Below are 144,179 nucleotides of genomic sequence, written 5' to 3'. Positions count from 1 at the left end.
AGTCACAGCTGAAACCTGAGTATTTCAAAGATTCTCCTACCAAACACTATTTCCATTTAAAAGCAAGTTCAACTGGCAAAAGCAGGGCAAGTACTTTACAGAAGCCAAAGTTCACTCAAAACATTTTAAAAAGGAAAATATTCAACTTTTTGCTTGCTGTTGGAGGCAGTGTGGCCTAGTGGATAGAGCACTGGACCTAACAATCTAGGGGACTCTGGCTCCTAAATCCCTTTTGAAAATGAGATTTAGGCTTCTAAATCAGTTAGATGTTGCAATGCTGACTGTACCAAGGCCTAAATACTTTTAAAAATCTGGCTCTTTATGGTTAGTACGTCTCTGAAGTCTGTACTCTTTCAACTTTAAAAGAAGTTGATACAACTAAAAAAATCAATGTTTTCAAAATCAAGTTTTAAGTGAGATCTTGAATAGCTCCTATTTGATACACAGCTAATAGAATGGTACCATCTTGACTATGGGTACACAGTGATAAGATGTTAGCTCACAGAGCAGTAAGCAACATTAGTATCTTAGAGGCTTTTAATAAGATCCATAGGAAGTTCTAGTTACAACAGTCACTTGAAGCTATTCTTTTAAATACCAGATCAAGTTAAAAAATGAAATGGTTTTTGTGAGACTAGAGCTTCTCTCATGCTATTGCTAAGGGGTTAATCACAGATGGAAGCAGTTTAAGGCATTTAAGTGTTCCAATTTCTAAGGTTTATATTCAAGAACATCGGTTAATCCAAGTTTGTCTCTCTCTCTCAACTACTATGCATCTATGTCTCAGTCTACAAATTCAGATACTCCAATACTACAGTGATGGCTGTCAAAGAAATAGAACTTTCCACTCATTTTTAAAATGAAGCTTTACCTTGACTAAACTCTTCAGGTTCTTAGAAGAAAGCACAGGCTTAAATGCTTCAATTGTAACAGTGTCCAGTTTGATGACATCAGTGTAACACTGATACAGCACTGCAGGAATCTGCCATACTTGACAATAACTCAGAACTAAATATAACCAAAAAGAAAAGACAGTGTTACATCAAAGAGTGAAGTAATCTAATCCACACTGCATAACATCTCTTTCAACTTAATAAGTAATATACCATTTTGTTCAGGCCAGCAATCTGAAAGTACAAAGTTAAACATTCTTATAATGTATTAACTATTCAATTTAGGTTCTTAAGCTTGCCCCATTACAATGATACCTGAGAACCTAAACTTTGGAAGGTACTTGAAAATAAATTACAGCTGGCATTTATTGCTGGTCACCATTTATCTTAATAAAAGTGACATTTGTAAATAAAAAAAGAGTACTGGAGGATAGTATAAGATTGTTAAAAACCTACTTTAACAAAAAACCCCGCAATGTTTAGAAGGTTTATATTAGATACAATTTTCCTTTAGTTAGTAAGATGTCAGCATCTTCCATCTAGCTTCTGCCAGACAGGTTCTTCCACCAAAAGTATTATTACACTTAGTGTCCTTGATGAAAGCCTTAGCTGAGGTCAAGAATTACAGGAGTTTGAAAATTCAACTCTCTTTTGTGCTAGGAATGAAATAATAGCCCATCAGCATGTGGAAGATTGCACTATACTATTACATAAATGAGAGACTAGAAAAACTCCAGTAATGGACACTTAGGTTACTTTAGAAAAACAGTAGTAAAATGTACATTTAATTTCTAAGACTACAATGCCGTAACTGCCAAGGTAGGAGTTCATAGTAATAGCCATGCTAGCCCAGTATCCTGTCTTCCAATAGTGACCAGTTCTAGATACATTACATCATACAGTATCAGCTATTGATAACAGAACATAATTAAATATTTTATATATGTCAGTTGTTTTACATGCTGATGTGTAAGACGCTAAAGTGTAGTGAATTAATATCCACAATGTTATCTTCCTGGCTCATTCACTAATTCATATATTTAGAATAAACTAAAAATTAGGATAATCAGTTAAGCGTTATGCTATTAAAAATTAACATTCAACAGTAAATGTCAATGGTTAATATAGGACCCAAGGATTATTTTGCAATGCAGCAAAAAAATGAACAGACGTATGTAAGAATATAAATGAAGTTACATAATACCAGCAGCAGGGAGATCCTGTACTATATTTGGCTGCTCCAGCAATGGACAACAGACTGTCTCTTTGAATTCTTTTGTCTTTAAAGCTTTCAGAAAAGGAGACGGAAGCGTTAAAGTGGATTCAGGAGTTTTATAATCAGTTACAGGACATGTTGAAAGAATGGTTACTTGTAGGTCCTCCTCCCGCATACAGCCAAAAACCTGAAATGAAAATATTAATTCCAGGATAAGTGAAGTTTATGCTACAGGAATGGAGTCCAATTCAGAAGACTGGGTTCATTTTAATTTAGACGGCAAAAAATAGTTTATATTGGGTTTAAAGTTAATTGACAATTCTATTACACCTTCAACAACAGGGATTACTGTGTTCTATATCTTAAATCAAAACAAAAACTAGAAAACAGGAGAAGCTAACAATTACCCATTTGTCAAGTCTACTGATTTGCTCTGCAGGCTTCAGATTTTTGGCCCTTTCTACAGATCTACAGAGAAACTTGAACTATTACTTTTTCTAATGTGAGAGTGGATAGGGAAAGGAACCCATATACAATCAGAATAATTGTGTAAATTAAGAAACAATCTTCAGATTACATTTCCAAGTTATAGCTATTCTTTAGATATTCTCATAACAGCTAATTCTAGTAAATCATTTGGCTCCCCCACCCGTCTCCACATTTGAGATTTCTCATTTCCTCTAATTTGAAGTTCATGTTTGCTGAGAACTTCTTGAAGCAGCCTGGAAATTTTTAAAGGTTGTTCCTTGCAATAAAAATAAATAATGTTGCAGAAAAAATAGGATTGCATTTTTGAATTCCTGACTCTTCCACATACAGCCTTCAGATGTTACTACTTTCTACTTTAAAATCAATACACGCTTACTAAAAATGGATTCATTTTCTACCTTGTTTTCTGTTATTTTTACAACTGAGTTAATAAGTTAGTAAACTAACTAACAATAAGTCAGTAAAAATGTGCAGATTTCCCTCCCACACCTTCTTAGGATTTGTCACCATGAAAGAGATATGGACAATACAGGAAATATGCTACAGAAGTTCTTTTATGGTAGCCAAACACTAAGTTCCTTCTAAAGGTAGGCAACTACTCCCCCCATTAACGTTTTGTTACGCTATAACTGGAAAACGAAAAGAGACATGCTTCTGTGGATTTATGCTTTCCCTGGGAGAGACTCTCTGTAGTGACTGAAGAACCAGCAAAATTATGACATCACAAGAGAATGAAGGCAGAGCAATGGGGAGAGAGCAGCAGAAGAGAAAGGGATTTTTAATCAAATTACTAACCAAAAAAGAAAGCCGTATTTTCCATTAACACCTATTTAACTACAATACCTAATGGAACAGAACACTTGTTACAGATTGGCATCTCTGCCTCATGAGTTGTCACGCAAGAACTCAGAACCCTAAACCAGGAAAGACACGACACTGGTTTGTTTGTTTACCTGAGAAATATAAGCAATCTCCAGGCCTTATTTATATATTTAAAAGGGCATAATTCAATTTTTAAAATGTCTTTGCAGATCACATATGAAGCACATTTTATTCTTCTTTTGCCTGACAGACTGCTACAAACCCTTTTTATACAAGTAATTGCATAATGTTGCCAACTCTTCTGATTTTACCTAAGTCTCACAATATCTGGTGTTTTTGTTAATACTCCAGCTCCTGGATTCAAGTGATTATGAGAATCTGAGCTTTCATTAAAAAAAAGAAAATTTGTAACCCACATAGTTCCAGGAAAAAAAAATCATGAAAAATGTGACCTGACTGTATCCTAAAGGCTGAAAAATTAGAAGGGAAACCAAAAGAACCTAACATTTATTTAAGAATTTCATGATTTTGAAGTTGATTACATAATAATTCCAGACTTGACTCATGACTTTTGAGTGACTGGGGTTGGCAACTTTGCAGAAAATTGGTCCAGCAGCAGCCTCTCTATGGCTGAAGAGGCAGAATTATAGTGACAGAACAAAAGAGGCAGAGACTGAGCATTTCTCCTTCAAAGAAAGCAGAACACACTCCTCGGTGAGAACTTTGGCCATGCCCAGTTTCAAACTACAGTAGAACCTCAGAGTTATGAACCCCCGAGTTACGAACTGACACCTCATTTGAAACCGGAAGTACGCAATCAAATCAGGCAGCAGCGGAGACAAAAAAAGCAAATATAGGATAGTACTAGTGTTAAGCATAGACTACTAAAACAAAATAAAGGGAAAGCAGCATTTTTCTTCTGCATAGTAAAATTTCAAAGCTGTATTAAATCCTGAGGTGTTCATAACTCTGAGGTTCCACTGTAGTTATTTTTGGCAGCCATAGCCCTGTCCATGTGCTGTTATACTTTTCCTTTCTTAAACAAAGACAACTATTTCCACACTCCCATAACTCAAAAATGGTTAGAACAATTCACCTATGTTGAAATCAACTATGGAAAATTTAAGCCTGAAAGGCAAATGTTTCTAAAAATAATGAGTATGCGAGAACACCAGCTCTCTCTACTGGAAACTGTTTTAGAAAGTTACCTACAGGAGACATAACCAGTACCAGCCATAACAGGATTTTACAGAACTTCCCAGTACAAAATTCACCTAACATTTAGTTTTCTGAGTACTGCTAAAAAAAGCCACCGAGAAAATAACTGAGCATATAAACAGAGGTATTTTGTTTTGTTTTTCTTATAATGGATGGTGTTTTTGTTCAACATTTTTTTTTGTCTAACTCCTGCTAATCTCAATTTTACCTTTTCAAGCCATTGAAACTGCTGATCCTCAGCCACATAGCAACTGCACTGGCACAACAAAACCTGAAAAGATAGAATTGTAAACAAGTGATTCAGAGAACTCAGTTACAGTCCTTTTCAGTCTCATATTAAAAATATATTGATTCTACATGAACATGTTGATTACACTCTCACTATATGCTACTACCATTTCAATGAGAATTTTCTATCTGCAACTGGTATGAAGCACTCCACCTTGCCATACATCTTCCTTGTACTGTTCATAAAGGCCAGATAACCATCTGGTGTCAGTCAATGTAGCATTATTACACCACTTTACGCCAGCTGAGGATCTGGCCCAAAACACCTATTAGCATTAGACTTTGAAGGTGGGAGTTAACATGTAAGGAGTACCCTTGAATTCCATAATTAATTGGTATAGCTAGATGGCAGAGTTGAGTACCTCAAACTTCCTGCAATGCAGCTCACATCTTGGCAACCACGTCAAGTGAGCTGTCAAATCAAATTTTTTTGATGCGGTAAGCTAAGACCACTACCACCTTAATGGTTTTTTTTCCTGAAAAGAATTTACTCTTTCTCCACAAAAAATCAGATATGAAGAGAGAGTCATTTTTAAATGCATACATATATCACTTACTGTGGGATCAGATATTAATTTGTAGAACAAACAGAAAGCATCTGTAGGAAGAACACATGTTGTATTTGATGTTCTACACCACTCATTCCACAATTTGACAGATCCAACTGCTTCCCAGCATCCAGAATTTAGAACAAAAGAGGATAGGAAAGCTGTGAAAAACATCAGTTTTAGTTTGTATAGTAATATCAGATATGTGAGACATTCCCATAAAACAAAGATCATTGTTCCACACAGAACCTCCTGAACTGGATTACTACAGGGTTTTTTTCAACTCTATCAATTTCAACCACAAACTCTAGTTTCACCTGAAAAGATCAAGATTGAAAAATAATCTTAAATATGAATGGTTAACATTAAATTATAAGATTTTTTTTTAAAAGTGACAATCAAATATATGTTATGTATGTTCTAAATACTTTTGTATCACATGAAATGTTTTGGTTTTCTCATCACATACTGCAAAATAAACAGAAAAACTTGGATCCTTATCTGGGCAACAGACACTGTCCACACTGACAAATTCCTTTACTGATCCTGGCCTCTTGCCTCCCTATTTTCCTCAAACCCTCATAAAAATCTTTGGTAACAGTCTGGAGGGCAAAGAGAACTATCTCCCTATAAAATCAGTATCAACTCTACTGCATTTGTTGAAACTACAAGATAATACGTCAGCATCTTCTGTCCCACTCTGACTGAGCTCTTATGATCAAACGCTCACATGGAACATTCTCGTATGCAGCTATTTCCACCAGCCTTGGGAGTCAGTCTTAAAGACATCTCAAAAACATAGCTCCCACATGGCAATATAAGCCTCCATCACTGTGCGATTTTCAATTCTTAAACAAGTCAAACCCAAGTAGTGTAAACAGCAGGAGTGCACTATTCAAATAATATTTGCACTTTTGCATTAAAGAGTGAAGCAAGTTTTCTAAGCTTGTTAATCCACAACATCATGGCTTTGGTACTACCTTCTTCCTCAGTACCAAGACTCAAAGAAAGGCTCTGCCTGTTTTTCCCAAAAGTGAACTTCACAATTTACAGGGAGTGATTACAGTAGAGCTTCAAGAATTTGCAGTCACCTCCTAGTCAGAAATAAGCATACTAATCAGAAACCAATATTAAGAGAGGAAGAAGGGGGACCCCACAGGTAAAATCCAAGGGCAAATCACTGGTCAGAAACCCAGATTCCACCCCTAGCTGATAGCAAAGGAAGGTACTAGAATTCTTACCCTACTCTGCTTAATGGGTCCACTCTCTGAGGCTTTGTTTAGACCAGGATTTAGAGAGGTTTCTAATCATATCAGCTAGCTCAAACTAGTACACGTCTTCAAAAATCCTAGTTAAGACAAGGTAAATTGTACTTCAGCAGTGGGAAACAGGTCAAGCTAAAGTCTAGGGGGAAGCCCAGGATTTATCTTGAGCAGCTTAGCAAGTGCTAAAGTTAAAATTTGCTTTGTCTTAACTAGTTCTAGACTGTGGAAGTTAGATTGTGTTAGCAAATTCAAACACTACATCTTGAAGACCTGATCAAGACTAGACTTAAACAGGGGTTTGAAATTTGAAGTGTCAATCCAACCTTTGGCTGCTGGAAGGAGTTTTTCTTTTTCCCTTTCAATCCCTGACTATTGGGGACTCAACGACTGCAAGAGAGGTGTCTTCGCAATTCTACTCCCTTCCCAGGTTCTTGGATGTTATAAGGCAGAGCAAGCACATATCTCTCTGCTACTCTACTCTTTCCAAAACAGATTCTTTGCATTCCCCTGTAAAAAGTTCCAGTGCATACCTCTTAGCTTCTGAACAGCACAGTAAAATTGACATGAGCACTGAAGTCACCTTTATAGTATGATTTGCACTTTTAAAGAAGTACATAGGATAGATGCTTTAAAAAAAAAAAGTATTTCTAAGTAGCAAAAGAAATAAAATAAAGACACTTTCAGCATGGCAAAGCAATGTACAACTACAGAAATATTGGTGCTGTCTGTCTATAGATTCATCATTAACTTGGTTTACATCTGGAAAGTTCTCTTCACCACATCAGATCTAAAAGTTTATCTCCTGAATAAAAATTAAGTAATTAAAATCCCTCCAGAGCATGATCAGAATGCCTTTTGTAAGAACACTGCAATTCTCTACCCATTCTGCCAGACACCCAAATTGCTGCTACCCTTTGCATTAAAGGGAGTTTAACCATCTTGGTCAGATCCAAAGCAAAATAAAATGTCTTCAAGCAGAAAAACACTATTTTAGCACACACACCTTCCACCACATTGCTACTTGTAATTGCTCAGTATTCAAAAGTTACAATGGAGGACAGAGCAAAACAATTGTACAGAGTTTCTAAAGCTTTTTTCTCAGTCTGGACCACTTACCTACAGCGTTATGTCCTACAGCCAATATAAACTTAGAGCAAGGAAACTGCTCATCTGTAAAGCTTCCAGCTGATGCACTTAATTTCGAACTCCAAAGGATGTGGACCTCCCTGGCGTAAGAAATAGAACTAGGTTAAATGCAAACAAAAACAGTGGACTAGAAGACAGGTAGGGATTGTGTAATAAGGTTAGATTCATTTACATCACTGTATGATCTGCAAGGACAATAAAAAAATAGTTCTTGTGAATCATCCTATGTTACACAAAGGAAGGAACACAAGCCAAAACGGGGGAGAAAAAGAATATTCAGGTAAGTTAGATATATTCAAATCAGAAGGGCCTGATTAAATTCACATGAGAGTATTAAGGAACTAGCTGAAGCAATCTCAGAACCATTGGCAATTATCTTTAAGAACTCCTGGAGGACAGGTGAGGTCCCAGACAACTGGAGAAGGGTAAACATAGTACAAAGCTTTTAAAAGGGGAACACAGAAGACTCAGGGAGTTATAGACCTAACTGCAACACCTGGAAAGATACTGGAACAATTTATTAATTAATCAAATGGTAAGCATCTAGGGGATGATAGAGTTCTAAGTAATGACCAACATGAATTTCTCTAGACAAATGATGTCAAGCCAACCCAGTTTCCTTCTTTGACAGTTTTAAATGGCCTAGGAGATAAGGAGAATGCAGTTGACATGATATATTTTGATTTCAGTAAGGCTTTTGACACAGTACCACATGACATTCTCATACACAAACTGGGGAAATGTGGTCGAGAAGAAATTACTATGAGGTAGGTGCAAAACTAGTTGAAAGACCATAATCTAAGAGTAGTAATCAATGGCTCACAATCACATTGGGGAGATCTATCTATTGGAGTCCCGCAGGGGTCTGTCTTGGGTATAATACTATTCAACATTTTCATTAATGACTTGGATAAAGGAGAGTATGCTTATAAAAGCTGCAGATGGCACCTAACTGGGACAGACTGCAAATACTTTGGAATTCAAAACAACCTTGACAAATTGAAGAACTGGTCTGAAATCAATGAGATGAAATTCAACAAAAATGAGTGCAAAGCACTACACTTAGGAAGAAAGAAATCAAATGGGTAGCTACAAAATGAGGAATAATCGACCATGCAGTAGTAATACTGATAAGAACCTGTGGAGATTATAGCGGATTACAGTGGACCACAAATTGAATACTAGTCAAAAATATGATTCTGTTGTGAAAAAGGCTAATATCATTCTGGGATGTACTAATAGGTGTGTCTGATATACAACACAGGATGCCTTGTCCCGCTTCACTTGGCATTAGTGAGTCCTCAGCTGCAGTTGCGTGTCCAGTTCTGAGCTCCACACTTTAGGAAAGATGTGGACAAATTGGAGAGTGCCCAGAGGAAAAATATAAAAGTGATAAAGTTTAGAAAACTAAAAGGTTAAAAAAAAAAGAATTGGGCATGTTTTAGTCTTAAGAAAAAAAAGACTTGGGAGGGAACTAGAAAGGGGAGAGACCTGGTAAGTCTTAAAACACCTGAAAGGCTGTTATAAAGGCAGCTGGTGAGTCGGGTCATCTGCAGCAAGGGAGATTTAGATTAAGATCTGAGGGGGGGAATCCAATTGTAAGGATAGTTAAGCACTGAGAGATGATTCCAAGGGAGGCTGTGGAATCCCGGCCCCCCACCCCGGAGATTTTTAAGACCAGGTTGGACAAACCCCTGTCAGGGATGGTCCAGGCCTCAGCGCAGGGGCTGCGAGATGATCCCTGGAGGTCCCGCCCCGCCCTGCATCTCCCAGAGACGCGAGGTGCGCTGTGGGGTGCGTCCCAGGCTTGAACCCAAGACGGCAGCCGAGCGCCGCCTCGCTCGAGCCGCAAAGGCAGCGGCGCCAGCGGCGTCTCCCCGCCCAGAGGGGCCCGGCCGCTCGGGAGCCCAGGCGCAGAGACACGGACATGTCCCGCCCAGGCTCGCGGTACCTTTTCTTCTCGAGCTCCCTGCGGATCTCGCGGTCCTCGGGCGTTTCCTCGCGCTCTGCCTCCTCTGCCTCGTCCTCCCCGGCCCGGGACGGCGCCGCTACCACCTCGCCGAAGAACGTCGCCATCCTTGGGCCGCCCAACCCCCACCGGCGACAGCAGCACCCGGCGCCGGGGGCTGCTAGGCGCCGCAACTCAACCCAACCGCCACGCGCCTGCGTGCGCTCTCTGAGTCCCCTCCTCCTCCTACGCGCCCCAACGCTGGCCACGCCCCCTCCCCGCGACTGCGCGCGCAGGCGCCGGGGCGGCGGTGGTTTTGCAGCAGCCGTTCTTTATCGAATGCGTCATCATCATTGTAGCGACAGGTGGGGGGAGTCGCTGCCGAAAGAGGGAGCCGCTCTAGCCGCGCCGCAGACCCCCCCCCTCCCCTCCCCTCCCGAACCATAGAGTAACCAGTCGAGGCCTGGGCCAGGCAGAGAGCACGGCGGCGCACGTGAGGGGCAGCCGCCCCCCTCCTCGAGCGGCTGCAGCTGCCTGGCCTTCAGGAGGACAGACACGTGCGGGGGGCGCGAGACGGGGCACGTGCAGTGGGTGGTGTCAGAGGGCAACGTTTCGTCACCCCCGTGTCTCCTGCCCCGCTTCACAGCGGCCTCCAGGGGTGGCTGGGGCACGGGCCGCCGCCCCCCACAGCAGCGCTGCCTTTACCATCATACGAAGGGTGCCACTGAGCCAGCGCCGGGGCCGTCCCCGGCAGGCACTACTTGCACCTCAGGCAGCAGCAGCAGGCTAGGCTTGTTGGCCTGCCCTGAAGGCTGACGTCGCTCAGAGGTGTGGAAAATCCTGGTGGAGACTGTGTGCGAGGGTGACAGGAGGGCGTCTCTGGCATAGACAACGTGTGCCACCTCATGGGACAAGGTGAAGGGAGGAAATAGGTGACAGCCTCTTGTGTCACCTTCAGGAGGAACTTTGAGCTTCTGGGGGGCTGGGACAACAGGAAGCGGGAGCACTTGCCCCTGGAGCCAGCCCTGTCCCAGGGGTGACTCTCAGCCCCAGACACTCATGCACACCTCATCGGGGAGGCACAAGGTGCAGGCACTGCCCCTAGCTCCAGCCGAGCACAGGCCAGGAACCCTGCTCCCAGCACCTTCCCCACTGACCCGGGGCCCTGCACCTAGCTCAGGGACCACTGTACTCTTCTCTGCCCCACTATCAGAGTTACCGCTAGAGTGGCAGGGCCTCTAGCCTTCCCCCACTCCATCACGTTTCCAGCTTGGGGCCACTCTACCTGATAGTTGGGCTCAGGCAGGGAATAGAAAGGAGCTGCTGATCACACCAGCTGAACGCTAAGGCTGATCACTCCAGGTCACTGCCTGTACGCTGCACAGTGGCTGCCTAAGAGAGCGCCCAGGTAGGGAATCAGTGGTGGACTCTCCTCTCGAGTCCAGCTGCCACATTCTGAATGTGCCAGGGTGCAGCCCAGGGTGAAAAGGTCAGAGCCCCTCTCCCTACGGCCCTGGCTGCCTGAGCAGTAAGCAGGGAGGAGACACTTAACTTCACATCCCATCCCATACATCACCGCCTCACCTGTCGTTATAGCTACTAGCTCAGGGAGACAGGTTAACTATGGTAAGGGGAAAAGCTCTTCTGACAGCATAGGTAGCAGCGTTGCTGACGTGCTACAGCTTATGTTAACAAAATAGCAAGTATGAAAAATCAGGACAGAGCTGGGGGAATAATAGGTGTCTATATTAAAAAAACCCTGAATGTCAGGACGGTCCCTATAAAATCAGAACATATGGTCATACTAGTAGTGTTTTATGTATAGACAAGCCCTAAGAGTAGAGGTCTGTGGATCTGGGCCTTGGTTAAGAGGGAGCCTGGGCCAATGGGCTTTTTTTGCTTGAAAAAAAAACTGGTCATCATACTGGAGAAAGCAGCTTCTATGATAGTTTGAGCCTAGGGAGATGTAGTTAATTAAAAAGGGGAAGGAAGTGTAGTATTGCTTGTAGTTTTTTAAATAAATAGATACAGAGCGAAAAACCCCTACCTTAAAAGAACATTAAAGTTGCCGCTGTACAGCTGTCTTGAACAGGAACGTGAGCCACAAACGCTGCTGCCGCTGGTTGAGCTCTTGTAGAATGGGCTGTCAGCGGAGGAGTTAGGACCTTCACTAGGTCATAGCATGTACGGATACAGGAAGTGATCCATGATGAAATTATCTAGGCCGACACTGGATGGTCTTTCATTCTGTCTGCAATGGCTACAAAAAGCTGAGTGGATTTTCGAAAGGGTTTAGTCCTTTTCATGTAAAAGACTAGTGCATGTCTAATATCCAGGGAGTGGAATTTCTGTTCCTCTCTGTTAGCATGTGGCTTTGGGTAGAGGACTAGTAGGAAGATTTCCTGGGTACTATGGAATTGCGAGACTATCTTTGGTAGGAAAGCTGGATGCAGCTGCAGCTGACCCTTGTCCTTGAAGAAGTTTCAGAACCATCGTATGCAAACAAGAGTTCAGATCTCTGAGACCCTTCTGGCAGAAGTAATGGTGACCAGGCAGGCCACCGTCCAAGATAGGTAGAGCAGACAGCAAGTTGCCAGTGGTTCAAATGGGGGTTCTATTAGCCTTGCCAGCACCATGCTGAGGTCCCACGGAGGGAGGAGCTGGGGATATAGCTGCTCCAGTCCCTTAAGAAAACAACCACAGATCGAGTTTAAGAAGGCTACTCACATACGGGTTAAAGGCCGAGATTGCAGCCAGAGGGTTCCTAATAGATTATATGTTAGGCCTTGCTGGTTCAGGTGGAGTAAGTAATTTAGAATGAAAGGCAGTGTTGACTAGGTAGGCAAAAGGTAGGCCATTTTGCACTGGCCAGATTGAGAATCTCTTCCACTTTACCAGAAAAGTCGCTCTACTGGATGGTTTCCTGATCCCTAAAAGCACCTCATGAACAGGGCTAGCGCATGCCAGTTTTGCGGGGTTCAGCTATGGAGTTTCCATGCTGTGAGATGAAGGTTCGGATGACGTAGATGGCCGTGGGGTGGTCTTGAGAGATCAGATCCAGAAATGGGGGCAGGCTAATTGGCATGTCCAATGAGAGGTCTAGGAGCGTGGTGAACCAGTGCTGATATGGCCAGGCCAGGGCTGTCAGAATGTGTGTCCTGACCCTTCTGGCCTTCAGCACGACCTTGTGTATGAGAAGTGTGGGAGAGAAAGCATAGATGAGATGGTCCATTCAAGAGAAGAGAAAGGCATCTACGAGCAACTCTGGGCTGTGACCGAGGAAGGAGCAGAATTGGAGACACTTCCTGTTCTGTCTTGTCATGAAAAGATCTATTGAGGGTGTTCCCCACCTCTGGAATATGGTGTTCATGACATCTGGGCGAATGGACCACTTGTGATGGTTGGAAAAGGATCTGGTGAGAGGGCCCACTAGCTTGTTCTGCGACCCCAGGAGATAGGAGGCTTTGAGGTGGATCAAGTGGGCTATTCAGAATTCCCACAGCTGAAAGGCTTCTTGGCATAGGAGAGAGGATCGTGCCCCACTTTGCCTGTTTATATAAAATATTGCTGTCATGTTGTCTGTAAGGACCAACATGCAGTTGCACTCCAAGTGCGGTTGGAATGCCTGGCAGGCTAGGCACACCACCCTCAGTTCCCTCACGTTGATGTGTAACGAGAGTTCTTGAGGACCAGAGGCTCTGAGTTCCGAGGGTCACCAGGTGAACCCCCCATTCCATCGCCGACGCATCTGTAACAAGACACATTGATGGTTGGGACCTCAAAAAGAGGACTACTGCACATATTGTCTGCGGGTCAGCCACCAAAGAAGGGTGTCAGTCACCAACAGGGAAGCAAGACCACCATCTCCAGATGGTGTTATCCCAGTGTGTATTCCAATGCCAGACATAGTCTCACGTGTTGCACCACATAGGTGCATGATGCCATATGTCCCAGGAGCTTTAAGCAGTTTCTTGCTTTGGTGATGGGGTGATTCCTCAGGCTCTCTGAGCACCCCTAGATCTTGGAACTGGTTTTCTAGAAGGAAGGCTCTGGTCTGGGTCGAGTTGAGAACCTCCCCAGTGAATTCTATCATTTGAATCAGGGAAAGGATAGATTTCTACACATTTATCAAAACAGGCATAAGTCCTGGAAAGCTGACTGCATTAACTCTACATTTGTCTCCACCTGGGCCTTGATCCAACCTCTGATCAGCCAGTCTTCAAGGTAAAGGTAGACATGAACCCCTTGTCTCCTTAGGAAGGTTGTGATGATTGCCATGTACTTCGTGAACACCTGAGGATGCTAACAGGCTGAATGGGAGTACAGTAAATTGGTAATGCACATGGCTCACAACAAATCATAGGAACCTTCTGTGTCTCTGAAAGATTGCAATATGAAATAAGCGTCCTGCAAGTTGAAGATGGTATACCAGTCCCCTGGATCCAGAGAAGGGATAATGGAGGCCAAGGAGACCATGTGGAACTTCAGTTTCTTCATAAATCTGTTGAGATTTCACAGGTCCAAGATCAGTCTGAGATCGCCATTGGCCTTCGGGATTAGGAAATAACAGGAATAGAACCCTTGGTCCCTTAACTCCAATGGAATCTCCATTGCTGTCACCCATAGGAGCAACTGCACCTTCTGGACTAGAAGTTGCTCATAAGAAGGATCCCTGAAGAGGGATGGGGAGGAAAGGTGGGGAACAATTGAATTGAAGGATGCATCCCAGCACTATTGTGCATAGCACCCAGTGATGAGGTAATGTGGGCCCACGCCCAATAAAAGTGGGATAATCAGTCCACAAAAATAGATGAAATCAGATCCAACATTGTTCAGGTATGTTGTCCCTGAGCATCCTATCAAAAGGCCTTCTTAGATCCCCCTCATTGTCTTCGGGGAAGGTGACGTTCCTCTCTGCAATCAGGACTGGTATATTGCTGTCACCCCAGTCCCCCCCTTCTGGGGCCCGTCTTGCACTTGCCATGCTGTGTGAACCCCCCACTCCTGGGGCAGCCCATGCACAGCCATCTGCAAGTATGTGGTTCCTGAGTTAATGAATGAATGCTTCTAGCCAGCCACTCATGGGATTATGCAACGGTGTGCCCCCCTCCCCCCTAGCCCAGTCCCAGATGCAACCCTAGGAACTGCCGTTTTACAGAGTTCAGTGCTGCCCACTGGATTCTGCAAGCTCATGGGTTTGTCGATTTATCAAATAAATTGATATGCACTAGCTTTGTCACTTCAAATGAAGTTCCTACACAAACCCAAACCACATGCACTACTTTAGATAAAACAAACAGATAAGTTTATTAAATACAGATTTTAAATGATTATAAGCCAGAGGAATATAAATCAGATTTAATTAAAAGTAAATAAGAAGCAAATCACATTCTAATCTAAGCTTAACACTCTCAGTAACTTCATATCTTAGATAAAGGAAGAAAGGAGAACAGCAGGATACAGACCATGGACTTCAGAAAAGCAGACTTTGACTCCCCTGAGGGAGCTGATAGGCAGGATCCCCTGGGAGGCTAATATGAGGGGGAAAGGAATCCAAGAGAGCTGACTGTATTTTAAAGAAACCTTATTGAGGGTGCAGGAACAAACCATCCTGATGTGCAGAAAGAATAGCAAATATGGTAGATGCCCAGCTTGGCTTAACAAAGTCGTCTTTGGTGAGCTTAAACACAAAAAAGCTTACAAGAAGTGGAAGCTTGGTCAGATGACTAAGGAGGATTATAAAAATACTGCTCGAACATGCAGGAATGAAATCAGGAAGGCCGAAGCGCAGTTGGAGTTGCAGCTAACAAGGGACGTGAAAGGGAAAAGAAGGGTTTCTACAGGTATGTTACCAACAAGAGGAAGATAGGGAAAGTGTGGGCCCCTTACAGAATGGGGAAGCAACCTAGTGACAGAGGATGTAGTGAAAGCTGAGGTACGCAAAGGGGTTCAGGACGATTTAGAAAGATTGAACATACACAAGTCCATGGGGCCAGATGCAATGCAGCCGAGGGTGTTGAGGGAGTTGGTTGATGTGATTTCAGAGCCATTGGCTATTATCTTTGAAAGCTCTTGGTCCCTGATGATTGGAAAAAGGCAAACATAGTGCCCATCTTCAAGAAAGTGAAGAGAGAGGATCCAGGGAACTTACAGATCGGTCAGCCTCACCTCAATCCCTGGAAAAATCATGGAACAGGTCCTCAAGGAATCTATTTTAAGGCACTTGGAAGAGAGGGAGGTGATCAGGAACAGTCAACATGGATTTGCAAGGGCAAGTCAAGCCTGACCAACCTGACTGCCTTCTATGAAGAGGTGACTGACTCTGTGGATGTGGGGAAAGCAGTGGACGTGATATACCTTGACTTTAGCAAAGCTTTTGATACAGTCTCCCACAGTATTCTTATCAGCAAGTTAAAGAAGTATGGGTTGGATGAATGGACTATAAAATGGATAGAGAGCTGGATAGATCATCAGGCTCAATGTGTAGTGATCAATGGCTCCATGTCTAATTGGCAGCCGGTCAGAAGAGGAGTGCCCAGGGGTCGGTCCTAGGGCCGGTTTTCATTAATGATCTGGAGGATGGGGAGATTGCACCCTCAGCAGTTTGCAGATGACTCTAAGCTAGGGGGAGTGGTAGATACCCTGGAAGGTAGGGATAGGATACAGAGTGACCTAGACAAATTGGAGAATTGGGCCAAAAGAAATCTGTTGAGGTTCAACAAGGACAAGCGCAGAGTCCTGCACTTAGGACGGAAGAATCCCATGCACAGCTACAGACTGGGGACCGACTGGCTAGGCATCAGTTCTGCAGAAAAGGACCTGGGAGTTACAGTGGATAAGCTGGATATGAGTCAGCAGTGTGCCCTGGTTGCCAAGAAGGCTAATAGCATATTGGGCTGCATTAGCAGGAGCACTGTCAGCAGATCGAGGGAAATGATTATTCCCCTCTATTCGGCATTAGTGAGGTTGCATTTGGAGTATTGTGTCCAGTTTTGGGCCCCTCACTACAAAAAGGATGTGGATAAGTTGGAGAGATTCCAACGGAGGGCAACAAAAATGATTAGGGGGCTGGAGCACAAGACTTATGAGGAGAAACTGAGGGAACTAGGCTTGTTTAGTCTGCAAAAGGGGAGAATGAGGGTGGATTTGATAGCAGCCTGTAATTACCTGAAAAGGGGTTCCAGGGAGGATGGAGCTAGGCTGTTCTCGGTGGTGGCAGATGCCAGAACAAGGAGCAATGGTCTCAAGTTGCAGTGGGGGAGGTCTAGGTTGAACATTAGGAAAAAGTTTTTCCACTCGGAGGGTAGTGAAGCACTGGAATGGGTTACCTAGGGAGGTGGTGGAATCTCCATCTTTAGAGATTTTTAAGCTGCAGCTTGACAAAGCCCTGGCTGGGATGATTTTGCTGAGGTTAGTCCTGCTTTGAGCAGGGGGTTGGACTAGATGGTCTTCTGAGGTCCCTTCCTACTTTAATAGTCTATGATTCTATGATAATGCTCATTACAGTCTGGCTGACTGTCCACAGGGGGAGGGCCTGACTGAAGGAATCTGTCAATTGCTTGGTGTTATCTTGTAGATGGAATGCAAGAGAGCTCAAGAGATCAAAATGTTTCCCCTTTTAACATGTTCCTGCACCCATATCTGGGGCCTCTCTTCTCCCTCTCCCCTCCCCTTCAGGGTCAGGTAACAAAGTATCCGTGCATGGTTTTCTCCACATCCTGAGTCGATGAGCATCCTCTTAACAGATATTTAGGCCAGTCCATTGTTCCTGTGTGCATGCTTCAGCAAGGTGTGAATTACCTCTGCTTTTAGTGTTTGCCTGGATCTAGTCAAGCCATGTGAGACATACATTTGACACTGCAAGAAACACACTGTTATAACAATGTTCAGCATGTCATGAGCATTCCAAAAATACCTTCCATGACATACTTTGCATTAAACAATACACAGTTACACTATAAGGGTGAACATGAATGATATACAAATCACACCATAAGGGTGTACATGGGGCACACTGCATCACGGGGGAGTGGCGAGGGGCAGGGCAGGCACAGGGGCAGATTAGGACTAGGATGGAGACTTCCTCTTATAGCCTCTACTACTGTAATCTTGCCTCGAATGTGGCGGATAGAAGCGGGCCATTGGTTGGGGCTTATTATGCTTCCTAGAGGGAGCCGGTGTATATAACCCCAGGGATTTCAGGGTGGCTCTTGAATCTTTCAAACTATGCAGCTTGGCTTCTGTTTGCTTCAAAAAGAGTAACTTGCCTTCAAATGGGAGATCCTGCAACATCTGCTGCACCTCATAGGGCAACCCCAAGGACTGAAGCCCATGAGCTTCTCATAACCAGAGTTGAGGCCATGGATCAAGCTGCAGAGTCTACCACATCCAAGGCTGCCTGAAGGAATGCCCTTGCCATTGATTTTGTCTCTTCAATTAGGGCTGAGAACTCATCCGTGATTTCCTGTAGCAAGAATTCCTTGAATTTCACTGTTGCACTCCAAATCATACCGGCTCAGGAACGCTTGCTGGTTTGTGATTCTGACCTGGAGGCCGCCAGTTGAGTAAACCTTCCGGTCAAAAAGGTGTGGTTTTTTGGCATCTTTTGCCTTGGAAATTCGTCCTTATTGATCTTGCTGCTCCACTGAAACTACCAGCAAAGCTGGTGGAGGATGCACATAGAGGAATTCATACCCCTTCGGAGGAACAAAGTAACTTTTTCTCCACCCTTTTGCTTGAGCTTGGAGGGACACAGCGGTCTGCCATAAGGCCTTGCTGGGATCCAAAATGGCTTCATTCAGAGGCAAAGCCACCCACAATGGCCCTGATACTGCTAGAATGTTCACCAGGGTGTGGAAGGATACAGTGATCTCCTCCACCTGAATACCCAGGTTTTGGGCTACCCTCCTGAGAAGCTCCTGAGTGCATCCTAGGAAGGTGCTCTACTTGTTCCCACCACTGCCTCGGTGGAAGGGGAGGAAGAGGAGGCCTGTTCTAAAAATGGGCCTTGTTCCTCACCCTCTGCACTGGGTGGGTCTTGTGGTACCAGGTCTTGAAATTTGGTATTGGGATCAACATTGGGGCCTGGTCTCCATTCCAACAGAGGCAGTGGGGGAGCTCTCGACTCTGATACAATGGAGTAAGACCTCCTGAATTGTGGCCCCTGGACTGGCTGAAAAGCCACGGGTTCCAGAACAGCCACTGTAGTGGCATCTGCCACTGCATTGGTGGCCAGGCTGTCAGCAGGATGACCTGGCTCATCTCAGCTGTCAGGTATCGTTGGTTGGAACGGTGTCTGCTCCTGCAGGAGGCACACGACACCACCTCTGAGGAGTCACTTCTCAGCGACCAACGTTGAGTGGTGCCGACCGGTGTCAGAGATTGGTGCTGGGAAGGAGAAAATGGGTGCTGTGACATCTTGGCCGGCTTGCTTTTTGATGGCACATGGGGTCTCTGTGACAGTTCCCAAATGGTGGTGGATAACGATACCTGGGGTGACAACAACTCCCATGCTGCCTCAAATGTTTCTGACATGGATGGTAGTACCAGGGTAGTCAAACTCTGATGGCTGTTGGTGGAGCGAAAGATGCCAGACTCAATGGCACCATTTGCACTGCTAGTGTCTCCAAGTGGCCTGGCACAGGTTGCACTCTGCCAACATCTGTATGCCCAGCAGACCTTGGGGTTGGGGATCACCTGCAGTCAGTTTTCCTCTGCTTCTTTCTCAGCACTGGCAACGGAGAATGGTGCAGAGAGTCCCATCCCAGAGTTGTCTTCCCCGGCACTGGGGGTGACTGTCAGTGCTAGGAGTCCGGGGATGTAGAAGCAGAATGGTGCTGCACCTCCCTTAGAGACACCGAGGTGCTTCTTACTGAAACTGAAGTACTCAATGCCATGTCGGTGTGACTTGGCTCCAGGGGTGGGGCAAAGCATTGCCTCCATAAGGAGGAACTTGAGTCTGGTGTCTCTGTCCTTAGTTCTGGGCCTGAAGCCCTTGCAAATCCTGTAATCCTCCCACACGTGGGCCTCCCCCAGACACTTGAGGCAGCTGGATTGTGGGTCACTAACTGGGATCGACTTATAGCACGATGCACACGGCTTAAACCCCATGGACTGAGGCATTCCCCGGTGCTGGGGAAGGACTAACTCCTCTAAGCAGAGTATGCTAACTAACTGAACCTAAGCACTATAAAAATAATTATGTACAGTAAATAAGCAAAGTTCACTAAGAGAGGTACTTGTGGGAAAATGCAAGGGTGAGCAGCAGTTCCAGCGGCCATCATGGGCAGTAAGAAGGAACCGAGGGGGCTGCACGGCCCTTTATAAGAATGTGATTCCAGGGGGTACCAGAGCCAACATGACGGATACCACTGAGGGAAGAACTTCCCAGTAGCAGTGCTCGGTGAGAGCACACACCTACATTGGAATGGACATGAGCAAGCACTTGAAGAACATGTTTGCCTAAAGCACATCTTCCAGTAGACATCCAAGTTTTGATCTGAAGACTTCAAGAGATGAGATATGACACTTTCTGAGAACACCACTCCAGAAACTCCATATTCACCAATGTCAGGTAATAAAACGGGTACTTACCAGTAACTGTTGTTCTTTGAGATGTGTTGCTCATATGCATTCCAATATAGGTGAGTGCTGTGCCCCGTGCACTGGTTCCCGGAACTTTTTTGCCCCTAGCAAGCCCCGTAAGGCCGGCTCCGGCGCCTCCTGGAGTGCCATGCTCATGCCGCGGTATATCAGGCGCCGCCGGCCCTGAGGGCCCTCAGTCCCTTCTTTCTGCCAACTCTGACAGCGAGGACGGAGGATGGGTGTGGAATGGATATGAGCAACACATCTCGAAGAACAACAGTTACTGGTAAGTAACCCTGTTTTCTATCTTCGAGTGATTGCTCATATCCATTCCAATATAAGTGATTAAAGAGCCATACCTTGGAAGTGGGTAGGAGTCAGCGGCGAGCTGCCCTCATCAGCACGGCCCTGCCAAAGCCCACGTCCTCTCTTGCCTGCTGCACCATGGCGTAGTGGGACGTGAAGGTGTGGACCGACGACCAGGTCGCTGCCCTGCAGCTATACTGCAGGGGCACCCACTCCAGGAAGGCCACAGATGAGGCCTGGGCTCTGGTTGAGTGCGCTGTCACAGCTGCTGGACAGGTCCTGATGCAGGTGGTGATCCAGATGGAGATGTGCTGGGTGGAGACGTGCTGGGTGGAGACAGGTGAGCCCTTCATCCTGTCCGCCACTGCCATGAACAGTTGCGTTAACTTCCGGAACGGCTTGGTCCACTCGATGTAGTAGGCCAAGGCTCGTCTGACGTCCAGCGAGTGCCATCTCCGCTCCTCCTCTGAACCGTGCGGTTTAGGAAAGAACACGGGGAGGAAGATATCCTGGTTATAGTGAAACTGAGACACCACCTTAGGCAGGAAGGCTGGGTAGGGTCTCAGCGGCACCTTGTCTTTATAGAAGATAGTATGGGGGGCCCAGAGGTCAAGGCCCTAAGCTCAGAGACCCTCCTAGCCGATGTGGAGAGGATGAGCAGTGGGCATGTAGACATAGGCTCGAAGGGGGGTCCCCTCCGTGTGATGAGGACCAGGTTCAAATCCCAGGGAGGCACCGCGTCCCGGACCTGTGGATACAGCCTCTTCACCCCTTTGAGGAACCTGAGAGACATAAGGTGCGAGAACAGCAATCTCCCCTCCAATGGCTGGTGGAAGGCCGAGATGGCCGCCAGGTGTACCTTCAGGGAGGCCAGGGCCCGGCCCTGCAGCTTCAGCTGGAGCAGGTACTCCAAGATCGCCTGTATGGGCGAGCAGCTCGGTGGGATACCCCGGGACTCCGCCCAACAGGTAAAGCGCTTCTACTTGGCCCGGTACACCACCTGAGTGGGAAGGTTTTCTGCTGCCCAGCAGAACCTGTTGGACCTGCACCGAGCAGGATCTCTCTTCCTCTGTCAGTCACAGTCTCCAAGCTGTCAGGTGGAGGGAGTCGAGGTCTGGGTGCAGCAGGCGACCCTGGTCCTAGGAGAGCAGGTCATAACGCCTCAGGAGTGGTATCGGTGTGGCGATGGATAGGTCCAGCAACATGCTGAACCAATGCTGTCTTGGCCAGGCCGGGGCGACCAGAATGATATCCGCCTTGTCCCTCTTGATCTTCAAGAGGACGTTGGGCATCAGCGGAATGGGGGGAAATGTATACGTGAGGGTCCTCGTCCAGTCTATGAGGAACGCGTTGGAGATGGAGCCCGGCTCGTGACCCCGGAGCGAGCAGAACCTCAGGCACTTCTTGTTCCAGGACGACGCGAACAGGTCCAGTTGGGGAACACCCCACTTGTGAAAAATGGAAGTCACCACCTCCGGGTGCAGTGACCAGTCGTGGCGGGGTAGAAACGACCTGCTGAGGCAGTCCACCTCGTCATTCCTGACCCCCAGGAGGTGAGAGGCAGATATGTGGAAGTCGTGCCTCACCGCAAGGTCCCAAAGTCGAATGGCCTCCTGGCAAAAGGCCGAGGAGCGCGATCCCCCTTGCCTGTTTATGTAAAACATGGCCACTGTGTTGTCCGTCAGGACCTGCACCATCCTGCCCCTCAGGAAACTGAGGAACACCTTGCAGGCCAGACGGACTGCCCTGAGCTCCCGGACGTTGATATGGAGGCATTGCTCCTGCGCCGACCAGAGCCCCTGGGTGCTGAGGTTGCTGCTGATGTGGGCCCCCCAACCCACATCCGAGGCATCCGTAATAAGAGTTATTGAGGGTGTCAAGTCTCTGAAGGGAACACCACTCAGTACCTCCCCTGGGTCCCTCCACCAATCCAGGGAGGACAGTACCTGAGTGGGGACAATGACCACTCGCTCAACAAGTGCCTGGCTTGTATGTAGACTGAGGCTAGCCAGCCCTGGAGAGGCCTGAGCTTGAGGCGAGCCAGCCTCACCACATACATGCATGCTGCCATGTGTCCCAACAGCTAGAGGCAGTGCCTGGCTGTCGTCGTGGGGGACCTGTGGAGATCGGCGATTATGGTGGCCATGGCCTTGAAGCGAGCCTATGGGAGGAAGGCTCTGGCCCTGATGAAGTTTATGTGCTGCACCGGGGTGAGAGTAGACTTCTGCTCGTTGATGAGCAGCCCCAGTCTGGTGAATGTGGCGCAGGTGAGTGCAAGGCTGTTCCTCACATGGGCCCTGGACCTGCCTCGGATCAGGCAGTCGTCCAGATAGGGAAAGATCTGAACCCCTCTGCGGCGCAGGTGGGCCGCCACGACTGCCATACACTTTGTAAAGACCCTGGGGGCAGATGAGAGGCCAAAGGGCAGGGCTGAGAACTGGTAATGGCAGCCAGCTACCACAAACTGGAGGAACCTTCTGTGACTGAGGAGGATAGTAATGTGGAAATAAGCGTCCTTTAGGTCGAGGGCAGCATACCAGTCCCCTGGATCTAGAGCAGGAATGATGGAGGCTAGGGAAACCATACAAAATCTGAGGCGCCTGATAAACTTGTTCAGACAGCGAAAGTCCAGAATGGGCTTCAGGCCCCCTTTTGCCTTGGGGATGAGGAAATAACGGGAGTAGAACCCCTTTCCTCTTTCTTGAGGAGGAACCTCTTCCACCACCCCGAGGAGAAGAAGAGAATTCACCTCCTGAATGAGGAGATGCTCGTGAGAGGGGTCCCTGAAGAGGGACGGGGTAGGGGGAGAGTCTGGGGGGAAGGCCGAGAGTTGCAGGGCATAACCTCTGCGCACTACGCCCAACGGTCAGAGATAATGCTCTGCCGCTCTGCAAAGTACGGCCTCGGTCTGTACCCAAAGGGGAGGTTTAGATCCAGGGGGATGGGGGAGGTGCCACCCTCGTGCGCACCATCAAAATGGTCTCTTGGTATTCCCCTTGGGAGGCCCCTGCTGGGGACCCGCCGAGGGGCCGTGGCAGTCCCAGCGATTAGAGGCTCTGTACTGGTCCCGACCGCTCCTAGGTTGAGCGGGTCGGGGAGGTGGTCTCGGTGTCGGCTGGGGCTGGGGACTTGATCGCGTCTGACGCCAGAAGGCCTGTGGCATGTAGAGCCCCAAAGACTTCAGGGCGGCCCTAGAATCCTTCAGGGCGTGCAGTTTGTGCGGTTGGAAAAAAGGCCAGCACAGTCAAAAGGCAGGTCCTGGATTGCCTACTGGACCTCCTGTGACAGCCCTGAGGATTGGAGCCAGGAGCACCAACGCATGATGATGCCTGACGCCATCGCCCTACCAGTGGCATCTGCAGCGTCACTGGTTGACTGGAGGGCCACTCCCACCACCGTCGTGCCCTCCTGGATGAGGGTGGCAAAATCTGCGGCCTGGTCCTGAGGCAAACCCTGTGCGAACCTCTGGAGGGAGGATCAGAGGTTCAAGTTGTAACGGCCGAGGAGTGCCTGGTGGTTTGCGATCCTCAGCTGCAGGGCCCCCCGTAGAATAGACCTTCCTGCCAAAAAAGTCTAACTTTTTATTGTCTTTGTTCTTGGGGGTATTTGCCTGGGCCCCGTCTGTCTCGCTGGTTGGTGGCCTCCACCACCAGCGACCCCGGAGCAGGATGGTTGTAGAGGAATTCAAATCCCTCTACCGGAACATAATACTTCCGCTCAGCACCCTTGGAGGTGGGGGCAACCGAGGCAGGGGTCTGCCGGAAGGCCTTTACAAGTTTCAGGACCCGCTCATGTACAGGGAGGGCTACCCTGGACAGCCCTGCTGACCCCGATACCCCAAAGAGGGGGTCCTCCTCTTCAGAGAACTCCTTAAGCTCTAGGCTCAAGTTGTCCACCCCCCTCGTAAGTAGCTCTTGGTGAGCTTTGAAGTCAGGGAGGGGTACCCTCTGGTCTCTGGCGGTTGTATCGTACGGGGAAGAGGACTGTGGGAGGGGCCCCGTAGAGGAACCCTCCTGGGAGTCAGATTCTTCCCCGGAGGAATGACCCTTATCCAGCTGGCTCAGAGGGGGCAGTGGCTGGTGGGCCGTCGAGGAGGGGACCAACACCGTACCCTGGGCTGTCTGAGTTCCCCAGGTGCCCCAGTATGGCCATTGCCAGGGGCCCTGAGGCCAAGCTGTGATCAGCCCCGGTACCGAGTGCAGAGGGCCCCGGTGCGGATGGCATCCCAAGCTACAGGACCGGTGTCGCCGGGATTTGCGGTCCCTACTGGTCTTCCCTGATGACCTGCTCTGGGACGAAGAGGAGCGGTCTCGACGATGCCCACGGTGCCGGCGGTGAGGCGAGTGGCTGGAGGAGCTGGACGACCGCCATCGAGGCACTGAGGACTTGTAGCGGTGCTTCCCAGGAGATCTGGAGTTATGCCGATCATCAGGACTACGCCCCCGCCTGGACTCTGAGCGGGAGCGGTGACACTGTGCCGAGGGTTCCGCCAGTGCCGAGGCTTTTGGCGCCGGGCCCGGCACCAGGCTGGGGATCGGGAGCGGTGCCGGCGCTCTACTGGGCTGAATGAAGAGCGATGGCACCGGCGGCGGTGAGTGTCCTCCAAGTGGCTGTGGGACCGGGACCTGGAGTGGTGCCAGGCACGCTGGGTGTCAGAAGATGGACATGCTGGGCTGCGGGCCGGGGATCTGGACCGGTGCCGAGAGGGCCGGGTCCCTTCAGGCACCGGGCTCCGCGTTGGACTGCGCACCGGGGACCAGGAGCGGTGTGAAGTGTGCCCACTGTCATCCAGTGCTGGGATCCACGCCGGGTTATGTGCCAGGGATCAGGACCGGCGCCGGTCGTGTTTTGAGACCTCGTTCGCCGAGTGGTGTTTCGGGGATCGGGAGCTGTACCGAGTGCCCTGGTTATCGAGACCGGTGCTGGGCCTCTCTGTCCACGTCCAAGGAGCAGGAGCAGTGGCGGGCATAGTGGCGGTTAGGCGCTCGCATCTGTGCCGAGCTACCCTCCGGGGATCGGGACCGGCGCCAAGTGCCTTCAGTCTGCTCGGCCGCTGGGATCCGCGCCGGAGTGTGTGTTCGGGATCAGGGCCAGTGTCGTGCCCTGGTGCGGGATCCCGAAGATCTCGCGAGTCGGAACTGGAACGGCGTCGCCTCGTGCCAGATCCTTGAGACCACCCTCGGTGTCGAGGAGCTCGACGATCCAGTGTCGGAGCAGAGAGGGGAGCCCGCACTCTCGACCCTCCTCAACCGTCTGGGGGGAGAACTGGATTCCTGTCTCCGCCACCCACCGGGGCCACCCAGCGCAGGTTTACTCAGAGACGCCGGTCCCCTCGGCCGAGACGGAGGCATGGGCATGCCCATGAGGGCGCGTGCCGCAGCAAACGCCTCCGGTGTCGACGGCCCTTGCAGGGGCACTCCCCCACCCCCAGGAGTCGGGGGAGGCTCCCTGCGAGGAGATGCCGGTGCCAGAGCACTCTCCACGGCACGTGACTGGGGCATCTCCTGTGTAACTCCCGGCTGTACCGGTGGCATCCCTGTGAGCGGCACCTTGCCGCTTCTTCTTTTTTGGCACTGTCGACTGTGGTACCGACTGTCCTGGTGCCGGCGGTGTGCTGCGTACCGAGGATACACTTAGTGCCACAGGGGAGCGAGACGGTTCCAAGTCCAGCCGAAGCGCAGACTCCATAAGCATGGCTCAGAGGCGTGCGTCTCTCTCCTTTTCAGTGCGAGGTTTAAAAGCTTTGCAGATCCGGCACTTATCCTTATGGTGCTGCTCCCTGAGGCAACGGAGGCAGTGGTCGTGAGGATCACTTACCGGAAAGACCTTGCTGCAGACGGCACAGGTCTTAAACCCGGCTGAGCCAGGCATGGCTCAACCTTAAGCCCCTAAGGGCAAACTATCTATTCTGTTGTGCACTCGAACTACTGTACTTAATTAACTGAACTACAACACCTAACTCAACTATACAACTAGAAACAGGGATTGCTGCTTGCTGAAGAGCAAGGGGCAGACGTTCCAGCTACCGTCAACGGGCGGAAAGAAGGAACTGAGGGCTGGCGGCACCTGATATACTGCAGCATGAGCATGGCATTCAAGGGGGCGCTGGAGCCGGCCCTACGGGGCTTGCTAGGGGCAAAAAAGTTCCGGGAACCAGTGCACGGGGCGCGCACTCACCTATATTGGAATGGATATGAGCAATCACTCAAAGATAGAATATATGTTCTGTACAAGATACACCTTGTTTAGTATTTTAAAAGCCTTGATCTGCTAACTATTAATATCCTATTGGACTGTGTGTGCTACCATAATATGTGAAGATATAAAATCTTGTTGTAAATGCTACTAGAACATGTTGTGAAGTGGGAAACACCTTAACCACTATTCAGGTACAACAATGAAGTGGCTGGATGTGCTAATGGCCCATCAAGGAGGATCTGCTCTCTCAACATCTACCCTGGAGACTTCACCAAGAAGCATGTACGCAATGGGATGCTGCTGATTGAACAATGGAGAACACAGTCCCTACGTCTCATGTATGGACTGTTCTAGCAAGCTGGAACGGACTATAAAAGAAGGGGAGTGACATCATAACTTGTCTTCTTTCTCTCCCCACCTCAACATCAGATGGATCATCTGGAAGACACAAGGACTTTTAAAGCAGCAAGGAAAGTCTTCGGCAGGGGAAGGTTGCCCAGACTGTGTTTATGAGACTGCTTGTACCAGCTAACAAGGGTGAGAGATTGCTAATTCAAGAGCTTGTTAGTGTGTAGAACAGAGACTGCAATCTTATGTTTATTTCATTTGGTAACTACCTTTAATCTCTTTCTACCTGCCACTGATCACTTAAAATCTATTTTCCTATAGTTAAACAACTTGTTTAATGTTTTATCCTAACCAGTCGATTTTTGAGTAAAGTGTTTAGACAAACTGCTCAGTAACAAAAGCTCCTGCACATTCCTTCCACTTTGAGGGAAGGGCAGACTGGATAATAATCTCCCCTGGTCAGGCTTTTTGACCAAGTTTAGATGGTATAACGCTGGGTCCCTGGATGCTATTGTTGGCTCATGAGTGGCTGGAAAGCATTCACTGCACTAAGTTGGGTGCCTAGTGGTACCTGCAGTCAAGTTGGGTTGGGTTCCCTCAGTGAAGCAGTCTGTGGGTCACCAGCCAGAAGAAAGTGGAGGGCTTTCCCCCAAGCTAAATAGTTGATAAGGGTACCTAGTGGTTCCACAGCTCCTAGGCTGAACCCCAGAAGTTCTGCATACCATCACATGAGTATCCACCTCATTCCTTCATCATTTGTTATAGTTGAGCGCCCTCGCTTTTAAAAATGTGGTCTAATTTGAATGGCTCTGAAACTTCCAGCCATTGGTTCTTATGTCTTTTTCTACTAGATTATAGAGCCTGTTAGTAACTGGTATCTTCTTCACATGAAGATAATCATGCTCCATTGTCAGTTCTTTTCGGTAAGCTAAACTGCCTAAACTTCTTAAATCTCATTGTAAGACCTTTTTTGGGGGGGTTCTTTTCTGTACTCCCTCCAATTTTTCAACCTTATTTTTTAAATGTTGACATCAGAACTAGACTGTATTCCAATATTGGTTATACCAGTGCCAATAGAAGTAAAGTTACCTCCTTCCTACTACTCTCCTGTTTATATCCCCAAGGATTGCATTAGCCCTTTTTGCCACAGTATCATATTCAGAGCTCCTATTGAATCACCTGTTCACTATGACCCCTTAAGATAGTTTTTAGAGTCATTGCTGTCCAGGATACAGTCCCCCTTTCTGTAGGTATGTCCTGCATTTTTGTTCCTAGCTGTGTGACCTTGCATTTGATTATATTAAAATGCATTGTTTGAATGGGCCCATTTTACCAAGCAATCCAGATCACTTTGTGACTGCCCTATCAATCATTTACTACTCCAATCTTTGTGTCATCCACAAATTTTCATCAGTTATGACTTTATATTTACTTCAACTATTAATAAAAATATTGAATAGCACTGAGCCTAGAACAGGTCGCTGAGGAACCACACTGGAAACACATCCATTCAATAAGTAGTTTAAGATCTGTCAGTTAGACAACTTTTAATCCATTTAACATGTGCTTTATTTATATTGTACAGTACTATTTTTAAAATCAGAATGTTGTGAGCTAACTCAAAAGTCTTAGAAAACAGATTAATCTAAGTATTTTACTTATGTGCAGTTATCTTTACCAACCAAATTTGTAATTTCATCAAAAAGTGAAATCAGAATGGTTTGATACCAATTTACATAAAACTGTGTTGATTGACACTAACTATATTCTTATCCTTTAATTCTTTATTTATTGAATGCCTATCAGCTTTTCTATTATTTTGACTGGGATTGATGTCAGAATCACCTACCTGTAAATTACCTGGGTCATGCTGCTTGCCCTTTTTTAATATTGGCATAATATTAGCACTCTTCCAGTCTTCTGGAATTTTCCCAGTATTCCATGTTTTAATTAGAATTAACAATATTAGGCCAGAGATCTCAGCCAACTCTTTTAGCTGCAAGGTGTCTGGGCATGCTGATTTTGAAACGTTTATCCCTAGAAGATGCTGTTTAACATTCTCCTTAGTAACAAATGCAAGGATGGATCCCTGCAAGAGCTCAGATTTTTTTTTTAATTTATTTAAAAGGAGTCAAACAGCAGGCCAGATTTCTTGCCACATGACTTATTCACCTAAACCTGCAGCTTTTCCATTCTGAAAAGGATTAAAACCAGGAGGAGAGGGAAATCTGGGGATTTATCGCTAAAGAACTCTGTAAAGTGAGAAGGGCCAACTTGTTAAGCCCCATCTTTACAGAAATGTTGTCGAAGTCTCAGCTGGCAGGAGGGTGGTAAAAGGAGGAGGAAGACAGCCCAGCTTCCCATCCAGACTGACAAATTTAGGATATGTGGTAGTGAGCAGCTGTGGCAGAACTCCTATTCTGCAGCTTTTCCTCCTAGCACTGTTTTGTTTCCCTAAGGGATAGGAGAAGAAATGGGAAATATTTTGCTTACTGCTGCACCAAAGTAAGCTTTAGAAAATAGTATTCTAATAAATAAAGTAGAATTGGTGAATAGCCACTCAGTCTCTAAAGACAGTGGTAAGGCCAAGTCCTGGAGCCCTATAGCCAAGTCTTAACTGTCTCCTGTGCTTAAAGAAAGAGGCACCACCCCCATGTTTCAAATTAGGGATCCAGAAAAAACAGTATTTATTTTCTCTGTTGATATACATATTTCTTTCATCACTATTTTTAATATTGAAGTATACAAGCAGCAACAGAATAACTGGATTGCAGTTCCCCTTTCAAAGTCTGGATTCACAATAGATGCTCAATCTTACAGTCAATGGTGTTTTGTCCAATGAATGATGCAGAACAGAGATGCAGCTTAGTGCCTCTTCTTTCACAAGGAACCTGCCAGCCAGCTAAATATTCCACAAGGAGGGCAGAAGTAGTCTATTGTGGAGTACAGTGTGTGTTGCTACTCTGGGCAGGGACAACATCAAAGCCACAAATTTACCAGGTAATGCATACTGTTAACAACAGGGTATGCCCTAATTAGATTTGGGGGGCAGGAGTGGGATGGAAGCTGAGCACTTCCCTTAAACACACATTATGGTCCAAAGGGGGTGTAGCACCTGTACTCATGTTTGCCGGGTCCATCTCCAAGCACACGCCTATATAATTGGGGACAGGTTCTGTTGCTTGCGATTCCGACATTTCCTTCTGGCCACAACTTGGCACAGAACAGGATTGACTAATGACCTTTGAGATGCCTCTGTTCCATTTCCTCCCCCCATTTTCCCCCACACTTTCAAAGTCCAGAGTTGTGAATTCTGCAGCTCTCTTACAACTACTGTTACATCAATAAAGCTTTCAACAGTGCAAGGAGTTTCATTCTGAGAATGATTTACAACTTAAAATAGTCTTGCAGTTCACTTACAAATGATGTTTGTGAAAGAATAATTGTTTGCCTTGGGGTGGAAGACTGCTAAATAAGAATCAGTAGAAATAATTCCATTTACCTTCTAAATGTCTATCTTCCTACTGTAGTCAGAACACTCTTCTACCGGCCTATACACAGTAAACTGAAATACCATCCAGGAACACATGATAACGTAGCGTAAAAGGCTTTGTTTTCTCCCAACGATTAGGGTGTGTATAAGAGAATGGTTGTCAAATCTTGTGAGTATATAGCATCAACAATGCAAGTTGACTTATGAAAGATTGTACTTCAGGAAAGCCAAATTTTCCCCTTTCATGCACAGAATGAGAGCTCTTTTAAGTACATCAATGGGCAGAATTTGTCCCCAAACATTTAGGCTTTTTTTAATGAACCTATAATTATATGCTTCCTGTGAAAGTACTATCTTTGAACTTTAAAAGTGGTATCTCCTTAAATCTAGGTCTAAAAAAAATTACACACCAACGTTGAAAATGAAAATCCACAACAGCCCTACTTAATTTATACTTCAATTAGATGACAAGAATTCTGAGGTTCCCTTATATCCTCAAGTTTCCAGTATTGGAGTAAACACTTCAAAAACCCCTAATTATCAACCCAATCAAGCAGCCACTGAACAATGCAGCCAATTACTTTTTAGATAAAGAAAACATCCGTATTGAGAAGGGCATTTCTAAACTACTAGATCAAAACAATAAACCCCACTTAAAACAGCTATCAGTCTCAACAGACAATCTGGTTCAAACTTTGGTATCTTTGCTCTGCTTAAGAAATCAGACAAAGACAAGATGAGCAAGTTAAAGCCACAAACTTCTACAAAAATATATTGAAGAGCTATATTCTAATCAGAAAAGGAACAAAATATTAGGGCACAAATGGTGTAAACTAGATTTCCATTAGGCTTAATACAGACTAGCTGTACCTGATCCTGGTCCTATGGGAGTACCTAGCAAAGGATGGCTCCTCTCCCTCACAACCGGCCAGGGAAGCCCAGGAAATGGGGGAGGGAAGGGGGAGAAAAATTTAAATCAGCCACCAATTACAGCTCCCTGATTCTCTGCTTCAGCAATGGTGCAGTTTGGAACAGTCTGGGGATTGCTTGTCCTTTTGCCAGCTCACTGTGCCTTCCATTATCTCTGTACCACCAGAACAGTGCAAAGAGCAGAAACATGGTAGAGAATTGATTGTGGTCCCCTGACCTTATTGAAATAGTATTTTTGATTCTTATGCCCAAGGTTGGACAGCACTGAGCTGTGGCAACAAGGTAAACGGTTATATGTTGGCAGCAAAACATCTAGATCTGAACTAACTAAACAAATTTTGGGTATGAAGGGGAACAACTGGAAATAAAACTGTCATTAAGAAAAGTCTTTACACTTTCAGCAGACTCATGAACATCTTTCTTCCTGAGATTCTACTGTACTGAAACATATCAAGCCACTTAGGAGGATTTAAATACCACCCCCCGAACATTTTGCACGTTGCCATAGAAACTGATTCAGAACTACATATTTTAGTTTGAAAAAAGTACATTAATCTCATTAACAATTGTCCAACTCACTTACCCTTTTCTCATATGCAATAATAGGTGCAATTATTTCTGTTCTTAACAATGGCAACTCAAACATCAGCATGTAGGTGTTGTATTATGACAATCCGAATTTGGTGTGGTTTATCAATGTATCTACAATCTTACATAACGAGGCACTTTTAAGTTAAAAAGTTTAAATTTAAAGAAGCGAGTGTGCAACCATAGCAAAAACATCTGAAATAGTATTCTGAGCCTCAAACTTTTCACCCATTTAAAAGAAACAAGTTTTAAATACTAAAGTTTTTAAAAATACACAGCACAATTTTTTTTTCTTTTTTATATATATATATATATGTAAAGAAAACACACAAAAAACCTTAGACCCAAAAGTTCACCTGCATTTCATGGTCTCAAATTTACAGCATGGAAGTCACATATTAAAAATGATAGTACCGTCTGTCAGCAAAACCAATACAATTTTTAAAAAAATCGGTGAATACATCTTTTCCATCACTAGTTGTTGCAGGCTGTGTATTTTCAATAGTGGTAGAACTGTACTAATTCAAGCTGTTATTTTATGTAGTAATCATTTATTACTTCTGTTTGTAATGTCAGCATCCACCACTATTTTTTTATAATGTACAATAATAGTTGTAAGTCTGTTACTGTTGTATAGATTTCATACAACATAAAGAGGTGTTTAAATCAGCTCTTCTTGAGTGCACTTATATTGTATGACCTAGGTCGTAGCACATTGCAGCATCTGTAATAATACTCAACATACTGCTATTGGATCTGTTGCCAGGTGTTTAACTTTTTTTTAAACTCTTGCTATATATAGTAAAATACTAGTAAAGACAAAATTTTGCCCCTATAATGAGGCACATTTTGGCATCTGTGCTAAATGCTGCTGCATGGGCAGGCAAGTGCAAGTCAAACTATGAAAAGGAGAGTCAAGATTTGACATTAATAACTTTTTCATAGAAAAATATAAATATATTCCCTGAAATGTAGGACAGAGAGGAGCCAGCATTCATCATGAATTCTAGCGCTATTTCCATGGAAAAAAAAGTGAACTGGCTTTTCCTCTTAAGGTTATGTTCCACAATCTAGGTCATCTAGACCATCATCATCAACGTCATCATATCTCACAGTCCTTCTACCCCTATTTCTAGTTCTTATTTTAGAACGTCGATTTGCTCTTTTATATTTGGTGTAGTCCACATCTTCAGAGTCATTTTCTTGATTAACTTTAGGGAGTTTCGTTCGTTGGGGCCTTCTGGAAGGTTTAGACACATTGGAAGTTGAAATTTTACCTTTTCTAATGACTTTTGTTTTTCTTTTTCTTTTCCTTGTTTTTGTGGCATTGCTATAGCTACTGTTACTGGAATCAGTTTCAGATTCTAAATTGGAAGAGCAATGTAAACTGGCACCAGGTTCAGATTTTCCAATCCCTTCAGTCCCAGAAGGATCCCTCCTCTGACACAATGAACTTTTTCCATCTTCCCTCTTTTCTGTTTCAGACTCTGTGTCCTTTACAGCACTCAAGAATTTTGCTTTTCTGAAAGACGTCCCAGCTTTTTGACTGGTCACCTCCTTTGTTTTTTTACCTTTGCACTTGCCTGACTCCGAATCTGCCTCATCCTCAGAGTTGTTCACTGTATGATGTTTGCGTGCAGAAGTTGACTGGTCAGAAGCTTTCTGACAGATACCTTTCTCTGACTTAGGGCTTTTGGAGTCCTCCTCTGAAAATTCTACTGTGGGATTTTTCATTTTAACAGACGCAGCACGGACAGTTCTGTATGGCTGCTTACAGTCATTACTATACCTGTTCTTGTGTGTCATTTTTGTTTCTTTCTCAGATTCAGATTTTTCCCTTTCAGACTCACTAATGTATTTTCTTCTAGCAGCAGTTGAATTAGACTGAGAAAGTTTTCTCCTGTTGGTATGTTCCTCTTTTACTTTTTCACTTTCAGACTTGAAACTAGCATCTAACTTAGAGCTGTGCATTAGCCTTTTCTTGGATGCAGCAGATACAGTTAAGTGAGGCAATTCTCTGTTCTTTTTTTCAGCGTACACACTTTCTGAGCTGGAGAGTTCTTTCTTTACATCACTCACGATCTTCATTTTATTAGCAGCCAAAGTAGCACTTCTGCATGGAGGTTTTTTCCCAGTAACAGTTTTGGCATTTACTGTCTCGCTAGCCGACTTCGTATCTTTTTTGCAGTCATTCACACAAGTCCTGCTCCTGAGCACTTTTGTATTTTGTCCAATCTCCTCAGAGGTTGATTCTACAAAATAAAGATTTAAAAGTTGCTTTAAATAACTTACATTTCTATTAAAATTATATAGTTTACTAGGTACAAACTTTACTACTAATGATGAAATACATAGAAATCATGTTATTAAATCATGTTATTAAAGTACAGCTTATGTACTTCTCAGCTATGTACTTCTTGAGCAGTTATTTAAAATAGGATCAATAATGGACATCCTCGTAACTTACAACATTGTGCTTTGGTTTTGAGATAAAAGAGTACTGGAAGTGGCATTCTTCACTCACACTGACAGTCAAATAGTTTATCCGAAAATCACTACTTACCTTCAAGAGGAGGAATGATCTCCAGATTCTAAATATCTATGTGTAGTGTTAAAACTGTCATTCTATTGCAAAGAAATCTCTAGCAGTAATTATACACATTCACACAACCTGCAATAAATTTTGTTCTGCTAATGCAGAGGAAGTCATTCAGAAAGAAAAGAAAGCACAAATTAAATTCGATTCCCACAAGAATTTTGATAGTTTATGCAGTTGATAAATGAACAGGGAAGTAAAAAGGCTGAGACTGTGGAACTCACTCCCAAAACAGAAATGATCAGACCATAACACTTTCAGAACTGAACACACAACTCATTTCTTCAGAATATTTTTCCTTAGTCTTCACATACAGTCAAACACACACGCACGCACAAAGAGGTCTTATAAATTCATAACACTATTTATCCATACACGGCAGATGCTCAGATATAACAATGATGGGGAATAAACAGGACAAAAACCAAAGTCTTGTTTGGTGTGCCAAAAGGAACAGGCAAGGACAGGGTGGAATGTGAAAAACCTTTGACAAAAGACAGTACAGAAAACTAGTAAAGAAATGTTAAATTCCTAAAAATATACCATCTTATGTTATAATTAATGTAATTAAATATAAAAGTACTTGATATTATTTAATGTTCTCTGGCATGTCATGATGTGCTTGCTTTAAAACCTACTTTAGTTGATTTCTTTAGATATTAGAGTAATATTTCAAGGAAATTTAACAGGTCATGGGACTGCTCTGCATTGATGGATCCCATGGCAGAATGGGATTATGGTTTATATTGATCTGGTTTAATTAAATTTCATAAAACTGTATTAAGGCTGTATATTTTATTACTGTAATTAGAATGATACCTAAAACCCACAGAGATTAAGAACAGAAAATCTTTTGGAAAAAAAGCTTTTCAGGTTCTCTCTACATCAGAAAGCAGCACATAAGGACAAACCCTTTTTTACCCTTCTCAGATTAATGTCAGAAATGAGTCATTAATGCATTTGATATTGCTTTGTGGATTAATTTCTTTTTTCCAAAAAGACTTCTAATTCAGCCCTAGATCAGAAAAGAGGTTGTTAGGAGCTTCATAGTTTGGTGAACATACATTCCCAGTATGTGTTGAATGCTCAAAACAACTTTATAAAAAACTGTGGTGAAAATTACACACAATAGCAAGGCTGACACTACACATTTTGGTTTCATGTTTCTTCAAAATAATGGCTTGGCGAATTTGCAAAATTGCCACTCAGTTTCTACAGAAGTGGGTTTTTTTGGTTTTTTTTAAATGGTAGTGCAGATATACGCTGGCACTCTCTATCGTGGGGTGCCAACGTTTGTCTCAATAATATTATAACGGCCTTGCATTTGTCACACTGGCTGCCTATTGAGGAGCAGAATGATTTAAAGGGGACACCCAATTTAAAATAATTACATTACTGTCTGAGTAATACCCCAAATTACTATAAATGGAAGATATTGGAAAATAAAATTTTTCCATTTTTAGTTTTACTTTGTGTATTTACACAGAAATATTATCAACGTTTAGTTTAACTTTTTTCTTCTACATAAAAGAGTAGTTTCTCCTATTTGTGTGGAATTTTCTACAAAGCAGTAGAGGAGAGACAAACATTTTAAAGAGGACAATTATAAAAGCACAGAAAAGACAGCTGTCTCCATGGGCAGATGTAGTAGTACCTCAGGGTAACTGCAACTCACATTTGAAATTTACTAGTCAGTGTCTCTTTAAATTGGCTCTGCTGGTTTTTGAAGGCCTAAAGGATGCTGGCTCTGAATACATTTGGAACCCACATCTTGAGTTTTGTACCAAGAGGCACATGTGTTCACATGCTTCTCACAATACAGATCTTATCACATCCTAGATCAGCAGTTGGATTATACTTCAGCTGTGGTGAGCTCCATGCAGCATTCCATCCCTTCTCATTGTGTCAGAACACATTTGCTGCTATTCTAGAAGTTTCAGAACATTCATTGTTGCCCTACACATACGATCTTATCTGAGTCTTTCCTTTAAAATTGGACCCCCTCATTTCATTGCTTGAATTTTAAGAGGGCAATATTTTATTGTTTAAAGAGACACCAACTTTTTAAAAAAACCCATAACAATGTCAACAATCACACTGCTCTATTTTATTAGCACCTCTATACTTTGGCTGCTTGCTGTGTGTGGGGAGTGAGCTGTGATGACTACTATCTAAAATATAATTATTCCATAACAAGCATGTCCACCTTCAAGAAAAAGCTAAACATCAAGAAGCTCTATGGATAAACTCTCTCAAATTAAAATCCTTTGTAATTTAATATACTAATTGGATGCATCCCTCAGGCTTTGGCAGTTAACAAATGTGGCCCTCACTGCTGCAAAGGTTTTGCACTTTTGATCAAGAAGGTGCAAAAGAAGGTTCAGAAGAACTGTATTTAAAACTTTATCATTGCCAGTTTGATCTAGCTGATAAAAACTGGATTATTGCTTTGTAAAGAAAAACATTAAAAATAAACCGATTTCCATTTTAACCCAGGAATTGCAATTTTTTTTTTGAAGGATTAAGAGAGGAGACAAAATGATTCATATCTGAGTTTTTGCTCTATTTAAAATATGATAAATTGGAAGACAAATTAACATTTTGAATAAAAAACATAAAAAGTAGAATACACTGAGAGCTACAATTTAACCAGAGAGTGATGGGGAAAAAACAAATTTTATCAAGCTGCAGAAGATGACAGATAGGTTAAAACATCCACCTTTCATACCAATGGCAAAACAATTCCTTCACTTCCCTTCCCCCCCCGCCTCCCCCCACTGCAGGGGAAAAAAAATCAAAGATCAATGCTGACTGGTCTATTCTGGCACCTTTCACATTTGCCATGACAAAACTTCCCACCGAAGATTAAGAAACATTTTTTGTATTGATCAGTTCTGAATAGATAGCACTTTATGTATTTCCTTTTTAAAGAAAAAACAGCTACAAAGTCCTAATTCAGGAAAATATATCACTTCTCTTTCCTTCCTACCACAAAATATATAAATTCAAATTGGATACAATATTTTCTATAAAAATTAGATATCCCTTTTGTAATATTAAAAAAAAAATCTCTTCAAAGACTTTGAAAAATAATCTTCCATGTCTCCAAAAATAGTAAGTTATAGCTGGATTCAAATATTTGCTACTCAAAATAAGTTTCAGGTAAGAAAGAGCCATTCAATACTAAAAAATTACCAAAGGGCGCTGAAAATAAATACTTTAAAAATATTAACTGAATGGAATGTATGTATCTATGGCAACACAGCTCCTATACATCTAAAGTTTAATGGGCAATCAAGGGCTCAGTGACTGTTTTGTTGCTGCTCCTCTACTCTACCTGCCATTCCTACATGTTTCAATGATGTTAGAAATCACTTAGTCTATTTGGCAGCAATTAATAAGTGTTCAGATTTTAGGAGGTCAAAGAAAGTATTTCTTGTGGGACATTGCCAAGACAGCAAAACTCATCGCAACACCTTAAATGACTGTCTTCCTGAGATTCTGACCCCACATAAACATATTCCCCATATGTCACAAAAACATAAAAACTACCTTCCTAGGAAGACATATAATACACATCTTAAAGTATGACAGAATCAAAGTTGTGTGACAACCAAGAAAAATGTACATCAGTTTGCAAGAATAAAATGACAATATTTTGACAATTTTGTGTTAGAAATATAGTGATGACCCAAGGCCATATCCCCACTCTCATATTTGGTAGTTCAAAGAAATTATTTCAGTTGAAATTAATAACTGGAAAAGGATAACTTTAACACGAAGATTTTAACTTATAATGCAGTTGTTAAGGCAGGTCATCTTTCCTCAGCTGTCAAATTAGATGTGGAAAATAACTCTGGACCTGATTTTTACAGTAGTGTATAAGATGGTAACCCTGTCTTCAAGCCCAAACCCAGACAAGGTGGGCAGAGTAGTGTAATGTATCTTTTGTGCTTTCATTCTTAATCATGTGTGGTGTCAAACAAAAAATGTAGTTTTTAGAAGTTGATTAAGTAGTACATAGATGTTACTTTAAATTCAATAACACAATTTTGAGACTGGATAAAGGAGAAGGAGTACTGTAGGAATAAGGCAAAAGATAAATTATGCAAAGGTACAATACAGTCTAACAAAATATGAATGCAAAATATTAAGTTCTTACTTATCATTTACTCAGTTTAATATTTGGTGAATTATTTACCACTGCTAGCTATAGTATTATTTAATCCAGGATCTTAGAACTACTGTAAGAACATGCCTTAATTCCCCTCCACTTCCCACCCCTACATGAAACTGAAAACATATGTAGGATGCTAACTCCCAGTAAAATCACATACGTTTTGGTTTCACAAAGGTCAGACTTCTCCAGGGAAAAGACTGGCCCTTCTGCAGAATAGTTTAAAAGAAAAAGCTCTGCAAAAAGGAGCTGAGAGTGGTGATACTGCATATATTCTAAAGAATATGTATATAAGCGCCATGTATCACAACTCAATATGCTAGATTCAATCCCCTTTTCTGGGGATTACAACTCATGAGAATTCTCAAAGCCCTAGAACTAGTTTTAATCCCTATGAGGACGGTATAGATACCTCCCATGTACAACATAAAAAGCGCAAGTAAAAAAAACCACTTGTCCATCTGCTTCTGTTGCAATATTTATGGGAATTCTCTAAAGTAAAATCTGGTAGGGCACTTGGGGCCTCCTTTCCAATAGTTACTTTTTGCAAGCTTTTTTTTTGGGGGGGGGCGGGGGGAGGTGAGATTAGGGAGTTGGAGACAGTGGTCCCCAAAACTGCTCTATCTCCCTCACTGACATCTTTGGAATGGTCAGGAAAAGAGAATATGCAGACTGTAAAGTCTTTAAAGTTGGGTAAATTGTGAAAGAAGAACCAATCTCCTAAAAGAGGAAGTGATAGCAACACATTAGATATGGCCCAGTGAATCCCACTGTCATTCTGATGAGCCTAGTTGTTAAAGAAAATTCCCAAACTGGAATTACATTTCATTTAGCACATGGAAATACATATGAAAGAAAGAATGAAAAATGAAAGAAGGGAGAGGAGTAAACTTTTCAGAACAGGTTGAAACTGCAGAAGCAAAGTTAGCCTAACTGGATCATTTGTATGAGAAAGTTGATAATGAACAGCCCCAAAATTGTCTGTCTGCAATGAGAAGGTGCATATAAGATGATCTCTGTGAAGGACCATAAGAGTGATTTGACACTTTGGTTAAACACACAAAAAAACAGAATGTTCCATGAAATCTGGAGAAAAAGATATGGGGAACATCACTGTATCTGTTAGACAAAAAGTTTTATCATCTTCAAAAATTAAACCAGGATTAAGAAAAGGAGTGCATGTCAGACACCAAATAAAATACCAGAATATTGCTATCCTGGACTCAAAATGTTTTCACATTTATAAAAAGGTAGTAAAATACTGCCAATAAAACAAAACCAAAAATCAATTTTGCAGATTCCAATTTACCCTATGGAAGCAACACTATTAAAAAAAAAACTTTCAGTCAAATAATAAAAATTATTCCAACTTAAATTAATGGCTCTTATGTATTCAACTGCATTAGCAAAGTAGGTAATTTGGAAAAATAAAAATAGTTTTCTACTCTAAAGTAACTGTTACTTTACTCATGATCTCAAGGTCAACAAGACTAGCTATAGTACTGATTATAAAACCAGATTAACTTTTATATGAAGTCTTTAGAACAAACCACTTCGAGATTTTGAAATCTCTAAAATTGTACGCCTTAGACAATTTTCTCACAGAGCACCCATTAAAGTAATGCAGTAACATTCCAGTCCAGACAGAAAGACTACCCTAAAACGAAACATTTTTGTATCAGTTGCTACATGCTGATATATGGACCAGCAAATGCAAGCTGAAATATGAAAAGGACAGTCACAGGATTAAATGACATTCATACATTTTTCTATGAAAATGTTTTCATGAAAAATGTTTTCCTGAAACTCACGAAAAAACAGCCAGCATTCATCATGAATTCTAGTGCTACTGACATAAAACTGAAATAGATTTCCCTCAGTGTTATGTTCTGTAATCTCTCATTTTGAACAGTCTAGATAGATCTCTATCATCATTATATTTTATAGTCTTCCTACTCTGATTTCTAGTTCTGATTTTAGAGCATTAAAGGAACTTCTATATTTTGTATGGTCCAAATCCTCCCAGTCATCATCATCCATATTAATCCTACGTCATTTCCTCCATCTAGACAGTATCATATATTTAGATTCATTAGCTTTAAAATTTTTACCTTTTCTAATTACTTTTGTTTTTCCTTTTCTTTTCCTCTTTTTTGTGTTTGCATTGCTATAGTTACTGCTATTGGAATCAGTGTCTGATTCTAAATTAGAAGAGCAATTGAAACTGGCATCAGGTCCAGATTTGGAGCACTCTGCAATCCCAGGTTCCATGCTCTCCGACACAGAATGTCTTCCATCCTCCCTCACTTCTGTTTCAGACTCTGTTGTGTTCTTCACATAACTCAAGGCTTTTGCTTTTTTCAAAAGAGTTGCAGACTTTTGACTGGTCACTTTCTTAATTCTTCTGCCATTCCACCTGCCTGACAAAGAATCTGGCTCACCCTCAGAGTTGCTCACAGCATGTTGTTTATATGTAGAAATTGATTGGTTGGACACTTTCTGACTACTCCCGTCCCCTGACTTATGGCTTCTGGTGTCCTCCTCTGAGATTTTTACCACGGGGTTTTTTATTGTAGGAGATGCAGCATAGACTGTTCTATGTGATTGTTTATGGCCATTGCTTTGCCTATTTTTTGGTGCTATTTTTGCACCAATTTCAGAATCTGAACTTTTATCTTCAGATTCACTAATATAATTTCTTCTAGCAGATGAACCAGCCTGAGAACGTGTTTTCCGCTTAGTAGATTGGCCTTTCAGTTCTGTAGCACTTCCAGGTTTTAAACCTGTGTCATCTTCAAAGCCATCCAATAACAATTTCCTGGCTGCAGCAGAGGCACTGTGGTGGGGTAGTTTTCTATTCTTGCTTCCAATGACAACACTTTCTGAGCTGGAGATCTCCTCCTCCACATCACTCATCAGTCTTAATTTATTGGCAGCCAAGGTAGCACTTCTGCGTGGAATTATTCTGAGACCATCATCTCTGTCACTCACTATTTTGTAAGCTCCTTTTGAATATTCTGAATCACTCCCATATAACCTTTTCCTGGTAGCTCTTCTGCTATATCCAGTCTCTTGAGAGAAAGATTCTATAATATAAAAAATAAAAATGATTTAAATATTTGTTACATTTTAAAAATTTAAAATGACATTTATGACATATTTTAAAACAGACTTAGAACAAGAACAATTTATATCATAGTACTAAACATACAAACCAAAATAGTACTGGAGAACAGCTCACCTTGTGTGTTTAATAAGGTGATAAAAACAGCTGTATTTTTATTTTATAATAGCAAAGGCAATTTAGATATATTACATGCTATATTCAGTATACAGCAATTTTGGCCAACTACATTGTCATTCCACTTGTGATTTTTATGATCTCTGAAATACATGCCCTGAGAAGTCAATCTTCTCATCTCCATTTTAACTGTGCACCTACAAGAAAAATATTTGGTGGATCTGTGCTTGGCACAAGACCAGAAATGGAAGAAGCACCATTCAAAGATGGCTTTGAAACACTTCTGCATTCCCCCGATTCTTCAGCCAGCAAGGGAGCAGATTAGTCCCCAGGGTATGAGCACCCTCCAAGGCTGCTTTTACTCCTGGCTCCAAATGCCTTTCCAATAGCCAGGGATCACTGAAGTATATGCATTCAATATCCTGGATATGCACCTTTCCCTTTGACACATGCTTTGTGTTGTGGCAGCATAGGAGGTGCTGCAACAGTTTTAGATCACCTAGAGATTTGCTGAGATAAGGGTAATCCTTCTACTAACTTTAGTAAGCTGGTTTTATGCTTGCTTTGACCCTGAGTGATTCAAAACCATCAGAATGAATCACAGCCCTAAAAAGTTACCATGGTATCTGTGTAAACTGAAAGCTGTGGGTGACCCCTGTATTAAGTCTGTTAAAGAAAAGCCCCAAAATTAAAACAAAGGAATTAAGGAATGAATTAAAAAACTAGCAAAAAAAATGTATACTGCTAATATTCTGGAAATCCCAAAACTTGTTTTATTTAAACCAAAATATCCACAAAATGTCAAATTCAGATTTGGCTAGGAAGATGGAAGGATAAAGGGACATTATCTGGTCAATTTCAGCCCAAACTTTGTTTTGTAAATATATGCTTTTACCAAACATTAAGCAAAGGAAATATTTCCATGTTATAAAAAATCCCAGATGATTAAGTCATTTTTGTAGTAGTAATTATTTTACATTTACAAAAGAGTAGTTAGATTAGTTAGGAAGTGCTAGCTAACATCAGGGTCTGACTAAATTTTACAGAAAATGTAAGTTAAAGAAACATTAAGGCTGTCTATGAAGCACTAAGTTAGGAAACGCCAAAATAAAGGTTAACTTTTTTCACAGGGCCTCACCTTCATTTAGCGAGCAGGTAGAGTGTGCAGTGGACCAGGAAGGATTCAGCATTTATTTATAACTTACTTGTTAGAAGCAAAAAGTAACGGTGTACACTATAAATGCTAGCTGTCAAAGATTTTCTCTATGAAAATTACATTTATTTGATTTTAAAATACAAATATTTAAAAAAGTTTTTCTTGCTGTTAAATGAGTACATCCCTGCCTCACTTGCTGCACACACTCCACCCTGCATATTGAGGGCCAAATATTTTATTCAAATTCATTTATATTAGTGTAAATTCAGAGTAGAGTTAATTGATTTCAGCTGATTTACTCTTAATTTACACCACTGTAACTGCAAATGCAATTTGGGCTAGAATACAGTACGACTCTGCAGGAACCTTCATTCATTGACTCTGCACCATCTCATCTGTGGAAATAATAGTAAGTGATCATCAGGGATACTAATTTTCCATGATTAAAATCCCAAAATTATCCAATAAGAAAACAAAAATCTGCATTTTTCCGCAATTAAAATGAAACGCTGAATTTTGGTTTCCCTAGCCACAACATACAGTGGAACCCCATTTATCTGATCTATTTGAGATCACGACCAGATCGGATCATCTAAAATTCAGATAATCTGGAAAATGGGCAAAAAGGTTCAGCCCTGAGCCCGCTGCCCAGGGCTGACAGCCCTGGTTTGGTTCATATGGCGAGCCAGATAATGGAGGCTCAGATAAACGGGGTTCTACTGTATATGTTTTTGTTTTTTCATAAAATGTAAAAACTAAAGATTCTCTGTAAAAATGCAAATGTCACGTTTTTCCATGGCAAACAAATTTCTAGGATCCCTGGTGATCATAAAATTTAAATAATTTTTCTGAGGCAAACATACAAAGTGCCCACATGCAACTTTAAAACACATTTCTTGACTTGAGTGCTTAACTTTGCAATCTTTAAATTCTCTTATCTTATGTTTTCCTTATGAAGTATTCTAGAAAAAGGAAATAATTCAAATATTACTTTCATTATCTACCTAGATACACAATTTGGCCAGACTACACAAAAATTCCTGAAGTGAGGGGCTGGTCTACAGACTTTTTCACTAATTTACGTAAATCAGTTTAAAAACAGATTTACTTAAATTGGTGCAACTCCCTAGTATGAACACACTGATATTGATGTAAATGTGTTTTGCTTACACCTATACATTTAGTTAAATTGACACAAAAATTATTTGTAGACAAGACACGTTACAGGATTTACAAGAACTTGTGACCATCTCTCACTGAATTAAGAAGGAATTCCCTGGAACCCATAGGAGCCTTATTCAATACCCAAGATGATATGGGGGAACCATATTACTTATTTTTATTCAAATTTTACTTTATATTTTCAGGAATTTTTTAAAAGCATTGTTATTAAAAATGTACAATGAATAAGCATTTTACAAAATAGTGATAATCTGAGCAAATCAAAACACTTTCACTTTAACGTGTGCCTCCAATATAAGGTCCATGGGTAACATTGTCAAAAGTGCCTAAGTGACAACATTTTTAAGTCAGTGAGATGCTTTTGAAAATGTTACCTTATTATACCATTATACCAGTATTATACCTTATACCAGTGTTTCACAACAAATGGGCCATGGACCAGCGCCAGTCCCTGAGATTTTCCTGACAGTTTAGGAAGGTAGCAAGTATGTCCCTGGTATCAAAAAGGTTGAGAAACACTGCACCATATCCATGCAAAATTTCAACTTCCTTCCCAAACAGCCGGAGCTGTTTAAAAACAGGACCTTATAACTTCTTTTAAAAAAAAAAAAAAATAGGGAAAGTACTTTCCCATCTCCAGTTTACTAATTTCAAACTGCTGACATGCTTTTGCTTGCATATATAAAAACATTACCACTGTCAGGTAGAAACCAGCCTGAAAGGTGAAAATTTCACCAATTTATAAGAAACAAAAATGAGCTTTCAGAAAAGAAATACTCAGGTAACTCTAACTGTGGTTGTGTTCTATATGCTTCAGCTATAGTTATCATTATGATGTTCAAGAACAGAAGCTAGAACATTCCTATTTAATGATTCTTGAATGCACAAGTTACCAAAGGCAACATCTCCATCATCCATAACACTCCATGTTCTGCTAGTGAACTGTTGCCCAGTGAAACTGTTTGTAAAGTTACTGTATGAAATGAAATAATTCAGATTTAAATGTTCCACAAATGAAGCATATTTTGTCATCTGTGCTATATATTGCTACATAGACAGAAAGTGCAAGATAAAAATGAACACTATAATAAAATATCTGCATTAATAGTTTCATATAAATATACTTCAAGAATTGTAAGACAAATACTTAGTATTCAAGAAATCTAGTGCCATGAGAAAGGGGGAATAATTTTCCTCTGAAAAGTTACATTGATCACTGCCCAATTTTAACAGTGTACACTTTTATACTTCTATCACTGTCGCACTTTACAATACTCCTATCCAAACTTCCTTCAGAGTATCAAGGAATTCATTTTGTGCAGCCAAATTTTCCTAATAGCCACCCAGATTAATCCAACATTTTAATTTAGTCAATATCAGATTTAGATACATTAAGTTTTTAAGTTTACCTTTTTTAGTGATTTCCCTTTTGCTCCTTTTTGTGTTTATGGCATTGTTACAGTTACTGTTATTGGTATCAGTTTCAGATGCTAAATTAGAAGAACAATTGAAACTAGCAACAGGTCCAGATTTCGAGCTCCTGGCAGTCCCAGAAGGTTCCGCACTCTCCGACAAAGAACTTCTTCCATCCTCCCTCATTTCTGTTTCAGACTCTGCTGTGTCTTCTAAGTCACTCAAGACTTTTGCTTTTTTAAAAGGATTTGCAGGCTTTTGACTGGTCACCTTGATTTTTCTACCATTCCACTTGCCTGACTCAGAATCTTCCTCATCCTCAGAGTTGCTCACGGCATGCTGTTTGTGTGTAGAAGTTGACTGGTTGGACACTTCCTGACTGCTCCCATTCTCCGACTTAGGGCTGTTGGAGTCCTCCTCTGAAAATTCTAATGTGGGATTTTTAACTTTAGAAGATGAAGTGTGGACTGTCCTGTGTGGTTGTTTTCTGCTATTGCTTTGCCTATTTTTTTGTGCCATTGTTACATCAGTTTCATAATCTGAACTTCCATCTTCAGATTCACTAATATATTTTCTTCTAGCAGCAGATGAATCAACCTGAGAAAGCTTTTTCCTCCTTGCATACTGTTCTTTTAGGTCGTTTTCACTTTCAGATTTTAAACCTGTCTCATCATCAGAGACATCCAATAACAGTTTCCTGGCTGCAGCAGAAGCATTGCGGTGGGGCAGTTTTCTGTTCTTACTTCCAATGCCAATCCTTTCTGAACTGGAGATCTCTTCCTCCACATCAGTCATCAGCCTTAATTTATTAGCAGCCACGGTAGCACTTTTGCGTGGAATTTTTCTATGTCTACCAGTCTTGTTACTCACTGATGAAGTATTTTCAGAGTCACTTCTATATAGCCTTTTCCTAGCAGTTTTTCTGATATTTCCATTCTCCTGAGAAACAGATCCTGTAAAATAAAGAATTGTTGTAAATTTTAATTATAAGGACAATCATTTATGTTAAATTTAATTTCCTGTGAAGTCAAACAAGTTCAACTCATAGGCACAAACCGAATTAATGAAGTACAAATATAGTAGTAGCTGCAACTTACATGGAACATTTTCTTAATTACAAAATAAAAGTAACTTAGTGTCTCATTCTTCACAATACTAAAAGATGAACATCCACCATAACTTGAAGCTTGCTTTACTTGTATTTAAGTCAAGATTACAAGTATCAGTTGTATTCAATTTCTTTTTTATAATTAAGAACAAGGAAGTTGTAAAATCTTTATCCTCACTATCTCTTTGCCTTACTAGTAACTTCTTTCAGTATCAATGTTATCCTTTCACCAGAAGAGGCAGTGAGATTCTGAGAAAAGTTTAACTCCTAAAGCAACAGTATTGGTGCAAATGCCATGCCGCCACTATGCTAGAGCCTCAGTCATTTAATTCAAGATGTTAATATACACTTAACTTTTCAGTGTTATTAACATGAAATTAACTACACCACATATATTTACTACTTAATATGCAATTTCTTATGCTATTGGCCATTCACAGAAAATGCTGATTGACTCTTACCCATTTGCTTTCTTTGAGCTGCTCTATTTCTGGTTACCCTAAAGCTGCTGCTGTTTGCTCTGGATATGCCATTGTGTAACACGGGGGATGTAAGAGCCATAGAACTTTCTTTACTTTCCTCTGAGCTACTTGAAGAAGAGGAGGATGATCCTGATGAGGAGGAAGAGGAAGAAGCTGAAGCGCCTTCTATTTCACTACCTGATAAAAAAAGAATTTAGAATTCTAGTTAGAAGCTAAGCAACGTAATTAACTTGCAAATTAATTAGTAGCAGTAACTTGCTGTTTAACACAACAGAAAGTTTCTTATACATATTGCTTCCATATAATTTGTTTTATGGTGCATTGTTTATAGATGACGATGACAATAAGGCATACATTACAGATGGCACTGGTACTGTCACCTATAATGATAGCTGCCCAACACTTCCCATTGTAAAGCACTGTTTTCAGTTGCTCATAACTTTTCCAAGCTTAAACTATATGGGCTGAAATTTTTCATGCTGCACTGTCTGGCTGTATTTTCTCTTTTTTTTAAATTGTTCAATTTTATTAAAGAAATTCAATTAATGTATTAATTAAATTTATTCAAATTAATCAAGACAGATTAGTGAAAAACATGCGGTTTTGCAACATTAACAAAATGGTGCTGACTTTTTCTTTAAGAATTTCTAGCACCCTCATGCTTCGGAATAGGGATTTGATATGTGACAGGGCAGCCTTCGTGTGTTTGTTACATAAGCAATATTAATTCTGGCACTTCCTATCATCTGAATACTTAACTTTGAAATCTTAATATTCTTTCAGCATAGTTCCAGAGGGGTAGCCGTGTTAGTCTGTATACAGCAAAAACAATGAGAGTTCTGTGGCACTTTAAAGAGTAACAAATTTAATATTTGCAGGCATAAGCTTTCGAGAGACTTCAGCTCTCTTCTTCAAATGCAGTAATACAGAAAATAGGTAACACAGAGGCATCTTATAGATATCCAGGTGCATTGAGAACAATGGGGGAGGTGGAGTCCGATACTTAAGACCTAATGATGACCATTGAGTAGGAGGTGAGCAAAGTAATTTACCTTCGGTAGTGAGACAGCCACTCCAAGTCTCTGTTTAAACCCAGTTTGAATGTGTCAAGTTTGCAGATCATTTCTAACTCAGCAGTTTCCCTTTGAAGTCTGTTTTTGGAGTTTTTTTTGAGAAGTACAGCAACTTTCAGGTCAGAGACAGAATGCCCTGGGGAATTAAAGTGTTCTCCCACTGGTTTATGGATGTTGTTATTTTTTATGTCTGATTTGTGTCCATTTATCCTTGTGCGTAGTGATAGTCCAGTTTAGCCAATGTACATGGCAGAGGGGCATTGCTGGCACATGATAGCATATATAACATTAGTGGATATGCAGGTGAATGGGCCCCTTATGGTGTGATTGATGCGGTTAGGACCAGTGATGATGTCATTAGAGACCATGTGTGGGCAGAGCTGACAACAGGGTTTGTTGCAGGGATAGGTTCCTGGGTAGGATTTTTTGTAGGGTGTATGGTTGCTGGTGAGTATTTGCTTCAGGTTGGGGGGCCGTCTGTAAGCCAGGATGGGTCTGCTGCCCACTGTCTGAGCGAGAGATGGATTATCTGCTAGGATAGGTTGTAGATCTTTAATGATGTGTTGGAGAGATTTTAGCTGGGGACTGTATAGTGTTTTGTGTGCAATACACACACATACAATATTAAATATAAATAGTATTTGTGTGTTATATAATTTATGTTATATAATTTACTGACAAGGATAAGTTCAAAGCATGTTCATCACAAGCACTGTTAAGACTGCTGTTTGAGACTTCAAGGTTCCATTTTCACATTTAGCATATTTTTGAAGCAGCAAATAAGTATTTGGTAGACAGGTCAATTTTTCCACCCCCTCACTACCAAGAAGCCATTTAGCTCTGTGACTCCCTACATGAAGCTGAGTACAGGCACAAAGACTATCACCAACAGGATTGAAAGATGGTGTACAGATCTGCTTCGAATATAAACCTGTTTTTACTTTTAAGTTTCCCTTTAGTGCAAGCTTTTCACACTAGTAAAAGTTGAACTAAAGAAACTTATTGGGTTCTACACAATTTTAAAACAGAATAATTCTATACTTATTGACATACAAACAGCATGAAAACACTTATTAAAACAGATTGTTTCTTACCTGATGACAATGCAGAACAATTTGTTAAGGTTGTAGTTCTAGCTTTTCTATTCCTTTCACGTGTTGATACACAAGCAGAATCAGAAGATTCGCCAGAACTGTGGGCATAGTTACTAGCATTTATTTTATGGCTTTTAACACATGCTGCTCTGCTTGAGGTAGGTTGAGTAGAAGAATCTTCCTGCTCAGACCCAATTTTTCCCTGAGATTTTAGGGTTTTCTGCTTCACATTTCTAGCCATACAAATAAAATAGAAATAAGTGTAATAGACAATGTAAGAAAATGGAATATTTTAATAAAAAAATAATGAAATATTTTGAAACTTGGATAAAAGGCAATAATTCCTGTTGCTAGAAAGCAAATTGTATTCAGTTTCATTTCCGACTTGGTGAAAATTGATTGAATTTGTGAACTAAAATATTCAATTTTCTTATGCCTACAGTTGTGGTACATTTACAACTCAGTAGTTGATGCTAAGTGCTCTTTGTAAAAGTGTACTTTACACCTATAGTGAAAATATATAATTATATCTAATCCATTTCCTGATTTAAACTATACATGTATACATAAATCTGAGGCTGAAATTGTTTTCCCCTACTTTTGCCAAGTTGCAACAGCAGCCTTTGGATTTCTGATGTACTCTAGAATCCTTACCTATCAGTTGCAATAGGCATTTCAAAGGGCCATGTGTACCAATTATATCCTATGATAAATGGGGTCCCAAAGACACCAGCTAAGAGGTGCAACTTGGGAGAGAGAGCTGCTCTCTGCAATAAAATGTGTGTACACACAGAAATATGAATATACAAAAGCTATAGTTTTCCACTATAACTCAAATAAAGCCTGTTTATGAGTGCTGCACACAAGCCTGGGGTTCAATTTGATTACTTGAGAAGAGTGCTTTTCTTGCAGAGGAGTGGAAGAGGGAAAGGGCACCTGTACAACACCAAAAATAATTCTTCTAATAAATAAAATTAAAACATTAAAAAAGCCTGTATGGGAAGTTTGCTACCTGAAAAAGCCCTGTGATTAACACATATACTAGTTCTTTATATCTTGAGTTTTCTGTATTTAGAATAAGGCATCCTTATACACTTAGGCTATGTCTGCACTAAGGGTGCTTTACTGGTCTTGCTACACTGGTATAGTATACTGGCAAAAGGCTCCTAGTGCGGACACAACTGATACAGACAAAACTGTGCTTTTACTAGAATACTTATTCCACCACACCTAAGCAAAACAAATTACATGGGTAAAAGTGCAATTTTGCCAGTTTAACTACGTCTACAACTAGGGACTTCCAACAGCATAACTATGTTGGTCAGGGATCACAACTCTTCAAACCCCTGACTGTCACAGCTATGCCGGCAGAAATCTTTAGTGTGGACTTGGCCTTAGCCAGAAAGGATTTTGCAGCTCTTACACCTGTCCTACTTGTCTTACAGACTTTTACACATGGAACTACACCTCTTGTTTTATGGGATGTTTTAACACTTCTCCAGTAGCTCCCTTCTAGCAGAGTTCTAGCTGGGAGCATGCCTAGTGTTTTTGTGTTATTTGTTCTCCTCTTTCATGGGCAAAGACATAGGGCAAAAATTAGAGTGAAAAGCCTCTAATTTTCTAATGTCCTCTAATAGGAAAGTCATCCAGAGATTTCCGAGAGCCTGTCAAGAGGCCATTTTGTTTGCTCACATTAGAAAGTACCTAGCACTTTAGGATACTAAATGTTAACTTGGTTCCTTTGGTTTATAGACTTACTCAAAGAAGATTTTTCTAGGTATTAAGCCACAAATTCATACAGCCAGGGATTCTCTTTGAGGGACAAGAAGTCCTGCTGTGGTCAAGATGTGCCTTGTAATTTGCTAAACCCTACCCCAAGCTCTACTTGCATTCTGCTGAAGAGAAGATGAGGCCCGAATGCTCCTTTGAACCCTAATCCTTGGTCTCAGTGAAGGTCTGTGAGCTGGGAACAAGTCACACACAATTCGTCTTCAGGTACGAATGAGACTTATGTTTCAGATAGAGCATTGCTTGCTCTTTAATGTGTGTTTCTTTAGGTTAGCCAAGCTTGCCTGCTGTTCTGTTTGGTGGAGGGAAGGGAGCAGATTGAGAATGTGAGGAATACTCCTGTAATGGATCCTAATAAGCTCAGCGCATCTGCCACTATCCCACATATGCTCTACAGATAAGAGTTGAAAACCTAAGTTGGCTCACTGCCTGCCAGAAACTGCAGAGAAAGAGTTATATTTGGGCAATATAAGCTAAACTAGCTTCTGCTGCCAGAGGCAAAATGGTTGGGTGGCAACAGAAAGAGATATATCCAAGTAAACATGTTGCTAAGTAATGAGTGCCATTGCCTTTGGATTTTAAGCACAGAAGGGAAAGCCACATTTAAAAGCACTGGTGGAGAAGCAGCTGAAAAATGATTTAAAGGTAATAAATCTAGATTAATAACATTTGCATCAATCACCGCCACCATGTTTGGCCTTCATGGACTTCTTGCCACACCACTAAGCACACAAAGGGTGGAAGAAAACGTGGAATTAAACATGTTGCACTGGGGATATTAAAGCTTATTTTCTTGGAATTCTTGGGTGAACCTCATCATGAGCTACCAACACCACATTATAATACATGTAGAATATAATTTACTATTATATAGGCTTGGTTATAACAATTTATCCTTATTATGACTAACTTGTAAAGTTATCATTTAAGCTTTCCATCTTTGATATAATTTCAGTCAGTTAAAATTTGATTGTCTGACTAAACCCAAAGGGTTAAAAATGGTTCTACTCTATATGCTCTTAACTATTTTGCAATCAATTTATTTTGCACTACACATAGAATCTTCTTTGCAAGTCTTCACTGCTGAAAGACAAACTGTACTAAATATTTCACTATAATTAGTTAACCATTTAACTAATAAATCAAACCTAGGAGACCATGCTGTCATGTTACAAAACTGAACGCAAAATGTGTACATTTTTACAATAGTGAAAATTCCCCAAATGCACTCATTTTTCTAATCTATTTACCTGAGTGTTTTGTTAGGGTGCTGTACCAGGTTATGACTTTGCAATCTTATATTATATCTCTGACTTCTTCGTAGTCTTTCATTGTGTTTTTGGCCAGTTTTAAAGTCAGAAACGATTCTTCTCATTTTTTCCTCAAATAGTGCTGATAATCTCAAGGTCATACTATAAATCTAAATAATAAAGAGATGTTAAATTTAAATTACAAAGTATCTTAAGAGTAACTTGAATGTTTTACAAAACACAAGAATTTACTGAAGAGACCATTTGGAGAAAGAATGACAAAATGACAACATAAATCAGAGTTACAAGAAACATATGACTGACACCTACTCTTCTGAATACTTTTGTGCACTTTTTTCTTTGTCCAAATTGACCAGAGCAGTAGCTCGCTCTGTTGCATTACTAAATAGGTACTGATAAAGGATCCAACTCTAAATGAAGTCTAGGCCAGCCTGACTACTATGAAAGAATAGTGTACAAAAAGTTACCTTTGATCTTTTGTTTGGAGTGTAAGATTTTGCATTGCTAAATATTAGTCTTATATCTTTGCACAGTTCCATCGGGGTGTCATAATTTCCAGCTTCTAGTGTCTCCTTCACTGTACCAAAGTCCATTGGAGTGTCTATAATATGTCTGTAGTCCTATGTAAAAGATATGGAGCAAAAAAATTTCAGTAGCTCAAGAGCGCATACAGAAAATAAAGGACAAAAGTTTTGATGTGTTATTTTGTTACTTCTATTAGCACAAGAATAGCACAGCTGAGTAGTCTCAAGTCTCGATCTAGGACCTCAACAATTTAAACATCTCACCCCCAGGGAAAGAAACTCAAGCTTTTAGGTTTAGATGGCTCAGGTGCAGCCTCTGCTGCCGCTTTCCCACACTACAGCAGCTTTCATTTTTAAAAGTTTCTATCTGTTATGGTTGCAGAGAAAACCTTGAAAATACAAAGTGCAGCTGATACAGTGTTGTTTCAGTCTGCAGTCTTATAGTTCTGAGTGGGTAAACAGTCCACATTCATCAAGTTAACTTAGGTGCCCAATAATGATCACATCAAATTTCAACATTAACTGATCACCAATGATCAAAGCAGAGGAAGGATCATTGCACAGATCTTCATACTATCTACTCCAAGTAACTGTATGTTGGTAGATTGAGTGTATGGGGCAGGCTTAAGCGACACCTCCACTTATTTTTCCCTCCAGTTAAGGGGCTGAGTAGTGCCCAGCAAGGCATTTATGCCTTACCAAGGAGTCCAACAGAACCCATGGGAATATTTGAACCCCAGTAAGGGAGAGCCAAACTTAAGGAATGGAATCCAGATAGCACAATCTATTGGAGCATTATCTCATTTTAACTGGGCAGAGCTCAGAAGAGTAACACTGCTTTCTTCTCAACCTTTGAGGATTGCTGAACATTTATGTTATTGTAGCATACAAAGAGACCAGCCAAGATTGGGACCCTATGGTACAGAGTACTGAACAAACAGTCCCTGCTACAGATATCTTACAATCTAAATGACATTAGAACAAAAACTGTTAGGAAGAGAGAACATACAAGTAAATGAACAAGGTGACTATTGACACACTTCAGTTCATACATGTTGTTGTGTTGTGATTTTAATAGGGGCAGAGGAAGTATGAGGAGAAAATGAAAGTTACTTTTCTATAACTGGAGTTCTTCAAGATGATTCCACATATTCCCACTCATGGGTACTCCACCACCATATGGTTGAACCGTCTTTGAGCAGTAACAGCACCTACCTCTCCTCTCAGTATCCCAATGCATTAAGGGTGAGACTATAAGGGGGCAAGGCACCCTTCCAACTTCAGTTCCTTCCACTGCAAAGCCAGAAAACAGGGTTACTTACCAGTAACTGATGTTCTTCGAGATGTGTTGCTCATTTCCATTCCACTATAGGTGAGTGCACACCACCGTGCACTGTTCCCGGAACTTTCTTCCCCTTAGCAGACCCCATAGGGTCGGCTCTGGTGCCCCCTGGAGGCCCGCAAACATGCCGCAGTATATAAGGCACTGCCGACACTAGGGACCCTCCGTTCCTTCCTTCTGCCAACTCTGACAGCAGGGACGGAGGGTGGGTTGTGGAATGGACATGAGCAACACATCTCGAAGAACATCAGTTACTGGTAAGTAACCTTGTTTTCTTCGAGTGCCGGGGGTCTCCACTGCCTTTCAGGGGGACACAACTTGGGCTTGCCCGGGACACCAGCCTTCTCTCCCTTGGTCGGGGGGAGGGAGGGGGCCAGCAGGGGAGGTGGCATAGGCAAGGCTCTTGCTGCCTGGAAAGCCTCTGGTGTCAACGGTGCTGGCAGGGGCACTCCCCCACCACCAGGAGTCGGGGGAGGCTCCCTGCTTGGAGATGCAGGCACTGGAGGGGACTCGACGGGCCATGGTTAGTGCATCTCTGAACTCTACCCTATCCGTACCGACAGTGCAGGGGAATGTCCGCACTCCGTGCGCTGCTGCTGCTGCTTCTTTGGTGCCGGGGATGCCTCTCGGCGCCGGGTCAAAGTCCGTGCTGGGAGTGCGCTCTGCACCGAGGATACACTCGGCACCGATGAAGAACGGGCCAGTTTGGAGGCAGGGTGGAGCACTGCTTCCATTAGAATGGCTTTTAACCGAATATCACGGTCCTTTTGTGTCCGCGGTTTAAAAGCCCTACACATTTTACATTTTTCTTTTCTGTGCTCTTCCCCCAAGCACCTAAGGCAGCGGTCGTGGGGATCGCTCTGAGGGAAAGCCTTCCCACAGGAGGCACACGGCTTAAAGCCAGGTGACCCGGGCATGGCCCGGCCACCCTAAGCCCCTGAGGGCTTTCCTACACGAAGTACACTACTTAACTAAAAAAATAAAGAACAGAAAACATAGTTCAAACAATGGGGAATGGTACTTGCGAGCACAAGGCTAGTTCCAGTAACTGTGACGGGCGGAAAGAAGGAACTGAGGGGCCGTAGGGTCGGCAGTGCCTCATATACCGCGGCATGAGCATGGGACTCCAGGGGGCACCAGAGCCGACCCTACGGGGTCTGCTATTGGGAAAAAAAGTTCCAGGAACTGTGCACGGTGGCATGCACTCACCTATATTAGAATGGACATGAGCAATCACTCAAAGAAGAAACATAATTAAGAGGCCTCTGACAGAAAGGGGAAGGAGGGTGGGAAGTGTGCATATGCAGAGCCAACTCGAAGAACTCTGTTTACAGGTAAGTAATCTTCATTTCTTCTTTGAGATGGTTCTGCATATTCCTACTTATGGGAAAACTGAGCAGCAGTGCTGAGACTAACCTGGAGACAGGAACAGACGCCTAAAACGAACAGGACAGGAACAGACACCTTGCCAAACCCAGAGCATGCTGCTTGGTGAAGGAGTGCACTGAAGTTCAGGTTGCAGCTTCACAAAACTCAGTCCGAGGCATTTGCTTCAGACAAGCAAAGAATGCAGCCATAGCTCTAGTAGAATGTGGTTGAATCGAAGCAGCTTCAGGAACCTTTGCTAATGTGTAACATTCAGCAATACATTGCTTAATCCACCAGGAAATAAATCTGAGAAGAAACTATGTGCTCCATGTTGTTCCTGGCATATTAAACAGTTATGTTCTATAAAAGCTCTTAGTTCTGTCCAAATAATAGGAAAGTGCCCTTCTGGCAGCCAATATATTCTTTCACTAGAATGTGGCTTTGGAGAAAAAATGATAGACTGATTAATATGGAAGTCAGATACACCTACAGTAAGAACTGAAGGTAAGGTCTAAAAATTACTTTGTTCTTAGGAAACCAAGTAAAAGGTGGGTCAGCCATATGTGCGGTAAGTTCACACTCTCTCCTGGCTGATGTAATGGCAATAAGTGAAGGCCATTTTGATAGACAAATGATAAAATGAACACTTAAGCCTGGTCTATACTGGCCACGGATATCGGCGGCAGTCGATGGGAGATATGCAAGCTACGTACAGTAACTTGCATATCTCTCATTGACTTCCTAACGACTACTTACCGTGGCGTCTCCACTGGGCTGCGCCGATGGGAAATGCCCTCCCGCTGATGCAGTGCTACGCTACTTGCCAGGGTGGATTTACAGAGTAGGCTTCCAGATTCGATTGAGCAAGTCTTTACTGCCACTCAGTCAAACCCACAAAATAGATCCTGCACTGCCAGCAGTGTCGCCATAGCCGTAAGTCAATGGAGTGAAATGAGATTTCACCAACGAGCTCAAAACCTAACTGAGGTCCAAAGAAAGGACAATCTCTAGCAAGAGGCACAGTAGATACACTTTTTACAAACTTTTTAACTGAAGCATGAACAAACTGAACTATCAACTAAAGCATGACACAAAGATGGCTGCCAAATGGACTTTTAATGAGGAGTTTAAAAAAAAAAAAAAATCAAGAGTTGTATAGTCTAAGTATATTAAGTACTCCAGCCAATATTTGAGAATCAGATGTCCTTTTCATCCATGCCTGAAATCTAGACCACGTTAGATAGTAACAGTTCCTAATGGACCATTATCAAGAGTTAACTAGTATGTCCTGAACAGATGAACGTGACTGCTCAACAGCAGACAAAGTCTGATCATACACACTGTCAAGTGAAGGGATTGCAGGTTCAGGTGAAAAATTCTGCACCCGCCCCGGGACAGGAGACAGAGGGAGGTATATGAGGACTCCGCTGGACAGTTGGAGATCAGTAAACCACTCTTGATGTTGCCAAGATTGGCCAACGACTATTATCCTTGCCCTATCCTAATGTATCTCCCTTATCATCTTTTGTATCAAGGTGAAAGGAGGAAAGACATACATCAGACCCCTCTCCCAGTGCAGTGGGAAAGCATCTGACAGAGAGAGATTGTTCCTGCCCGTTCTAGAACAGAAACCATGACATGTTTTCCGGAATCTAGTTCCAAATAGGTCCACAGCTGGGTTGACCCCATCTGGAATATATGGTCAACTACCTGATCTTTTAGGGACCACACCTGCATCTAAGAGCAGTCTCTGATAAGATGAGCCACAACTATGTTGCTTTCCCCAGTCAACTGTAGTGTCATAGGATAAATTTCATGGCAGATAAATCTGTGGGATTGGTGTATCACTTCTGCAATTAAGGGGGCAAAGTGATCATCCACTGCTTGTTAATATACATTGCAGATACATTGTCCATTACTACCTGCACAATCTTCCCTGAAAGCTGACAGAGGAATGCTCTTAGAGCCAAATAAACCGCTCTTAATTCTATCATGTTGATGAGCAACTTTCTTTCCTGAGAAAATCAATGTCCTCAAACTGTTTAAATGATTTAAGCATACCTCCCAACCACTGGGTGAGGCATCTGAAATCACTGTCTGAGATGGACCCGAAGGATTGAATTGCACACTCAAAGCAGGTTTGCCCTGCTTGCCCACCAGTCCAGAGAGACTATGATGTTCTGAGATATAGTGATCAACAACTGAAGGCTGTCTCAACTTGGACTGTAAACCTGGGACCATTCAGCACCTATGAGGTCTCATTTTTAAACTGGCAAAGAAAGTCACATAGGTAGTGGCTGCCATAAAACCCATGAGAATCAGGAAGAACCTCACCCTCTATGTGGGGCAACTTCCAATCCTTAACAGACATTGCTTCATTTTGAGAAACCTGTCATCTGGTAGAAAAATTCTCCTTCCTACTGAATCCAATATGGCACTTATTAAAAGGCTCCTTTGTGTAGGACAGAGGATTGACTTTGGGAGGTTGAGAAGAAACCCTACATCTAAAAAAAAAAAGATTGGTTGTGGTAACTATATGACTCAAAAGTTCTTGCACACAGCAGCTTTTGTTAGCCAATCGTCGATGTAAGGATAAACAAATATACCCTGCTTCCTCAGATACAATCCTACCTCAGAGAGGAACTTCATAAATACCCTGGGTGCTCCAGAAAGACCAAATAGAAGCACTTTGTACTGGAAATGATGCTCAGCTACCACAAATCAAAGATACTGTTGATGTTTCTGAAGCTGCAATATGAATATTAACATCCTTTAGATTGAGAGTTGGGAACCAATCCAGGACCGACAGTAAGGGACTCCATATGCTGACCCTGTCATCAGTAACCAGAACTTCCAGATGTACTTGTTCAATTTCCTCTAATCTAGTATCAATCAGAATCCTCCCATCCTTCTTTAGTACCAAAAAAATATCAGGAGTAAAAACCATGACCCTTCAAGGTAAGCAGAAATCTCCTCGACTGCTCTTATCAAAGCAACTTCTCCACTGTTGTGAGAAGAATTGCCTCATGAGGGGGACAGATCCCTGAAGAGGGACAGATGGAGGAGCTGGAGTGAGGCAGTGTTTTGAATTTAATGACAATCTTTTCCCAGGATTTCTAAGATCCACTGGTTTCAGGTTGTCTGCCTCCATTTGTGAATGAAATGGGCAAGCATGTCTCCAAGGACGGGGGAGAATAAAGCTGGTTGGCTGATCCTAGACTCCCAGGTATCTCATCAAAACTGAGGTTTAATGTTCTGGGATGAGGGGATTGATGAGGAAGTGGGCTGTTTGGGCTTGGGGCCGTTTTGAAAGTTTTCTTTCTGTAACAACTCTGTGAGCTGCAGGTTGTTGGTAATTATTGAGTCTTGGACTGGATGAAAAATAGGGCACTAAAGGCTGAGAGCACTGCCAGGCCTCCTTCGAATGAATGGGATTAACACCAGAGACTGAGCTGTCAAAATAGCATCCTTCAGTTTTTCTAGTAAATTGCAGTCTTTTCAGTGAAAAGACTCTCCCCTTCAAAAGGGAGACTTCCAACTTACTTCTGGTGTCCATAATTACAACAAAAGGATTGAAGCCATGCATGCCTCCTGATAGTCATAGCAGATGCCCAGTGCTCTGGCAACAAAAAGTCTGAGGCATTGAAGGAAGCTCTGAGGGAACGTTTAGCTATAGTCTGACCCTCTAATAAGATGGCGTTTTCCAACCTTCTATTGTCTTCAGATAAGCCTTGGAGAAGACAACATTCTCCCACAGAAGGAACTGGTAACAAATCATAACTGCCTGATAATTCACCAGCCTAACACCAAGGGATGAGGAGCAGAACACCTTCTTCCTGAATGAATCAATCTTCTTTCCCTTCTGTCACTCAGGGTGAAGTGTGGTTGTCCCGACCTTGCTCTGTTGCTGGTAGCAACTACCACCAGCGAGATGTGCACAGGGTGGGTATGAAAATACAAGAACCCTTCAGAGAGTATCTGGTATAGTTTGTCTGCCTTCTTAGAGATAGCTAGAAGATAGCTGTGTGGGACTGGGCCAACAGATTTGGCCAACTACAACAACCCACCCAGGATAAAGAGTGATATCTGACTCCTGGCAGAAGTACCAAGGATATAAAAAATACCAGGTGTGAAGTCTCTTCCATTGGTACCGCAGGGAGATTGAGAGAGAACAATATGAAATTCACCTGGTCCTGGAATTGTATAGTGTCCTCAGAAGGAGAAGAGACTGAAGTCACCCCTACTTTCACCTGGTGACAAGTCATGCTTGAAGTCAGTTTCTAAATGCATCGGTTGACAGAGAAGGGCTCTCTCTGCCATTGTCATTCTCAGACAGGGCATCAGGTATCACTGTCTGCAGTGTCAATGGATTCAAGGGAATCAAATCGGACCATCTTTGGGCTTTCGGATTCCTTGCAGATGAAATGTCACCTCCACATCCAAAAGGAGGATTATTAAAGAGGTCTTAATGTGGTCATCAATAATTGCCAGTTTCCCCAACCCCTGGGCTGTAAACATGCCAATGGAAGGAGGACATAAAGGTGATCCAAACCTCACTACAGGTCTCTATGTTCTTCCTTTAGCCTCCTCCTGGAGAAGATCCGGGTCCAAATCTGAGAAAGAATGTACCAGAATAGTAAAGGATCTGGAGGGAAGAATGGGAATCCAGTCCTTTGTGGAGACTTTGACAGGGTCCCAGAGGAAGATGATCCAAGACAAGACCAGCAATTGGATCTGTTTTCTTTCTAACTGGAGACTAAGATGATGGCCCTGGAACTGAGGATATACACCTCCTTTTATGAGCTGTGCACATCGCACATGGATCCAGGACATGCACCGAACCTGAAAGGCAGACTTGGGCCATTACAGTGACAGAACTGTCCAGAACCGAGAATGTAGCCAGAACCGAAACAGGGATTGGGTCAGGGAACAACAGTGGATCTGAAGATATGCATGGCTTTGTCTCTTTTGATACAGAAGCTGGAGGTGAAACAGGTCCCTGCTTTGGAACTGTGGCAGCCTTACCAGAAGACCCTTTCTGGGCAAACTCTGGCTTCCTTGCGGCTTTCTTAGCCGACTTCGGTGACACTGAACGCTCCCTCTGCGAGTGCACCTTCTTCTGGCGCTTCTTCAGCACCGGGGATGACGAACTGTGCCAGGGGAGCTACGACGCTGGCAAAGCACTTTTCAACGAGGCCGCGATACTTGGTCCCAAGTCCGATCTCGGCTCTGATGCAGGTCTGAGTGCCGCTTCCATCATAAGGGCCTCAAGTCTTATATCTCAGTCCTTGGTTCTCATTATAACTCTTGCATTTTGCAGAGAAAATTGGGCTCCCCCAAGCACCTAAGACAGTTCTGATGCGAGTCACTCAGTGGCATAGGCTTCTTACAAGAAGTGCAGGGCTTGAATCCCGGGGACTGGAGCATGCCCCGACCCTGGAGCTCCCTTAGCCTCAAACCTAGATAACTACTAATAAATAACTTTCTAGAACTTTGAATCTATATATACTGGTACTAAATAGATAGAAAACCTCTAGGAACACGGAAACTTGCAAGAGCAAGAGAATTGTTCCAGCACCATCACGGGTGGTAAGAAGGAACTGAGAGGGAGGGGGCTGGCAGCACCATATATATTTGAGCACATACGTGCGCTGCTGCAGAGGGCGCTAGAGCCGGCCCTATGGATGCATGTGGCGTGCACACACACCTACATTCAGAACGGACATGAGCAAGCACTCAAAGAAGAACTGGCACTGCTAATGTTGGCTATCTTGCTCCTATGCTGCTTCTTTCTTGGTACCACAGTATCTGAAACTGAAGGCAATGATGACCCTCATTCTGAGGTTCTGGAGGAGGCAGCTGGAACTGACCCTGGTCGTGCTGCCACAGGTATTACATCAAAGTTGGACTGCTATGAGGTGTGAAGTATGGCACGAACGAGGGCAGCCGAACTCCAAAACCAGGATGATGGTATGTGACCATGCAGCCCTCAGTCTGGACATGTATCACCTCAAGCGTTTGACTGGGAGACCCACAGGAACTGATCCCATCTCCAGTTGGGACTGCAGTTTCTTGGATCTCTGCAGTCCACCAGAACAGACTGAGACCACTGGGGCCAAGGCTGGCTCTTTAGACCTTGGAACTGAAATCAGAATGGATTCAGAGGATCTAACCTCAAGAGCTTCCTTAGACAGGAATTGTAGGCGAGCTCTAGGGAGGGGCAGGATTAAAGTCAGGCATCCATGAAGAGGTTTAAGAAAGTAATATTTAAAGTTAACAGCCCAAGGAAATTAATGCACACAAAAGAAGTTCACATTTCTCAATCGTCGTCTCAGGATGTCTGCTGACATCACTGCACTGATTTACATTTGCAAGGTTTTCTTTGCAACCATGGGGGCTAGGAAATTGACTAGTTTTTAAATGAAAGCTTAGATTATATAGAATATGAATGTCATATGGACCACAAACATTACAAAAAGTCAGATTCAATTCGTGGACCAAGCATTTGACAGCCCTGCCTGTCAATCTCAAGGAAATTAAAAAAAAAGTTTAGAAACATGCATGAGAAGTAGTTAACTTCAAGCAACACGAATTGATATTAGTATGATACAAGCAGTTCCAGTTTCAATGACAAACATAAAAAAACCTAGAAATGAAGAATGCAGGCAACATGAATCTTTTCATAGATGTTATCTTGATATGACAGGGCATAGATATCTAGGCACATGGCAACGCTAATTTGTTTCAGCAGTTCTGGACTGAAAACACAGCACATCTTCAAGATCTCGGATCTATGAAGCCAACTTCATGAATGACAATCTTATTACGGTACAAGTTTTGTACCAAAAGAGAAATGATAAGTGACAACGTTTATATCTTTAGATTTATGAAGGATAACTTACAGGATATTGATCCAAATCAACAGGTTGTCTAAAAGGTTCAGAATCTTCACATTGAAAAATTAAATTGACCAGTTCCATACATTGTTTCTTCCAGGTATTTTCATCATAGTTGATTTTCACAATGTTTTGTCTCTTAAAAACCCGTCCCTTTAAAAAAAAACAAAAACAAAAAAAAACAAAAAACCCATTACTCCCTGAAAAAACTAAGTTACAAAAATAATTCCAATTAGATTTTTAAACATTTTGCAGAAATTACTGGATAAACTTCAAGAGTAGTATCTTAGTAAAGAAAGAGAGAAAATTATTAGTGAAGTAGAATGCTTTTTGCATTTTTTTTAATTCCTTCTCTTCTATTTTTGATAAGCGTTGAATAAAAATTTTCTCCCATTCAACCCAGCTTTTCTTATTGGCTGGACTACAGAATCAAGCATACTATTATATTTAAATATAGCAAGAGGGCAAGATACTCTCTTGATCTCCTGCAAATTGTTTTTAGGAAAACTACACCCAGTGATCAAAAGGATTAAACCCAAATTTAGTGTTTTTTCTAGTAGCTTTCTTGCTGAAAACACTGTCCTGTGTCCCTTAATTATAAACCTTAAAGAAAAGACTTAAGACTTTTTGCTTCCTGAATAATTCCAACAGTTTACACATTAAGTTCACAGACTCAGACTTTAAGGCCAGAAGGGACTATCATGATCATCTATTCTAACTTCCTATACATCGCAGGCCAAAGAGCCTCACCCAACCACTCCTATAAGCCTGTAATGTCTGGCTGAGTACTGAAGTCCTTGAATCTTGATTTAAAGACTTGAAGTTACAGGTAATCCACCATTTACTCTAGTTCAAACCAGCAAATGATCTGTGCCTCATGCTGCAGAGGAAGAAAAACACCTCCAGTCTCTGCCAATCTAACCCGAGGGAAAATTTCTTCCTGACCCCAAATATGGGGTGATCAGTTAGACCTTAAACATGTGAGTGAGACCCACCAGCCAGACACCTGGGAAAGAAAAGAATTTTCTGTAGTAACTCAGAGCCCTTCTCATCTTGTGTCCCATCTTTGCTGTTGGAGATATTTGCTAATAGTAGTTGCAGACACCATATGCCATTGTAGGCAACCATATCATAGCATCTCCTCTATAAACTTATCAAGCTCAGTCTTGAAACAAGTGAGGTTTTTTTACCCCCACTACTGCCTTGGAAGGTTATTGCAGAACTTCATTCCTCTGATGGTTAGAAATCTTCATCTAATTTCAAGCCTAAACTTGTTGATGACCAGTTTATAGCCATTTGTTCTTGTGCCAACATTGGCCCTTAACTTAAATAACTCCTTTCCCTCTCTGGTGTTTATCCTTTTCATGTATTTATAGAGAGCAATTGTATCTCCCCTTAGCATTCATTTTGTTAGTCTCAACAAGACAAGCTCCTTAAATCTCCTCTGCTAAACCCGATTCTTCGTTCCTCTGATCATGCTGGTAGCTTCTCTCTGCATCTATTCTTAAACATGGGAGACTCAGAATTGCACAGAGTATCCAAGATGAGGTCTCACTAGTGCCTTGTACAACGATACTACTGGAAATATCTTGCCTGATGCATCCTAGGATTGCATTAGACTTTTTCAGGGCCACATCACATTGGTGGCTCAGTCATCATCAAAAAATACACCCACGTCTTTCTCCTCCTTCGTCACTTCCAACTGATAAATCCTGAGCTTATAGAAAAAATTCTTATTGTCCCTAAATGGATACGCTTGCACTCTGCACTATTAAATTTCATCCCATTTCTATTATTCCAGTTTTCAAGGTCATCCAAACCTTCTTGTATGATATTTCAGTCCTCTTCCATATTGGCAACACCTCCCAACTTTGTCTCATCCACAAATTTTATTAGCACACACCCACTTTTTGTGGCAAGGTCATTAATGAAAGTGTTAAATAAGATTGGTCCCAAGACCGATTCTTGAGAAATTCAACTAGTATCCTCCCTCCACCATGTCAGTTCACCTTTCAGCATGAACCTTTAACCAGTGCCTTACCCACCATCTGATTCTCATATTAATCCCTATCTTCTTCAATTTCACTAATAACTTCCCCTGTGGAACTCTGTCAACTACTTTACTGAAATCCAGATAAAGGAAATGCAATAGATCTAACCTATCTACAAAATCTATTATCACAAAGAAAAAGATCAGGTTGGTCTGGCAAGATCTACATTTCGTAAAACCATGTTATATTTTAACCCAATTACCATTTATCACTATGTTTTTAATTACTTTCTCCGTCAAAATTTGTTCTAAGATCTTGTATATAACTGAGATAAAACTAAGGGGCCTGCAGTTTCCTGGATCACTTTTTTTTCTTTATTAAATTAGATACTATATTTGCAGTTCTCCAGTTATTGAAGTCTGTTGTGATATCAGTTTTGTCCATTGCATGTTTTGCATTATGACTTCATTACAGGATTAAGCAGAAAAGCTGAAGAAATCTTTAAAAAATTGTATCTGATTATTTGCAGTTACCACCAGGGAAGTTAGGAAAGACATTAATTACAAAAGGTTGCATGCTCCACTAGGTTCTGCTACTTCACTACTGTTTCTGCTGATCACCTTTCTGGACAAGTAGGATTTCAATATTTATGGTAAGGACAGGCCAACTCACTTTTACTCTTCTGTAAGAAGTTCTTGGAAGACATTTATCATCATCCTACAAAACAGACCACACACCACTTCAATAATAATTTACAACATAAAATAGATAACTATTCAGACAAAAGCTGCCATTATAATTTATACTACAATGAAAATAATAAATATACTATCATGATGGACATTACAGAAAACTGTCCAGTTAAGCTAAGGGTTCCTGACAAGCTAAGAGCGAAACATTAAAGAGGATACTGCAGTCTTTGAGGTCTCAGATTAAGAGTGACTTATTTAGGACACAAATCAATACTCAGCATTCCTGGCTCCAGCACCATGTCCTGAACCTGAATGGAAGGATGATACTGGAGGCCTTGATGCAAAGGCACCAAGAGTTCAGAGTTTCAGGGATGCTTGCAGTCTTGGTAACTCTTCTTGGGTGCTTTTTATATAACAAGGATACCTTATGACAAACCAGAGCTCAATACCACCAACTTTAAGCACTAAGCTCTAGAGCACGAGTAGTCAACAGCCGGACAATGGGCCTAATCTAGACTGCCAGATGCTTTTGAATGGACCTTGAAATCTTTTTATTACTTATCTTTTTTTTAAAATTATTTTCTGTGGAGTCTGGACCGTGAATATACACTGACTGAGAAATTTGGACCTTGACAAAAAATAATTGACTACCCCTGCACTAGAGGGCATGAGGGACTCAGCGTGTGGCAGATGAAAAATCGTATGGCTTTTCAAGTTTTGCCTGTCAAGCTCATGAGCAGAAGACGACCAGGTAAGAGAATCTTTAGAGAAAATCTTTGGAGAAACAATGTTTTTCATGGTTAAGTAGTAAGAGTCACTTCTGGACTGAATGTCAAAATTTCCCTGGCCTTAGTCCTCAATAGAGGACAAATGCCTTTCACCATTTTTAAAATGTTTTGTTTAGGAATAAAAAATGCTTGAAAAGTTTTTGGTAAAATTAAAAAATATACTATTAAGTACACTACCAAAAAACCAGTGATGACACTCCAAATGTACACATGTTCATTGTATGCATTGCTATCAACAGCTCATCATACTAAAATAAATGCATTAGATTCCTATTCTCATGTAATGAAGTGAGGTTATTAGTTTCATATTACATAATCTAATGCAGCTATGTTGGATTTGAAATCAATCAATTTTCTCTTTTTAAATAAACAAAGCAATTCAGAGCAAACATATAAATGCAATTATATTAAATAGCAATGGATCTCACCACAGATATAATTCTGTGTTCTGAACTTTTGGAAGTATCATTTTGTTAATATGCAAGTAGTTTTTTTACAACATTTTTAAAAAGAAAGATACCTGAAGTTACATGTAATTCAATGAATATACATTCAGATATAGTCATATATGTAAATACTGCACATTTAATATAATGTATCATAGGTATGGGACTACTGAGCCCCACACTTTTGGGGGAGGGAAAGAAAAATTATACTGCCCTTGACAATGTAGTGATTTATCTGCAAAATGTATACTGAATGTGCAATATTATTTACATATAAATTTGCAAAGCTCAATAATTATTATTTCGTAACTATATTTAAATATGGTGTATCTACCTATACCAGATCCAAAAATCCTCAAACTTTAGGGAAGTTCACAAAACAGACTGGGCCATTATATAAATAGACATTATGAGTAAAATATATGGCTATGAAGCAGGTATATTTCTATAACCAGACACTTCTGTAATTGTGGCATATTATGAAAATATAGGTTTTTTAAAAATATTTAAAACTAGTTTTGCTGATGCTAGTAACTAGATTGACAGTACTTCCTGATCTCTGCTAATAAGCTTCGACTTTAAATATTTAGGTAAAATAAATCAACAAGCGTTTATTACCAGATCATCAGCATCAAGAGAGTCCTGCTCATCTTCTGTTGTATTACTAAGCTCAAATATGTTTGTACAATCCGGATCACTGTAAAGTACAATTAAAAGCTTTACTGTGTGAATAATGGGAAAACAGTTAGCACTTCCTAGACTTTGAAACACACATGAAAATAGGTGGAAAACAGTAATTTTCTAAGAGAATTTAAGGCTTGAAAGGCATTCTTAAAGAAGATATTTTAAGCTCAGTAAACAAGGCATTGTCAACATAATTTAAGTAAAAATTCCTTTTACTCATTTCAAAGGATTTCTGCAAACTCTGCCAGCTAATTCACGTTAGAATATGCATCCATCTCAGTTTACTAGAACTAACTTTAAATTTGGTGGTTGTGAGGGGAAGGGATGTAAAATGTTCTGAATTCTCTATTTAAGAGAAAATTTGCTGTGTGTTTAACAATTTCTCTCAGGTCAACAAAAGCATTTTAAGATTAAGGCCTTGTTTATCAGTAGGCAAAACAGCAACTTGCTTTCCTTGGAATACCTCTATGCTAGGTTTTTACAAGCACTGGTTTGCTGACTAGGCTTTGGATGAGGTCTTTAATTCTGGTCTAAATAAATGAGGAAAGCCTACAGTTTTTCTATATTGTGAAAAACAGTATAATTTCTCAAAATGCACCAGACCAGACAGACTGATTAAAAGAATAGAGAATATTTGTGTGCATGCCAAATAGTAAAGAACTGGGTTTACCTCTAAATGGCTAATTTAGGAGTGGATGGGTTTGTGGGGATGAGCAGAAACCTTTGCTTGCAGCTAAACATTTTATTTCATGAACAAATTCTACAAACAGATCTTTCTCACATCTTGAATACTAAAAAATGCTGATTAAATAGGAGTGCTAAAAACATCCTTTTGCTACACGTATCAAGATGTTTCCAAGTTAGTTTACTCAATAATTCAGGAAATACTTTGAACTTGAAAGTTTCTAAAGGCTTCAGATATTCTTCATTGCAAAAAAATAAGGAGTCAGTCAAAATTAGGAGAAATTCAAGTTGTATCTCCAACCCAGAATATGAAATATGTATACAATTATATTCAGACTGAAAATATGACTTACTCAATGAACTTTAAGAGCAGTTTAGTGATCTTCTTAGCAGATCGAGCAATAGCACTCGAAGGTTCATTGAAGGTACTGGCGTTACTTTCAATACATCTCACTTCCCACATCAATGCAGAGATCCTCCTTTAAGATTATAAAACAAATTAACATTCTTTAATACTGAAAGGAAGGAGTGGGGAAAAGAAAAACAACTCAGTAAATATCTGTCCCTAGTAGAAATAAAATACTAAACTGGCAATCCTTTAGTATAGAACCCCAGATAATCTGATTTAAAACAATTCATATGGAAAGCAGCATAAAATACTCAGGGTTAGCTACAGTGTGGCAGCTGTGGGGGAGAGACTTCAATATTGATACAAAAATGATATTAATAAAATAACTTAAGTTGTTACAAACTTATTTGAACCTCTACTGAATATTAAGGTACAGGTACAAGAATGTTACAGCCAGGATGATTGAAAACGAAATACACATAGAAGAATCGTAGAATATTAGGGTTGGAAGGGACCTCAGGAGGTCATCTAGTCCAACCTCCTGCTCAAAGCAGGACCAACTCCAACGAAATCATCCCAGCCAGGTCTTTGTCAAGCTGCACCTTAAAAACCTCTAAGGATGCAGATTTCACCACCTCCCTAAGTAACCCATTCCAGTGCTTCACCACCCTCCTAGTGAAAGTTCTACATAATATCCTAACCTAGACCTCCCGACTGCAACTTGAGACCATTGCTCTTAGTTCTGTCATCTACTACTACTGAAGATAGCCTAGCTCCATTCTCCTTGGAACCCTCTTTCAGGTAGTTAAAGGCTGCTATCAAATCTCTCCTCATTCTTCTCCTCTGCAGCCTAAACTCAGCCTCGCCGCATAAATCATGTGCTCCTGCCCCCTAATCCTTTTTGTTGCCCTCTGCTGGACTCTCTCCAATTTGTCCACATCCTTCCTGTAAGTAGGGGGCCCAAAACTGGACAAAATACTCCAAATGTGGCCACAACAGTGCCAAGTAGAGTGGAATAATCTCTTCCCCTTGATCTGCTGGCAATGCTCCTACTAATGCAGCCCAATATGCCGTTAGCCTTCTTGGCAATACAGGCACACTGTTGACTCATATCCAGCTTCTTGTCCACTTTGACCCCCAGGTCCTTTTCTGCAGAACTGACTGGCTAAGGCAGTAGTTCCCAGTCTATAGCAGGACAGAAGTCTCCCACACACTAAGTGCAGGATTCTGCACTTGTCCTTGTTGAACCCCCTCCTCCAATTTGTCTAGGTCACTCTGTATCCTATCCTTACCCTCCAGCATATCTACCACTCCCCCCAGTTTAGTGTCATACACAAACTTGCTAAGGGTGCAATCCACCTCATCATCCAGATCATTAATAAAGATGTTGAACAAAACTGGCCCCAGGACTGACCCCTGGGGCACTCCGCTTGTTACTGGCTACCAACTAGACATTGATCACTACTCATTGAGCCCGATGATCTAACCAGCTTTCTATCCATCTTATAGTCCATTCATCCAACCCATACTTCAACTTGCTGATAAGAATACTGTGGGAGACCGTATCAAAAGCTTTGCTAAAGTCCACTGCTTTCCTCACATCCACAGAGCCAGTCATCTCATCATAGAAGGCAATCAGGTTGGTCAGGCATGACTTGCCCTTGATGAATCCATGCTGACTGTTCCTGATCACCTTCCTCTCTTCCAAGTGCCTCAAAATGGATTCCTTGAGGACTTGCTCTATGATTTTTCCCGAGGACTGAGGTGACAACTTTAGTTAATTATGTTATAAAATGTTGATGATAAAAGAACTTCCAGAAGGTTCTGCTTTGATTTCCAAGGACAAGCAAACATCAAGCAAGACAAACAACGTAAATAATTTTAGGAAGAAATCTGATTGTGAATGGAATGTACAGTTATGTTATCAGACAAATAAGTCTAAAGGTAAAGTGGGCCCAATTCTACCTCCTCTTCGACCGACATACACTTTCAAAGAAAAATCTGATTTTAAACACGCAAAGAATTCTAGAAGCATCCTTACTGAAACTGATTTATTTTGTCTTCATTCTTCAAATTTGGAGAACATTTATGCTAGAAAACATTTTACAGAAGATATTGGTTACTACAAACTCATGTTTCCTCTTAAAAGTGAAAACAATGGTTACTAACCTTCTGTAACTGTTCTTCGAAATGTGTTGCTCATGTCCATGCCAAGTAGGTCTGTGTGCGCCACATGCACAGTTTGCCGGAAGGTTTTCCTCTAGTGCAGGGGTGTCAAACTCATTTGCTATGGTGGGCCAGATTTGAATTAAATGTACTTCAAGTGGGCCATACGTACCATAAATCAAAATACTAGGCACTTTTGGAGTGCTGTGTCTCGTGCACACAGCGTTCCACGCACTGCCGCCAGAGTACACAGATCTCGTGGCAGTGTGCGCTGCCGCGACCGCTTGCAGTGTCGTACACTCTGGTGACTGCGCACGCTGCCGCCAGAGAGTACAGCGCTGCGAGAGGTCGCGGCAGTGTGTGCTGCTACTAGGGGCCGAACCAAAAAGGTTGGCGGGCCGGATGTTTGACACCCCTGCTCTAGTGCCCCCTGTAGTCGCGCTTTCATGGGGCCGTATAAAGGTCCCTGCCAACCCTCCGCCTCTTCAGTTCCTTCTTGCCAGCTGACTCCGACAGAGGGGTAGGCAGTGGGTCTCGGAATGGTCATGAGCAACATCTCCAACAGTTACCAACAGCTAGTAACCATTTTTTCTTTGAGTGCTTGCTCGTGCCAATTCCAAATAGGTGACTCCCAAGCTAGACCATAGGAGGAGAGGTCGGAGTTCAAAGCCCTGGAGATTGACGCACTGCTCTGCCGAAAGCGGCATCATCTCTGACACGCCGGGTAACAGTGTAACGAACAGCTAAGGCGTAAATAGATGACCATGTTGCCACTCTACGTATGTCCTGGATCAGGACATGGGCCAGAAATGCTGCAGAGGATGCTTGGGCGCTCTTAAAATGAGCCATTAACATTGGGACAGGAATATTCAGCAAGTCATAAGCCCTGATCCATGAAGTGATCCACGAAGATCCTTCTTTGAGAAGAAAGTGGTCATCTTTTCATTCTATCTGCTACGAAGAGCTGAGTTGTTTTTCTCAATGGTTTAGTCCTTTCAATATAAAAGACCAAGGCATGACTGACATCCAGTGAATGCAATCTATGCTCCCAAATGTTAGTGTGTGGTTTCGGGTAGAAAACTAGGAAAAATATGTCCTGGTTCGCATGGACTGGAAAACCACCTTTGGAAGGAAAGCTGAGTGAGAACAAAGTTGAACCTCATCCTTGAAGAAAGTTATAAAGGGAGGTTCCAATGTGATCACCTTGAGCTCAAATACCCTCCTGGTCAAAGTTATGGCCACCAGAAAGGCCATCTTACAGGAAAGATAGAGGAGCGAGCAAATTGCCAGGGGCTCAAATGGTGGTCCTGTCAGTCTTGACAGTACTAGGCTACAGTCCCATAGGGGAAATGGGTGGTGTGTATGAGGGTACAGAGTGTGCAGACCTTGGGCGCACCCTCAAAAGTTTTGTTTAGGACCAAAGAATTGTCTTGCCTGTCCAGAACCCTGGCTGGAGAAGAGCTAGGGAGGCCTCCTGTTATTTCTGCCCCTTCTTCGGTTAGGGTCCTGCCTAGGCTGGCCTTGGCAGAATCTAGGCATGGGCTGAGGCTTGAAGTGCCCTTAGATTGCACCGTGGCTCTTCTCGAAGCCGGTGGTCTGGGGTCCTGTTCTTAGTCCTGCCTAGGAGGTAGGATGGTGTCGTGCCTCCAATGAGCTCCCTCACCACCACGAAAGTCTCCAGTGTGGAGGGGAGATTCAACTCCTCCTCGTCTCTCTCCCTGGGAAGGGAGTTCAAGAGCCCCGGACTCAAAGGGCCCCTCTGCAGGGCCAGAGTTGACGGCGCAGAGCCCGAGGGTCTGGGATTGGAGTGGCCTGGTGCAGGTTGCACTTTGCTCAAGTCTTTATGCCCAGATGACTTTGCCATGAGTGAACATCCCGTCTGTCTTCTTTTGCTTTTTACGTGGTATCGGGGATTGGAAGTGGTGCCACGCTTCACTATATGCCTAGTTCCTCGGTGCCGGGGAAGCATATCGGTGCAGAGGGTCTCTAGATGTGAAGTCTTTTGTCGGCACCGTATCCCTTACTGACACCAATACGCTACGCACTGATGCCTAGAGTGCTTGGTCTCAGTTCCGCTGGACTTTCATCCATGGGTCGGAGAGCCAACTCCATAAGTAAAAACTTAAGTCTCTGGCTTCTTTCCTTTTGGGTCCTGGGATGGAAACCTCTGCAGATCTTGCAATGAGCCTGTTGATGAGTCTCTCCCAACCACTTGAGGCAGGTTGAGTATGAATCATCTTTGGGCATAGGTTTCTTACACACCTTGCAAATCTTGAAGCCAGGCATGCCCCAGCCCTGGGACAGAGTGGGGGAAAAAGACCCCGGTAAGCTGAGTGCTAACTATGCTTATACTAAGAACATACATAACTAATACTAAGTATTAACTATTTATAAGTACTTAGAGAAATTTCTATGGGGAAGAACTTGCAAAGAGAAGTGATGTTCCAGCAACCATCATGGGCGTTAAGAACTGGAGAGGCGGAGGGTTGGCAAGGCCCTTTATATGGCATCATGAGGGCGTAATGCCAGGAGGCACTAGAGCCAACCCTACAGATACCACTATGGGAAAATCTTCTGGCAAACTGTGCATGTGGCACACACACACCTACTTGGAATCCACGCGAGCAAGCACTTGAAGAACCTTTATTGTTTCTCAAATGCTCAAGTTGATATAAGCTTCTTTTAATTTATTTTTCCAAGTATTTTGTATCCAAATGCACGCCTTCATATAATAAATGCCCGATATCATTGCTGTATGAGTAGCAAAATGTTTTATGTATAAATATAAAACACAGCGGCCATACTGGGTCAGACCAATGATCCATCTAGCTCAGTATCCTGTTTTCTGACAGAGGCCAATGCCAGGTGCTTCAGAGGGAATGAATAGAACAGGGTCCACTAGTGCCTGGCATATCATTGGTGGTACCGATGATGATACTGACAGCCTTCCCTGGGGACGAATCTCAAGCTCTCATGGTACCAGTGCTTCTTTGTCTGCACCCACGAGGTCTTTAGGTATTCCAACTTGTCCTGTCGGTTTGGTATCGCACATGCCCTGTGTACCAAATCTAGATGTCTTCAGTGCTGTTGGTACTGATGATACTGACCAAGCTGGGGATCATTTCCAGCTTGATCAGGATTTTCTAAGGGGACCCATGGACCTTTTCTTAGAGGCTTTGCATGACTGGCTTGCAGGTCTCTCTCAGAGCTCATCTCCCACTGAAGTTAAGAATTCCCGCTGGGACTCCGGAGGTTGGAGGGCTGACTCCATAAGTAGGAACACGAGCCTCAGTTCTCTGTCCTTCCTGGATCTGAGCTTCAGCTGCTGACACAAAACACACTTCTCTGGAACATTTCTCTCTCCCAGGCAGCAAACACATTGTGTGTGATTGTCAGTCACTGGGATAGATTCCTGGCAACTGAGGCACTTCTTTAAACCTGGGGAGCAGGGGTACCCTTGTCCAGGGAGGTCAATGAAATATGAAGTCCTTTTCTTTTCTTTTTTAAAGGCAACAGCCAAAATAAAATGCAAATGAAGCAAAGAAAGAAAAAAGGCTTCCCAAAAGAAGCTAAAATTAGCAATTTTAAGAGAGTTAATGATCCATGAATGGACAACTCTAGTTCTGTCTCTAGCCAGAGGCGGTTGAGAAGGAACTGAGGAGGAATAGCCTGTACATGCAGGTTAGCCTTGTGGCAGGCAGGAAGCAGCACCTGTGCGGGTGGGATGGACTGCTACTAAAATTCTCCGATCAGCAGCACATGAACATAAACACACTTACAGTGGAGCTCCCATAGGAACACTACTCTAAGAACAACCATCGTTCCAAAAATTGTCATGTAGAGTCAACAACTTTTTGAAAACAGAATTTCCTTTCCTATCAAACTAATAAAAGGGAAAAAATTATTTTTATTCAGTTCATTTTCTGAGAACATTAAAACAAACTAAGAATTTTCTGTATCTTTCTTGCCACAAGAAGAACAAAGGCAATAAAAAAAATGTTGCATACTCATTGAACAGATTGCATATTCAGGAGCTCAAACCACAAAGGCACGTAGCCAATGAAAGAATGACAGCAACCAACCTGAATCTAAGCAAGCATGAAATGAGGTGTTTTCTCCTAATTCCACTAAAGGAAGAAGAAAGGTATCAGATTCTGAAGTGAGCACCCACATTCACACCCCTTGTTACTCTGCTTAGACAACACACACTTGAAAACACATCCTGTCCATCTCTACAAGAAAGAGTCAAGACTCAAGAAGAAACCAACCTCAGGAACCAACCCTCCTCAAGACTTCAACCTGGAATGGTGAGAGGAAGTTAACAAAACCATTGCCAAGGGATTAGATTTATAACTCCTGTAATGATTTGTTGGAATACTGAAATGCTGTTGTAACTTAAAAGACTAGTAGTTTCTTTTGTTAACCATCAAGTGGTTAGACCATGCATTCCTGAGAAGAGACAGGGAATAAACATTGGTAAACAGAGAAGAGAGGGATTTTATTGGATTTTAAATTCTTAATATTGCTTAACTGGCCTGTCACAAGACAGCTCCTTAAATGGCTTCTTCTAAGTAACTGATTTAAATACTTTCTTGGGTTTCATAAGATGTTTCTTTCCCAACTATAAACTGGTTGATTATTTATTAATAACCAGCAGGTCCACCTGCCATGAAACAAAATTATTTTGCCTATCTATAAAACATTCTTAGTTATCTAAGGATATATTAAAGAATGGACTCACAATAAGTTTTGGAAACAATATATTTTGGTCTGAATTTACCAAGAGGAAAGCACACCTCACAGGTATTCACTATTAGGGGCGTAATATCTGTCAAAAGCTCTCCACAGACACACATACAGAAGAGATTGTAATGAAAGTAACCAGTTTATCATTTATGTTTTCTTTTCCTTTCTTTAATAATGAAATAGCCCTGGTTAATAACTGGATTATTTTGCTTGGACTTAATCTTTGCTTGATATCTCCTAAGCAATGTAAAAGAACCCCTGTGACTCAATAATGGAAGCCACACTGCTGAGTTGGCAGTAAGAAACAGCAGGAGACGGCCTACCATGTCTTGTTTCTCTAAACTAAATGTTTTAATAATTTTGAAAACAAAATTACTTGGTGTCCAACAATTTACAAGTATCCCTTTCAACACCACACAGTAATTTTTGTCCTCTCCCACCCTTTCAGTTCTGAGATTCATGTTAATGCTTGTTAAGCATTTGGGATTTAGCATATTCTTAGCCAAAGGGCATATTTTTAAGCACCCTCTTGACATACTGAAATACTTTCATCTCTCTCCACATTCCCAACCATCAGACTATACAGTCATACACTGAGTAGAACAGTTTCATGAGTCAGTTAAGTTGAAAAAAATACAAACTATATAACTACATTAAAATTAGTTAATTTGTATATGAAGTTTGTGTTTGTGAGGCTCCCATGAGTTAGTTCTCAAAACCAACTACTTCAAGGGGTAATATCCACAATGGCAGGCTTTTTCCAACAACACAAAATACTGATGGGTCAGAATAATCATTCTGGCACCCTAAGGTTCTGAAATCTCACTTGCATAGACATTACTTCATTTGGCCTGAATTCCTTTGGAGGTTTGTTTGTTTTAAAATAATATATGGGCTTGAAAGCTAGGTGACCCAAATTAAAAGGATAAAAACCCTGTTAATTAACTGGTACTGTATGTTGTACCAAATTCTATTTTGGGGCCACACAGATCTAACACCTCTCTTGATAGAGTACTGAGAATCATAAGGTAACAAAATGCATAATATTTACTTCTAAAGAAAGAACGAGCACTACTCCAAAAGAGAAAAAAAATCAGCAGAAAAGAAAAAGAATGAAAAATATTGTTAAACTAGGATCTCTCTACCACATTTTCTTAAGACAAATATCTCCAACTGGACTCTTCCCCACCTGTCTAAGTACAGTTTTTGAACTTCCCCAGCCTTTCATATTTCTCCCCTCTGTTAATTTCTGTCCTCCTTCTCATCACCATGGCCTGAGAGAAGGATTACTGAGTAAAGATGTCCTCTGCAAGTTTGAAGAAACTGAGGACCCAAGTTAAGTAAATGGAAGTGACATGCTCCATTGCCATGTACAATGCTTCATTTTACCACTTCCTATTCTAAATTCTTATAGTTTATTAACCAAATTATAAAAAATGGCAAATATTTACCACTTTATCCACAAATCTCATAACACTTACAAAAAGGTGAGTATTAGTTCCATTTTACAGATGAAGAAATTAAAGTGCACAGATATTAGGGACCTAATTTTCAGGAGTGTTGGGCATCCACAACTTCCACCAAAGTCAATGGGTACTGCAGATGTTCAGCATCTCTGATTAAACCAGGCCCTGTGTACCATAATTAAATCATGCTTAACACTGTCAAACACACCTAAGTGACTTAGGTACCAAAGTCCATTTTCAGAAGTGAAAGGCTTCTAAATCACTTATCCAAAAATGCCCACATCCCATTTTTCAGAAATTAACCTCAAATCTTCAGAAACTAATTTTACATTACTTGATTGCTTGTCTTAACAAACATGCAGTTTTCATATTCAGTTATTACAAAATAGCTCAAAATAGCTCAATTAATTTTGTTCATAAATAATTTCAAGCAATGTTTATGATCACTGTGATATCACTAGCAGAGAAGACAATTTTTTTCATATTACAGTAATCACTTTACAGGTAACTATAAAATATTAGTAGCTTTGCATTCACATAGTGCTATTCATTTTCACAGTGTTTACAAATAGAACATTTTGCCTTTTTGGTGCATTTTCCAAAAAATGTTTAGATCTTTGTAGGTCATTTAACCTGATGGAAACTTGAAGATAAAGAAGTTTTCCTCCTTCCTACTGCTAAGGTAGACTAACCTGTAAAACCGGTTGATTAGTCTGAGCCGAATAGTGCAAAGATCCGTTGGATAAGCTATCACTGTACAGTACCTTGGATATGTACTGAGATCAACTGGACCAGCAAAAGCTGCTGAAATGTCTGTCAAAAATAGTAATATTTCAGTTAGTTGAGCTAACAAATTCAAAGCCTGTATACATAATCCATATGTGTATGTATATGTTATGTTTGTATGTTACGTATACTATAACCACTGTTGACAAAACAGGTTATGTATAAACACATGAACTTGAATTCAGATTTGACATAAAGGTTGCCTATCAGGTCACACACATAAGTACAGTATTTCATAATAAATCTTTAACAAAGGATCAGCACTATGTCCCAGATATCGATTTATAAGTTTACTGCTATGAAAGCGAGAAAATGACTAATTTTCCGTGTACTCACCAAGATTCAGAAGTTGATCAATGCCACTGATAATCCGTTCACATACTTCATCTCGGGATCTTTTCCCCCATTCTCCCTCTTGGGGTTTGTATAGTAGCTTTTCCATTTCTTCACAAGTTACAGAAACACTAGCTCCTAATTCCTCAGGTTGATCAACTAAAGTTTTATAGTAAATAGGGAAGGTGGGAGAAGAAAGAACACAAACAGAAGAATAAGTGATAATTTAATAAACTACTGCTTAACCAGTTTGACACTGTAAAATCTTGCCTTATGTCATAAGATGGAGAGTTTGATGTTTAGGAACACAAAGTCTTTAATCTTTCTTTGTTGTAGGTGAGTTTTCAGAATGCCACACCATATAATATAAAAATGGCCAATTTTGCTTTTTAATGAAGGAAATTGTATATAGACAGCTGTTAACACTGTTTAGATTTACAGATTGCGTGTTTAAATTTAGCCCTGATATGTACATGTACACTAGCAAAAAAAACGTAAGTATTTTTTATTACATTACAGCTTACACTGTTAGAAGTCCTGGTGCACCTACACCATTTTTCTAGCACAGCAAGGCTAATCGATCGTATAAAGAACTCACAATATGCAGGGTAATACAACGCTTTCCATGTGATGATAGAAAAAATTGCAGTTCCTTTGAATTATGTTGTGCTGTACAACAAAACTTGTTTTAAGTGACTGCTCAAAGGACAAATACCAACTCTGCTCACTGTGCAGCAGAGATTAAAAAAGCTAACTAAATGTTAGTATGCCTAAAGAACAGCATGGAAAATAATTCTCTCTCTCTCTATTTTATATATATCTATCTCAATGGTACATCACTTAAAATACTGTGTCTAGTTCCGATCTCTAAAGGAAACATAGCAGAAGGAGAAATCTATCACCAGGGGTTTTTTGCTAGCAGCATCTCTCATTCACTGATCACTAACAGGTTAATGTCCCTCACCAGTGGAACTAGGAGGTGGCTCAATCTTGCTGCTGAAGGCTCCAGGACTGAGCCCAGCCCTCCAGCTCAGGCATTAGAAGAGTTCTTCCAAAGCTGCAGAAATACTCCAGCAACCAATTATTAGTATCAAGACAAATCTAATATATTAACTAGGGTGGTCAAATGTTTTAAAAAAATTGCAATTAATCGCAAGATTAAAAAATTAGTCGAGATTAATCAGTTTTATTCACACTGTTAAACAATAGAAAACCAATTTATTATAAATATTTTTGGACTTTTCTACATTTTCAAAATATATCGATTTCAGTTACAACAGAATACAAAGTGTACAGTGCCCCCTTTTTATTATTTTAACAAATATTTGCACTGTAAAAAACAAAAGAAACAGTATTTTTCAATTTACCTTATACAAGTACTGTAGTGCAGTCTCTTTATCATGAAAGTGCAACTTACAAATGTAAAATTTTTTTTTTACATAACTGCACTCCAAAACAACGTAAAACTTTAGAGCCTACAAGTCAAAGCATGAAGGGCCATACAAATGTTTAGCATATCTGGCACATAAATACCTTGCAACGCCAGCTACAACAGTGCATATGAACACCTGTTCTCACCTTCAGGTGACATTGTAAAGAAGAAGCATGCAGCATTATTTCCCATAATTATAAAGGAACTTGTCAGTCTTAGCAATTACCTGAACAAGAAGTAAGACTGAGTGGACTTGTATAAGGTGAATTGAAAAATACTATTTCTTTTGTTTATCTTTTTACAGTGCGATTAATCATGATTTTTCTCTTACTCTAGTTAATTTGTTTTGCATTAATTGCATGCATTAACTGTGATTGATAGCCCTAATATTAACCTTTGTGCAATTGTATCATTCTTCCTTTAAAGAAAAAATTAAATGTTATAAATTATATTCTGCTTTTTATCAGACTACCAGGCTAGGATGAAAGAGAAGCAGGTACTAGCAGAAAGTTATTAAATTTCATATTTCGCAGCACAGCTTTTCTCCTCATTCATCACTAATGCAAAATAGTGAGCAGTGAATCACATAAGTGGGGAAAAGCAGAAGTAGAGTTTTAAGTAGAATAATAGGTAGAAATAGAAGCATCCCCACATATAAAGCCACAGCTTTGTAATTTAAAGTATTATTTGGGAACCAACCCAGTAGCACCTTCCTACCAAAGGATGCCCCTCCAAAAGAATGGAAATCTACTTTGCAAATCTTTCTTATATGTGGCTCATACAATTTTCCCCGCACAATTCCTTGTAGAGAAAGCCTTGATCCCGTCTCCATAAATAGTTTCTCAGATATCTAGCACATCATGCAGGATTTTAGCACCTTGCCCACAGCAACTTTCTGAGGTAACGGCAACTAGAAAGGTTTAATTTGTCACTCCAATTAAACTTGACCTCTGATAAGACTCAGATGGGCAGCCTACTTTGATTGCCTAAAAAACACCACTAAGGCTGGTACCTGATTTGCTATGGTGCTTGATCATAAGGTCTCCAATCAACCACTGTGTAGAAATTCTAGTGCAGCTGAGACACTGCTACTTTGTAATTACTATTTGTTTGTGTTACACCAGCAACCAGAGGCCAGGGCCCCTTCATGCTGGGCATTGTACAAACAGGAAAAAAAGGCTGTCCTGGCCCTGAAAAGAATTTACTATTTCCCCTCTCACAGAAACATAATTTTACCAGACCAGTGAGTGAAGTTTCTGGATTGATTTCTGTCTGGATACCAAAATGCATCAATGAGGCTAATGAAGAATTCTTGCTGAACTACACTTCTCTTCCAGTGCCCAGGCTCTTAACTGTATGTGGTTCAAATCCAGATGAAGGATTCCCTGTTTCTAGAGGATTGGTCTTTTCTGCCAGCACAATGGAGATTCCTTGACTTTCCATCAAGTCCAACACTCATGCTTCAATCACAAGCCAATCTCTAACAAGTAGTAAGAGGAAGCTTCCTCTGATACCACTATAATAGACCACTATGGGGTTTCTAGAACCTTTTTCTGATGCAGCTGGTACTAACTACTGTCAGAGAGGATACAGGACTCAATGGAACACTGGTCCAATCCCAGATGGCCAATATTTATATTTTTGTTAGATAGAGCTGGATAAGTGAACTAAAATGCTGGGTACTCTGAGAACTGGAATTTTGCTCCCCAATCTGTGAGGCTTGCTTCCATGGTAAGTATGCAAGGGTAGAGTGGAATTTAAGTTGGCTTTCAGAATGTTTGTATTTACCTGCTGAGAAAGAGACCTTCGGATGTGATTAGAATGGCATCTAATTTTGCACTGCACCAGGTGCATATTTTCATGATCTCATAAGGAATTTCTGGTGGCTCATTTTAAGAAACCCCACTCAGGATAACATCGATGTATTACACCAGCAATCCCAAGCCATTAAAGATAACTGTGTACTGATGACCTGTGCCAAACCAGTCTCGACACCTGGGTGAACAATTCTCAAGACTGGGTCCAAAACGTTCTTGATTTTGAACAACTGGTGCATGTGAATCCTTTCCCACAGCTGGCTAGTCATGAATAGATCTGTTGCCCTGGTCAAGGCACCGATTAGTATCTGTACACATTCATGGACAAAATGGGCAACTTGCAATCTAAGTCATTCTGTGACCACTACCAGTTATCTCTTAAAACTCTGGGTGATATGAACAGGCAACGCATATACAAACTCTGCAGAGTTTGTACATGTTGTCTCACATGGATTACAACTTAGATTCAGACCCATGTTTGTAGGACAGCTCTGATATTGCCTTAGGAGGAGGCATCCCAGCAGCCGATCCTAGTGGTTGAAACCACAATGCTATAAAATGCCCAATCCAGGGGAAGACAGATTATATATTGCTACTTCATGAAAATGTATACAAATTGAAGTTATAAAACAATTGAGAGAAACTGAACCACCAATTTGTTCTGCTGCCAAAGGCAAAAATCTGGTGTCCTGATCTGGAGAAAGATGTTTAGTTCTAGAGCCTCCAGAAAAAAATGGACTCTCTCTGAATACAACAGGTGGAGGAAGTAAACCTATTGGTGATGAGAGAACCTATGAATGAGAGAAGCTGTGCTGCAAAAAGGGTGGGTCATAGACAGGTGACAAATGATTGGAAGCATGGAAAAATTACCATAGGAAGAGCTTTTGAAAACATACAGACTGCTTAGTTTAAGAGGAGTATACAAAATAACGAACAGTATAGAGAAGGCAAATCAAGTGCTCCTATTACAGAACAAACATGTGGAACTCATCACAAGATATCACTGAGGCCAAGAGTTTAAGTAAATTTCAAAAATGGATTACTCAGCAGCCATGTGGCTGACAACACCCACAGCTACACTAGATAGGAATAAAAAATGTCCAGAAGCTTGGAAAGGAAGCCAATTCTTAACTCAGGGGATTCGGAAGAATCTTCCCTTTGGGGTGGCTACTACATGATTGCCCTCTTCATGGTTTCATGAACTTTTCCTCAAGAATCTAATACTGAGCAATGACAGTGACAGGATACTGCATTAGATGGACCACTGATCTGATGGTGACCATTAAAGCTAATTTTCATTCTAGTAGTAACCTTAGATATACCTTAAAGTAGTCATTTATGATCAGGTTTTGCTGAATGTACATAGAGAACATATTTCATTGTATTTGATTATCAGCCGGAGTTGTGTGGTTACAATTAATGCAGGAAACTTAGCACAAGCCAGGAAGTTGAGAATTTTTAAAATATCAACCTTAATTATTTCAACACACTTACAAGAAGCTAGGAATAAAACAGTGCTCTGATGCAGAGCAATTAATCCCTGGAACAATTTACCAAGTGTTGTGGTGGATTCTCCATCACTGATCATTTTAAATCAAGACTGGACATCTTTCTAAAAGATACGCTCTAGGAATTATTTTGGGGAAGTTCTATGGCCTATGTTATGCAGGAGGTCAGACAAGATCACCACCACAATGATCCTTTCTGGCTATCGAATCTATGAATTACAGCAAAAGTTACAAAGACTTATTTGCAGAAAATTGACGCAACAGCCAAAGGATTCTATGCTTCATGATTGATCCTCTTTGTCCCCTTACTTCTGTTTTTAAAATAGAAAATAAATTTTGATTTATAGGAGTACTTAAAAGTTTTGAGAGCTACACACTTCAGCCATTTCTCTTCCCCACAAATGATTTTGAGGACTGGAAAAAAACCACTTATGGAAAAATACACACTCTTGTTTTAGGCTATTCCAATATCCAGATTCAGAGATTTTAAAGTGAAAACAAAATTTCCTCCTTCCACTTTCCTCCTCTCAAAATCAGTTTTAAAGGAAACTATTAGACTCTTAACTTGAACAGAACAACTACTGCTATTATATCAATTTTACCCTTTAAGACCATATGAAAAATGATAGTGTCCTACAGTAATAAAAGAACACTATGCTCAGGTACTATGGTACCAGGGGCCATATAAGATCCTCGATAGAGAAGAAAATATCAAGACTGGCATTACCATTTGCATGAAATAAATGATTTAGGAGATAGACAAGAGGATGAAATGTTTTTAATTTATTTTCACATACCGTTATCAGGAATTGGTTCCATGTCCCATGGGCTAAGCTTTTCAATTTCACCATTGTCCCATCTGTTTAAACAACAAGCAAATTAACAAAAAAGTTCAACTATATTCAAGTGTAAGTGTTTCCCTCCAAACAAATTTAAGGGATTTTTCTTTTGCAGCTGATTTTAAGCATAAGGAATTTGCAGTACAAACGTATATGAAGGAGGAAGCAAACCAAGCCTCCCAGAGTCAAAGCTACTACAAACATAGTTTGGCTTAAAAGTTTTAAATTACAATAGTGCTCCTAGTCCACTGACCTCCCACAATATCAATGGGAATACAAAGAAAATGGAAAACATGTCCAAGTTACAGACCAAGAACAAGTTAAACAAAGAGTAAGCCAAAAGCACCCACCAGTCTGAAGCTTATGTCAAAAAGTTTCACAAGGTATTTAAAGTAAATAGAAGTGAGCACCCATGAAATATTGGAATGTTTGAAGGAAAATTTGCAACAGCTTTGCTGAATAGTTAAAATTCTGAATCAGCAAAGCCAACAGCAATCAGTTTCGCTATTCTTAAAACATTTACACAACACCATAAATTCACACAGCACTTTACAAACAGATCAGATATACACTACTCCAAAGAGTTTAGTCAGTAAGACAAGACAAACAAGATCAAGGTACTAGTGCACAAGGACAGTGCAGGTATTCGTGGCAAGGAAAAGGGATTACTTTAAGAAATGGAATTAGAGGGTTTTGGAAGAAGGTAGACCAAGAAATGTACTCCACCAAACACCCCCAAAGACTGTTGTGGTCATGGGGAACAGTATGCTAATAAGCATAAAGGGAAAAGGAGAAATAATATGATAGAACTGGAGGCAAACAAGGAGAAAGAGGAAGCAATATAGTCTGGTTCACATCTAATAGTATATTCACTTTGACATTTAACTGAGAGATTTATTTAAATTCCTGACTATTGTATAGATATTTTTATGTTTTGATTAACAGTAAAATAGCTAACAATGTTGATAAATTACCATTGTTAGGTGTTATAACCAACATCCCATTTAGCTGAACAGGGCAATTTACACTTCTCAGAATTATTCTGAGCTGTCTGCAGACTCAGGCAGACATAATCAGTTTGTACTCCATTTGCTGTTTTAAGATTTTCTTTGCATCCTCAGGAACTATAGGCTTCTTAGGGCTTGCCAACTTAGTTTTTGTACCAATTTAAATATATTGCTTTAGAAACCCCTAGTATGGATGCAATTATTCAAATATGTAAGTACATTTATCAGTATAAGCTCCTTATATATCAGGGTTATAATGTTTTAACATTTGGTTTTTAAACCAATACAGTTAAATTGGTACAAAAACTGTTTAGACCAGCCCTTAGTAAAAGCATTGTCTATTTACACAACTTTCACTTGTTTTACATCTATGTGACTAATATGGAACTAACCTGATATTTATGAATACTGTATACTTGTCTGATTATTGCAATGGTGTTTACTTTGATATATTTTTTAAACTCAGCACTGTCTGGATACAGGCATGAAGGAAAAGAATGGCTCAAGACAGTCACCTATCACAGAACACTTATGAGTTAAGGGACAATGCCAGACTGTCTTTTTCCAGCCTACAAAAGGGATTTAACCAAGAATGACTGAATCCCCGCAATCACAGAGGAACAAAACACAGCAGTTGTTAAAAGCAATAATCTCAGGGGGAGGAAAGAATTAAGGGGGAGCCAGACAAAAGCAGGAGTGGGCTGGGGCTTTCTGGAGAAGCTATGCATGTCAAGGTCTGCACCATGGGATAGGAGTAGTTCAGGTTAATATCCTTTTTCTCTTAAGCTTTGCCCCTACTGCTAAACAAATGATACTTTGTTTTAATAAGGTTGTTTGGTCACAAGCTCCTGAAGGCAAGAATCATAGATGCTCGAACTCAGGTTAATGAGTGTTGATACAGAGAGTATTCATAACTCAGCTACTGGTCTAAGAATGGGAGAATTGCAAAATTCCACATCAGGACAGGTAAAGACACAAGACTTAACACTTGAGGAGGCATGTTCAGAGATCACAAATGAGACAAAGGTGCAGCTCACCCTATAATTAACACAGTTTTTAAATTGATTCAGTTAAATGGATACAACGTTAAGTTAGAATAACTCAGATGTAAACAAATTTTTAGAAGTGTCCACACACAGGAGTTTGTACCAGTCTACAACGGTCTTTTAAATCTATTTAGTTAAACTGAAGGAAGTTTCTTAGCTTCCCAGATTCTGAACACAAGATCACATTTCCAAAAAAACCCACTACTGACTTGCCAAGCCACCATGAGCTGGTCCAATTCATCCTACAGTGGTCAACAGAGGACAAGTATATTTGCACAGTAATTTCAACGACTGATATTTCTGCACTGGTCCTCCGCTGTTATCTTTTTGCAAGTAAGTGGTATTTAAAATGAAGAACTGGGAGTCAGGGGAAAGCAGGGTTTCAAAGGCCCATAAAGAAATGCAAATAATTACAGGTCTATGAAGCCCTTGGATATCATGGACCCTGCATTTCATGCTCTGGCATCTTTAATGGGTTGGTTGAAGGGTAAACTAACTTTCTGTCAAATTAGAGTGCGGTTGTTAAGCTCCACTAATTGTGTGTGTGTGTTACACATCTGTTCGTACTTTTACTACTAATCTGGTGTTTAGTTGAAGCAAAAAAGTAGGTTGTGACCTGGAGACTGAACCACCATTTCTCTGAACATTTTGACTAGTTAGACCAATGACTTCACAGCATATACCTTGCTGATAGAAGGAAGAACAGGAAGTTTAGAGGAGCTGCAATAGCATGCAAAGGTGGTTAAATAAAATAAAAACACTGCTGACAGAGCAGGACATTTCTTGTATGGATAGAAGTACAGTTTGCTTTTGAGGAGGTGAGATGATAAAATTTTTGTATGCAGCATACACAACTGCATAGCTGACTAACATGGATGCAACTGGGTAAAGCAGAGCTGCCCCAGGCCTTACGCTGTTGTAAGCTAGCAGATATTTTACAGATATAACATGGTTGTAGCATGGAGAGGGATGACAGAAATGAATGTTGACAATTGTAGAGTCTTCTCTCATGTTACAAATGTCACTAAATGAGACCAAAAAGCAGCTCTATACACTTATCCTTTCCAAGAAAAATAACTATTGCAATGATAAAGGAGGTTGATTAGCACTACACAAACATATTTTGCATTTTAAACTAAAAGGAAATAAATATTAAAATTAAATACTTTTAGATGTGTTTTGCTTCCAAAAATATTTTTATTTCCGTATCTTCCACTCAGTCAGTTTGCATACTGCATACCATTTTACATATTAAAATTAAATTTAAGAATATATGCACATCTTGTTTTGTTCCAGATCCAATATTTGAATATTAATACATATAAAAGCCAGCAAGACCTGTACAGAATAGATACAGAAACTAAACATTTCCATGCCCCATTACAAACCCACAGATATTAAAATCCAAAGTAATTCATTTCCTTTGTGTTAGTTTGTACTATTGAAGTTGTGTGGTTGTGTTTGTGTGTGTGTGTGTGTGTGTGTGTGTGTGTGTGTGTGTGTGTTTTTTTTTTAAAGGCATCTTCATTGTCTGTTCCATGGGGAAGATTCAGTAACCCGTAAATTTATAAGAGTCATTGCTGAAAATATGAGGTTCTGCTCTTCCACAAATATGGAATACAAATTTGTGTTTATCAAGCTATTATTCATGAAAAAGTTACTGCATCTTGGCAATACATTCACATAGTGCTTGAGAAGATGGTGTGCTAATGGAGCTTTATGTTTTCAAGCAATAACATTTTCTGAACAGTTTATACGTTCTTCCACCTAGAGCCCACCATTATAAGCCACGATTTATACTGTGTAAAGCATTTTAAAAGCTTCTGTACTTACTTAACACTGTAACACTGAAAGTGACTATCTGGATACTGTGGCTGATATGGCTCTTGACCCAACACTGTTCCAAACCACCAAGCATCATCAATAATGGATCGGAATCTATCAGCTGTAAGAAAAAAACATTTTCCCCACTCAGATGTATATTTTGGCGAACAGAAGTTTTTAATTATGGTTTTGTTTTGTTTTTTGTGGGAGGATTGAATCACTGGGGAGGAAACTAATAAATAGACTTTAAAAAAAAAAAAAAAAAAAAAAACACACAACGAGAGTCCTGTAGCACCTTAAAGACTAACAAATTCCTGCGGGCATAAGCTTTCGTGGACTGCAACCCACTTCATGCATCTGACGAAGTGGGTTGCAGCCCACGAAAGCTTATACCCGCAGGAATTTGTTAGTCTTTAAGGTGCTACAGCACTCTCGTTGGTTTTGCTGTACACAGACTAACACGGCTACCCCTCTGGAACTTTTCAATAAATAGACTAAGACTCAGACTTTTAAGGTCAGGAAGGACCATCATGATCATCTAGTCTGACCTCCAACAGCATATTTTGGTTTAAAATTATAAATATCTACTTTAAAAATAGACAGATAAAAGAAAAACCATTTACTACACAAAGTAATGTACATTATTGTTCACAACAACTCTACATACACTAGCTTGCAAATAAGATGCTAATTTATGTTTCAATGTAGAAAGCATGCATCACTAAAGGTGCTGAGTATTCTACAATATATTAAGAACTTGTAGGACTTCAACCATAATGACGCAAAGGCCTGAAAGAACAGATAAGCTTTAACACTATGAACTGAAGGCCAGACCCTGGCTCTAGTGTTCTAAGGAGTTTAGGAGGCAATGAACTCCATTTCATAGTCTAGGTCTCTCCATTAATGTCTAACTCCAGCATCAGGTGTTCAAATCTCTAGAAACTGTTTACAAAAGGGTCTCAGCTGATCTCAAGGGCAATAGTGGATCATTTGATGGTGGAGGGCTGCTGGAAGTCTCTGTGGCAAGACTCAAGCCACACAGCCTTTTAAAATCCAAGTCAACACACTGAATTGTATGTACCTACCATTCTCAGAAGCTAGCCATTATGGAAAACTTTTGTATTCTAAAACTATATTGCCAGACACTTGAAAGGTGAAGACTTACAAGCTTGCCAAATCCTTTGTCGTGCTTCATCATAAAACTGACGCAATACAAGAAAGTCAATGACATCTGGCATATCATGGTATCTAGATAAAAAATAAAATTAGCTTTCATTTGTGTGCCATGTTCTATTATGCTATATTGCCTAGAGAAATAAAACTAATGAATAGCTCTTTTACAAAAAGGGATGTTAGCAAGCATATGCAAGCAAGAGAAACATACTTGAGAGAAAACGATTTGTCTGAAAGTTTTCCAGTAGCATGGTCTATAAAGGCAAGCTTGAGGCAACACAGCGTAGGAGGACCAATTTCATATCGTATCCCAACTATTTTTACCAATTCTTGATCCTATAACAAATTTAAAAAAAAATCCATTAAGCTTCAGCCCTACGCTATAGACACAATCTCTAGTTTAGTTTTATTACACAAAATAACAACCGTTTTAGCACCCAAAAGCCAATATTGTTAAATATTGTATGTGAGGTTTTATGTGGAGATAATTAAATCCTTACATCGAGTCTGTGCTCTTTTTAAAACTCAAGATTTATGTTTTTATTGTGGTGAAGTCCAGACTTCCCATGGGTGATTTTGAAGATTACTTTGATAACTGAAGAAAGCTTTCTTCAGTCTTTACTTTGGAAGGAAAACATTAATGGGAAGTTACATCGCTGAGTCCTCACCAGTTATATTTATACAGAGAATTTAAAATGCTAATGTAAACTGTTAACACACATTACCAGTATTGAACAGGTATCAATTTCAATATATTCTTACCCTAAGGACCATTTTTCTCCATGGTTCCTTGTGGGGGTTTAGTTCATAAATATCATTTTTTCTGACTGCTTCAATATAAGCTTCATGACCTTGTCGAAAATATATTATCTGTAAAAATAAAAACCCAGTGAACATTTATTTATTTGAAACACTAAAGTACATATTTTTCTATATTTAGTGCCAGTTGCTATGTTAACTTTTAGATAATCTAAAATTTTATAGCACTTTTTGATAAAAAAGCTCTCACCTCATCACCCATTTGGGGAACAAAAGGAGATTTTCGAAGTGCTGTGTCAGTTATCCAAACAGGAGGATGGTAGTCATACAGCAGGTCTACGTTTACTGGCTGTGTGGGAGTATTATTCTGCACATTCTGATAAACAGGACAGTTATTCATTAGAAATTACATTCTTGGTACAGTGTCACAAAAACTTATCCAAGAATTTCTTGTGAAGTCTACACAATTTAATACCACGAAATAATAATAAATTAAGCTGTACCGAAGATCTTAAGACCAAAATTCTCCTATAGCTCACATTTTGGTACTCAAGTTTGGTATTCTGGTTCTCCCTATATTTGCAGTTCTTCCACAGTCGTCATTAAGTATGACAATCATGTTTCGAACTACCATGCAGCTCTGAAAGAAATGTGCCCTAAGCTGTTTTTCGCCACTTTAGATTTTGCCAAGGAATTCAGGGTAAAATTCACCCCTGTGCAGAGGGCCAGCATAAGGCCTACACCATTTAATACCTGTGATGTTTTGAAGATTTAAGTTATTCAAATGAATGATTCACAGCAGTTTGGTATAGGGCTGAAGTTCTAACTAGTTATTTTCTTTAACGTATTAAAAAAAGTTATCATCCCTAATCAACAGCATGTTGAACCATCTGATGTTTGACTAAAGAATGTGACTTCACTTCAGATGCAGAATTTGCCATGGTTATTCTAGGCCTGCTGAATTACTGTAGTGCATTCATTCTATGTGAGGAAATATCTTCAGAAGATTCAGAAAGCGAAGCTAGTGCAGAATGCAACAACTCATCTATTAAGCAGTATATCATGCAGACGGCACATTACACCAGTTTTTATTGGCCTTTAGTAGCTGTGAATAAGTTTCCAGGGAGTTTAAAGTGTTGGTTCTAACCAATAAAGCTTCAAATGGTTTGGGAACTGGTTACCAAGGAAGTCACATCTCCCCTTCAACATAATACTGCTACAACTGTGACCAGTGGAGATGCCAGAGTTGGAGTCCTCTGAATTTAAAATAAAGACCCCCTGTAGGAGAACCAAGTTGCAGAATCACAGTTCTCCCAAACCTAGATTCGTTGGCTTTCTGGGCATGCTGCAAAGTCCAACTTTTCTAATAGACAGTGAGAAACAGAGACAGGCTTATGAGTGGATCAGATTGATATGGAAAGGTTTGTGTTGAGGATATTAAATGGCAGCTCAATTAATTTGTTTAAAAAAAAATTTTTTTTTTTTAATCAAAAACTGTTTTAAAACTCAGAAAAGCACCAACAGTATTCTAAAATCTAAACAAATGAAGTCCTTAAACATATGCATCCCTGCTTTTGTATTAAAAGCCGCTATAGAAGTGGTAAAGGATAAGAAAAACTGTTTAGGACCCCATAAGAGTAAGGAGGCTTGACTTACATGTTGGAAGGTAAAGTCCATAGAATTTAATTAGACTATGGAATGCTCGTGGGAGAGGGGAATTTTTGAAAAGGGGAAAGAGCCCAAGGTTAACTCTAAGACAACTGTTAGTAATATCACAAACACATTGCCTAATATGGAGGCAATGTATACAAACTCCACAGACTTCCAGGTACAAGAGGTTTAAAATCTAAAAAGAGTTATCTATGAAGAATTAAGTGAAAAGAAGGAATTAACTATATAATACCTCTTCCTGATTTTTTGGTTTGGGCTTTTTCCTTCTTTTTCTTCTCTTTGGAGGAGAAGATTTCTCTGCTGATACTTCATCTTCTGAAGTACTACAATACCGGATAGTTTTGCGTCGAGATGTTCGTACAGGAGGCTGGAGATTTATCCCTGCATCAGCTATCCAGTCAGAATATCTATTCGAAGAGTCACTGTTCATGGGGAAAATAATGAAAACAAAAATGGAATTTAGATATCCAAACTGCTGACAACTAGTTAAGAATGTTAAGTGAATCTAATAATATTTGTAGATGTAAAGTTCCCTTTCCACTGTCCTGATCTTCAATGATTTTGGAGGTTGTCAAGAGGAATAGAGGAAGGTTTTTTTAGTTGTTGCGATAGACTATATTTCAAAAGAACTTCCAATTTCTTCACTTTGGCTAACATTTTAACTTACCGCACTAATTCTTCAGTCACTAGCATGTAACTATGACATTTTTGTCCTTACAGAAATTCTGTACAGCATTTACTATGTTTCTTTACTGTATTTCAGAAGCAGGATTCCAATAAATAGGAACATCCTGTCTATTCACAGTCAACAGAAGATATATCTTTTATAAATTTCTTATTTCAGTGGAAGTTTAAAAACAAAACACTTTCCTCTTCTAAAAGATATTCTAATCTTATCTTATTTTTAGACAAGGTTCCAACCAAAAACAGCTACAAACTTGGCCTGGACAGTACTCCTTGAGGATGAGAATGGTTTCAATAAAATTGTGTTTGATTTACCAAAATTTGAGAACCAGAATATGGCACACTAAATATATGCACATTTTTATTAAGCTTATAGGCAGACTAATATATGTAGTGCATATTCTGTGCAGCTAATTAAATTCATGCTTTTGCAGACAAGTCTGCTGATACCAAACATTCATAATTTTAAAACTACAGATTTCACCAACGCCTAGAAATCAAACCAATTTAGAAGAAGTTTGGATTAGTAGTTTTAATGTTAAAAAGAAACAGTTACTTACTGTAACTGATTCTTTGAAATCTGATGCAGACTTGTATTCCAAGTAGGTGTGAAGGAGCACCAGAGCTGGAGACTTTTGCCTAACAGTATCCATAAAAGGGCAGCACTTGCATCTCATGACTGTAATCCCTGCTTTGGGTATATAAGGCAGTGCTGCCCCGACCCCCTCAGTTCCATTGCACTGAAAGCCCAGGGAAAGATTCCAATAGAGGCGGTGGGTCATGGAGTATATGTCCACATCACAAAGAACCACAGTTACAGCAAGTAACCATTTCTTCTTTGATTAGATGCAGACATATATTCCAAGTAGGTGACTATCAAGCATCCAGAGGACCATCCAGAAGTGGGGCTCAGAATCTACCCCAGCAAGGATCACAGGACTGCTCTTCCAAGTTTAGCATCCACTCTGGAAGAAGCAACGATCGCATAATGGTCCATAAATGTATGCATGGATGACCATGTGGCCGCCCGACAAATGTCCAATATGAAATGTCATTGAGGAATGCCACCAACATTGCCAGTGCTCTTATCGAATGCCCCCGTACCTGCTGAGAAGGTGCAGCCAACGCTATCTCAGATGCAGTTTTGATGCAAGAGGTTAGCCATCTACAGATGGTCTGCTCAGAGACCGATTGTCCCTTCATACAATCCGCATGTGATATGAACAGGTGAGGTGAAGCCCAAAATTGTTAAGTCCTGTTCAGATGGAAGGCTAGGCAGCATCTAATGTCTAGCATACGGAGGTGTTACTTTTCTGTGGAAGGATGTGGTTGGGGAAAAATACAGGAAAATACATGACCTGATTCAAATGAAACTGAGAGACCACCTTGGATACAAACTTCGGGTATGGCCAAAGCGTAACCTTGTCCCTGAAGAACTGTGACGAAATGTGTATCCCTTGGCACACGTTATGTGGGGACTGACACCAAAGCAAGGACTGCAGGACTGGGGAAGGAAGGCAAACCAACCTGTCTAGAGAATGCAGGGCAGGGCAGTAAACCATCCTGTGACGGATCTGAAGAGAATGAAGGGGTAACCTGGCAAGATGGACTACATGGCTACATGCACACACGACCCAACAGGCCCAAGCACACGCTGATTGTCATGGATAGTTGTGACTGCAAACTGAGACAGCTAGTGAATCCTCAGGAAGCGATCACTCAGCAGGAACACCCTTGATTTCATGGAATAGGGCCCCAATTAACTATCCACTGAATGGGAGCAAAGGTTGACTTCATGGTGTTTAGAATGAGTCCCAAATGGTTGAGTTAAGTGTAGCATAGGGTCAACGTGGAGGAGAACCTCCTCTGGAGCCGCCCTTTAGCAACCAGTTGTCAGGGTAGGGGAAGATATGGATTCCCTTCCTCCAGAGGTACACCATGACCAACTGCCATGCATTTGGTGTAGACCTGGGGGACAAAAGAGCACCCAGATGGGTTAACTCCACTGAAAATGGCGGTTTCCTGCCATGAAGCGAAGATACTTCCTATGACTCAGCAGAATGACCCCATGGAAGTAGGCATCTTGAAGACCCAGAGCAGAAAACCAGCCTTTCTGAGACAAAAAGCACGAAGGATAACAGATAGAATGACCACGCAGAACCTCATGTATCTGATTAATTTGTTGAGTCCACGGAGATAGAGAATGGGCCCTATATCTTGCCCTTGGATTTTGGAATCAGGAAATACCAGGAGTAGAACCTGCAACTGTGGTGTTCTTGCAGAACCTCCTCCATTTCTCCCAATAGTATCTGAGGGCTGACCAGCATTTCATGAGATGGGTCCCTGAAGAGGGACAGGGAAGGGGAGTGGGCATGGAGAAGAACTGGTTGGTGTAACCCGATCTGACAGTGCATAGGACCCAACTATCAAACATTATTGAGACCCAGGCATTGTAAAAGCAGGACAGCCTGTCCCCAAAGGAATGGGGTGGATGACAAGGGAGGAAGAACAACTGGAACAGTGCTCTGTACCAATGAATAAAAATAGGCATTTAGCAGGTTCCAAAGGCGGGTGTGCAGAACTACCAGGCCTGAGCTCAAGTGCTTCCTCTTGTGAGACCTATCCCTCCCCTCCTGGGATAGTTTTGCTGTCTCGGAAAGAAGGGCTGCACAAAAGAGTGTTGTGGCCTGTATGTAACGGTGTCTCTGCACGGGTAGCATATACACCCCCAGCAACCTTAAGGTAGCCCTCGAATCCTTAAAGGAATGCAGGGTTTCATCAGTCTTGTACAAAAACAAGGTCTCACCACTGAATAGCAAGTCCTCTATAGCTTGCTGGACCATTCAGTGCAATCACCAAGTTCTGGAACCAGGAAGCCCTCCTCATAGTAATTGCCAAGGCCAACGCCCAGGCCAAAGTATTGGCCACATCAAGGGCAGATTGCAATGACTTTTTACCACCAAGCAGCCCTTAGCAACAAACACCCGAAATTCATCCTGGGAAGACTTGGGCAACTATTCCTTAAATTTGGCCACAGCTGACCAACTGAGGAAGTCATATTTGGCCAGCAGAGCTTGCTGGCTCGCAATCCTCATCTGCAGTGACAGGAAGTGTGTATCTTCCTGGCTAGAAGATCTAAGTGCTTCGAGTTTCTATCCTTGGGGGAAGACTTGAATCTTGATCACTAGGGAGTTCAGGGCCAGATGGGAATAAAACCCTTCATATCCTTGTACCGGCACAAAATAGCTCTTCTCCAACCACTTGGCCACCAGCAGTACCTAGGCGGGTGCACCCCAAAGACCACCTGCAGGCTTCAGGAGTGCCTCATTAATCAAGAGGGCCAATCTCCGAGGGATGGAGAGCTGAAGAATGTCCATGAATGTATGGGTATTCTCTTGGAGAAACTCTGCCTGAATACCAGGGATGAGGCCACCCAACATAACAGATGCTAGTATACCATTAAATCCTCAGGGAAGTGGAGGATGAACTGGCAACACTGCATCGGTATAGGGATGAGGCTGCTGGCTGGACTACCGTCAGATCTTGCTCCTGTGGCAGTGTCTCCAGATGAGGAAATTCTAGCTGCTCCAAGCAATGGGGAACTGCAGGCATCTGGACTTGAGACTGGTCCACATCCCCCAGTGCCACACAAGCAAGGGATCTCACTCTTGACTTCAACAACAAGTGAGACCTCCAGGAGCAAGGGGCTTCCCACTGGGCCCAACGCAGCCACTGGTATGAGCAAGCAATTGGTGGCCGATAGGTGCTGGGCCAGGGGCTCCATCCTGGCCTCGAGACGCATGCCAACTTTGGTAGCCACAGTGGTCCACCTGCGGCCTCTGGACTTCCTCAGGTGAACTGGAGGAGGATGAGGAGCCTAACTCTGAAGCATAGGAGTCCTGGGACCTAGGGGACATGAGAAGGGCAACTCCAGAGGGAGTCAATGGGCGATCTGATTCATTTGTAGCCAAGAACAAGGTCAGGATAGGAGCCCCAGATATAGTCAAAACCACCAGTGCCAAAAAGGTTGGTGCCTCAGGCAATGGTGGTCCCAGCGCAAACAACAGCACCAGGCTGCCCAGGTGCCTTGATGCTGAGGGCAGTGACAGCCTCCACAGAACTATCTGTGGTGTTGATTGCATCAGTGCCAAGGAAGGGCCCAATACTGAAGAACCTTTTATTGTCTCTGGTACCATGTCCATACCAAGCCCTGGAAGGAGTGCTTCATGGTGCAGCGCCGAAACTTCAGCAGCACACTCCAGCTGAGGGGCTACTGCAGGTGACAGCCTCATGAAGTCTTGGACCAGCAGCGAGGACAGGACCAAAAGACAGAATAGGTCCGCCAGAGCCTGGTATATCGATATCACTGACACTGTCAGTACTGGCATCATTCCCATCTGTACCGGCCTCAACGGCCGGAAACAAAGGTACGGGGTGTCTGCCCTTCCCCTCCTGTCCCCCGAAGGAGTGTAAAAAGCACCCATGCTGCACGCCGGAGCTGGCACCTTGCTGGTCCATGCTCTTCTTAAGCAATGCAGAAGAGTCGCTCTGGGACCTGAAGCGTTTTCTTTATGTGACCTCTTCTTTGGCACTGATGATGGAGATTGACTCCTGCACCCCTTCAGAGAGGTCCCTGCCCTGGAATGGGAGGCAGCAGCACTTTCCGAGCTGGAAGATGATCTGCGGCCCAAGGAAGGCCTCAGTACCTGGTGTGATACAGCGAAGGCAGAAGGCTGTAGGAAAGTGATTGAAGGCAGATATATAAGCCTCAGAATGCTCCGGGCTCTGTTCCCTGCAGTCTAGCTGAGGATCGTTAGGGGGCAATTAGGAGCAGCTGGGGGCAATTAGGGACCAGCCAGGTGCTCCATAAAAACCCTCCGCCCCAAAGAGACAGAGCACAAGCAGGAGGAGTAGGAGTGCCGTGCTGTGGAGCGGAGCAAATTGGATTGGATTGGATTGAAGTGGAGTGCTGGTTTAAAGTGGAGGAGCAGAGCAGAGTGCAGAGGCCTGTGGACAAACAAAGGTATCCGGCTCAAGGAGCCAGAAGGAGGGGGAGAATTAGCCCAGGGGAAGACAGTGCAGCTGGAAACACAGTGCCAGCAGCACATAGCTGCCTCTCATAGGGCCCCTGGGCTGGGACCCGGAGGAGCAGGTGGGTCTGGGTCCCTACCCCCCTCCTTAGGGAAGACGGTGTGACTGGACACGCCCTGGCCCACTAGAGACAGTACAAGCGTGGGACCCACTAGAGGGGAGCTGCCAGCTGCCACACGGGTCAGACCTCATGGCCTGCTCAAGCAGATGCTGCTTAAGATGAAAGGTCCTACGGCACCTAAGTCCTTTTCTCAAAGGATCTGCAGATCAAACAGTGCTCCTTAAGATGGGTTTTGCCAAGGCAGAGCAAGCACCATGTGTGGGGGTCACTGTTAGGAATCACCACTCAACACAAAGGGCAATGCTTGAACCCCGGTGAGGATATCACTGGGGAGCACTATACTATATATCATAACTAACACTACTATTAACTATATATAGGAAAAAACTAGGCTAAGAAATAAATTGCAAGGTTGTGAAGCAACAACCACATAGAGCTCCGATTACAGCCAACGAGTGGTGAGAAGGAACTGAGCAGGGTCAGGGCAGCACCACCTCATAGCCAAAGAATGACTTACAGGTATGAGGTTCAAGTACCGCCCCCGATACTGCTAGGCAAAAGCCTCTGGCTCTGACGCATGACACGTGCACACACCTACTTGGAATACACATTTGCATCTACTCGAAGAACTGAGGTTCTTAGAGATGCCCCCCCCCCCCCCACCCCGTGGGTGTACCACTTAAGGTGTCAGTGCGTTCCAGCGCTATTAATCGGAGATTTTCAGCAACAGTGGGGTTGCACATGCGCATTGGTTGTCTCGTGGTGCTGTTGGCACTTCATTTCTCTCTCACGCACCCCGATCCTCTCAGTTTCTTCTCTATTGTAGAGTTCATAGTGCGAACTCCAAAGTAGAGGGGAAGAGGGTGGGTAGTGGAGTACCACCAAGGGGACACATCTCAAAGGACCTCAGTTACTGCACAGGGTGAGTAACCTACTCTTCTTCGAGTGATGTCCCTGTGGGTGCTCCACTTCAGGTGACTGTAAACTAGTGCCCCACTATGGACGGGAGGGGCTTTGGAGTAGTTTGAGTGATCAAGGATAACACTATGGAGCCTAACAGTATCTAAGCCTGAGCTCTGAGTGATTATGTAATGTTTTGTGAATGTGTGTTCAGAGGCCAAGGTCGCAGTGATGTCCAGGAGTGGTACATTATTCAAAAGAGCAACTGAAGTTATTATTGATCTCTTAGAATGGATTCTGATCCTCAATGGAAGTTGTATTTTCTTTTGCTGGTAGCATAAGTGAATACAGCTAGAGATCTATTTAGAAAGTCTCTGTGTGGATATAATGGCACCTTTAGACTGTTCCTTCGTGGAGATGAAGAGTCTTGGAGATTTACAGAAAGGTTTAGTTCTGTCCAGGTTGAATACTAGTGCTCGTTTGACATCTAGTATATGTAGGATGGCATCTTCTTTACTCCCATGTGGTTTGGGGTAGAATATAGGAAGATGAATCTGTTGGTTTATGTGAAAGGATGATGCTACTTTATATACAAATTTAGGGTGAGGTCTCAGGATGATCTTTTCCCTAAAAAATATCGTATATGGAGGGTGAGCCATGAGGGCTCTAATTTCACTTACTCGTTTTTCAGAAGTAATAACGACCAAGAACACTACTTTAATTAATACGTGTATTAGGGAACATGTAGCTAGTAGTTCAAACAGAGGGCTGGTAAGACCTCTTAAAATTAAGTTTAAGTCCCATGTTGATATAGGATCACAAACTTCTGGGGATATATTCTATATCCCAGTGAGAAAGTGCTTTGTGATGGGATGTGTGAATAGTGATGTCCCATCGATCTTCTGGTGGAACGCATTAAGTGCTGCAAAGACGAACCATGATAGAGCTCGTGGATAGTCCTGAGTTTTTTACTTCCAGTATGTAGTCCAGAACTAAGGGGAGAGGTGCAGAACATGCATTAATGCACTTATTTTGACACTGTAGGTGGACTCTCTTCCATTTTTGAAGGTAAGTCTTACATGTGGTTGGTTTCCTGCTGTTTAGTAACATATTTAACTTGTTCTGAACAGGTTAATTCATTGTGATGGAACTATTTAGGAGCCAGACCTTCAGATGAAATCTGTCCATAGTGGGTTGAAGAATCCAACCGTCATTCTGTGACACAAGGGCCCTCTGGAGAGGGAGATGTCATGAGTCACAGACCACCATTCGCATCAGGTAAGTGTATAAAGTTTGTCAGAGCCATGTTGGGGCTATCAGTATGACTTTGTCATGGTATACCTTGTGTATCACCCTTGATATTAAAGGGATCGATGGAAACATGTAAAGGAGTATAGCCTCCCATTTGAGAAGGAAGGCATCCTCTAGTGATCACAGTTCCAGGCCTGCTCTTGAGTGGAAGTATGGACATTTTTTATTTTTTGCTGTCACAAACAGGTCGATGGATGGGAAGCCCCATTGTTGGAATATAGATTGTAGGACTGTGTTATTCAGTTCCCTTTTGTGGTCATGGGAAAACTCCCTGCTCAGTGTATCCGCTGTCGTGTTGACAACCAGAAAGGTAGAAGGCTGAGATGTTTACGTTGCGTCGTATGCACCAGTTCCACAGTTTCATGGCCTCGATACACGGAGTGAGATCGGGCTCTCCCGTCGATGTATATAGAACATGCAGGCGATGTTTTCGGTCATCACGTGCACTGTTTTGTTCTTTATCAGTGGAAGAAAGTGGAGGCACATGTTGCAAATGGCTCATAGTTTGAGTAAACTGATACGTATCTGTCTCCCTGTCGGAGACCATCGCCCTTGAATGGTGTGATGTTGCAGGTGAGCACCCGATCCAATTAAGGAGGCATTTGCTGTAATCAATACCAATGGCTGGCCTTGGTGGAAAGGTATTCCCGTGCATATGTTTTCTGGTCGTATCCACCAGTGTAGGGATTCTTTGGCTTTTGTTGGTATTGTCAGGTTTCTGTACAGGCTGTGCTTGTTCGGTGCATAGACCGAACATAGCCAACCCTGTAGGCTGTGCATGTGCAGTCGTGTCTTACCCCAAAGGTAGTGGCCACCATGTGTCCTAGTAGTTGTAGGCAGGTACATGTTGATGTGTGTAGGCTGACCATGGTTATCGTAATGAGGTTTGTCAATGTCAAGAATCTGTTCATCGGTACTGATACTCTGGCCTTTATGGAATCGAGGTGTATTCTGTTGAATTCCAATTGTAGTACAGAAATTAGAGTTTTCTGTTTATCTGTAACCCTAGGTTCTGAAAGATTAATGGTCTTCTGAGTACTGTCTATTGCCTCTGATTGAGTGGGGCTTCTTAGTAGACAGTTGTCGAGAGATGGGAATACTATCATCCTTTGCTGCATAAGTGTGCTGCTAATACTGCAAGGGTCTTGGAGAAAACCCATGGTGCTGTGGGGGGGGGTCCGATGGTAGTACTCTGTATTTATAATGGTCTGTTTCTAGTGTGAAGTAAAGGAACCTTCTGTGAGCAGGGTGCATTGTGATGTGGAAGTAAGCGTCTTGTAGGTCAAGGGCTGAAAAGCCATCACCCCGTTCCAGTGCTGGAATTATTGTAGCCAGTGTAACCATCTTGAATCTTTGGACTCGTCTGAACTTGTTGAGCTTTCTGAGATCTAGAATGGGTCTCCATCCTCCACTTTTCTTTTGTGTTAGGTAGTAGTGGGAATAAAATCCCTTTCCTCTGTATTGTGGAGAAACTTGCTCCACGGCACCTAACTGTAGAAGGTGGTTTACTTCGTCTCAGAAGGTACTTGTGAGAAGGGTCCCTGAAGAGGGATGGAGAGGCGAGGTTGGGTGGGTGATTTTGATGCGAAGGGGATGAAGTAGCCCAATCACATAATCCCTAGGGCCCATTTGTCCATGGTAATTGATGTGGTAATTGAGGTGTGGTAGAAAGGGCGTAATTGAGGGCCAAAGATCTTGTTGATGTTCGGTACTGTCGCTTTGAGGTGCAGGAGGTCATTCAGACCCTTGACCAAATTTTCATTGTTGTTGTTTGGCCAACGTTTGCTGTGATGTGTATGACTGAGTTTTAGATGGTCTATGTCTCTGAAGCCTCTGTCTTTGTAGATCCAATTGTCTTTGCCAACATCGGAATGAGGTGTGTCTGCCGCGCTGATAAGGTTGATATTGTCTGCATTTGGGTGTGGGCATGTAAATTACAAGAAAATGCAGGGTCGCTCAGGAATCCTTCATAGAATGGAGGATCTCATCTGTTTTAGCTGAGAAGAGTTTTTCTCTGTCAAATGGGAAATCTTCCACCATTAGTTGTAAGTCTTTTGGGATGCCTGACTATCGTAGCCAGGACAGCCTGCGTGTTACTACAGCTGTGACAGTTGTTCTTGCTGCTGTGACTGCAAAATCAAGGGTAATTACACATTCAAGCGACAAGTTGTCCCTTGGTTATTAAAGACTTGAACTATTCCATTCCTGCCTGTCATCTGGTAGGTCATTAATAAAGTTATTACATTTGCTGTAGGAGTTGTGGTCATACTTGGAAAGGAGTGCATTGTAATTTGCCACTTGGAACTGTAATGTCATATATGAATAGACCTTTCCTCCAAATAAGTCAAGTCTCTTCCACTCTTTGTCCTGTGGGGTGGATTTGTACTGGGGTTGTTTGCCTCCTTGGTTTGCAGTTGCTACTACTAGAGAATTGGGTGGGGGGGGGGGGGGGCAGTCCATGCCCTTGTTAGCACACAGTGCTTCCTATCTGCTCTCTTGCATATAGGTGGCTAGTGTTTGCCACACAACCTCTGTCACTGCGTTGTTTATCGGTAGCGCAATCTTTGAGGTGGAAGATGTCTAGAGAATTTGTAATGGTTTTTTTAAACTAACTCACTACAAAAGATAAATTTGAGAAAACTTCTACTAACTATGACTATTTTAACTGTTTTCTCTAGGCCTGTCAGATGTTGGGACACCACTGCGGAGCTCTGTCTCAGGCTGGAGACAGTTGAGAAGGAACAGTGTGTTGGGTCAGGTCGGGTTGTGCACGCAGAGATGAGGCGCAAATGGTGCAGCGAGTTAACCAAAGCACGTGACCCAGACTGCTGCCGAAATTCTCCAATCAACAGCGCTGGGATGCACCGACATCTGAGGTGAAGCATCCATAGGGACATCACTCGAAGAACCACCAAGCATTTTCAGAGAATGGATTTCTTCAAGTAGCCTAATCATAGTAAACCTTTATAGAGGAGTTTTTATCTACATTTGCGTAGACATTCAAGCACAAAATTTGACAACATTCAGGAGAGACTTAAAAGTGAGAAAATTCACTTTTTTTTTTTTTTTACCTAGAAGTATTACTGTTGCTTTTCCTGTCACTTTTCCATTCTTCCTCCTCATCAGAAGATCCTGAGCCTTCACTTTCTTCTGCTTCCTGGATTAAAAAAAGTTAATTGACATGCAACCAATTTTTTTTTTTTTTTTGCAGTGCATATTGTAAATTTTATATCATTTTAAATCTTAAGATACCTTTTCTTCCCTTATGGACACTATCAAATTAAAAAAAAAGTCTCCTCACTATGTTATTTTTTTAACAGATTCTTAAAATAGAAATTAAAGAATTTTACTTCAATAGCTGAGCTGACTTCCTCACACTAATACAAACTAGCACTGCACATTAAATTATTCAACATGGGTAGACGGTATAAATACATAGGGGGTGATGAGAACTGTTGCAGCTGCTTTCAATGCTACAAGAGCACCCTTCCAGTAACAGCTGCACTATTATGCCTATGATTACCTTAGCATCATTTGACTGCACTAACTTTGCAAGATTTTAAAAGTCGTTTTGAAATATAATTTGCATACTCTTCTTAGACTCTTGATGCTCTCATGAAGTTATATGCAATGTATGCCTGAGACTGGTTCACTTAGCATGCAAAAGGAGGATTTAAAGTGGTAGGAGAAGGGGAACAACAGATAAAAACTACCAATGCCCCTCCTTCCCATAAAAACAGCAAGAGACTCATCTACAGAAGTATAAAACTCTTCCCTGTAAATTTGTTTTCCTTAAATACTGGCACAAGATGGACATGGTGATAATGTAGATTTTCAACATATTGATTGGCCTTGCAGTTAAGTAATTTTTTTTAAAGTAAAACAGTGTATATTTAAATACAAAATGGATTACATGGTATCCAAAATATCCCCCAGTATACTGAAAAAGTTAACATTTCCTGCGATTTTTGCCAAATTTTGGCCCTATGTTTTCAGATTCCCAGCACCAATAGCTCATTGTGAATTTTTAAAAGATTGCTTTTTAAAAGAGCTAGTAATGGGCATCAGCATGAGTACTATCAGGTTGTATCCTATAATATAATACACAAAACCTACGTTAAGAGAAAATGGTTAAGGTTGCAGAGTCAAGCACTCAAGGTTAAGAAATGCCAGAATTTCAGCCAGTTTGCACAGATGAATTATGCTAGTCTTTAATTACATAATCATACTATTAATTTCCACAGGAAATTTAATGTCTAGGAAAGACAGTGCTCATGTAATGATCAGCTATTCAATATGTTGTTTTATTCTCTTTGTTCAGTGTGTTTGCCCCATGCCTGATTTACTGCATGCAATTCAAACCCTTCTCTGAAAACAGAATTATTCAATTTCCTCATGGGCTTTTCTATGGCACTTATCACCATAGTATCGGAATGCTTCATAAACAATGAATTTATTTTCACAACAGCCCTGTTATGGAACAGGGAGAGCTGAGGTAGAGAGAGATTATGGTCAAAACCTTCCACTATTTTTGGATGCCCAATTTGAGAGACCTAGGACCTGATTTCTCAGAGCACTTAGCATTATGTAGCACTTTATATGTTCAAAGCACAACTCCCATTGACTTCAGGTGCAACTACAAGCATTCAGCACTTCTGCAAATCAGACACCGGCCTCAAATTACGCACCCAGAAAAAAAAAAGCCCACAGTTGGTGGCCAACTGTAAACAGGTTAAGTGACTTGACTAGCATCACAGACAATTCTGTGGCAAATGCAGGGATAGAAATCCAGTTCCCCAGGATAGCATTCAATTCCCTGAAACATGATAATGTCTTCTATTCCTGCAACCCCCTGCCTCATTTCCTACACACTTTTCAACTTGTGTAACAAATAAAGCAGGGCTCCTACAGACAACAGTCTTCACTACATGACCCCGATTCAACTCTATAGCATAGCTACCAATCTTTCCGTCCGCTCCAACTCCCCTATTCCCAGCCCCAGTTCTTCACCACCCAAGCCTGGCTCTTGTCTCCTCTGCATTGAGAGGGAACATAGAGAGCACAAAAGAGTGTCTCACTGCTTTCAGTTCCTGTGCCCACCACCACCGCAGCCAGTAGCAACACTTATAGAGAAAGTCCTGCTCAACCCCCGCAGCCATGGAGTATATCCAATATAGACAGAATCTTTGAAGAATTTAGATGCCAAACTCCAAGTCTCCGCTGAGCACATGCAAACAGATTTTTTTCAAAAGAGTATAAACTTGGATAAATTCTTCCACAGAACAGCAAGAGACATCTGAAACCAGGGTCTACTCAATGCCAAATTTCAAATCCCCGCTACAAATCATCAAGGCACTAGAGTTGTAAGAAATAATTATTTTTTTTAAAACAATGGCAAAACAACGTATTTTTTTCCCCTAATCTTGTTCTTGAAAATGGGTAAGCCATTTTTGCTGAAACTTTCAGAAGTGTTCAACCTGAAGCAGATGCCTGGTATGGAAAATAATAGACCAGACAGACAGTTTGGCACAATATTTGTAAACAACTGAAAGCAAGGTTTTATAATGGAAGTGTTGGGCAATCTAGAGCATCAATAATATCTGTTCGCAATTAATGTATTATAGAAATATTTGCTCTTATAAAAAACAGGAATGCATGTAATTTCTGCAACAAAAATCTAACATTTTCTGAAACTTTCAGGATACTTTCCACTAATTCTAGCTATTAACTTAAAGAATTTAGAAAAGCACTCACCTGCTCTATAAAGCCAAAACAGTCATCCCTTTCCTCATCAGATGAATCAAGTTGTTCTATGTTATTCCGTCTTCGATAATTTGGATATTTACGCCTATGTAGTCTACGCTTGGATTGTATCAGTGAAGCTTCAGAGTCACTCTGATTTATACAGAAGTTAAAAAGTAAGGAGTTACAGATAAAGATAAAATGCTGAATTAATGCAATCTATTTTTTGCCTAAAAGTAGAACGAACATTACTGAATTTTAAAAATGACTCAACAGCATCAATATTTCCATAAGACTGCATGCGTTTTCTGCAAGAAGTGGCTTCAGTTAAATAGAATATTGTAAAATAATTAATCCAGGAGTTTTTGTTGTTTTACATTAAGATGCTATATTAATTCTGAGAAGTTGCTATTATTCACAGACTTTCACATACATAATACCAGTGATTCCCCCATCCCAACTACTATTCAATAAATATCAACTCATGTTAGGATTCAATATGTAGCTTCTCACACAAGACCAACCCCCACAATTAATCCTAATATCCTGCACAACTTTGGTTTTGGTTGTTTTTTGTTTAACAAAATGAAACATTGGCCTAAAGAAAATTTACAGTAAAAGCTACACTAAGTCAAGAACAAACAACTATGTTTTGTCTCTGATATTTATATGGTAATGATCTGTAAACCCTGTTAAAACTCCCTAAATAAATACATAAAAATTTAACTATAGCTTTACAATATGAAGGTAAACAATTTTATAAACTTGTAACTGGAATATTACAAACATAGAAGTACGCAAAGAGGATCTATTCTTGAAGAGCTAATGTTTACAAGCTCTTCAGAGTTAGCACTTTTTGCATAAACACAGTACACCTTACAGTAGTGTCAAAATCATAACTCCTAAAGACAAATTAAAAAAAAAAGAAAGTAATCATAGTTGTTTAGTGAAAATATGGTTATTTACATAAACAGGCCTCCTAGTTTATTCTGTAGTTTAACCATCAGCTGTGGAATTGAGGACCAATTTATGAAATTCAAGGAAAATTTGTGTGTCATAGGAGAAGATACAATCACAACTATAAAAAAGTAAGTAAAAACCAAGAGTTGTTTTAAATATAAAGAAGCTTTTATTTTGACAGCACAACATATTCAAAGAAATAGTACAGTTCTGAATTTGAGAGAAAGGAAGGCCACTTTCAGAGTTCAATTTTTAAGAAGCTATTATAAATTAGCAGTGGTTACTTTACAACCTAAAAGTACTTGTTTTACAACTCTGCAAGTTTCTTTCCACTCACATTCACAAGGAGAATTGCAATTCCACTATTTCACTTACTGTTAATAGCACACCAATTTGAAATCTACTCAATTTAAAAAAGTTAACAGTAATTAGGTATTTTGCCTGTCACCAAATCCCTCTGCCAATTTTGGCTTACAGTTTTACAATCATGTTTTCCTATTTAAAATTAGTCTGTCTTGTGTGGGCCTTTCCAACATCAACAGAAAAGGAAACACTGACTATCTAGGAACAACCCTGAAACTGATTTTACACAAAATGCTGTACAATCCAGAAAGTAAACTGCAAAGAGAAAAGTGACACTAATTTATAATTCTGAATTAATTCCTATAATCTCTGAAGATACCATCTTGGAGGATTCTCACTATGTTTAAACTCCTCAGTAATGTATGTGACTAGGAAAACTGCCTTAGCTATAAAATTTTGAATCCTTGAATACAGTAGCAGCAGCAGAAAATCCAATCCAGGCCCCCTCTTGGCTGTCAGACAAGTTGCCTACAGAGTTCCAGTCAGTTCCTTGGATGAGAATAGGGTGGACACTCCCAGAATAAATGTCAATTCAAGGGGGTCACCACAAAATAAAAAATGTGCCTCAGAAAAAGGGGGCTAAGGGGTCAGTGAGAATCCTGTAAGATGGTATCTTCAGAAATGTTTGTAGGTACTTTTTCACGTCTCTCTCTCTCTCATGCAGAAATTAAGAGCTCATCATTCAATATACCTGCTTCATACCTTTTCTGAGAACTGAAATGTCTTCCTTTTCCTCTCTGTTGCATAGAGCTCTCTCTCTTGCTCTCCTTTTGCAATCCGGTACTCTTCTTGTTTTCTACAAGAGATTTTTTTAAACTTGTCAAAATAAAAAGTAGAATCACAACTTTCAAAGTAAATTGAGTAGTTACAGTTTCTCTTCTTTAAAATACTTTATATTCCGACACTGGACCTGGCAAAATTTAGAATTTAAATGCCCACATTTTAACCTCTCTTAGAACAGTTATAACACGATAGAGAAATTCTATGGTTTCTAAATATTTAAGGCATTTAAAAATATATTAAGATAAATTAATATACTAGAGAAATACAAAAATGCCCCATCACTTTTTGAACTAACCACAAAATCTTTTCCCATTTAGTCCCATCTCTAATTAGCACAGATGCCAGTTCTTATAATATATTCTCCCAATGGAAGACTGCAGGAGTGGCTGACAATGACAGATGGTCCTGGAAGACATCTCAGATTTCCAGCATAATTCTTCCAAAGCTGTAATCAGTCTAAAAAAGAATACTATCAATTCATAAAGAAAAAAATTCTCCTCACACATTGGCATACATGTTGATGAGAGGGATTTACAAGAGGATTTTTCTCCCAATTTGACCACTATATCCCTTGCAGGATGAAATAACTTTTCCCCCCATTTTCAATCTATGGTCCATCAGTAGAAGTAGGCCCAAATATATGGACAGATCACTCCCCACACACCATTTTGGTCCCATCTACACTACCTGAATCATGTTAACAGGCATGTACAGTGGCAGGCGTCAAGAACATATTTGCTGTTTGCATCAAAGGATCAGTTTTCTAGATTTTTCTTTTAAACATGCTGGCTAAGTAAAGTAGATTCAGCAAATCTTAGCTGATACCATTTAACACTGGAGGGTTTGCTTTTCTTTCTCCCCACAACCACTGGGTGTTGCAGGCAGGTGATGACGACAAAAGGAGTTCCTCCTCTTTCCCATTTGTAGCCATCTGTCTCTGAGGCTCGGATGAAGGAAAATGCTTTTAACAGACTTCTTGGCTACAAGTGCTGCTGCTTCTTATCCTCAGCAACAAATGCTACTTCTCCTCCTCCTAGGCAGCTAATGCTCCTGTATGAAAGAAGCAGCCAACTGTCTTCCAGAACCATCGGCTGCCCCCTGTTCAGGTAGTGCTTCTCCTGTGCTGCTAATGGATTGCAACTCATGCCAGGAGAGTCCCCCCTCAGGAGTCCTCAAAAGATTTTTTTTAATATTCCCAAGCTAATGAATGTAACCCTATAAACTTAACTTTTCTGTAAAATGAGAATTCAGTTAACTTAATTATCCTTTCAGTTCTTTTGGAACATATTTCATTGTTTGCAGTTAATCCACTTACACGCTCAAGTTCTTTTTTGACAAGTTTTCCCTTCACCCTCATTTCACAGACTTTCTACTTAGTTTTAACATTTAATAATTTAATGTTAATTTAAATTTAGTCCACATTTAATAATTTCAATTTTCAGCAGAGTATATTTTTAGTGTAGACCTAATGACACTGAATTAAGGAGAATAAGGTATTAAAGGTGTGGAGTAATACTGATAGCAACCTCATATGTTATTTTAAAAAAAGGTGTCCTTCATATTAGCCAGCTAGATTTTCACACACCTGAACAAATGCAGTGGTATTTCTGGTACAACCACTCTTCGTTTCCAAGCTTGAAGGTCTCGCTCTGTGGCAATTTGACTTCGTGGAGCATTCTGATGCATTTGACGTACACCTTCCACTTGTCCACTGCGACGCAGACCAATATTGGGGGGAGACTGGATGTCTAAACTTGGCCTTCTAAAACCTAAAAAAAATATGATGAAAAAGTAGAAAATCTTCTGCCATCAGGTAGTTCTGGTGTCTAGTTTATAGACTCAGACTATACGGCCAGAAGGAACCATTATGATCATCTAGTCTGACTTTCTGCACAACACAGGCCAAAGAACTCACCCACCCAAGTCCTGTAACAGACCTCTAACCTAGGATTGAGTTACTGAAAATGCAAATAATGATTTAAAGACTTCAAGGTACCCAGCAAGTGACCCGTGCCCCATGCTACACAGGAAGGTGAAAAACCCCCAGGGTCTATGCCAATCTGCCCTGGAGGAAAACTCCCTCCTGACCCCAAATATGGCGATCAGTTAAACCCTGAGCATGTGGGCAAAACTCACCAGCCAGACATCCAGGAAGAATTCTCTGCAGTAACTCAGAACCCACCCCATCTAACATCCCTTCACAGGTCACTGGGCATATTTACCGCTAGGAATCTAAGATTAGTCAATTGCCAAATTAGGCTGTCACATCATACCATCCTTTCCATAAATTTATCAAGCTCAGTCCTGAAGCCAGCTAGATTTCCTGCTTCCCTTGGAAGGCTGTTCCAGAACTTCACTCTCCTGATGGTTAGAAACCTTCATCAAATTTCAAGTCTAAACTTCCTGATGGCCAGTTTATATCCATTTGTTCTTGTGTCCACATTGGTGCTGAACTTAAATAACTCCTCTTCTCTCCCTGGTATTTATCCCTCTGATGTATTTATAGAGAGCAATCATATCTCCCCTCAACCTTCTTTTGGTTAGGCTAAACAAGCCAAGCTCTTTGAATCTCCTCTCATAAGGCAGGTTTTCCATTCCTCAGATCATCCTAGTAGCCCTTATCTGCACCTATTCCAGTTTGAATTAATCTTTTTTAAACATGGGAGACCAGAACTGCACATAGTATTCCAGATGAGGTCTGACCAACACCATCGCCTCCCTATCTCTACTTGAAATACCTCGCCTGATGCATCCTAGGACCGCATTAAGCTTTTTTCACTGCCACATCACATTGGTGGCTCATAGTCATCCTGTGATCAACCAATATGCCCAGGTCCTTCTCTTCCTCTGTCACTTCCTACTGATGTGTCCCAAGCTTATAGCAGAAATTCTTGTTTTTAGTCCCTAAGTGCATGATCTTGCACTTTCCACTATTAAATTTCATCCTATTTCTATTACTCCAGTTTACAAGGTCATCCAGATCTTCCTGTATGATATCCCGATCCTTCTCTATATTAGCAATACCTCCCAAGTTTGTATCATCCACAAACTTTATTAGCACACTCCCACTTTTTGTGCCAAGGTCAGTGATAAAAAAGATCAGTCCCAAGACCGATCCCAAAGGAACTCCACTAGTAACCTCCCTCCAACCTGACAGTTCACCTTTCAGTATGACTTGTTGTGGTCTTCCCTTTAATCAGTTCCTTATCCACCTTCCAATTTTCATATTCATACCATCTTTTCCAATTTAATTAATACCTCATGTGGAACCATATCAAATGCCTTACTGAAATCTAGTTAAATTAGATTCACTGCATTCCCTTTGTCTAAAAGATCTGTTATCTTCTCAAAAAAAGGAGATCAGGTTGGTCTGGCATCATGTTTTGTAAGCCATGTTGTATTTTATCCCAATCATCATTAACCTCGATATCCTTAACTACTTTCTCTTTCAAAATTTTCTCCAACACCTTGCCGTTTGCTCACTTGTATGACTGTAAATGAGAAATTAACATTCTCCAACAAAAGAAAGCTGACAGGAAATGTTAGTCAAGTCAGACAGTGTATGGATTGCCTTCTCTTGTGATAAATCTTTATTATTTCTACCGCCGTTTTCAAATTCCAGTGAAAGGCAGCACAATATGAAAGATGTTTTGAGCTTTTCCTGCCAATTTTGCATTGACAGTTAACTAATAAATACTATTGCCAGCATTATTACACTTAAATAGTCATAGGTATATAAACATTGAACAGAGCCATGTTTATTTTAAATCCACTTGATAGCCACAAGGTGAAGAAAAAGAAACCATTACTCAATGAAAATTTTTACCTAAATATTTGCCTACAATCAAAATCAATGCTTTTTGCGCATTTTCTAAGGTTGTTTGTGACAAAAGCCGGAGATTCAATATTTTTAGAGACATTTACAAAAGTTTTAGGAGGTGTTTTAGCCCAAAAGATATATCCAGAAATCCCAGTTTTATGGTGCATATTGATCTCAAACAGTAAAAGATAGACTAGAAGCCATGAGGACTATTTCATATTCCAAAATAGCACAAAACTCTTCAAGAGAAGGGACTCCTCTCCACCCCCACACACACCTACCTAAACAAATTTACCAGTAGTTACTGACCTCTTCTAGGTGTTCCTTCTCCATTTTGTAGTCCATTTGGAACAACTTCTTGATCTGATCCAGTTCTTTGGTCTTGCTGTTGCTGTAATTGTCTTATAATGCCATCAAGAATGCTGGGTTCTAGACTTTGTTCATCCTGGTCAACAGTTTGTTGGCCTATCACTTGCTCAACAACCTCTCCATCACCTTGCAAATTTAATGCAAACCACAAGCAAAATGGTTAACTGCCACAGTACTAAAGTTTGCTGTAATTCAAAGATCATGATCACCTTCACAACACTTCAAAAATTACTCCTTTAAAATTGAGTACTTAAGAAGATAATTTTGAAACAGAACTTGGATAATCATCCACAAGTTAGTTATATTACTTAATAGTTTAAAAAGGACATATTTACCAAATCTAAAATGAACAGAAATAATCCACGAGTTAAGGGTTTTTAAAATATATATATCCTGCAAAAGTTGCAACCCAAATATGGCAGTGCTGTTCTCTGACACACATGAATTTGAAAATGAAAATTACTCAAAAAGACCATAAAAATGTGAAATTGACTATTTTCATTGTTTACTCTTTGCATTTCTTGGTTTGAATAAACAGCATAAAAAGCAAATTAAATTAAAAAATTCTGTTTTCATAATTTTAAGCTGTTATCCATACCACAGCCAAGGAATTTTTTTGGTTTTTGTAATATTTAACATGTTGTGTCCCTTAAACTTCTTTACTGATTGATTCTTGCATACCAAAGTTATGGCTGCATACATCCAGGAAACCAGTTATCAACTAAAAGATTAAATCTTTTGTTCCAAAGAACTCTCACCTTTTCAATTTGAGCTAAACCACAACCTTCCTTAGCTGTCAGTATATTAGTGATTATATCCTCTTTGTAAACAAACAAATATAAGGTGAAAATATAGCAAATACACTTGATCAGACCATATTACATCCAGTAGGAACTTTGTGTTACAAGACAATATATTACAGTTGCATTAAAATACAACTAAATAAATCTCAAGTAAAATATATAAATAGCTTCAAGGTAAACATAGAACATCAATTTTTTCCTATTAAAAAGAAGTGTAATGGTTCTAAAGCCCAATCACAGACATAGACAGATACAGAAGCTAAAATTACTATTCTTACTTGTTGCTACATATCCCAATTGAGGAATCAAATGTTCGTCTGCGCAGTTCTCTCTTCCTGGTACTAATCTCTGGTATTTTGTTGGATGAGGGTTTCCATCCACATCCACTAAGAATGGAGGTGGCATGAGATGAGGAGCCTGTTGAGTCTGCTCATCTAGGACATAATTGTTAGAGTCTCGAATCAACGGTCGGTAGTCAGTGTGGAAGAACATCTGATCAGGAATCTGGAAAGAAATGAAACTTGCATGTTGTCAACTTGAATAAAGGATATGTTAAAGAACTTGCATGTAGAAGAAAATTATACTAAGTTTACCTCCTATTTAAACAACTGGTGTAGGAGAGACCAAATTCTTTTAAGGAAAAAAGCCACACAAATACCATCTTGGATTTATTTGTGTTGCTCTGGCAATGATATATCCCTCACAAAAGAAAGGAACTTTATTAGGGAAGCAGTCAAACGTATTCAGTACACAGGTCTTTGAGAGATAATACATTGAAAGTTCTGCAATCCTATATAAAGTATAATTGCTGTTCAAACCGAGTAACTAAAAACAGCATTTCAAAATTTCCATTTTTAATTTAAATTTAGCAAAAATTTGCTTTGTTTCCATCTAAACAAACAGCTCTCTAACTGCTAACCTACAAATTTACCATGGGAACTCAAAGTCATTCTAGGTTCTTTCTTCATCAAGAGTTAGCACCAGAAATAAAGGTTTTGCAAATCAAAATTAAGCCTTCAGTTACATCCATGTAACCGCACTGAAGGAAAGTGGGGTTGCAAAAGTGCCAAAGAAATCACAGTCAGAACTTTTATTACTGATCATGATAAAGCAAGAAGGAATGAACCACTGTTCACTTTTAGATCCCAAGTTGAATATGTACAGTAGTTAGGAAAAAACTCAAATATAAATGTGGAACTGCAGTTGCCATTTTTACAGAATTTCTGTTTGGTTGGTTTTTTTAGGATAAAATGGCACGCAGATATTCTTGTAAGAGAAAAATAACTGCTTATTTTTACTTACAAAGCTAAGTAAAACAAAAAAGCAAAGATAGTAACTATACATATCCAAGTATGCAGTATATTTCTCATGTGAATTCGTTTAATCCTCTAGTCATCATTAGGAAAACCTAGTGTCAACAAAAAGCTGAACTTACCTTTTCATAAGGCTTGCTACACCCAAAACCAAATACCAACAGATGCCCATGAGAATCTGTACAGGCAAAATGTTGTCCATCTGATGAAAACTTGCAGTCGAAAACAGCGCCGTGTCCTTGTCCTTCAATCTAGATTGAAGAAATGAAATTCAAGGAAGGTTTTGTCATTTTTTTTGGAACACGCAACATTGTACTCCCTATCCAAATTTCAATTACCAGAGACTCCCTGTTATTTAAAAACAAGATCATGCTTGTCCTAATCTCTGTTACAGTGAAAAATTTTTGTTATGTTCAATTTATTTAGCATTCCCCTTGACATGATTATTAGGACTGATCCTGCAATTGGATCTGCATTGAAAGACCCTTACACCTGCAGAGTCTCACTGAAGTCAGTGGGACTTTGCATTGGCAGAAGCATTCACCTGTGCAATCTGATTATAAATTTGGGCCCCATCCAGCAATGTACCTCAAAATATAGTACTTTTTCCTGTTGAGAGGGGGAAATGAGAAATTTAGATTCATCCTAGTTCTTTACCATATACAAGCTATTCTTCTCAGCATAAACAAAGAGGAACATAAAATTATATTTAGATTCAGAAATCAAGAGTCCATAGATATCTAAACAGGTGATTAAATAGCTAAGTCTCTTAAAATTTGGACCTATTTAAGATTGCGGATCTACTGTAATTTGAACCACAACGGCTAAAAACATGCTTTTTACAAAGCTTTATTTTTTAAACAAACCCACTTGAATATCAAATGCTACTTTTTAAAGCACCTCACTACTAAAGCAGTGTACAAAGATATTCTTAAAACAAAGTACAAGATATATAGCCACTCTCTTTTGGTCTACAACTAGAGAGAGAAAAAAATGCGAACAGTGGTTATACTAGCACAACTTAGGGAGAAAAAATAATAAGTTACTTAAAAGTGCAGAAGGTTGGGCTAATACAGCTGTCAAAAAGAAAGTGAGCTCCACCACAAAAAAAAAAAAAAAAAAAAAAAAAAAAAAAAAAAAGCACCAGCACTTGCTGACTTAAATGACAGCAGCATTCTTAAAGAGACAGTTGGCAATGTAATTACTCATCAGAGTGAGACTTGAGGTGCTGGTCTAAATATAATAAGGAACTACACACGGTAAGGGCTTTAAAGACAAACAGGGCCAAATTAAAGTTAAACCACTATTTTACAAGCAAAAACAATGGGGAAAGAAGATGCTATGATCACAATTGCTCAAACATTTTGCACATCCTGAAAAAGGAGGAGGAATATACAATAATTTGATCTTACCATGTTAAAATAATGCTTAGTTTTGGTGCCTTTTGTAATATCCCATACAAAGATATTGCCATCATGGCCTGCAGATAACATAATCCTGGAATCAAAGGGGTGGGTCTCCAACACAAATACTTCATCCATATGTCCCTATTTTAATATGGAAAAGTAGGCATACAATAACAACAAGTTTACAATTAATACATTAGAGAATTCTGAATTCATGAATCCATCATCAGACCTCCTAATCTTAGACTTCTGAGGATTTCTGGTGGCACCGCATTCATGCATAACACTGGTTTTGCAACTGTGCAAATGACAATGAACAGTGTAGATGGGGCAAGAGTGAGGGCATCTTGTGACAAAGACAATACTGTTCTTGAAAAACACCAGTCTGGATTCAAACAAAGATGGTAGCATAATTACTTAATTTTAAATAAATTGGAATTTGGTATTTATCGGAAGAAAATCTCAAGCTTGGAGGAAGGTAGGTTCAATATTATTGTTTCCTACATACTGGGATATTTTTTTGTTTTGGCTTTTGTTTTTTGGTGGAGGGAGACTGTTGGGGTTTTGTTTTTAAATAAGCACTATACATGCATTACATTCAGATACAAGCTTCCATGATAAATCAAATGTAAAGACCAATTCAACATGCAAATGCCACTTTAATACTAACAAAAGAGAATATTTTAAAAAGCAGGGTAAAATCAATACATACCACCATATCATGAAGCAATTGTCCAGTATAAGAATTCCAAACTTTTAACAGATGATTATTCACAGCAGTAACAACAAAATTATCATTTTGATTCCAGGCTATCATTGTCACTTTAGGCTTCATAAATTTGTCTTCTTCTGAAGAAGAGTCACTATTTAAAATGAAAAGGGAACCACTGTAAGAATAATTTTTAAAATGTGTTCTTTTCAATATCTAAACAAAAATTGACCTGTCTTGTGATGTTAAGAATCTGCCATATTGAGTTAAGGATTAAACTCTAATCTTAACTTGTCCACTATTTTAGTATTTCTTCAATAACTTGACCATAGAATGTGTTAAGGACATCTTAAACTTTAAATCTTAGTTTTCTGGCTTTGGTAGGTTTAAGTTTAAATCACAAAACTTTTTTTAATTTAATGGAAATATACAACTGATATGTTTTAGACTCAAACGGTTAGTGAATCCACTAAAGAACTGATAATTATATAAACCCCACAAACAGTCTAATGCTGCTCAGATGTCCTATTTCACTTTTTAGTAGGTCAACTTCATGAGAATGAAATGTTTGCATGGGTTTTCACAGAATAGTTCTATACCAGAAACCAAGGACCTGGGAGTCTCAATCTTCCCTGAAGTCTGATTCTAAATTATTCTTGCTTCCCTTTTAAAGAAAAAGGCTGATGAACACTGTGTGTCTCTTAATTCACAGTCCCTATATGTGCATGCCAAAAAGATTTGGGGAAAACAAGAGATAGAAAATAAAGCAAATTCAATTCATTGAATGTAGGCCTCTGAAGAAGAGAAGGGAAACTACTGCTAAGATCTTTAGTGTATTTATTTCATAGGATGCACAAATTCCCTCCATCTTTTTAGATGAAGTCCAAACGAAACTATGACTTTCTCAAATTAGGAGCACATTTAGATTTTCAGAATTTTCATTTTGAAATTCTGGAAGCAGCTGTGATGCGCCACAATACGTGGGTGAAAATTAGATTGATTTTTTTCCCCAAAAAGGCTAATATGTTATTTAAGGCAAGTCAAGTTACGATAGTTACAATTTCTGATAGGAACAGGGCTTTTGCATTGCTAGAAAGGAATCAGATGCAACAGGCTTCAGTAAAGAATGGGCATTTTTCTTCTGAAGACAAAATAGATATTATATGAAAGAGGAACTTCTCTAATACACACTAATTGAAGAAAACACATGCTTATTTACATTAAAAGGTGCAGAATTTAGATTAGATTGCAAGCTGAGATAGTGAATCTTTCAAAGTATCTGATTTCCCATGAACACACAAAGAAGACACTCAACCTACCCCGGTAACCTATCAGACATATCCAACAAGATGCTCCTCCATTCTGTTTGCTGGAAACGCCAGATATGGGCTGTTCCGTCTCTGCTGCCACTTATGAACCTTGAAATAATTGTAAAAGAGATTATTTAGTACACATAAATAGATATCCACAGTATTTCTACTTTAAAATACACCCATCCAGGGCTCTATGGACATAAACACAAGGTTAAATAAAACATACAAAAATGGAATAATTGACCAAAACTAGATATCTTTCCAATCCAGACTTAGACTCTTCAACTACCCCAATACAGCTTTCTTTCCCAGAGAAAGCCTAAGCAAAAGATGTGCTTTCTAGTGTGAAATGAAGCTCAACAAATCTGAGAACTGGCAGACCAATGGGAAAACAAGTTCTGAGTTAAGGACTCATGAAAAACCGGCCCCCGATGCTTCCTAATTAAATCAAAAGCCTTTGTTCAAATTCTGTGGTATCAGACAGTGAAAGGCAGCCTAAGATATCCAGGATGCAATTCATCTGGGGCTTTACAGGTGAAAAATAACATTTTAAATTGCTGTGTAAAAGGAACATGGAAGTGTAGATTTATGCCTGTGCTCTCTACATGTGCTCCACAAGAAGCACAGGCTAAGCAAGAAAGCAGCCACACTTTTTTTTTTTTTTTTTAAAAACCAACTATAAGTTCTGGACTGCATAAAATAACAGCCCCACATAGGCAGATGGCACTGGATTACTGCAACATGAAAGTGCCAAAGACAAGGATTGCTGCGGAAAGAGACATAATATAATGGAAAAACTACAATCAAAACCTCAAGGTCAGATGTAGGTTATGAAAGTATTCTTAGTCAGTTATCTAGACCTCCAGCAAAAACAAAAAAAAAATTGCAATTTATGGTTCCTGTTCCAAGAATATCAGGAGAACTAAAGAACACTTGAATATTAATTTTTCAATTAGTAATATACTACTCAGTCATTGTCTTGGGTCTTTTCTGCATTTAAAGTAATAAGATCATACTCATTCATATTATTATAATATAATAGCATTTAGTGTTTTTCATCCAGTCACACTTTTTTATAAAAATCTTTTTTCTATAAAACCGTGAGGAAGAAAAAGGTTAAAACCGATTCCATACAATTTTAAGATAGAAATTCCTGTTTCCAGATCCTGCTTTCACTTCCTGATCAAATCACCTTGCAAAATTAGTGTGGTTTGCTGAAGCCATTAACAAAACAAAACAGCTGAGCAGCAGTGCGGTGTCATGGCAACACCTAGCACAAGTAAGTCCATTTCTTAGACTGCAAATTCCTTGTTGCAGGAACTGTGTCTATCTTCGTGTCTGTACAGCACAAAGTACAATGGGGTCCAAATACTTAGAGGGGCCTCTCGGCATCATGGCAATATTAAATAGTTTTTCTCCTACTACTTCCTTCCTCTGAAGCCTCAGATCCAAGGGAAAGGTTCCTAGTGGATGTGATGCAGTGGTGTAGAGTTTCTAGCATCTGACATGGGAAAGGGGTGTCAAAGAAGGGAATATTGGAGCTGATAAGCAGGCTAAATGGAGAGCATGCCCTGAAAGATTGGATTATGCATATGGAAACTGATGCTCAGAGGAGGGAAAGAGGAGATGCTTCTGATATAACTGTGGACACCACCAGAAGACAGCACATTCCTAGCTGTGGGGAAAAGAGAAGCGGATGCGGGAGAGTGTGTGTAGCAGGGAAGTTGGGGTGAGATTCTGGAAGTGTCAAGGGATGAACTATTTTCTGATAGGACCCCAGCAGCAGGAGCTAGCAAATCAAAGGTCTCCCTCCCTTCCCTGTTACATCAAACCCAATATTCAGGATTTCTCTCCAACAAGCCACCAGAGATCCAGTTAAACCCAATAAACAAAAAAGCAGCTTTACAGAAATCTAAAGTGACTGGGGAAGGATATACTAATACTTTAATTCAACCTGGACAATCCAGAAAGGGTTATATGTATTATTGCTTTATAAGATTTATGGATGTGAGATTTTCAAAACTGCTCAACATAAATTAATTCTGCTTCCATTTAAGACAAATGGGAACTTTACCACTGCCTTATATGGAAGGCACAGAGTTGGCCAGTGCTGAGTGCTTTTGAAAATTCCATCGTTAATTCTTGTTAGAAATAGGACTATATTTCCTCATATATTAAAAAAATCAGCTTATCCAAATAAGATATATTAAAATAGTCACAGGGATCAAAAGCACAGAGCTGAAACTAAAGTGAACACTGCACTCCAGAAAAAGGTAGACCATCCTTCAAATTATAGCTATACCAGATTCTTACTTGAGCTCTCCAGATGAGTGTGACAGTAGGTATTTCATGCCAAAACATTTAAAGAACATTTACATTTAGAGTCTTGCAACGTACATACCTATCATCACTGTTCGAAAACTGAATGCTGTCAACTTTGTCCTGACAAAGAAAAATGTTTTTAAGAGAGAAGTTAAATCAGGAACTAGATTTATTTTAGAAATATGTATGTAGTCTCCTTTATAAAAGTTTACATAAACAGGATCAGAAAAAGTATTAACCAAGACCCAGAGAATGTTGCCTCTTTTGTAACGCACAAGAAACTGTCCCATTTCAGGACATTTTTGATTAAATAGTTTCACAGTATGGAATTTTTTTATACTAACTGGTATAACTGCAAGGTCAGCAGATCCCTACACAGAGATCTTAGCAGAATTTGCTAATATTCTGATGTTAAATTTAAATTGCAACTTTTAAAAGCACGGTCCACTTTTTAAACTCATCTTGCTAGCGTACTGGGAATGAATTTGTGAAACATTACAGACCCATCAATAAGTAACTCCCCATTAGAAACTAAGCATTTAACTCATATGTGAATTTGGACTTCCACTATCCTAGGCAAATTAGAATCTACAGAAACTGATTTCTATAGCAAAAACCTATTTGCGCAGAATAAGCAATGGTGTTTTTTTTCCCCCTTCAGACACATGAAATACAGTTAGCTATTCATTTCCATCAATGGACAGCTGGACTCCTGGTGCTAAAGATGCCTACTTCATTCTCTCTCTCTCAAAAAAAAAATTGTATACCATACAAATTAGGAAGTAAGCCTGCTTCCTGGTCTACATTCCTCTAATGTTTCTGAACCTATAACAGAGGGCAGATATCTGGTTCCTATAGGAGATGAGCAATATACTGGGGAGAAATATTAAAACAAGTTACCAAATAAAAGGCAACAACTACAAGAATCAAAGGAGAGAAGCTAAATTTATGAGTTATAGAAGACAACCCAAGATCACAAAGTCTATAAACAGAAGGGACCAAATTCTCATACGCTAAGGCCTCATTCAGTTCTGCAAATCTGAAGTAAGGTTCCTTGTTTTAAGGCTTCTTTATACTTCCAGAGTAGTATAAATGTGAATCAGTCCCCAGAGAATATCTATAAATGACAGATTTTTATTTTTTGTGGTGTTTATTTAAAGCAGGGAAGATGACAGAAAATACTTAGGCTAGCCATTTAAGGAAGTTATTAACAGTAAGAACAACTGAACAGCGAAACTTGGGCACCATCATTGTAGATTTAATTGAGTTATATAAGCCATTAGGGGAACCAATGTTTGGCGCAATCCTGTCAAATACAAGGAGTCAGACTAAGGTGACTCAAACGGCTCTAGTACTTAAGTTGCAAGAAGAAATATTTATTGAAAATACCCATAAACTGCATTTCTGATCATCTAAAATAGTCACTGAATTTCAAGTCATAGCATATAGCATTCAAGCTTAAATCATTTTAGCACATAGCATATATTTATTAATACACCATAAACATAAGTATATATTTATGTCTTGCATGTTTAACTTTAGAATCTGATACAAAACATCACTTTAAAAGAATAACATTGTGATATGTTCCCTCAGTTCATGTAACTGATAAAAGTGCCTCATGTTACTGTCACTTAGATTTTTAGATCAGTTTGCAAAATTTTAGCCAGTACACTTTTAAAGAAGTATCTGTAGTAGAACGGTGCTAGAAGCTGTAACATAGTTCTTTAAATATTTTAAGTAGGTGACTTGTACATTTAACAATCTTACTTACAGCATGGCTTTCCAGTTCAGCTATCTTCTCAGGTGTTTCAGAGCCAAAAAAATACATCCTGATAACATGATCTGTACTGCCTGTTGCTAGAAACATACCACCTGAAAATTCAAACAGCAATTAAAAAGCTGACAAGAATTTTCATTTGCTACAATATGAGACAGAACATGATAGATTAAAATTCTGACAAGTGTGATTTTTCTCGCTGTTTTCCACCATTATACAAATGTGGGGTGAAACTTCATTTTTCTGTAAAAAATTCCTTTTTACCCATAAGAAAAAAATAAAATCACTACATTTTAGTAGCAGAAAGATTAAAGGAAATTATAATGAGAACTTTCTAAAACAATGTAGCAGCTAACACTATCTACTGTTTTTAAAGTAGAAAGACTTCTCTATACTTCAGAAGAGTGTTACATTGACTATTCATCACTGGAAATACCTAGATATCGTAAATGAAATAAAGGGTCAAGCTGATATAAAATGTATCAGGAAAAGAGTAAAAGGGTAAAAAATTAAGTGGCAACACATTTTTCATCCTCCTGCTTTTGTTTATGAAGGATTTATCCAATCACTGGGAACTGAAGGAAGCACAGTCAAAATGTACAAGACATTAGGTCATATGCAAAGTGCGTGCAAAGCCAATACATTCACGTTACACATTCTAAATATACTGTTGACCCTTGTCAAAATGCTGGTTAATTTCAGGGCCTCACAAGCCTGTCAGTTTTGGTTACTAGAGAAAAACTGATACAAAGTCACACAGTGTATATTTTATTTACATTATGTACATGGATCCTGCAACTCTTAACACAAGATGAATCCAACTCCAGAAATCCCAGCTCAGTCACCACCCGGAACAGCTACCTTCTGCACCGTCCAACTAGGTCTCCAACTGTCCTCTTAACTGCTACAGAATCTTCCCCCTCCTGGCTGAGTTATCACCCTCCAGTCACAAGTCAGAAAAGCAGCAGCAGATTCATCACAAAAACATTACTGAATGCACACAGTATGTATACAGATACCCACTGAAAACGCAAAAGATCATGTAGTTCTCTAGACTGGAAGTATCAACAAAGCATATCAGTCATGTTCTATGTCATGTAAGAGCCCTACATTGTAGTTACAGCTAGACTCTTGTTGCCCAACTAGGAAGAGTGCTCCAGAAGTAGCTGATGTGCTCAGCACAGGAAAGAGCAAAGTGACTTGCAAGGCTCAGTTGTAACAAGTTCTTTGTTAAGAAAGTCTCATCCATTCTTTTCTAGATGCTGAACATTATCCATTTGCTGGCTTGATCAGATGTGCTAGAAGGTGCGCTACCTGCTTGGAGATTGTGTCCAAGATGTTATGGAAAGGTTGCCAAGGTGCATCCATCTCTCTGATGACTATACCATGCTGCTCATCCATGTGGGCACTAATGATGCTGCCAGGTATGACTCTAAATCAGATGAACAATTACTACAGGGCTCTGGGAGCAAGGAAAAAGGAGTCAGGGGTGCAATATTCTCATCCATCCTCCCTGAGGGACACATATCCTGGAGATGAATGTATGGCTGCACCGATGGCGTCAACAGGAGGACTCTGGCTTTCTCAACCATGGGTTAATGTTCTGGGAAGGAGGACTGCTGGGAAGAGATGGGTCCATCTGACTAAGTAGGGAAGCTGACTTGCCAATCTAGTGAGCAGGGCTTTAAACTAGGTTCAAAGAAGGCAGGTGATGAAAGCCTACAGGAGGGTATAAAAAAGGTGACCTTAACAGAGGGCTAGATGCTGGGGGGCGGTAAGGGAACTGGGGGATAGGGAGGCAAAATGGAAAATTACATTAAGATCTTAGGAGCAACAAGAGGAAAAACAGTGGGGGAATTTGCTCAACATCTTAGATGTCTATATGAAAATGCAAGGAATACAGGGAACAGGAAGAACTGGAAGTATTAGTGCATAATGTAAATTATGATGATGGGATAAATCTCAACTGGAATAATGGTATAGAGAAGCATAGCATGCTCAGGAAGGACAAGCAGGGGACAAAGGGAGGATGGATTGCCTTATGTATCAAAATACCCATTTTTATTTTGAGGTGCAGGAGGAGGAGAGAAGCAGACTGGCTGAAAGTCTCTGAATGAAGATAAAGGTTGGGGGAAACAGGGGCAATATCATGGTAAGAGACTATTATAGACCACCAAATCAGGAGGAGGTGCCTGAGACATTTCTAGAACAATTAAATACCCAGAACAGAAGAGCTGGTAGCAGTGGGGGACTTTAACTATCCAGACACCTGTTGGAAAAGTAATATGGCAAAAGACAACATATCCAGTAAGTTCTTGGAACGTTTGAGGGACAACTTCTTGTTTCGGAAAGTGTAAGTAGTAACTGGGGGACAGCCATTTTAGACTAGACTAACTAGTAGGGCGGAATTGACTACGAATCTGAATGTTGAAGGCAATTTGGATGAAAGTGATCATGAAATGATAGATTTCATAATTCTAACAGAAGGAAGGAGTGAGCAGCAGAAAGACAATAGACTTCACCCAAGTAGACTTTAAACAAACTAAAAAACAAAAACTAGAATAAAGCTAACTATGTACAATTAAAAAAAAAAAAGCTGTTTTAGAAGTGCGTCAGAACAAAGAAACATGAGCAGCTCTGACTTGAACCAGGTGGTGGTGAAAAGGAACTGGGGATACGGTAAGTCTGCCCGTTATCACTTCAGACAAAACCATGGAGGTGAGGCAAGGGCACTTGCGTGGATCAAGGAACACTACTACTTTTGAAACCTCTGGCTCCAGACACATGGGCGCATGCATAAACCCTCAGTGGAATACAATAGGGACCACCAAGGTTTCATCTGGTAGTAGGGGTTTCATGGGAAGAAAATCTAAGGGATAAAGGAGTTCAGGAGAGCTGGCAGTTTCTCAAGAAGACAATATGAAAGGCACAACAGCAACTATCCTGATATGAAGGAAAAATAGGAAGAATAGTAAGAGGCCCATATGCTTTCATCAAGAGCTCTTTAATGACCCGGAAAATCAAAAAGGAATCATGAGCATGTTGCAGGGACAAATCAAAAAGGCTAAGGCACAAAATGAGTTACATTGAGCAAATGACATAAAAGCAATAAGCAGAGGTCCTTTAAATACATTAGGAGCAGGAGAAAGATGAAGGGAAGTGTAGGTCCACTACTCAGCAGAGGAGAGGTAACAATAGATGACATCAAGAAAGCAGAGGTGTTTACTGCCTATTTTGCTTCAGTCTTCACTAAAAAGGTTAATTGTGACCAGATACTGAAGGGGAAGGAACATAAGCCAGAATGCAGAAACAACAGATTAAAGAATATGTAGGTTCATGGATGTGCTCAACTCAGCACAGCCTAATGAAATTCACCTTAAGATACTTAAGGAACTAGCTGAAGCATTCTCAGAACTATTAGCAGTTATCTTGGAGAACAAGTTGAGGCTCCAAAGGACTGGCGAAGGGCAAACACAGTATCTATCTTTAAAAAGAGGAACAAAGAATTATAGACGAGTCAGCCTAACTTCAATACTTGGAAAATTATTGGAACAAATGCGGATCTGTCAAATACAAATCACTCCAAACCAAGTTAATTTCCTTCCTTGACAGAATTACTGCCCATGGGGATGGTGTGTCTGAGAAAGGGGGTGTTCGCTGTATGTGATACATCTTGATTTTAGCAAAGCTTTTCACACAGTCCTACCAGACATTCTCAGATAAGCTAGGGAAATGGAATCCAGATGAAATTACTATAAAGTGGATGCAAATTGGTTGAAAAACCATTCTCAGAGAATTATCAATGATTTACTGTCAAACTGGGAAGAAGTATCTAGTGGGATCCTGCAGGGGTCTGTCTTGGGTCCAGTACTATTGAATATTTTCATTAGTGACTTGGATAACAGAGTGGAGAACATACTTATGAAATTTGCTAATGACTCAACTGATAGGGGGAGTTGCAAGCACTTTGGAGAACAGGATTAGAATTCAAAACAACTTTGATAAATTGGAGAATTGGTCTGAATTAAACAAAATGAAGTTCAATAAAGACAAATGCAAAGTACTACACTTAGGAAGGAAAAATCAAATACACAACTACAAAATGGAGAATAACTGGCTAGGCAGTTATATTGCAGAAAAGGATTGGGGGGGTTATACAGTAGGCACTTGTTTGCAGCAACACCTTGTAAGAGCAACTGCTGCTTTTGAGCGACATTTCCCCTGGGATCACTTTCCCTACTGTGAATTATCGACAGTCCCCATAACTACAATCACTGCTCAGGAGCAATGGTGCAAAAGGGCACTGATATGGTGCTACTAATGAGCATCTACTCTAGCGGATCACAAAGTAAATATGAGTCAGCAACATCTGCAGTTGCAAAAAAGGCTAATATCCTTCTGGGCTCCATTAACAGGAGTGTCATATGTAAAAAACCAGGAGGTAGTTGTCCTGCTCTACTTGGCCCTGGTGAGGCCACAGCTGGAGTACTGTATCCAGTTCTAGACGCCACACTTTAGGAAAGATGTGGACAGCAACAAACAAGAGAAAAGATTTTAAAAACCTGACCTATGAGGAAAGGTTAAAAAACTGGATATGTTTAATCTGGAGAAAAGAGAGGGGGGCACCTAATAGCAGTCTTCATATATGTTGAGGGCTGTTATAAAGAGGATAATGATCAATTGTTCTCCAGGTCCACTGAAAGTAGGACAAAAAGTAATGGACAATGTCCAGCAAGGAAGATTTAGGTTAGATATAGTTAGAAAGGTTTTCCTTAAGAAGAGTTAAGCACTGGAATAGGCTTCTGAAGGAGGATGTGGAATCCCTGCCACTGGAGGTTTTTAAGAATAGGTTGGACAAACATCTATCAGGGATGGTCTAGGCCAGGGGTGTCAAACTCGATGATGGTGACGGGCCAAATTCACATAGAACTCCAATTCGCTGGGGCCATGCAATGCTCGCTGCTGAAAAATTCCCTCTTTTCGGCGGCGGGATTTCGCGGTGGGCGCTGGCTGCATTGCCGCTTTAAGGGATTTCTAGCAGCGATGCCCACCGCCGAAAAATTCAGGGCATCTCACGCTTTTCGGCAGCAGGCTTCTGCAGAGGAAGGCATTGCCACTTTAAGAATCTCTTCAAGAAGTGGCAATGCCATCCGCAGAGAAATCTCTTAAAATGGCAATGCAGCCAGGGCCCACCGTGAAATAAATTGCAGCTTTCAACGGCAGCACGTGGGCCAGATCAAAAAGGTTCACGGGCCAGATGCGGCCCTCATGTTTGACACCCTTGGTCTAGGCATACCTGATCCTGCTTCAGTGCAGGAGACTGGATTAGATAACCTTTAGGTCCATTCGAGCCCTACATTTCTATGATTCTATAAAACAACATTTTATAGGAAGAACAGGAGAAAGTCATATGGATCCTTACATCCAGTTCTGAAGTGTAAACAGAGGAATTATAAGATTTACTGCAAGTGTAGAACACTTGAAATTGATTGTTTCTGTAAATTAGTGCAAAAAATAAAAATGGCTAACTTCAACGTGCATACAGCTTACCAACGCTAAATGAAGAACAAAGCATCTGAACTCCAGGCCTGGGTTTCTCTGTAAACTTCACTGGCCGATTACTTTAAAAGAAAAGAAAAGTTGCTGAAAAATCAGGATACGCAATCTCAAGATTAGAGGTTAACACAGTCTTCCAAAATCTGAGTGAACATTGCCACAAATACGTGCACAATCACCAATGTTCAAGGATCTAAAGTGATGTATGTTTTCTATGTAAGAAGTTGGAATTACAGTAAGCTCGGTTTCTATTCAGGGGCATCAAATTATTGTACATTTGGTTTTTTTTTTTTTAAATATATGCATGAATTTATTATTACATGCCCTGAAATAGCAGAAGTAATAGGGTGTCTTCCAGAGTTTGCGTTTTCTCTCTATTGCAAATCTGATTTACTCACTCCGTATGTTCAGTAAGTATTGTGCTGGTGACATTGCACTGTTGGGAACTTGGCCTACAGGGGGAAGGTATTTCACAGTATTCTGCAGCTTCATGTAATTTTATGAGGTATAAAATAGATTTAAAAAAATCAAAGTTTTGCAAGAGTGTGCAACTGTTGATTAAAAAGCTTGTATCATCACAGAGCATGAAACCAATGTTTCCAGCAAAGCACATCTACTGGAGTCAGTCATGGATCAGATACTGATAAAGATGGATCTGGGAGAGATGAAAAAGTAAGATTTTTTAGAAGTCCATATGTCTATTTGATAAAATAAATCCTGCAACTGAAATGCTGTTCTACTCCAAAAAGTCACTGTAAAAATGGCACTCTAGGTTTCCATGTTAATTACCTTAATGACTTCCAGAACACATGTACTTTGTTTAAAAAAACCTCATGTTTTAAGGCAAGAATTGTGTCTTACATTTTTGCATCATCAGCACAACTGGGGACTTTGGACACAATAATAATAAATGTAAAGTCCTTTAAGATCTACAGTTGAAATATACTATACAACAAGTAAATATTTTATTTTTAAACTACCAGACCTACAAAATGAAACTGGGATCAGAGAGTGAAGCTGGGGCTTTTTCTTTGTCACACATCAGTAAAAGGCTCTTCAGGCCAAATTGTGCCCTCAGTAACACCTTTGCAACTCCACTACATTCACTGGCACGGGTGTAAGTGATTTCTTTTTCCAATCTGAATTACAGCCTTTTTTGCTCATATACTGTAAGTTTCTACATGAGACATACTGGAACAATTCGACAAATTTGAGTATTCTGCATTAGATATTAGTGTATTAGAACACTTGCATGGAATAATGTTAGATTTATTCTAATCGTATATTCCTACTTAGCATTATGAATAGCCTAATTACTAATTTAGTACAAAAATTGCATATCAAAACTGTAAATTGCGGCAATTATGAATTGAACATGATAGCAGCATCTTTTAAATACATTTCTAAACACGAAAGTTTTATGAGATGAACAAGGCAAGAAGTTCCAGAACAGGACTGTCCAAAACTCAAAGATAGCAAAAATGCCTTTACTATATGGATCCAATATATACTATATTGAGATTTTTAGCAATTTTTTCCACAGTATTTCTTCTGTAGTAAGCAGCTAGTGAACTGGTTTGTTTGTTCTTCAGGACAATGAATAAACCACAATTTTGTAACGAATGCAATTTGTAATCACACTTAAAAAATATTCTGTTGGGTGTTGTGAGAGAGATTTAAGCTTTTCTATGTGTAAATATAAATAATCTTTTGATGTTTAACAAGTCAATTTACACTCCCCCAAAACAACTGTCATGTTGTATCAAGAAAGGCAAGACATCTGAAGAGTTAAACAGCAACCGAGTTACATACCTGAATTTCATGGAATCCACATTCCATTGCCAAAAGCATACTGTTCCATCTGCACCAGTAGAAACCATGTATCGCATGGAGCCTTTGGCCATTGGACTAAACTAGAGTTAAAGTCATCCACAAGAAATATTAGTTTGCAAGTTTTTAGCCTTTTTTTTTTTTTAAATGACAATGTTCCCTGTTTGAAATTGTTTCACAGGTAAGAATATATATGAACTTGTAAAAAGTTAACTGAATCTTTGAATTATTCTAATGAATTATAGGAACAGTTGAAATTCAATTGTTGACAAATACAACAAAGTTATAGGTCCTGAAATCAAAGATTTGTGTCTTAAATTCCCTTTTTAAGTTGGGTTTATTGTGTGTATTCCTGCCATAACTATATTTAAAAGAAAAATACAAGGCAAGTACAAGAAATGTTTTACAGTTTTAAAAAATAACCTCAATTGACTGTCTCTGTTCACTGAAAATTAGTGAATCGTTCTAGGTAACAAACACAGCATTCTAAGACACAGCATTCTAAAACAATTGAGGAAATTTTCACTAAGCAGATACTTGTTATAAATTGTTTTAATTAAGCCACACACACATTTAAACTAACATTAACCATTTCCAGTTATTTGTTCCACATATGTAAGTTCACATACTGGTGCTTTTCTTTAAGGATACGGATTCAATGCTACACAGGTGGCTACCTCTTTCAAAAAAGAGCTACCCAGAAGATGAAGAGCAAAGTACAAGGTAGTTCTTTTTTCAACGTTTCCCAACACCAAAAGCCTTATGGAATTTTGTAATAGTAGTATTAAATTCCCAAAGCTTAGATACAGTCAACAAGAAAATTCAATATAACTGTCTCAGCTACAAACCCAGCAAATTCACATACTGCATTTTAAAAGACACAAATAATGAGTGCTGAGGCAAAGCAATGCTCACAAGCATCTCAAACACTGCAGGAATTAAAAGAAACCTCAACTCCAGTGTACTGGAGGGGAACAGAATTGGGTGGAAGAGAATCTTCTATTAATTTCTGTAAGACAAGGGGATGGTAAAGATGCCATACGACTTCCCTCTCCCTCTAACATAAACCAGCTTGCACTTGTGGCAAACAGAATAAATCTTCTAATAAATGACTTGTTCAGACTGGAATTACATGATCCTAAACTATGCAAAATTTGAAAGACATAGCACTCACATTAAAATACAATATACACTGAATGCAGAGAGCAGATTACCTACTACACACAAAAGAACAAACAATGCACAGGCACATTCTGTATTCCCAAAATGAGTCCTATAGTTGCGTATTTTAAGATTAGGTCAGAAGTTGTGGATTGCTGCTTTTCAATAGTTTCAAGCATAGGGTGTTTTTCTTAAGAGACTGTCAGAACAATTTAACCCTGAAATATAAAGTTTTAGAATACTTTATGCTGATAAGTTTAAAAATAAATATTGAACCTGAGAAATAGTTCTTTGAAAGGAATAATAGTTCTCTGCAATGTTCACAGCATCCTAACGCACAAGTGAGAAGAGAAACTAATTAGTCTATTTTTACTCTCTAAACTGAGAGAAATGCAAAAACGTATGTGACAAAAATATGTTAAACATTTTAAAGTCTTGATTTTAAAAATTTATATTGATATAAAGACAGGTAAGGAGATGTGTTTTCTCGCATATATTAATTTTATTTTTGTTTTGTATTTTTCAATATTAATGTATTTTCTCTGAAATGACAGCCTATAAAAAATTTAAATTTTACCCAAATATTGCTCTCCCCCCCCCCCTTTTTTTTTTTTTTAAATAAGAGAATCAAAAAACTATTCTTCCATTGACTTCAGTAGGAGATGGGATTATGTCAGAAAACCACAGAAACTTTCATTAGGTCCCCCCCACCCATGGATTTAGAAGTCTAACTTTACACTCTCAGGTTTGAAAAATCTGGCTTAATAAATGTGTCAATACCATATATACACTTTGAAAGAAAATTTAGTCATGTCAAAGCCACAAAGTTTGAAATAACTTCAACATTTACCTGGCACTCTACTGCTGCTTCCCCTCCAACATATAACAACATCAATTCCCAGTAAAACATTTTACAGGATGAGTTAGGAGTAAATTTCCTTAATCTAATAAAAACACTATAACTAAGAAAGGAGTGATTTGCCTCAAAATACAAAAGGAGTAACTAATTTTAATTGACAGAGGGTATTAACATAATAGAGTCATTAAGTCTAGACTCTTATATGGCTAGCAGAATTTCCCAGGACTCTGGCCATCAACTAAGAGTCAGATACTTGTCCTCCTATAGGCTAGATAATCTTAATGCATCCTGTGACCAATCTAACTACTATTACTGAATGAATGTCTCTTTAGCTTTCCTGACCCATGACACAAGAGCATCCCTGGTCATGTCTACACTAGAGGCACTATAGCAGCACAGCTACAGTACTGTAGCAATGCCACTGTAACCCCATAGTATAGAAGTAGATTACAATAATGGAAGGGTTTTTCCTGTCACTAAGAACTCCACCTTCCAAAGCAGTGGTAGCTGGTCAATGGAAGAACTATTTTGTTGACCTACCTGTGTCTACACCAAGGGTCAGGTTGACATAGCTCCGGTGCTCAGAGGTATAGATTTTTCACAGCCCTGAGTACCGTAGCTTTGTTGACCTAAGTTATGAGGATAGACCAGGCCTATGTTTTTTGTCCAATTTATCTCAGATTTTGTGTATAGCTTTAGCTAGCTTAGTGCCTGCAAGTTTTTTTTTGTTTGTTTGTTTGTTTTTTAAAATGTAATTCAGTGATTTGAGAGCCTCATGGGGCTGACTGGCTTCCTCTCCTCACAACACCTGAACTTGCTGAAAGCTAAGGTGTTTAATGTCTAAATTTCTCTCTTTGTGTTTGGAATATATCTTGTATTTTGATTTGTTGGAACACTTATAAAAATATTTATATGTATGTTCCTCAAGTCAAAAGACCTTCACAATATTTAAGTACTGCACAAGTTTTTAAAATACTACAATCAGCCAAAATTCTAGCTAATTAGAAGTGTATGATGCATTAGTCAGGCTGAGGCAAGAGAATAGAAAAATAAATCTGACTCCTGAATGCTGTCTTTTACAGTATTAGATCAAAAACACTAAGTTTGCTTCTATAATGCTTTTTTTGCTTATACACATTTGTCAAAGTAAGATACTGGATTTTTATCCACCACTACAATTCTTACTAACAGCAAAATAAAACCATAAGATTAAATAAAACATGTTACCTTTTATTTTACACTAAAACTGTCAATTGTTTTTACATTAAATTTGGAGGCATAAAACTAAATATTATTTAGGTACTGGTATGTTTTAATGATTGTGCGCTATTAGATGTTGACAACACAAAGCTACTAAATGAAGGATAGATATGCCCATTCATTAGAAATATACCTGTAAAGATGTAATGGACCCCGTGTGTCCCTGGAGCACAGCAACTGGTGCACAAGTTCTCAGACACCATACCCTGATCATTTTATCACAGCTTCCAGCTGCAATCATAGTGTTTTCATAATTCACAGCCATATCAGAAATCTCAGCTGAATGGCCTCGTAGTGTGGCGAGCAAGCGGCCATTGTGAGTAGACCAAATTTTCACCAAGCAATCATCTGAACCCTAAGAAAGAAAAACAGAGTTACTGAATCTAGCATAAGTTCAACTTTATAAAATACTCAAGATACTGTCTGCTTCAGCTTTCCCTTTAAAGATGATGAAATCCATTCATAGTCTAGAAAACAGGTTTTCTGTTAAACACTGTTTATGCTATTGGTGTTTATGGAACCTAAAATGTAATCATATTGCATAGTGGGTAGATTTACAAAAAGACGTGGGCACTTTGCCATCCATTGGAATCCACAGCCCTGAGTTAGGCACATAATCTGCCTATGCAATACATGGGAAGAATTAAGCTCCTAAGAATGGGATCCCCAAAAACCAGCACACAGTGGGCAGCATCTTAAAGTAGCCAATAAGAAATACCAAGAAGGGTGAGACTACACCCCACCCCTTTCACAGAATTAGGCATCTATCTCTGCTTGGGATTCTCATCCATGAACCCACACCTGGAGTTCGGTGCCTAAACTGTTTTTTTTCCCCAAGAAACAACTATGGGAAGGGGGAGGGAGGAGGAAGCAGCCTTCAACTTTTAGCCGTGTGATTAGAGCATTCACTGTGAACGTGGAAGACTCAGGCTCAACTTCCCTCTCTACCTGATGTGAAGTAGGAACTTGAACTTGGGTTTCTCACCTCTCAAGCGAGTGCCCTAGCCACTGGACTATAGGATATGCTGGTGTGGGTCTCAATTTCTCCTGTTGAAGCTATTCTATTGTATATAAATAATTAAATATTCATTGAGTCAAAGAAAGAGAGAAAATTACTATAGTCCAAGGGCTACAGCACTTACCTGAGGGGTAGGAAATCCAAGTTCAAATCCCCTCTCCATATCAGATATGAGAGAGAAAGGAACTAGGGACTCCCACATGCAAATGGGTGCCCTAGCCACTGGACTACAGGTTATAAGGGAGGCTGCCTCGTTCTCCTCCCTCCTTCTCCCCCACAGTATTGTAAGCGAATTCAAGCATGATCTGAGAATGACTACCGGATCAGGAGTTGGGCCAACACCCAGTCTGAAGATCCTGCTGGGGCTTAGACATGAGATAGGCACGTAGAGCATGTGCATACTCATTAGCAGAAACTCAGGAACCTATGGGACTTTACTGGTGGGAACTCAGACACTTAAGAATTTTAGGCACCTACAGATTTAGGCAGCAGCTGAGCAGAGGTTTTGAGGATCTCAGTGGCACCTAAATGTTGAATTTAAGATGCTAAAAGGGCAATTAGATTAACAAAAGGATTTAGGCACCTAACTCTAAGTAAAAAAAGAGTTAGTTTCAGCCTCTTTGATAACACAGAAGTGATCACCTGCTTTTTTGGCTTACTCTCAAATTCACAGTACCTAGTTTCACCCAAATAGATAACAGCATTTTCTGATATCAAACACAAGCAAAAGGCATTTGAGATTACATCAAAATAATCTGGTTTGTTTGTTTAACTTTCCCTCCCATTACCAAATCCCCAAGATAATAGCTGTTAAACAAGAGCTCTCTCTCATAAAACCAGATGCTTTCTCCATTATTTCACAAACGTGCAACATCCAAAGCACTGAAATGTATCAGTGAGAAAAGATTGTATAATAATAAGCCTAATAAGCAATAATGGCTAACCGAGTTCAAAATGCTCCCTCAATCTACACATCAAACAGTACACCCAAATGAAGGGAAGGAGCTTATTTACTGTATATCTAAACTTTAAATTCTGAGGTCTTAATATTTCAGGCATAAATACTGAGCATTTAAAAGTTACTCTCACAATATCCAACTAGAAAGTTCTAGAAGACTTAACAACATCAACTCACAGTAAATATTCTGTGTCCAGTCCTATCAAATGCAACACAGTACACTGCAGAGAGATGGCCAAGAATCCGCCTATGCATCCTTATGTGCTGATACATACTTCCTGGAAATGAAGTACTACATGTTGCATATCCAATTAATTGTTTTGCACAATTTACTTCCACTAAAACAGGAATACAAATAGATTAAAGAATGTAAGCAAAAATAAAAAACACACCCTCTGAAAGCATGTTTAAAAATTATTTCTAGATAGCCTAGATAATTATAATAAAAACAGTCTTCTGTTGAAATCCACTCTGTCTTGCTGCCATAACCATTATATTATTGGATTTAGTAAAACAAGACTCTAGCTTATGCACAGAACTCAAAATTATTCTGAGCTTGTGGGTTTATGTTACATAGAAGTGGGGCAAATTTTTAATTTAATCTTGCCCCAAATTAAATTAGTGTTCTACAAAGAAAGACAGCATCTTCAACCTTGTATTTTGTCATGTACTTCCGTGAATTAAATCAACAAGAGTCCTTTTTACCAAAACACCACTGTCTGGTAGATGCCGTAAGTCTCTCTATTTGCTTAGTACACTGGGGTTTGAAAGCTACTTTCATGTAGAATCTAACATCTTACTCCTGCAATGAATTGTACAAGGTGGACCCCTGTGCCCATGCAGAGTCCCACTAAAGTAATATGAAAATTCTACAGGTAAACAACTAGAGCTGGTTCTCAAATACAATTTCCATCATTATTTATATGAAGAGAAGCGCAGGGAGTTTCAAGAAATACATAACACTCTGAAGTCAGAAGTGATTTTATCGTCTACGTACCAAGGTTTGGTGAAGTGCCATAGTTTACAGGAATTTCAGGTGGTCTTCCTCTATGAAGTGCAGCTAAAGCAGAGCCCTTCCGAACAGTATTTCTGCAATCTTTAACATCAATGTTAGTTGCATAGGAAGTTACCCATAACAGCACATTTCAGTAAAGCAAAACAAATGTTACTCTTCTGAAATCCATTATAAATTTTATCAAAAATAGTAATGAATAAGCTTGCCAAAGTGCTTCATCCCACAATACTAAATTTAATAGGAGCTGAAAGAACTCAAAATCTCACAAGCTAAGGCCCAAAACTTTCCAACAACAGTTTGAATGTCTAGTTTTAAGACAGGTTAAGATATTGTCTTGACAAGGGAGGTTTGATAATGACACACGCTGCCATTTGCTCAAAAGGCTCAGAGGACTTCAGTTATTATTTGTGAAGTACCAACAACATTCTCAATTCTGCACAAAATACAGATGCTACATTTATACAGTAAATGATTTACTAATTAAGGTACTATCTGTATTATTGATGTAATAAATAAATACAAGATAATTGTGGCTATTCTGAGTCAACCTATAAAGTTTTCTTGCAAAATATATTTTTTTTTGCACCAGCTGCCTTCATGACAGTCTGCAGATAATATAAATAAGATCACATTTGATAACCAGGCTATTCCTTGAAAAGTATTATGGGTCTCTTTTCCAAAACAATGAAAGCACATACAGATTTATTTAATACTAGAAGTTCCCTCTTAAAGAACTGCACTCTGTCCAGTCCCTATTACCATAAAAGACACACTTTTTACATGTTATAAGTAAGTAACTAGTACTACAGATCAGGTTGTGCAAGCATTTCCATTCTACCCCCGTTTTATATCTTTCCAGAACGGCCACCTTTTAGGTTGAAGTTTTACAGGACAGGTCTCTGCTCAAAGGCAATTTATATTTATTTATTTATTTTTAAATTTTGGCAATAGGTCAGCTGTTTGACTACAGGAAGAGGGGGAGACTTTCCCTAATATTAAAAGTTATTTATTTTAACTGGTCTAGTGCTGAAATGGCTGCAAGTTTGATGCACAATGAATGCAGATCCATTGCCTCGTTCACTGTGGATATAGTAAAGTGCAGAAGAGAGGTAACTGGGAAACGCAGTGGCATCCAGTAAAATTGTTCCACATCATAAAAAGTTTCTTCAGTTAAAAATAATACAAACCCCACAGAATTTCACACACACATAAATACATTAGGAAAACAAAGTTCTTACTGATTACTTAAGCCACCAGCCTAGTATTATTGTCCACCATCCATGACCAGGAATGAGACCCCTGACCTTGCAAATATTACTAAAATGGGATTTGAAGACACTGTGGGACTGGTTCTGGCTCATCTGGTGCTGTCTGAGTGAGCCATTTCCATCAACCACAAAGTGCAGGAGTTCTCCCACTCCAAAAAATGGATCAATACCACATTATCCTTCTTGAGAGCCCCAAGATGGAGTCAAAAAGGGACTGGCATTTGTGTACATAATGCCTTGATACACTGCAAAGCTCCATCATGATCTGATGCAGTTACTCAGAGAGGTATCTCTGCAAATTGAGGTTGGAGTGCACCTCAGCTGTTGAAGCCAGGAACCTCTTGATGGTATATGAAGGCTAATAAAACCAGTGCATTTCAAGTCTCCAAGGAGAATATTGCTCCAATTAAAAACTACTTTAAGAAGGATTTGAATTGGATTTTATAATGTTTTGTCCTCAACTATTGACAAAGTGGCTTTTAGGCATTCTCTTCCCCCACTTTTTTCCCCTCACAGGTCACTATGGTTTACCAATGACCCTCAACAACTGAAGTGGGAATAAAGACAGGTAGAGCACAGGAGACAGCAGACTTGTGCCAAACTGACGGGTTGCAAAAGATTGTGTTTATTAAAACATCTTGACATGGCTGTGAGAGGAGGGTTTCTTTGCCTCTATCATAAGACCTACAAATTTTCAGTGAGTGGATTTGTTCAAACTCAGACAGCTTGATTAGTTCTGGCTACCTTCACTGGATGGCTGATACATGTCCCTCCTCTCTGAAAGAGAGATCGCCATGGCTTTCTATAGAGAAAAGTTGCCAGCTACTGTGAAAGAAGCTATTGTGCAACCATTGCTCAGAAACTAAACATTCATCACCTGACATTCACAATCTAGCAATAATCACCAAGTATCTACTTTTACATTTTTGGAGGTGGAGTTACACCTTAAATCTGCTCAGCAACTGAAGTAATTGGCTTAAATGAAGTTTCACATGTACCACCATGCAGAACACATTGCAGTACTTTAACCTTGAGACAATAAAAGCATGGATCAAATTAGCAAAGTGTGTGTCTGAAAGAAACTGTCAACTCCTGGTCAATTGCACATGAAAAAAACCTGTCCTAGTCATTGATGTATTCTGCTGAGAGTAACTGGGAATCCAACAGTATCCAAACTCCAAATGCTTGTAACAAACAGTGGGTGCATACACACAATAAAGGCACACATACAATTTCTAACATATCTTCCAGTTGCTTCCCCTCATCCTACCAACATAATTTCCACTTTATCTGGATTCAGCATCAGCTCTAATCTGTGCCCTCAGCACTGGGCAAAGTTTTTGGAAAGTAGTAGGTGGACTGACTGAGTGAGAGAGATCTGTGTTCACTCTCTATTGGGCTCTGGGTGAGTCAGTCTGTTGTTTTTGACCTGTAAAGCCCTAATTGACTTGGGCCCTATCTATTCAAGACCATGCCTTTCTCAAAGATATTCCCTACAACCGTGGTCAGAGAATGTGCTCAAACAAGAAAATTCTTAGTCTAAATTAAACAAAGGGAGCTGCTAGAAAAGTACTCTCAATCAAGCCCTGAATTTTGCAATTCACTGTCCCCACTCTTAGGGCTGGTTCACACTGACTGCGCGATTTGGTGGCAGTCGACAGGAGTTACGCAAACTACTCTACGTAGTTTGCGTAACTGACGTCGACTGCTCAGCTTCCCTTCTGCGCGCTGTTCACACTGCGCTCAGCCGATGGGGACTCAGCGCTACGCTACTTGAGAGGGTAGACTTACTCAGTCGACTTCCTGATCGATTGAACGGGTCTCACTGACCGCTCAATCGATCCTGAAAGATCGATCTGGCAACGGCAATTTTGCCGCCGTCAGTGTAAATGTAGCCACAGTCTAAAATAGTACAAATCTGTTTATCTTCAGGACAGGCTGTAAATCCCATCTCATTTCACAGGTTTTTGGAAAGGGAGGAGTGAGCTGAAGGCAGATTATTTGCATGCTGACAGCTAATATAAGTGGCCAGGGTTGTTTTGGTTTCCCCTTCTAGTTTTGGAAAGTTTACTGGGCTTACTTGTGTTTGCTTTTAATACCTGGTAATAGCACTCAGACCCCTGGACAGGTTTTTTCCTCCCTGATTGTATTGCAAAAATTAAATAATTAAAAATAAAACAATACCTTTTGCTGTACGTAGCAATGACTGCCTCCCTGCACCAAGTAAGGAATTCACTCTCGAAATGCTGGGTGGAATCTCTTTATCCAATATAGGGCCAATACGCTTGCAAATTTGCAACAAATGATCTGGAGCCACATGCTTGTTGGATAAGACCTGATAAGAATTTAATTTTAAAACAAATACATGGTATATCTAAAACAGATTAATCCATAAATGTCAGTATTTACATTAACAATATTTAGACATGCCTAAATATTTATATTAATATAATTATTAAAGCAGGATCAGCTATTAAAACTTTGATCTTTACTGTACTGAATTATCCAAAAATGGGAAAGCTTAGTAGAGAAACCTACTGTACATCAGCATATTACTATGGGAAATATGGACTCTTCACACAAGTGGCTCAATTCGGAGCATTAACTCCTATTCAGTATTTTCCACAAAAGATATTAAGAGACAGTTAAGAGATAAGCAACGCCATCACTTTGCTCCAGATGTACACAAATTTTACTACTGCAATTCTACTTATAATCATGTCTCTCGTTCACTTTTTTTGTTCTGATTTAACTAACACCCCACAAAAATACTAATGCTCCTTTTTTGTCTACAGTATGTCACAAAAATTATGTTATGGTCAAAGCACAAGAAACAAATGAATACAATTGGCATTGCTAACTAACTTGTACAAACTGGAAAGTTGTAGTCCACTGACATCACTTAAGGCTTAAGTCATCTACCTAGCTCTTCTGGGAAGAGCACTGGATTCTTCAAGGAAACTATGAAATGTAGCAACCAATCCTACTCACACTGAACTCAATGGTAAAACTTCCAAAGCTTCCAGACATATTAGGGGAACAAGATCAAGTCATTAACCCACTCAAAAAGGATTCTCAAATACAGTTAATTTAGAATCCAAGTGTACACAAGCACAGCATCTTGTGACCAAAAATGCATGTGCATTTTATTTCCGTATTTTCACTTTTTCAAAGTTCACTGCAAAAGACATGTATACAACTTCATGATTGACAACTTACTTGAGTAACAACAAAATATTCAAAGTTAGGGTTCCCACAACCTGCACAAGTTGGCCTTTTTTTTTTTTTTTTTTTTAAATATGAATTTAGTGTACCATTAAAATGGAAAAAAAAATCAAAATTGCAATTGTAAGTCAACATTAACTTGAGGGTAGGCTGTCCCATAACCAAAAAAGTAAAAATCAGAAGTCGCCCCCCCAAACACACTATCGCTTTATGCCCATTTGGCAACCACTTATCTTAATCTGCGTAAATGTTTTATGTGTACATGGGGGATGAGATACAGTTGTGGGAACCAAAACTACTGGCTTAACTTTTGTATATTTAAAAAGAACAAACTCAACTTAAACTACACTCAAAATTTAAGTTTCCTTTAAAAAATTTATAAAAAATGTAGGTTTAATAATTATTTGTAATTTACAAATAAAAATGACTATTTACATTGGAATTTTAAGAAATCCCCAGCAGTGTTTAAAGCCCAAATACTGCAGCAGTAAGAACCTGAAAGTGAAACTGACTTAACTGATTTTCATTATCCAAGATAAAAAAATACAAACAGTAAACAGAATGTAAACAGGACAACTAAACTATTTATTATTAGCAACAATTAATGACATTAATTAGGTTTTTTAAAAATCCAGTGCTGTAAGTAGGGTCATTTAAAAATTCTAAACCCATAATGTTTATACTGATTTTTGGCCTGAAGAGCTAATGTGATTAATTAGGCACTGAAATAAAGTTTATGCATTGAAAAGTTTAAGTCTCTGAAAACTTGAGAAATGAATTATGTGAAACACTCAATGTTACTGCACATTGAAACATATCTGAATGCATAATACGGTTAGTTATGTTACTAAGATTGATTGCTAAACAATATTTGATAGACCAATAAGTATGCTTAAACCATTGAATCATTTATTGAAGAATGTTTGCCACATCCTCTAAAGAGGCACAAGAGTACTGAACAAGATGTTCCAAAGCGGAAAGCTCAACTTTCCCCTTCTAGTACATTTACAAAACAGAGTTAAAGAGAATACCTTCCTGTAATTTATACCCAATGCCAGTCTTGTTAAAGGAAATTTTAAAAAGCCTAATGAAATATTTCTGGTTGATTTTGAATTTTAGGGAGAACAGCTGTTTAAGCTCAGGCTCAGATGCTGTAATGAGCACTTGGTGGGAGAAGGGATACACCTAAAATGGTCAACATCGCAGGTTTGTGGCCTTAAATATCTGTCAGCAGTCTCTGAAATCCAAAGCAGAAAGAGTGAAACTGACTAGTCTAATTTTACACTTGGGCAATTAAAAGTATGTAAACAGCATAAATTGCAGAAGTAAAAGATGTAAAAAGGCTGAAATTTGATAACCTAAAATATTAGCAGCACAGATAGGAATTTTTTTGTTGGGAGGGGGGGGGGGACAAAAAACACATACACACACACACACACATTAGACTCCGATCCTATAAAGTCACGTGCACAGGCAGATGCATGCATCCACATGGAACCCCAAAGTCAATGAGACTCAGCATACCAGTCTGCCAGCAGAACATTTACAAGTAACATCCTTTACAAGAAAACTTTCTGTGCTTACCTAAATTTAAGTCAGATCTTGGAAAGTAATCCTGCTGACTTCATACAAGTAAAGTGAAGATTGGGCCTTCAGTGCCAAAGCAGCACTATACACATTTGCTCAATTAAGAGAACTGTCACATTCAAAGTCACATTTTGTGGCCACTTTTTTTTTTAAAACCTATAACTACATTTTGAACATTTTTTAATTGTGTATAGTCAATTTCACTCTTTCCCTCAGTCACATACCACTTTACTTTGTCAAAGTAAGGAAAAACAAGATTTGATTATAAAAATGCAAAGATTAGCAGAAGAACTCAGAGTCCGGTTATTACTTGGAACTACTTTTAGCTTTTTAAAAAAATCTAAGAAATAAACTGAACTATAGTATTCCTATTGATGCCATCCTCCCTTTAGTTTGTATCCACATAGCCACACATTATCATGCAGTATTTTAGAAACAATAAGATAGAACACCAGGAAGTTAGAGCTCTACTCTGAAATTACTGCAAATGCATTTAGTGCAATTAATTTAGCACAAGTTGTGCAGCCACATCATTTGGAACAGTTTGAATATTAAGAACACACTATGGCCAGTAAAACAGAAAAAAAGAGACCACCACAAATGCCCACCCCCAATTTCCATACCAGTGATTTTGTTTCCTAAACCGTTGAAAGCAGATGATGAAGGAAATCAACTAGAAAATACATTCTGACCAATCAAAACCTGCTTAACAAGTCTGTTATTGAAACTCAGAAATGAAACCTCTTAGCCGATTGGCTCTTCCCCATAGGTAAGCAGGAACAAGGCCAGTGGCACAACCCCAAGCCCCGCCTATACTGTGTAATAATATCCTCCAATTAAAAACAACCCCCTAGCCCCTTATGTTTGTGTTTGTTAGTGTCAGGTAAAGAAGTCAAACACACCTTCTGAAAGACCAGCCTCCTGTATCCTCCCACACCCAGGATGAAATACAAAATAATTAAATTTCAGGGTTGTTTTTTATTAAGTGGGGGGACTAACATTAACATTACTGTTCCAATTCAAAGTGGTTTTGTTTTTTTTGTTTTTTTTTTAAATCTCACCAAATCTTCATAACTTCTATAATGCTCATTTCCTTACCAATCCAACCTTTTAGGAAGCAACTATATTGAGAAAGAAAAAAGAAAAGGGAGTGATTAAAAGGGGAAGGTTGGGAAGATCAAATTCAAAACCAGGGTTTTGTTTTTTGGGTTTTTTTTTTTTTAATTATTTTATTTTTTTAAAGAGGAGGTGGGGAACAACTGAATGACTTAAAATAAAGGGCAGAAGGCAGCAGAGAGATTCTCTCACACACACAGACCTGGTGCTGCTCCAGCTCCTGCACCAGCACCTGCAGAAGAAGGAAGAAACAGATGCACACGAGTTAAGGTCATGGAGGGGGAACTAAACCTCGCCGCCTCTTTCTTCCAGCGGTGCGGGCTGTCGCCGCAGCTGCAGACTGGGGCGGTGGTGGTGGGGGGGAAGCCGGGCGGGCGAGCCGGCGTGTGCGCGGCGCTGCCGCCGGACTCGACTCACTCACCTCTGCCGCTCTCCGGCAGGGCCCGGTGGTCAGGAAGCGGGCGACGAGGAAGTAAAGCTCTGCAAGAGAGACGGGGGGAGAGCGATGAATGCGGGGCTGCGGGGAGAGGGGCGGGGGAGCCCCTCAGCGACCGTAATTCATAATCACGGTCGGGAAGATGGCGGCGGCGGCGGGGAGCAGCAGGAACCGGCGGCGCTCGGCCGGCTCCCTCCTATGCGCCGCGGTTACCTGATTCAATGAGCGGCAGGGAAACGCCGCCGGAGGAAGAGGAGGAGGCCGAGGGCTCGGCCATGTCGGGGGCGGCCCAGCTGCCGCCGCGGCCAGGGCAGGACATGGGCTCAAGGAGCGTGAGCGGCTGGCGCGCGGACCGGGCCCCGCTCGGCATAGTCCTGTCAGCAGCGCCTCCCCCACCGCCGCCAGAGAGTCCCTCTCCCCCCGCCCCTCCGCGCTCTAACTCAGCCTCGGCCGCCATCATCGCCGCGCGGAGCGACCTGGCGCGCCTGCCGTCCGCCTGCGCCGGGGAGGGGGCGGGGGCGGGGTGGGAAAAAAAAATAGTCCCGAGCCAGGGGGCGGCGGAGGGGGAGTTGTGTGTTCTTTTTGGACCAGTCTCTGCGTGAGCGCTCACGGCGGGAGCTGGGTCGCCGCTGCTCTGTGGGCGTAGGGAGAACTGACTTGAGGGCTGGACGCGGAGGTAGATATGGAAAGGAGGGGGGGGTGAGGAGGCACTGAGAGCGTGGTGTCTGCTGTACGTTGAGGGGCGACAAGACTAAGAGAGGCGGAAGGACGTGGTGTGCGGCGTCTGGCCGGGAGGCTGAAGGGGGCGCGCGGCGGATTGGGGCGGTGGGGGGCAGAGTGGCGGCAACGGCACGCGCCGTTCTCGCCGGCTCCCACTGCCCCGCAGGCGGTGGGGAGGCGGCCGCTGGTTTCCGGGACGCCGCAGAGCCGAGTTCGCTGGTGCAGCGCGCGGACCGGCTGGGCTCCCCGGCCGACGGCGGCAGCAGCAATCACAACACGCGTTTCCTCCCGGCGGGCGCTGGACCCTGCACTAGGGTGGGAGTGACGAGGAGCCCGCCCGCCGCTGTGTTAAACCAGGCGCTGCGTTGTAGGTCCCTAGGGCGCTCCAGCGATAAAGACGGGGGAGGGGATGCTGGCGAGTCCCATCTTTACTTTTGTTCCCCTTCCAGATGCAACCCTCCGCGCACGGGACCAAACCCTGGGGAATCAGGACAGGAGCCCTCAGGGCCAGACTAGACCTGTAGGAGCTGCTGGGCCCCAGCGTGGCTCTTGCCCCTCCGTCTCTCTCTGATTCTTCCAGCTTGAAGTGTCCCAGGCAAGGGCTGGATTTATGGGCAGGTGAACCAGGGTGCCACGTATAGGGGATACCAGGCTCTGGCTGCTGTTTATGGTGTTAAAGATAAAAGGGAAAACAGAATGGGTGAAGTAAAATGTTTCAGGTATTCTGTATGTGGATTCATGAATAAATATGGATTTACAGCTGCAAGTGAGCAAAGTTATTATGTAACAAGGATAAATCATGCATGAAAGTCATGAAATGGCTACCACTGTAATAATATGTAAGGAATTCAAACATATGGCAGGGGGAAGGGGGTGTAGAGATGCTCCTCAGCTGGGTACTACTTTCCAGGGCTGACAGCTAGCGTCCCGCTACCTAGAACTCACAGCCAGAGCCCTGCTGTGTGGGGTTGATGCCGTGAGCCCTACCATGTGGGTCTACATCTGGCCACTGCCAGGCTGATACTCAAGTCATGGCTCCCGAGGCTGACTGAGAGCCCTGCTGGGCTGACAGCCAGCACCCTGCCTGTGACATAAAATGCCTAGGGTAGTCCACCTGAAAATGCCAAGGGTAGGGCAGGCTGCAAAAAAGAGCAGATTCTCACAAAACTGGTGGGTAACACTGAAGTTAGAGTCACCAGCCACTTACAAACTGCTTCTCATTCCCCACACTATCAAGAAGCT

General features: G+C 40.7%; 2 protein-coding genes and 1 pseudogene across 2 annotated transcripts in view; all 3 read right to left on the bottom strand.

Moving 5' to 3' along the window:
* PSMG1 (proteasome assembly chaperone 1) overlaps positions 1-10,087 on the bottom strand; it is a 12,849-nt gene extending 2,762 nt beyond the window's left edge. Inside the window, exons 1-6 of the mRNA XM_067545239.1 lie at positions 9,837-10,087; positions 7,856-7,965; positions 5,484-5,635; positions 4,847-4,909; positions 2,098-2,296; positions 872-1,008 (exon numbers count right to left, since the gene is read on the bottom strand). Of these exons, the coding sequence (XP_067401340.1) occupies positions 872-1,008; positions 2,098-2,296; positions 4,847-4,909; positions 5,484-5,635; positions 7,856-7,965; positions 9,837-9,961 (786 nt within the window). The 5' untranslated portion in view covers positions 9,962-10,087. The remainder of the gene's footprint in view (positions 1-871; positions 1,009-2,097; positions 2,297-4,846; positions 4,910-5,483; positions 5,636-7,855; positions 7,966-9,836) is intronic.
* Positions 10,088-31,644: 21,557 nt separating this feature from the next.
* Positions 31,645-138,057, bottom strand: LOC137151039 (bromodomain and WD repeat-containing protein 1-like). Its single transcript, XM_067545236.1, has 39 exons — positions 138,038-138,057; positions 134,568-134,666; positions 133,748-133,908; positions 131,728-131,949; positions 129,752-129,805; positions 128,297-128,397; positions 126,479-126,549; positions 120,923-121,023; positions 119,228-119,268; positions 116,833-116,931; positions 115,517-115,667; positions 114,811-114,945; positions 113,521-113,649; positions 112,364-112,589; positions 111,223-111,408; positions 108,679-108,862; positions 107,013-107,106; positions 105,000-105,140; positions 102,317-102,402; positions 91,431-91,620; positions 89,778-89,903; positions 89,531-89,638; positions 88,980-89,104; positions 88,761-88,843; positions 87,605-87,716; positions 83,677-83,738; positions 78,126-78,281; positions 77,696-77,816; positions 68,630-68,755; positions 67,527-67,605; positions 65,655-65,699; positions 62,998-63,144; positions 53,329-53,481; positions 52,841-53,010; positions 49,803-50,035; positions 47,615-47,812; positions 46,042-46,998; positions 41,165-42,139; positions 31,645-34,532 (listed from the first exon to the last, which is right to left on the bottom strand). The coding sequence occupies exons 3-39, from the start codon at positions 133,841-133,843 to the stop codon at positions 33,337-33,339; spliced, it is 7,479 nt and encodes a 2,492-aa protein (XP_067401337.1). The 5' UTR covers positions 133,844-133,908; positions 134,568-134,666; positions 138,038-138,057; the 3' UTR covers positions 31,645-33,336.
* Positions 134,182-142,677, bottom strand: LOC137151041 (bromodomain and WD repeat-containing protein 1-like; annotated as a pseudogene).
* Between the last annotated feature and the right edge of the window lie 1,502 nt (positions 142,678-144,179).

The sequence above is a fragment of the Emydura macquarii genome, unplaced genomic scaffold (assembly GCF_026122565.2).
Source record: "Emydura macquarii macquarii isolate MOO-44397 ecotype Brisbane River unplaced genomic scaffold, CSIRO-AGI_Emac_v2 contig_1043, whole genome shotgun sequence".
NCBI lineage: Eukaryota > Metazoa > Chordata > Testudines > Chelidae > Emydura > Emydura macquarii.
This window is presented reverse-complemented; position numbering and strand designations above follow the sequence as displayed.

Coding starts and splice junctions, on each gene's coding strand:
- LOC137151039 (XM_067545236.1), bottom strand. CDS start 133,843: ATGTATCAGCACATAAGGATGCATAGGCGGATTCTTGGCCATCTCTCT. Junction 131,950..133,747: donor CTGGACACAGAATATTTACT/GTGAGTTGATGT, acceptor TTTCTTTCTTAG/GGTTCAGATGATTGCTTGGT. Junction 107,107..108,678: donor ATACCACTGCATTTGTTCAG/GTGTGTGAAAAT, acceptor AATCTCTTGTAG/AAAACAAGAAGAGTACCGGA.